We start from the raw sequence: 144,179 nt of genomic DNA on the forward strand, positions 1-144,179 counted from the left end.
GTTATTAACATACGAGCATTTCACATTTGCACTGTTTTATCTCGCGTTTACATTCACCTGTGATCTTGCAGTGTTAATCACTTAAATACGCTACCTAGACGAATGTATTCCCGATGTTTCATTACTGTACTTTAATTATTTTTTGGTGTTGTGATTTTTTTCCGTCAGTGTATATCTTCTGTAGCTTTCTTCTTCATATCACAAACTATTTTCTGCCTCTGAATTTTGTCAGCAGCTGTTTCTGAGTGGTTGTGTTCTTCCTGACTCTCAAGCAGATCTGTGCCTTCACTGGAGGCAGTTTTAATAAAAATTTTACAGCTTTTAATGTTACAAGTTAATCACGCTACGTCATCGTTTAGTACTTTTTAGAATCTGAAAGCGTAATCTTTCTGAAGAAGCATTTTTCTTTCCATTCTCCTCAAAGGAACTGCAGTTGCGTTGGGGATATCTTCACTGTGAAATGAACTGCTTTAGATTGAACCGTGAGCCCACAAACTACCACACTGAGGAGGTTGGGAGAGTTTGAGGCTATGACATGCTGATAACCAGTTAGACTCGTTCGAGAGGCATAGTTCCTGCTACCTGATTAACCTACCTGGTTACGGGAGCTGACAATTCTGCACCCTGCCTCGCATCCCTCAGCAGATAACGTGGCATACTTAAAAGGCAAAGTTCCACAACGAAGAACTATTATACCAAAATATCGTTTGGCTGTGTGCTAAAAACCCCGTTATATCACTAGAACAGTTCATTAATACTGGTTGTTTAGTTTACACTTACTACTGGCTGTGACCAGTTTGTCACAAGTGGACCCATTCTCTTGGTGGATGTATGCAAGTATGTGTAGCTGTGAACAGTAATTACTTTGATTCCGCGTTTTCTATTCCTAGTACTTTACTATCCACAATGTTTTTGCTTTTAAATATGCTCTGACACAAAAATGACACACCAGGAAGGACTTATCCGAATGGGACGGAAATGAATAGATATGAAATACATGTAGATGTAAACACATGATCACAATTTCAAAAAAAAGTTGATGGTTTATTCAAACGAAAGAGGATCACAAACTGTTCAAATTAATAAAGTCTTGGTTCGCGTTTGGCTCTTATGAAAGCAGTTATTCCGCTTGGCACTGAATGATAGAATTTTTGGGTGTCCTCCTGAGGGATGTCGTGCCAAATTCTGCCCGACTGACGCGTTAGGTCGGTAACATCCCAAGCTGGTTGGAAGGCCATGCCCAAAGTACTCCCAATGTTCTCAATGGGGTGACCTTGATGGCCCAGGTAAGGGATCGGCAAGACAAAGAGTAGAAACACTTATAGTGTCGTGTGCAGGCGGGCATTATCTTGATGAAGTGTAAGCCCAGGATACTTGTCACGAAGGGCAACAAAAAGGGGCGGAGGATACCGTCGACGTACCGCTGCGCTGTAAAGGCGCAGCGGATAATCAAAGGGGTTCTTCTATGAAAAGAAATGGCAGGCCAGACCACCACTCCAGGAGGTTGGGCCGTCTGGGCGACAGTCAGGTTGGTCTCCTGAGACGTGTCTTTGCTGGTCATCGGAGTTCAGTTCAAAGTGGGACTCGTCACTGGAGACTATTCTACTCCAGTCAATCATATTCCTGGCCGAAGACGTGTCTGGAACATCCCAGACATTGAGGGGACACCAACCTGACTGTTGCCCATCATATCGACTGGCAACCATGAGTGATGGTCTGGGGCGCCATTTCTTTTCATAACCCGATACCTGTCGTTGTCATCTTTGGCACCCTTACAGTACAGGGGTTCATCGACAACATGCTACGCCCTGGTTTGTTACCCTTCTTGGGAAGCCATCCTGAGCTTACATATTAGCAAGATAATGCCCACCCTCTCACGACGAGACTTCTAGTACTTGAATGAGATTTTCACTCTGCAGCGGAGTGTGTGCTGATGTGAATCTTGCTGGCAGATTAAATCTGTGTGGCGAACCGAGACTCGAACTCGGGACCATTGCCGTTCGCGGGCAAGTGCTCTGCCATCTGAGCTACCCAAGCACGACTCACGCCCCGTCATCACAGCTTCACTTCTGCCAGTACCTCGTCACCTACCTTCCAGACTTTACAGAAACTCTCCTGCGAACCTTGCAGAACTGGCACTCCTTGAAGAAAGGATTTTGCGGATACATGGCTTAGCCACAGTTTGAGGGACGTTTCCAGAATGAGATTTTCACTCTGCAGCGGAGTGTGCGCTGATGTGGAACTTCCTGGCAGATTAAAAGTATGTGCTGCTCAGAGACTCGGTCTCGGGACCAGTTCGAGTCTCGGTCCGGCACACAGTTTTAATCTGTCAGGAAGTTTCAGTTCTACTACTTGTCTTCATGCTTGCCAGCCCCTACATTGGCCAGTCGCCGAATCTCTCCCAGACTGGGAACGTTTGGAGCATTAAAGGTAGGATTCTTCAATCAGTTAGGGATTTTGATGACCTATCGTGGCATTGGGACAGAATTTGGTACGATATGCATCAGGAGGACATCAAGCAACTCTATCAATCAATACCAAGCCGAATAACTGCTCTCATAAGGCCAGACGTGGATCAAGGCGTTATTCATTAGATCAGTTTGTGAAGCTCTTTCTTGAATGAATCATCAAACTTTTCTGAAATTGCTACCATTTGTTCGTCTGTACATGGCTAAGAAGTCAAAACCATTTATAACACCTTTAGTATGATTTGGGGCTAAAATATAGTTGACAAACCGGAATAACTCCAAAAATAAGCTTCACATGAAAAATGTGTAGAATCCAGAGTTGATTATTTTCGAGGGGGAGATCTGCTGGTGCTAAAATTAGCCCGCCACCCCAGCCCACTGTGGGTGGGGCGTGAGGCAACTTTAAAATTTCAAATGGGAACCCCCATTTTTTATTACAGAATCAGATTCCACATAAAAAACTATGTACATTTTGTCTTAAACGTTTGTTTTGATTCTTGGTAGTTGGCACTGTAATTCAAGAAAATCCATGTTCTGGTTCTCTCGTGGAAAATGGTTACGGATGGATAAAAAGTACTCATTTACTTTGTAAATTTTGATTCGCTAACACTAAACTCTCCCTCTCCACAAAAGGTGGGGTTTGAGAGAGAGGAATTAGAGTTTTACAAATAATATAATATAATAATATTAATTTTTCGGCAGATTCGGATAAGTTTTGTTTGTTTCTTGGTCATGAGGCCACACAACTTTTAATTATCAAACAAATCATCTGCTAGCTAGCTAACTAACCAAACATCCTACTTACTAAAGAGTGAACTCATTAACTAACAGAGGAAACAAAGTAAAAGATTAGCTGAGGAAAAGACTAACCCACATATGTGGTCAACATTTGTAAAACTCTAATTCCTCTCTCTCAAACCCCACCGTATGGGTATAGAGGGAATGTTTTAGTTTCAGCGAATCAAAATTTATGAAATAAATGAGTATTTTTTATTTATCCGTAACCATTTTTCACGCAAAAATAAGAACATGGATTTTCTTGAATTACAGCGCCAACTACCAAGAATGAAAACAAATGTTTAAGACAAAATGTACGTAGTTTTTTATGTAGAATCTGATTCTGCAATAAGAAATGGGGGTTCCCATTTGAAATTTTAAAGTTGCCTCCTGCCCCATCCCACGGGGCTGGGGTGAGATATTAATTTTAGCACCAGCGGATGTCCCTCTCGAAAATAGTCAACTTTGGATTCTACACATTTTTTCGTGTGAAGCTTATTTTTCGAGTTATTCTGGTTTGTCAACTTAAAATTTACTCTCTGTATAATAAAAATATTAGGAAAACAAATCTACGATCATTAGAGACAGAGCACCGACATAGTTACAGATTTGGTGAAGTATGTTGTGGGTCATACTCACTATCGTTGTATCATGTCAGTCAAACGAAAGGTGCACACATCTCAATTCCAAATTACTGTACGGTATACAAGCATTCTACAAGCATGAGTTGGAGTGTGGAATGTCAGAAGTTTGAGCATGATAGGGAAGCTGAAAAAAAAACCTGAAAACGGAAATACGAAAGTTGAATCTAGATGTAATGGGGGTCGGTGAAGTGCAATGGAAAGCAGATGAGGATATTTCGCCGCACAGATAAAGGATAATGTCAACAGTGGCAGCAAACGGTATACCGGGAGTAGGATTGTGTATGAACAGGAAAGTAAGGCAGAGCTTGAGCTAATGTGAATAGTTAAGCGACAGGGTTGTTCTTAGCAGAATCGACAGTAAACAAATGCCAGAAACTATAGTTCAGGTATACATGCCGAAGTCAGAAGAAGAAGTAGATAAAGTAAATAACGATACTGTTAGAGTAATTCAGTATGTAAAGGGAGAGGTATGTAATACTCACGGGGATTGGAACGCGGTAGTACAGGACAGAATAGAAGGAACAGTTATGTGAGTGTGTTAGCTTGATAGTAGAAATGTGAGAAGAAAAAACCTAATAAAGTTATGGAGTAAATTTTAACGTGGAACACAATATTCAAAAATCACAAGAAAGGAGGTATACTTGAAAAATGCCCAGAGACATGGGAAGATTACATCATTTTCAGACAGAGATCCCGAAATCCCTGCATGCGGAAAGCTAGCCAGTCTCACGTCCTGTGCTGTTTGTGGCAATAGAATTTGCACAAATTTCCAAGTCGTCTTCTTATATGTTATGCGTGATTCGAACTTAGTTGGCAGACTGAGATATACGTAGGTTGCATCGTGTGCCTCCTCAGAGTCGCCTTCCACCGCTCCAATTTAAACTGAGGTCCATTATCTGAGATTATTCTATCTACACATCCTACTTGCGCCAAGAAGTCCTTGGTTCCATTAAGTCTGCTGCAGCGAGGTGACGCAACTTAGTAGGTGCAATAGAGCGGCAGTTGTATCGTCTGTGTAATTTGTTTCGCCTTTTGGCATGCTTGTCGGGCAGAGTAGACCTTACTTATCCTCCGCTACATGTTATTAAAGTGTCATAAATTCCTCAATTACAGACAACATTTCTTCAGGTCAGAATACATGTAACTGAGGTGTGTATGCAAGTTACTTTATTTATTACTTGACCCCGAATATAAAGCGGGCAGAGTGTGCCAGTGATATTGGCTTCTGTATTTCACCATTTCTCCTTTATCCTTTTGAATGTCGCATCGTAGTCCTACTTCTTGACTACATCCTGCAGTGGCATGATGTTCTCAACAGCCATGTTTCTCACATAGAAGATACTGAACTGAGTATCTTCAGTGTCCTCTCCTAACTCTTCCATCTGTCCCACTGGTGAAAGCGGTAATACATCAACAATTTTATTTTTATTTTTTTTATCCAGACATATAAGTGATCGTGAAGTTGAATTCTTGTAGGAATATGACACACCGCTTCAATCTATCGTACACTAACTTGGTTGTCGGCAGAAATTCTAGGCTCGGTGGTGAATATACAGGGTGTTTCAAAAATGACCGGTATATTTGAAACGGCAATAAAAACTAAACGAGCAGCGATAGAAATACACCGTTTGTTGCAATATGCTTGGGACAACAGTACATTTTCAGGCAGACAAACTTTCGAAATTACAGTAGTTACAATTTTCAACAACAGATGGCGCTGCGGTTTGGGAAACTCTATAGTACGATATTTTCCACATATCCACCATGCGTAGCAATAATATGGCGTAGTCTCTGAATGAAATTACCCGAAACCTTTGACAACGTGTCTGGCGGAATGACTTCACATGCAGATGAGATGTACTGCTTCAGCTGTTCAATTGTTTCTGGATTCTGGCGGTACACCTGGTCTTTCAAGTGTCCCCACAGAAAGAAGTCACAGGGGTTCATGTCTGGCGAATAGGGAGGCCAATCCACGCCGCCTCCTGTATGTTTCGGATAGCCCAAAGCAATCACACGATCATCGAAATATTCATTCAGGAAATTAAAGACGTCGGCCGTGCGATGTGGCCGGGCACCATCTTGCATAAACCACGAGGTGTTCGCAGTGTCGTCTAAGGCAGTTTGTACCGCCACAAATTCACGAAGAATGTCCAGATAGCGTGATGCAGTAATCGTTTCGGATCTGAAAAATGGGCCAATGATTCCTTTGGAAGAAATGGCGGCCCAGACCAGTACTTTTTGAGGATGCAGGGACGATGGGACTGCAACATGGGGCTTTTCGGTTCCCCATATGCGCCAGTTCTGTTTATTGACGAAGCCGTCCAGGTAAAAATAAGCTTCGTCAGTAAACCAAATGCTGCCCACATGCATATCGCCGTCATCAATCCTGTGCACTATATCATTAGCGAATGTCTCTCGTGCAGCAATGGTAGCGGCGCTGAGGGGTTGCCGCGTTTGAATTTTGTATGGAGAGAGGTGTAAACTCTGGCGCACGAGACGATACGTGGACGTTGGCGTCATTTGGACCGCAGCTGCAACACGGCGAACGGAAACCCGAGGCCGCTGTCGGATCACCTGCTGCACTAGCTGCGCGTTGCCCTCTGTGGTTGCCGTGCGCGGTCGCCCTACCTTTCCAGCACGTTCATCCGTCACGTTCCCAGTCCGTTGAAATTTTTCAAACAGATCCTTTATTTTATCGCTTTTCGGTCCTTTGGTTACATTAAACCTCCGTTGAAAACTTCGTCTTGTTGCAACAACACTGTGTTCTAGGCGTTGGAATTCCAACACCAGAAAAATCCTCTGTTCTAAGGAATAAACCATGTTGTCTACAGCACACTTGCACGTTGTGAACAGCACACGCTTACAGCAGAAAGACGACGTACAGAATAGCGCACCCACAGACTGCGTTGTCTTCTATATCTTTCACATCACTTGCAGCGCCATCTGTTGTTGAAAATTGTAACTACTGTAATTTCGAAAGTTTGTCCGGCTGAAAATGTACTGTTGTCCCAAGCATATTGCAACAAACGGTGTAGTTCTATCGCTGCTCGTTTAGTTTTTATTGCCGTTTCAAATATACCGGTCATTTTTGAAACACCCTGTATGATGGTCTGTATACAACATGGACTTGTGTCCTAAGAGGACACAGCAGAACTTTGTAAATCCTCAAACTATGGATAAAACATCAGGCTTGGCCATTGAGTAATTCCTTTCACACACTGATAATGTATGACTACCTGCTGCTGTTGTGTTTTTCATTAGCTCTCCATTTTCTTCAATCTCCTGGCTATCATGACTAATTCTCGTGTCCGCCAGATTAGTAACTAAGCGAAAATCTGCTGATAAATTGGTATGTGACCAGTGTATGTCTGTGCCTGAAATTCTCTATCGGCATTCGCTTCCTGTGCCCACGGTGTCTTTCATGTTTAATGTGCAGAGTCTTGAAGATGCTAAAGTGTCCATCGTAATAAATTTTTTGTAAAAATTGCTGTCTCCACGAATTCATCTTAAATTACTTCTGGTACTAGTCGATCACTTCTGACTCTTCTGGAGTCGATGTAATTCCTTCCACTGAAAGAATATGACCTAAAAATTTCAACTTCGGTTTGCCGAAACAAGATTTCGCCAAATTAATTGATTCTTCAGAGCATTGAACACAGCCTTTAGGGTTCTGTTGTGGTCCAGCCAAGTTTCTTTTGCAATTAACAGGTCGTCCACTTAGCAGGTAAAGTCATTCCCTGATTCAACGAGGATACTGTTAATCGCACGAATAAACGCAGCTGAAGATACGTTTAGGTTGAAAGTGACTCGTTGGAATTGATAACATCTACCGAAAGCTAGAAATTCAGAGTATTTGCGGCAAGAGGGATGCAGTTCTATCTGCCAGAAGCTCTATCTGAGATCGGTCGATGAGAAGATTTTGGCCCCGTGAAATATCCGTAATAGTTCTTCTAGTTTCAGCAGTCCCTGGCATGCTGATTGTGTTAATCTGTCTGGACACCAATACAAGGCACATATATCCGTCCTCCTTCTCAACAACTCTGTGGGCTACTGCACATGCAAAACGCAAGTTCAGTCACACCCTCAGTTAACATGCGTTCTATTTCTTGCCCTATTTTTCCTCTGTGTGCAAGTGGTATTGCGTAAAGCGATACAACGAAGTTGTTGTGCTCCTTCACGCTGAATGCGTACTGAAAATTGTTGATTGCTCCTGTCTTCGGTAGAAATACCTCACGACTGTGGATGAATATCGTCATCAACTTCTCTATCGTCTGCATTCATATTCAAGGTTTCCCTTCTTATAGTTTCGCCATCATCTGCTGAATCCTCTTCGTCTACATCTGCCCAGGTCTCATTGATTTTCTTTGCAATCCTGTAGGTCCCTTCTCAGTTTCAATCATCTTGCACGTGTCCGTGCACGAATGGCTTATTCCACGAACCGAAGCTGAATTTCTGCCTCTTACTCGAAATGGCTTCGCCACGCTACAGATCCAACAATGCTTTGCAGTAGTTGAGCATTCCATCCCGATTATTAAGTCTGTCTCCAGTTATGGACCACAAGAAAATTTCCTATAAGCATGTGTCCTTAGCACGCTAATTCGAGTTGCGCCAGTCTGCGTACTTTAGTAATTTCCACTAAGATGGCACCTGTAAGTCCAGTTTTCTTCTGTGAGAACTCTGGCTAATTACAGTTCACTTTGCGTCTATTAAAGGTGGTTTCCACTATCGCCGAAATCTGGCTACTGCTATCCAAAATCCCGCATAATTTTACAACTTCTATTGCGACCCTTATCGAGGGTAGTTGTCACTTTTTTTCATCTAATAAAGCTCCAGTAATGTTGTCATATTTGATTACGTTTCTGAGGTTGGTTGTGATTAGTGTTGCAAGTGTGAATCTGCAATATGCCGTGTATATGTGAAGTTGACTATCTTGTTCAGAAATCTGCACTGAAGCCTGCATAATCCATCAAAGGAAACTAACTAATGGACTCAATACAACTCAGTAACTTTATCTGAAAACCCCTAAAGGTATTAGTGTCACAAGCAATGTATCATAAAGTCTGATCTAATGTCAGTGATAAGTACTAAATGTGAACGCTGAGAAATTAAACATTAATTTATTAACATGCAAAGTCGATATTGATATAATACATAAGTAAAACCTATAACGAACAAATAATGTTCAAATACAAAGTGACTGTGTGTTCACTGGCTCATAGAATTATCCCATTGTTGAATAATTAGTGTCTGGCAACGCAATCCTCACTCCTTTGAAACCCTGTTAACTTTAGTTCAAGTGCACGAAACATGAGGACTATATACAGTAACTGGACATCAGCCGAATTATACTTGCCATTAAAATTGCTTCACAAAGAAGAAATGCAGATGATAAACGGGTATTCATTGGACAAATATATTATACTAGAATTGACATGTGATTACATTTTCACGCAATTTGGGTGCATAGATCCTGAGAAATCAGTACCCAGAACAACCACCTCTGGCCGTAATAACGGCCTTAATACGCCTGAGCATTGAGTCAAACAGAGCTTGGATGGCGCGTACAGGTACAGCTGCCTATGCAGCTTTAACACGATACCACAGTTCATCAAGAGTAGTGACTGGCGTATTGTGACGAGCCAGTTGCTCGGCCACCATTGACCAGACGTTTCCAATTGGGGAGAGATCTGGAAAATGTGCTGGCCTCGGCAGCATTCGTACATTTTCTGTATCCAGAAAGGCCCGTACAGAACCTGCAACAGGCGGCCGTGCATTATCCTGCTGAAATGTAGGGTTTCGCAGGGATCGAATGAAGGGCAGAGGCACAGGTCGTAACACATCTGAAATGTAACGTCCACTGTTAAAAGTGCTGTCATTGCGAACAAGAGGTGACCGAGACGTGTAATCATTGGCACCCCAAACCATCACGCTGGGTGATACGGCAGTATGGCGGTGACGAATACACGCTTCCAATGTGCATTCCCCGCGATGTCGCCAAACACGGATGCGACTGTAAACAGAAGCTGGATTCATCCGAAAAAATGACGTTTTGCCATTCGTGCACCCAGGTTCGTCGTTGAGTACACCATCGCAAGCGCTCCTGTCTGTGATGCAGCGTCAAGAGTAACCGCAGCCATGGTCTCCGAGCTGATAGTCCATGCTGCTGCAAACGTCGTCGAACTGTTCGTGCAAATGGTTGTTGTCTCGCAAACGTCCCCATCTGTTGACTCAGGAATCGAGACTTGGCTGCACGACCCGTTACAGCCATGCGGATAAGATGCCTGTCATCTCGACTGCTAGTGATACGAGGCAGCAATGTCGCGATACGATAAACCGCAATCGCGATAGGCCTCAATCCGACCTTTATCAAAGTCGGAAACGTGATGGTACGCATTTCTCCTCCTCACACGAGGCATCACAACAACTTTGCACCAGGCAACGCTGGTCAACTGCTGTTCGTGTATGAGAAATGGATTGGAAACTTTCATCATGTCAGCACTTTGTAGGTGTCACCACCGGCGCCAATCTTGTGTGAATGCTCTGCAAAACTTATCATTTGCGTATCACAGTATCTTCTTCCTGTAGGTTAAATTTCGCGTCTGTAGCTCGTCATCTTCGTGGTGTAGCAATTTTAATGGCCAATAGTGAATTAACAAATCACATGGATCCAACAGAGCTACCGTGTGTTCGTGATAGGAACTCGTGTGTCACATAAAACTCAATGGAAGACTTCTGGTTTCTCTACGCGCTGGTGCTGTGAATTACGCTCACCGTGTGGCGGAATAACGCCGCTGATGTGCTTCTGGCCCTGTCACTGAAGACGACGCCACTATCGCGTCTCCAACACTGGACGCCTGTGCAGGTGCTGATTCAAGACTTCATTTCAAGAGGATCTTCGAATCCGAAGTTGAGAGGTGGCATGAGCCCCCTCTCGTATTTCTATCTTACGATTCTCCTCTCTAATTGCATGCGGTGGAAAGTTGCTATTCCTTCACACGCGGACTTCCCATGCAGCGTTTCTCGTCACCTGGGTGGTCCGGTGACAGGCGGGCTCTGCTGACTTTGAAAGGGTAAGCCGACGGGTGTGAGAGAGTCGAGTGAATGCTTTCCAGACGCCGACATTGTCAAGAGGCACGCTTGCAGGGGCCTGAAGTAGCGACTGGGCTAGAGGTTCCGTTACTTCGCAGAAACTTAGCGAAAACACTTTCTGGCGGGCTACCAGCGAGGCGTGGGAATGACTTGTGTACCCAGGCAGTTGTGGCGGGCAAATTCCCGCGCTTTCTGCAAAATCGTAACTGTGATTGGCTTGCTCAGGGCATAGCTCCGTGACGTAGCAAAATCGGCGCAGAAATTGGCGCCAAGAATCTCCATTGGTGGAATGGTAGTGTTCCGGCAATGGAGTGGAATTTTCCGCCGGTTTTCGAGTTGCTGATTGGAACGGTTAACCACGGCCACTGTCGTGGGGGCGGGAATGTTCTGTGTTCGGTTTTTGTACGGGTGCTCTTGTGGGTAGTCAGCTCTCGCCTTTTCGGTCGAGGACGTCGAAGCAACCAGCCATCGCCTCCGGTACGCCCAATCGTGTTCTGGCAGTTAAGAAGACAGTTTGGTAAGGTATGTCCGCAGCACCAGCAGACAGGGATTTTCCTAGGTGATAATCGGAGCTCAGCAGAGCGCGCCTGTTCGTCTTTTTCTAACTTTGTTCTGTCTTGGGTAGCAGCAATTAATGTTGGGTTGGCTATGTGTTTTCTCTAAGATTTGAGTTGCAAGGAATTGGCTGCACATACTACTTCGTCATAATCCTCACAATCTAGTTTAGGGACAACTTCACATTCACAGCGTTTGTTTGAGTATCCAATTTGAGCCAATTTGATGTATTGTAAATGTTTCATGTGTTTTTGTTTATTATTTTGTGTTTAGTCTTAATAAATCATATTGTTATTTTGGACAGAACTTTCATTCTGTTAATCGGTAGAGCAACCCTATCATTCCTCACTATGTTAATGAAACCTTCGTTTATTTAACTTAACAAATTAAATTATTGCAGGTGCCAAACTCTGTTCTACTCCACTGGCAGGGTTTAATCCTTGTGTAACAGCAAAAGTCGGAGTTAGAATAGGGGCGGCTTAGAGCATCATTTACATATGTAGATTCTAGAAGAATTTAGTGTTAAATACACTGCTTGCCCCGGCACCTCGCAAAGTGTCTCTGACAAGAAAGAGTGAAAGTACAATCCCGAAAGTCCAACTTAACTCCCCAAGGCTAAGCTAAACCGCTATCCACAAAGCCCGGCTGCACTCCACCGATCACTAAAAGTGGATTAGGCCCTCAAAATCCAACAGTCTAAACGCAATCTCTGTTTTAATCCCCTCCTCCGTTGTTCTGCTCATATCTTCATACGTAGATGTTGTTCCCATAACTGTTTCATCCACCATTTTGTGGCCCACTAGGCTGATCTAATGTCAGTGATTGGTGCTAAATATAAACACTGAGTAATTAAACATTAATTTATTCATACGCAAAGTCAATAATGATATGATACATAAATAAAATCTATAATTAGCAAACAGTGTTCAAAATACAGAGTGATTGTGTGTTCACTGGCTCACAGAGTTATTCAATTGTTGAATAATTAGGCTCTGGCAACGCAGCCCTCACTACCTACGAACCCTTCGCTCGTTGTTCCACTGTCTGTTTCGCGAACTGTACGAGGTGCATTCAAGTTCTAAGGCCTCCGATTTTTTTTCTCTGGACTGGAAAGAGATAGAAACATGCGCATTGTTTTAAAATGAGGCTGCATTCATTGTCAATACGTCCCAGAGACGGCAGCACCGTACGGCAGATGGAATTTTACCGCCAGTGACGAGAATGAGAACTGTTTTAAATACTTAAAATGGCGACGTTTTCCTTACTTGAACAGCGTGCAATCATTCGTTTTCTGAATTTGCGTGGTGTGAAACCAACTGAAATTCATCGACAGTTGATGGAGACATGTGGTGATGGAGTTATGGATGTGTCGAAAGTGCGTTCGTGGGTGCGACGGTTTAATGAAAGCAGAACATCGTGTGACAACAAACTGAAACAACCTCGGGCTCGCACAAGCCGGTCTGACGACATGATCGAGAAAATGGAGAGAATTGTTTTTGGGAAATCGCCGAATGACTGTTGAACAGATCGCCTCCAGAGTTAGCATTTCTGTGGGTTCTGTGCACACAATCCTGCATGACGACCTGAAAATGCGAAAAGTGTCGTCCAGGTTTGTGCCACGAATGCTGACGGACGACCACATGGCTGCCCGTGTGGCATGTTGCCGAGCAATGTTGACGCGCAACGACAGCATGAATGGGACTTTCGTTTCGTCGGTTGTGACAATGGATGAGACGTGGATGCCATTTTTCAATCCAGAAACAAAGCGCCAGTCAGCTCAATGGAAGCACACAGATTCACCGCCATCAAAAAAATTTCGGGTAACCGCCACTGCTGAAAAAATGATGGTGTCCATGTTCTGGGACAGCGAGGGCGTAATCCTTACCCATTGCGTTCCAAAGGGCACTACGGTAACAGGTCCATCCTACGAAAATGTTTTGAAGAACAAATTCCTTCCTGCACTGCAACAAAAACGTCCGGGAATGGCTGCGTGTGTGCTGTTTCACCAAGACAACGCACCTGCACATCTAGCTAACGTTACGCAACAGTTTCTTCGTGATAACAACTTTGAAGTGATTCCTCATGCTTCCCACTCACCTGACCTGGCTCCTAGTGACTTTTGGCTTTTTCCAACAATGAAAGACACTCTGCGTGGCCGCACATTCACCATCCGTGCTGCTATTGCCTCAGCGATTTTCCAGTGGTCAAAACAGACTACTAAAGAAGCCTTCGCCGCTGCCATGGAATTATGGCGTCAGCGTTGTGAAAAATGTGTACGTCTGCAGGGCGATTATGTCGAGAAGTAACGCCAGTTTCATCGATTTCTGGTGAGTTTAGAAAAAAAATCGGAGGCCTTAGAACTTGAATGCACCTCGTAATTGTTGCTTCTCTCATTCCGGCCTCCGTATTGTGGTCCATGATACCGTTCAAAATCACCTCCTTCTGATGGACCTGGGGAACAATATCCATTGTCAGGGTGTCCAGTCCTGTTATCGTAGTTTTCCTGATTCTGGACTCCTGTAGTGCTTGTAAGTATTGCGCCTACCTTCTCGACTGTGCTGCGTCTTAAATACGAACTCTACCTTATGCAGCGTGTTTAGATCCATCTGACATCTCCCTGCCAACACTTGTAGGTAACGAAACAGACGTTTCAAGTAGCGGTGTCTGATGATCTCTCCCGTCATGAACAATTCACCTAGAAACTGGTTTTTCTCAATCATTGCATCAAGGAAGTTCACCGTACTCTTTTACACTGACACCTTGTTACCCTTGGTGAGAATCAACATGTTTGATTCTTCCCTGAGTTTGCTTTGACCGCTAGTTCTCCAGGAACCAACCTCTTAATGTTTTATAGGACCAGCACGTATTTGCTATCCCTCATATTTTCTTTGCTCTCATTCCCTACATGTGTCTGTAAATAATTTGGGGCTTGTATGGCAATGGGAAAGGCAGTGGTGATGGCAAATAAAATCGCGAAATCGATGTTTTCGGATGTGGCGTGATTCGCTCATCTTTGTAGTTTCGAAATGTCTTAGCTTGCAAGAAGTGCTTCTAATCGAACGGTACCTCACTTGCCACTCTCGCCCCGCCTTGTTTATTTTTGAAAGTCAGTAGCGCCTGAAGTCTTTTCTGTGTTGAATTCATTAAATTACATCCTTTTCTAAGATTCAGAAGTTCACTTTCGTTTTTATCAAGAGTCTCATTCCCTAAATGATTCATAACCTCTATCAGTTTCTCGTCTATTCGCTTCTTTATGTTCTCTTGTCGTGTCTCGACGGTTTCAAATCTCTTTCCGGTTTTCAAGATTCCTTCCTGAAAGTTCTTGTCCATATTCTCAATCTCTTCTTTCACTTCTCTTGCTACCTTTTTCGCTTCCTGGGCTACGACCTTCATCTCTTGAGCAGTTTTCTTTGTTTCCTCTGCTATCTTCGCCATTTTCTTCGTATCCTCCTTTATTGCACGTATTTCACCTCGTAGCCTCTCGCCAATGTCCTTATTTTCCTCCCACGTCCCATTCATAACTTTTATGATAATGAACTGGTCATCTTTCGTTTGCCTAGTTCTGTGTCATGAAGCCACACGTAATCCTACTATAGTAGCATCTATCGCTTACCTGTTCAATCTCCTGCACTGATTCACTGTATTCAGGATTGCTCTCTGCCGGACTTGGCTGTTCTTGGAAATATTTCTCACGGTCCTCTGCTGATTCACAAAGACATGCGGCTCTGTTTTGCTCCATCATGCTTCCTGTTTTGAAACTATCGAGACTTAATAGATGACGCACTTTACTTTGTGTTAACATTCAGTCTCGACTAAATATTAATACGTGAAACACAAACTGACATGCTAAGGTGCCCACTTACATTTCTACTGACTGTAACCTGACATACTCACTCCACATAATATAATCATATCGAAAATTTTCCAATGTTGCTTTCAACTGAGATATATGAACAGATGTGGAGCAACCCCCCCCCCCCCCCAAAAATGGAAGAAAAACCATGAACATGATCCTAGTGGAAAAAACTGAATGAATTATTAGTTCGCACCAGCAAATACTAGAGACTACCACATCATAATGTTTGTCTCTTATCCAGTTGTAAGGTGGCTATAATTTCGCTCCTTAGAAGTACTCATCCACCTACTTTGCCATGATCTACAAACACAATTAGGTATCACGTGATAGGTTTACATCGTATATACAGGGTGTTTCAAAAATGACCGGTATATTTGAAACGGCAATAAAAACTAAACGAGCAGCGATAGAAATACACCGTTTGTTGCAATATGCTTGGGACAACAGTACATTTTCAGGCAGACAAACTTTCGAAATTAAGGTAGTTACAATTTTCAACAACAGATGGCGCTGCGGTCTGGGAAACTCTATAGTACGATATTTTCCACATATCCACCATGCGTAGCAATAATATGGCGTAGTCTCTGAATGAAATTACCCGAAACCTTTGACAACGTGTCTGGCGGAATGGCTTCACATGCAGATGAGATGTACTGCTTCAGCTGTTCAATTGTTTCTGGATTCTGGCGGTACACCTGGTCTTTCAAGTGTCCCCACAGAAAGAAGTCACAGGGGTTCATGTCTGGCGAATAGGGCGGCCAATCCACGCCGCCTCCTGTATGTTTCGGATAGCCCAAAGCAATCACACGATCATCGAAATATTCATTCAGGAAATTAAAGACGTCGGCCGTGCGATGTGGCCGGGCACATCTTGCATAAACCACGAGGTGTTCGCAGTGTCGTCTAAGGCAGTTTGTACCGCCACAAATTCACGAAGAATGTCCAGATAGCGTGATGCAGTAATCGTTTCGGATCTGAAAAATGGGCCAATGATTCCTTTGGAAGAAATGGCGGCCCAGACCAGTACTTTTTGAGGATGCAGGGACGATGGGACTGCAACGTGGGGCTTTTCGGTTCCCCATATGCGCCAGTTCTGTTTATTGACGAAGCCGTCCAGGTAAAAATAAGCTTCGTCAGTAAACCAAATGCTGCCCACATGCATATCGCCGTCATCAATCCTGTGCACTATATCGTTAGCGAATGTCTCTCGTGCAGCAATGGTAGCGGCGCTGAGGGGTTGCCGCGTTTGAATTTTGTATGGATAGAGGTGTAAACTCTGGCGCATGAGACGATACGTGGACGTTGGCGTCATTTGGACCGCAGCTGCAACACGGCGAACGGAAACCCGAGGCCGCTGTCGGATCACCTGCTGCACTAGCTGCGCGTTGCCCTCTGTGGTTGCCGTACGCGGTCGCCGTACCTTTCCAGCACGTTCATCTGTCACGTTCCCAGTCCGTTGAAATTTTTCAAACAGATCCTTTATTGTATCGCTTTTCGGTCCTTTGGTTACATTAAACCTCCGTTGAAAACTTCGTCTTGTTGCAACATCACTGTGTTCTAGGCGGTGGAATTCCAACACCAGAAAAATCCTCTGTTCTAAGGAATAAACCATGTTGTCTTCAGCACACTTGCACATTGTGAAGAGCACACGCTTACAGCAGAAAGACGACGTACAGAATGGCGCACCCACAGACTGCGTTGTCTTCTATATCGTTCACATCACTTGCAGCGCCATCTGTTGTTGAAAATTGTAACTACTGTAATTTCGAAAGTTTGTCCGGCTGAAAATGTACTGTTGTCCCAAGCATATTGCAACAAACGGTGTATTTCTATCGCTGCTCGTTTAGTTTTTATTGCCGTTTCAAATATACCGGTCATTTTTGAAACACCCTGTATGAATATATAGAGGAGACTGACATTGTCACATACGCCTTATAAATAACTGTTAACGCTTATTGCATGAAAGGTGACAGTGTCTTTATTATCATACTAGCAGAGGTTGGAGCGACAGTGGAAATGAAACTGCAGGCGGAACTAAAGCCCTGGGTGGAAGGCCCACACAGGTGTGTTGGTGCTGCTTAAACACAGGAAGTAGCAAGACGGACGTTGGGACACCTGAGCTCTTTGGCACAATAGAGTCGCGACCGGCTGGTTATGTAGCTGGACTGGAAGGTATATACTTCGGAAACTACGAAAAATCTTCGACGCAGCTGAGAGGAACGAGAAAGCGTGACCTCGGAAACCACAGAGGTTGGGTTGTTTCCAAGGATTTTTACTCAGAACCGTACCATTGTACGAGTATAGGTTTTTCCTCACAAAACTTTCCACGCTGGAATCTGTAGGGAGGGAGAATATTCCGTGGTTTCGGGATTATGATTCGTTTTCGGAATTACGATGGTGGGGAGCTGAGCCTTGCTGGGAAGCCAGCGGTGGAGAGACGTGTTTTTCCGTTGTGAGGGCCTTTGTGTCATGGTCGCTCGGTATCAGCTTTGTTGGTGCAGACGGACTTGCTGTCTTTGCTCTCAGGAAAGTTTATAGTTAGAACAGTTAGGCAGTGTACTGTTGCGAACCTGTACGATTCTGGACTTCACCTCTGGGTTGAAAGTCGTCGTTGAGTACACAGCGTTCAGTAATTGAGAGCACTTCCTCTGCCTAAACTTATGTTCAGACGTTATCTGAACTCCGTCCTTGTCTGTAGAGCACAGAGAGGAGAAGACAGTATTAGAGTATATTAGTCAGAGGACCACCTTCTGCCGTCCTAGTGTTTGAAAGAGTTTATTTGTGGCTACAGTTCTTCGATCGTCGCAGACGAGTACGAGAACCATAATTTTGATGCACCGGATGCGGTACATACGGTGATATCGCAAATTGCTTCGGCTTATTAGGGCTATAAAAGCTAAACATCTGTGATCACGTTAGTTTATTTCTACTGAGGTTCGACACCACCGTAGATTATCTTTGAAAGTAATGTCTTCTAGTGTTTGGTACGTGGATAATATCATTCATTTCGCGTTATTGATATTAGATCGAGCAGTCATAACAAGGGGCAGAGTTGGGAAATTGATTAATAATTTTACTTAGGAAATGTAGACTTTGTAATACCGGGTGACTTTTTGATCCGTATAAATTTGAAAACTTAATGAACCACGGAATAATGTAGATAGAGAGGTAAAAATTGACACACATGCTTGGAATGACATGGGGTTTTATTAGAACAAAAAAAAAAAAAAAACACCCCATATTGCTAGACGCGTGAAAGATCTCTTGCGTGCGTCGTTTGGTGATGATCGTGTGCTCAGCCGCCATTTTTGTCATGCTTTGCCTCCCAGGTCCCCAGACCTCAGTCCATGCGATTATTGGCTTTGGGGTTACCTGAAGTCGCAAGTGTATCGTGATCGACCGACATCTCTAGGGATGCTGAAAGACAACATCCGACGCCAATGCCTCACCATAACTCCGGACATGCTTCACAGTGCTGTTCACAACATTATTCCTCGACTACAGCTATTGTTGAGGAATGATGGTGGACATATTGAGATTTCCGGTAAAGATCATCACCTTTGTTTTGTCTTACTTTGTTATGCTAATTATTGCTATTCTGATCCGATGAAGCGCCATCTGTCGGACATTTTTTGAACGTTTGTATTTTTATGGTTCTAATGAAACCCCATGTCATTCCAAGCATGTGTGTCAATTTGTACCTCTCTATCTATTCAGTTTTATACTGACTCTTTGATCACCCGGTATAAAGGTTTTTTCCGACAATACATATATATCAGGAACAACGTTTATCATTTAGTAGGATTAGTTGCCTTCATAATTCATTTATGTTTAGATTGTAATTTATAGAATTAAGGGATCCTAAGATCTGCTTCAGGGGGTAGCAGACAGGGTCAGATATTCATTTTAACGTTTATTATATTCCGTTGCGCACATTCATCTCACACCCGCCCGGAGTAGCATCTAGGAAAAAAATACTTATATTAATGATTAATGATATATGGACCCATCTACAATGCCATGGAAGGTAAATGGGAACGAAGAAAAAAAGAAGATTTATACCAGCGGTATGGAAAGCCACACATTGGACGAATATTGGCACAGAAGAGACTCCAATGGTTTGGCCACATCCTACGGGCAGACGGATCCCTTCCAAACAGAGTCCTCCACTCTCAACCCACAGGAAAACGCCCTAGAGGACGCCCAAGAACTCGATGGAAGGATAGGATAACAACGATCCTGAAAGAAGTGGAACCAGCAGCCGTGGAGGAGGACGCCAACGACCGGATGAGATGGACTGCCATCTGCAACAGCTCCCTCCTCTCGTGTAATTGACAGACACTGCGTGTGTTTTTTTTTTGTTTTTTGTTTCTGTAATGTATCCCTCTTGCCTTTTAAACCTTTGATTGAATGCCCTGTTTATTTTTTCGTTTCTTCTTTAAGCTGTAATGTACATATGTAACTTTTACTACTGTATAGAGTACTTTTGTAAGTCTTTTTGTCTTTACTTTTCCTTTTGTTCTTCTTGCTGTAGGCCTTAAAGGCCCGATAAGGCAATAAATGATGATATTAATGATTCTGACGGCGCATCAGGAGATCCAAAAGGACATCGAATCCTAAGCACGCGTCCGCCAAATGTGTGAAATCCTCTGGATGTGAAAAGCTATCCGGTCCCAGAAAACTGTGAGCTGGGCACGACATTAAGAACTAAATTACAATTTTAATGGATAACACGATTTGTAAGGCCTAACTATACATCCTAAAGTAGAATCTAATAGAAAAAAATCTTTCAGTAATACACGATAACTTATTCAATAAAACATTTATAGCCTCGATGTACGCTACTGGCCATTAAAATTGCTACACCAAGAAGAAATGCAGATGATAAACGGGTATTCATTGGACAAATATATTATACTAGAATTGACATGTGATTACATTTTCACGCAATTTGGGTGCATAGATCCTGAGAAATCAGTACGCAGAACAACTACCTCTGGCCGTAATAACGGCCTTGATACGGCTGGGCATTGAGTCACAGAGCTTGGATGGCGTGTACAGGTACAGCTGCCCATGCAGCTTCAACACGATACCACAGTTCATCAAGAGTAGTGACTGGCGTATTGTGACGAGCCAGTTGCTCACCCACCATTGACCAGACGTTTTCAGTTGGTGAGAGATCTGGAGAATGTGCTGGCCGGGGCAGCAGTCTAACATTTTCTGTATCCAGAAAGGCCCGTACAGGACATGAAACATGCGGTCGTGCATTATCCTGCTGAAATGTAGGGTTTCGCAGGGATCGAATGAAGGCTAGAGCCACGGGTCGTAACACATCTGAAATGTAACGTCCACTGTTCTAAATGCCGTCAGTGCGAACAAGTGGTGACTGAGACGTGCAACAAATGGCACCCCATACCATCACGCCGGGTGACACACCAGTATGGCGAAGACGAATACACGCATCCAATGTGCGTTCACCGCGATGTCGCCAAACACGGATGCGACCATCATGATGCTGAAATCAGAACCTGGATTCATCCGAAAAAATGACGTTTTGCCATTCGTGCATCCAGGTTCGTCGTTGAGTACACCATCGCAAGCGCTCCTGTGTGTGATGCAGCGCCATGGGTAACCGCAGCAGTGGTTTCCGAGATGATAGTCCATGCTGCTGCAAACGTCGTCGAACTGTTCGTGCAGATGGTTGTTGTCTTACAAACGTCCCCATCTGTTGACTCAGGGATCGAGACGTGGCTGCAAGATCCGTTACAGCCATGCGGATAAGATGCCTGTCATCTCGACTGCTAGGGATACGAGGCCGTTGGGATCCAGCACGGCGTTCCGTATTTCCCTCCTGAACCCACCGATCCCATATTCTGCTAACAGTCATTGGATCTCGACCAACGCGAGCAGCAATGTCGGGATACGATAAACCGCAATCGCGATAGGCTGCAATCCGACCTTTATCAAAGTCGGAAACGTGATGGTACGCATTTCTCCTCCTTACACGAGGCATCACAAGAACGTTTCACCAGACAACGCCGGTCAACTGCTGTTTGTGTATGAGAAATCGTTTGGAAACTTTCCTCATGTCAGCACGTTGCAGGTGTCGCCACCGGCGCCAATCTTGTGTGGATGCTCTGTAAAGTTAATCATTTGCATATCACAGCATCTTCCTCCTGTCGGTTAAATTTCTCGTCTGTAGCACGTCATGTTCGTGGTGTAGCAATTTTAATGGCCATTAGTGTATAATAACTACTGGAGTTTGGGCTGTTTGTTACTTTCGCAACGAGATAATTGAGCCCTTCTAACACGACATATCAAACAGTGACTTGGTCTGATGATTCGTTAATGCCAAACAAACACCTGCTGCTTAATTAAGAGGCTCATCCACTCAGTACAGCAACTGTGAATTTCAGAAAGACTATCGTCCAGAAATCCGCAAGTGTGGACCGAGGGCGCTCTATCATGTCGGGGCGGCACCTTACGCTCTACACAATTATTCTGGGACAGTCGTGCTGAACGACGCTGATGAGTGTATAGCTGCGCTGTTGAGGACATGGCCGAGGTGCTGCATCTTTAATTCTTAACCCCAGTCGGCCGCTAAGATGTTGCTCTCCGGACTGCGACATCAGCATCCCAAACGAGCGCTCGTGAATTCTAACCACCTTCCTTTTATTTTCTGCCGTATTCCTACAACAGGATAGAGCCGTGGTAAAAACTGCTGTTTTGAAGAGGGAGCCGCAGTGCGTAGTGTGAAGCAGTCGCCCTCCGTTTCTGGCGGTGGCGCCGCTGTGGCAATCGCAGCTTTGGTGTCTCCCTCTGGTGGAAAAGGGGAAAAGTTGCCAGTTCACGTGCATTTAAGGGGCGCTATTAGCTCTCCAGTCGCATATCCGCATCCTCTACACCTCCCGCCGCCTTGAACCCCCTCACCCCCTGGTTGCTCCTCTCCTCTCCCATCCCCGCCCCCTGCCACGTCATCACCGTTGTGTCCCCCCTACCCTCCATCTCTACACCCTCCATCTCCGTTCCCAAGGTGGCTTCCGTCAACTCCCCCTCCCGGATGATGCCCTCTCTCCCTCCATTTATCCTTCCTATCAACTCTGATCCTCCCTCCCCCTCCTTTCCTCTGTACTTTCCCTGGGCTCCCTCTTCCCCCCCCTTCCGTTCTGTTTTCTCCCCACTAAACCTCTCCCTACCTCCCTTCTCCCCCCCAGTCCTTTTGTATTCCCCTCCTCTGCCTACCCCACTCCCTGTCGCGTCTGCCCCCCACCCCTCTTATGGGTCCTCATCCTCCATCAGCTCCTTTCCCGGTTCCCCCCCTTCGCTTTTACTCTCCTTTCCCCTCTTTTTTGTTTTCCCATCTTCTGTCCAGTTTCCCCCCACCTGCTCTCGACTGTGGTGTCACATTTGCCAACTTTTTAGTGCAGTGTTCCAGTGACTATTCAGTGTTGTTTGTCTTTCTCGTGTTGCGGACAGAAACCATGCTATCGCTAGGTGTGAATTTTATGTCTTTTGCGAACAGAATCCAGACTGTCGCCGTGTTTTTTAATTGTCTCTTGTTTTCCCTGCCTGCTTCGTATGTATTTTTATTAGCATCATCATCCCTCTGTTGTTTGTTTTAAGTTCCACGATTTCTTTTCGCCTTGTTACTCTCTAAGTCTCCGATTTTATCGCCTGTTTTTTATTATTATTTGTTCTCCTGATCTTTGTCACAAAATCTGTAGGCTGAAGAGCGGCATACTAAGCTGCTGCCAGCCCGCCCCCTTCGGGGGGAATTGAAATTCAATAAAGAAAAAAAAAAAAAAAAAAACTCTCCAGTCGGGCAGTCTGGGTCTGTCTCTCGTCCCCAGCTAGCTAGTCTTTCTCTCGTCCGCATTTATTAGGCAGTTAGTGTCTGTCTGTCGTCCGGAGTGCTAGGATGTCTTTCGTTAGGATCAACCTTTAAAGCCGGCAAAATGAGTCTTTCCACTCCGCCAGTAAGAGAACTCAGCGAGTGGTCACCCGGTCGGGGCTTAGTTCCTGCATCTGAGTCTGCGCGTTAGGCTGCCAGTCTGCTCGAGTTAGCTCAGGCAATGGTCATTGGCGGTTGATTGATCGGTTAGTCGGTCGCGCACTGAGACGCAAGATGACTTGTCCGTCTTGAGCGTCGGCGCATGTGAGGTCGCCACGTGAGTCCAGTGGGCCGCGGCGCATAGCGAGGGGTAGTGACCTCGCGGTCGACACGAGAGCAACAGGAGTCAACCCACGACATCAGTCTGGCCGGTGCGAGCTGCGACGCCGTGAGACGGGAGATCGGCGCGCCTTCCTGCGTCCGTTGAAGCGGCTGGCAGCGGACGCTTTGGGAGAGCGATTTGGGGGTGCTGCGTCAGGTCTTCTCGAGAAATCGCATTTTATTAGAAGTTAAGTGATTGGTGATATGTTGTGTGATTTACTCTTGTTCAATTCTACTTGTTTTCTTTGTGAGTCTCTCGTCCCCAGTTTGCTCGTCTGTCTCTCGTCCGCATTTTTTAGGCAGTTAGTATCTGTCTGTCGTTCGGATCTGCCTCTGTCATGTTTGACGGATTTGGTGTGTTAACAAATTTATTGCTTGGAGTGTAACGGCCCAATACCTGAAATATGTTTTGATCTTGAGAGGCGGTATCTGTGTACTGTAGAGCATCTTAACTTGTTTGGTCAACCTTCTAGAATTTTATATAAGATTGCATTTCATGGGCTTTTATTTAAATGATAATTTTAGTATATGAACTTGCCACTCTTTCATCGTAAGACTTTTCTTAGAAGTTAAAATCAAGTTGCACCTTCGGCGACAAAGTTAATATTTTAATTTTTAGTGTTTTGTACCATTTACATCCCTCCTACGGGGGTGCATAGTTTGTGTGCTTGTGTAAATCGTAAAAACTTTTAGTTTAAAGTAATTTGGTGTGTTGCAGATTTGCACCAGTGTAGTCTTTCAGAGGCTGTTGTGAGCCCGAAAGCTCATACAGCCAAAACTTGTTTCTTTCTGCCTCTGAATAAATTGTAACTTGATATTGAGAGGGTGCTTTCTGATTATAATTTTAAATCTGTTTCTCTTAAAAAATACTTTTAGGCACTATTAAAATGAATGAAGTTCCCATTTGTTAAAAGGAATTTGATAATGATTTCATCAGTTACTCCCTGGCAACTACTTCCACGCTTACATAGTGTGATTAAATGTGTTAATGTTCTTGATGAATCGCTAGTAAATAAAATAAATTCTTAAGTATATTATTTGAAAATAAACCACGGTTCAAAGATGTACTTTTTTCCCAAAAAGCCGTACATGTCCACCAACAGCGAAAAGTGCATACACGCCGGCCCTGTAAGTAAATATTTCTGTGTTAAACTCAGATATTCCTTTTTCATTCCTAAAGCAATCGCTGATGTGAATTAAGACTTTCTTTTGTAACAAGAGAGGCACGATCCGCTTCCTATCTTTTATCACCTCTTCGAGTCCGTTAGCTTCTCGCTTGCAACAGCTTAACGCATAAGCCTCAACATTTAAGGAGTTGGATGATAATCCCTACTTTTGTCCACGTTTCATTTGTAGAGTACGGCTGCTGCATTTGTCACTCATAATAAAATATATTTCTCCTTTTCATTGTAATTCAGGTGGGAAGGTGATAAGTCCCGTGGCGTGCCAGTTTGCATACCAACCACGTGCCGTTATTTGCAAATTTTCACACCTCAAAAAGTCGAACCCTTGCAATTTAAATATGCTACATGAAGTTGCGAGCTGCCGGGGCTAGCAATGTATTTAACACTAAATTCTTCTCGAATTTTCATATGGAAATGGTCTAAGCCCCCATTTTCTAAGTCCTACTTTTGCTGTTGCACATGGATTAAGAAGAAACGCGAACTGACTGTAATCGACCCTGCAAGTGGAGTAGAAAAGAGTTAGGCAGCTGCAATAATTTAATTTGATAGACATTAATTAAATAAAGGAAAGTTTCAGTAACGTAGTGAGAAATGAAAGGGTTGCTCTACCGATTAACAGAATGAAAGTTCTGTCCAAAATAACAATTTGATTTATTATTACTAAACTCGAAATAATAAACAAAACATATGAAACATTTACAATTGTAAGTAGGCTGTTTAGGTTTTCTTATTGGTATCACCACGTAGCGCTCTGTATGAAAATCACTGGCTGTGCTGTGTGCAGTCTGTGGCTAGTTTACATTGTTGTCTGACTTTTGAAGACTTTGTTCCACTGTGTCTAACTTTTGAAGATTTTGTTCCACTGTGTCTAACTTTTGAAGATTTTGTTCCATTGTGTCTAACTTTTGAAGCTTTTGTCCCATTTGTTGCATTAATTGTAATAACAATGCACTGGTGTCTGAAACATGTTCCTCAGTGCTATTCGGCAATGCATTTGAACCGGCAATATTCGCATTTTGAAAAGCAGAAAATGTATCTTGACTTATTTGAGAAAACGGCGAGGACGCAAAACCTGAATCTACAGTATTTGCAAGATTGTGTCCTGTCATTTCGGATTCCTGAAGAAAGCTGTTGCCGACCGATCGATCGATAATGCTTTCCTGTTCACTAATTGTTTCACTGCCTACACCATTATTTGCAGCCCGCTCCATTTCCCTATGCACAATTACCAAATTACTACTTTGAACATTAGTTAATTCATTACAAGGTGGCGCTAACACACTGCTTTCGTCTTCACTGTCATTTCTCAGTTTACTTTAGAGCCTAGTATTACGTTTTTCACACGCCATTATTGTCACAATATTTCACACGACAACACAGAAAAGCACAATTTGAAGAGCAAAAATAAGAGAACACATTAACATAGCACTGAAAATAATATGTAGTTAATTGCATGCGCAGCTGCGAAATACTTGGTGCAAATCTACATGCATGCCACAACTGTTTTACTGTAAAACAATGAAAGACTGTAACTACAAAGGAGATTCTCTCTACAATTACGCGCTAGCAATAAACAAAAGCTATACTAATTACACAAACAACAAGAAAAAATCAGAAGATTCCAGTGAGGTATCCTCGGCTAAGGGTCAACATATGAAACGTCCCCTTTGAACAATTATACAGGACTGTGCTTAAACTGACACACAATATTTTTAGCGCAACGCAATCTGACTTTCAAAAATCCGTACAAAAGAATGGCCCTGACTAACATTAACCTATACGTTTCACAAATCACTTACCTCATAAAAATCTTAGTTACTCGAACTACTGCAATACAGCGAAACTACTGAAGGCAATAACTACTGATAGGCACAGTTAGCAAAAGAAAGATTTTGATAGAGAACAAACACTGTATTTACCTTAATATTGTTCAAAAGTCATATTATATATATATCAGTTCATGACATCCAGTCTTACAAATGTACTGTCTCTGATGGACACACGTCCAGATCATATGCTCTCAAAAATCCGCCATCTCACTACCCCACATCCACCACTGCTGGTGGCTCACCTCCAACTGCGCAACGCTACGTGCTGTTAACATCCAGCTGGCCGACACTACAATGGCAGACAACAATGCAAACTAGCCACAGACTGCACACAGCACAGCCTGTGATTTTCATACAGAGCGCTAGGTGGCGGTACCAATAAGAAAACCTAAACAGCCTACTTACACAATACATCAAATTGGCCCAAATTGGATACTCAAATAAATGTTGTGAAGGTGAAGTTGTCCCTAAACTAGATTGTGACCTTTATGATGAAGTGGTATGTGGAGCCAATTCCTTGCAACTCAAATCTTAAGAGAAACACACAGCCAACCCAACATTAATTGCTGCTACAGTAGCGAGAACTCAAACAATGAACATCCAAGACAGAACAAAGTTAGAAAAGACGAACAGGCGCGCTCTGCTGAGCGGACATAGATTACCAAGCTGCCTTCTTAACGGTAAGGACACGTTCTGGCGTACTGGAAGCGATGGCTCGTTGCTTCAACGTCCCGTCGTGGTGATGATAATGTCGCGAGTATAGCCCGAAACAAATTGTCCTGGTCTGGTTGTTCCAGACTAAAGACTTCCTATCAATACAAATGCGCCTCTGAGGGAGACGAAGAACGCTTGCCACACAATCACTGACGGCACAGTGATTGCTTTTCACAAGCGAAGTCACACAGTAACTCAAATACAGTCAACTTTAGCCAAAACTGCCCAAGACAGACAACATAGGCCGCTTGTACGCAGAACGCTCAATTGCCAACTGTACTCGGAAAGTTACGTTGAAGTCGAAACTTCAGCAACTTCGTTAAACAGTTACAATCAAATAAAAGTATATTACACAGCCAACGGAAGGCAGGCTGTCCAGAGCAGCGAGAGCTCAGTCTTGTAACCTACTACGGCCGAAAGGGGAGAGGCGACACCCCACAAGAGCACCCATACAAACCGAACACAGAACATTCACGCCCCCACGACAGTGGCCGTGGTTAACCGTTCCAATCAGCAACTCGAAAACCAGCGGAAAATTTCACTCAATTGCCGGAGCACTACCATTCCACCAATGGAGATTCTTGGCGCCAATTTCTGCGCTGTTTTTGCTAAGTGACGGAGCTATGCCCTGAGCAAGCCAATCACAGTTACGATTTTGCAGAAAGCGCAGGAATTTGCCCGCCACAACTGCCTGGGTACACAAGTCATTCCCACGCCTCGCTTGTAGCCCGACAAAGTGTTTTCGCTAAGTTTTCTGCGAAGTAACGGAACCTCTAGCCCAGCCGCTACTTCAGGCCCCTGCGAGCGTGTCTCCGCCGCTATTCTAAAATGTCGGCGTCTGGAAAGCATTCACTCGACTCCCTCACACCCGTCGGCTTACCCTTTCAAGATCAGCAGATCCTGCCTGTCACCGGACCACCCGAGTGACAAGAGACGCTGCGTGGGAAGTCCGCGTGTGAAGGAATAGCAACTTTTCACCGCATGCACTTAGAGAGGAAAATCGTAAGATAGAAATATGAGAGGGGGCTCATGCCACCTCTCAACCAACTCATCACACCAGACACAATAAACGACAGAACAAAATTCAGAAACATCATTAAGAAAAGTAAATTACATGAGATATACTGCGACAAACGAACAGGCATAAAATGGACTGAAGAACACAAACAAGATAAACAGCCGGAAGATGAAAGAAATGTGGGCAACCAAAAAGGCAACCAAGATGAAGCTGAAGACATGAAGCCGACAAGAAGCATCGACAGAAGATCGGAAACAGAAACACAGAGAGTGAATGAGGAAGTTTGGGCAGCATGGAAGGCAGCAAAAGGAATTCGCCATGTAGTGTAGTCTGGCTTCGCTATTTAAGGGCACCCCGTGGAGGCCCGGGAAAAGAATAGGCCTCCGGTATGTTCTGCCAGTTGTAAAAGGCGACGAAAAGAACAAACCACTAATAGGGCTAACCCCCCTTTTAGTGTGATTACTTGGTTCAGGGCAGAACTAAAGAAGCCTCGGACAAGTGCCGTCATGGTTGGGGAGGACGCTTGAACCCTATGCCCGCCCACAATGGTAATGACACTGCTAGCCTACTGGAAAATGATTTAAATCCAAATAGAGGTGTTTTGCAGGATATTCTTCCTGCAACCACCCTAGAAGGAAAACAAAGACAGAGGATGAGATGGTCAGATGAAGTTTATCGACACCTCATGTTCTGTTATTACCAAGCAACAAACCTAGGAACCAACACAACTGGATACAGATCACAAGTATACACAACATTTATTACCAGATACCCGGAATTAAAATTTTTAACAGAACAACGACTAACTGATCAGATCCGTACAATAATAAAAAATAACAGGATACCCCAGTCAGAATTAGAAAACATCAAACAACAAGTACAACAAATACTGGAACAAAATAATGTGCAATTAGAAGAAGAAAATACAGTAATGGACTCAAACATCCCAGAGAAAACAAACAAAGAACAAAATGCGTCAATTTAACAATCAGAGGAAAACGAAATCTTAAGACAGTCAACAGGACAAGCACAAATAGAACATGAAGTGACACACATGTTAGATATAGAAGAAAAATTTCAGTTGACATATACAGAATACAAAGACACAAATACAGACATTAGACCATTCTTGCATAGACCACCAAATAACCCACAAGTCGAAACAACAATAACAACTATCAACACAATCATACACAACAAAATAAATGAAAACACAACTATGGAAGAGTTACAACTACTGGTTTATGTAGGAGCACTCACTACACTAAATATACACACTAGGCAGAGATCAGAACCAATCAACACACAGAAGAAACCCACAAAACCAGCATGGGAACACAGGCTACAGATCAGAATAGAAAAACTGAGCAAAGACATCGGACAGCTAACACAATTTATAAGAAACGAAATATCAGACAAAAACGAAAAAGTTAGGTAAAATCTCACAACAAGAAGCAATAGAGCAATTAGATGAAAAGAAGCAGAGATTACAAGAATTGGCCAAACGACTTAGAAGATACAAAAAAAGTGAAAATAGAAGGAAACAAAACCAAACATTCAACACAAACCAAAAGAAATTTTACCAAACAATAGATAACACACACATTAAAATACATAATCCACCAAACATAACAGACATGGAACACTTCTGGAGCAACATATGGTCAAACCCGGTACAACATACCAGGCATGCACGGTGGATACAAGCAGAAACAGACTCATACAAGATCATACCACAAATGCCTGAAGTGATAATTTTGCAACATGAAGTCACCCGAGCAATTAATTCTATGCACAATTGGAAAGCCCCTGGAAATGATAAAATAGCAAATTTCTGGCTAAAGAAGTTCACCTCAACACATTCACATCTAACTAAATTATTTAACAGTTACATTGCAGACCCATACACATTCCCTGATACACTTACACATGGAATAACCTATCTGAAACCTAAAGTTCAAGCAGACACAGCAAACCCAGCTAAATATCGCCCCATAATATGCCTACCAACAATCTACAAAATATTAACTTCAGTCATTACACAGAAATTAATGACACATACAACACAGAACAAAATTATAAATGAAGAACAAAAAGGCAGCTGCAAAGGAGCACGAGGATGTAAAGAGCAACTGATAATAGATACAGAGGTGAAATATCAAGCTAAAACTAAACAAAGGTCGCTACACTACGCATACATTGATTACCAAAAAGCCTTTAATAGTGTACCCTACTCATGGTTACTACAGATATTGGAAATATACAAAGTAGATCCTAAATTGATACAGTTCCTAAATATAGTAATGAAAAACTGGAAAACCACACTTAATATCCAAACAAATTCAGATATCACATCACAGCCAATACAGATTAAGTGTGGAATATACCAAGGAGACTCATTAAGCCCTTTCTGGTTCTGTCTTGCTCTGAACTCACTATCCAACATGCTAAATAATACAAATGATGGATATAATATTACTGGAACATACCCACAGAAAATCACACATTTGCTATACATGGATGATCTAAAACTACTGGCAGCAACCAATCAACAACTCAACCAATTACTAAAGATAACAGAAGTATTCAGCAATGATATAAATATGGCTTTTGGAACAGACAAATGTAAGAAAAATAGCATAGTCAAGGAAAACACACTAAACAAGAAGATTACATATTGAATAACCACAGTGACTCCAAAGAAGCGATGGAAAAAACAGATGACTATAAATATCTAGGATACAGACAAAAAATAGGAATAGATAATACAAATATTAAAGAAGAACTAAAAGAAAAATATAGACAGACTAACAAAAATACTGAAAACAGAATTGACAGCAAGAAACAAGACAAAAGATGTAAATACTTATGCTATACCAATATTGACCTACTCATTTGGAGTAGTGAAATGGAGTAACACAGACCTAGAAGCACTCAATACACCTACACGTTCACAATGCCACAAGTATAGAATACATCACATACATTCAGCAACAGAAAGATTCACATTAAGCAGAAAGGAAGGAGGAAGAGGATTCATCGACATAAAAAACCTACATTATTGACAGGTAGACAATTTCAAGAAATCCTTTCTAGAACGAGCAGAAACTAGCAAAATACACAAAGCAATCACTCATATAAATACATCGGCTACACCACTGCAATTTCATAACCACTTCTACAACCCTTTAGATCACATAACATCAACAGATACGAAGAAAGTAAATTGAAAAAAGGGAACACTACATGGCAAGCACCCGTATCATCTAACACAGCCACACATCAATCAAGACGCATCCAACACATGGCTAAGAAAAGGCAATATATACAGTGAGACGGAAGGATTCATGATTGCAATACAGGATCAAACAATAAACACCAGATATTACAGCAAGCATATTATTAAAGATCCCAATACTACAACAGATAAATGCAGACTTTGCAAACAACAAATAGAAACAGTAGATCACATAACAAGTGGATGTACAATACTAGCAAATACAGAATACCCCATAAGACATGACAATGTAGCAAAAATAATACATCAACAACTTGTCATAAAACATAAACTAATAAAACAACACGTTCCCACATACAAGTATGCACCACAAAATGTACTGGAAGATGATGAATACAAATTATACAGGAACAGAACCATTATAACAGATAAAACAACACCACATAACAAACCTGACATCATACTCACCAATAAAAAGAAGAAATTAACACAACTAATCGAAATATCCATACCCAATACAACAAATATACAGAAGAAAACAGGAGAAAAAATTGAAAAATACATCCAACTGGCTGAGGAAGTCAAGGACATGTGGCATCAGGATAAAGTTGACATTATACCGATTATACTATCAACTACAGGAGTCATATATCCTCCAGTACATCAACGCAATACAGCTACATCCAAACGTATATATACAACTACAGAAATCCATAATTATTGATACGTGTTCAATAACCCGAAAGTTCCTAAATACAATGTAACATAGACCGTACAGTTAAAAGGAAGTCACGCTTGATGAAGGTCCGCGTCACTTTCCATTTTTAACCAAACCTAAGGTCTGAGAAAAATAGAAATAATAATAATAATAATGTCCTTTCAACAACTACTCTTTTCACCAGAAAGTTCTTTTAGGTCATATATGCTGTCATTTCATTTTCAGTGCCCACCGTAACCACTGTACGCGGTAGTCTGATTTTACTTCACGATTGCCACAGTGTGTGTAAGTTACTTGTTAATTTATATTATGCACTTATTCGTTGTCACTGTTACTTGCGTATCACATCAGAGCAGTTACTCCCTCACCATCGGCACTAGCAACATCTATCCACACTTCCTCCACCATCAGCATCTTTATGGTTACGCAACCCCTCGAGTTTGTTAACATCTCACACAACTATGTTTGTATCTCTGTTGTTAATATCTATATACAAAGTCGAAATTTTCTTCATTCCTACATGCCGGCTGCGGTGGCCGAGCGGTTCTAGGCGCTTCAGTCCGGAATCGCGCTGCTTCTATGGTCGCAGGTTCGAATCCTGCCTCGAGCATGGATGTGTGTGATGTCCTTAGGTTAGTTAGGTTTAAGTAGTTCTAAGTCTAGGGGACTGATGACCACAGATGTTGAGTCCAATAGTGCTCAGAGCCATTTGAACCATTCCTATATCTTTTGTTATTTATAAGGTTTATTTTCCAATAAACAACCCTGAGCAGGTTCATGCTTCCATCTGGAGGAGGCTTGTAGGCATTACATGCTCTGGGGATCCCAAACCACCGGTCACAAAGTGTTGATGGTCTCTTTCCTGCTGTATAAAAGAATCGTGAGTGTGAACCTTGCCTTATTACAAAATGAACTATACCCGTTCTGGAGTGATAGACTATGCTTTAATTATAGTCTCTCTTGATATTCGCACAAAGCTATTTCTCGGTGGCATGTGTTTCCACTACCTCACTATCATTTTCGTCTTTCAATGTCCCATTCGAGAATGATGCTTGAGAGGAAGGACCGTCAGTAAGAGAAACCACAGAATTACTAAACCGAGACAGCTGGGCATAAGTTACAAACCCATCCTTGCTGAACACGAGGTAAATGTGTTATACGCTGTATGAACTTCAAAGCATTTTCACATCACATTTGCTTGAGATCAACAAGAATCACATACAAGTCCGCCAAAGATATTGAATTTGTTTAAGGGACGTTTCCTTAGGGATCTCTCTAGGGAAAAAATGGAGCAATTATCTATATCCCTTTTCGTGGTAGTGTTATGAAACCATACGCTAATAGTGAATGGTGGAACAACGTCATTTTATTCCAATGTGATGAACATAGAGAAATTATGGCCAAGCTTAAAGTGATTTTAAATCGCGTTGCGGTGTAGTATGTGTTGAAGAAGTGGACTGAGGACGGAAAAGACCCACCATAGTTTTCTAAGAAAATTCGGAAAATGATGAAACTGAGATTGTTAAGCTTTCGGTGCAGGAAAGAACGAGAAAATGTTTTTAGGCAGAAGTAAGTAGAAATCATTGCGTCTGTAGACCGATCGATGCGTGAAGCACATAACAACGTCCACCGTAATACATTAGCGATAGATATTGGCGAGAATGAGACATATGAGTAATAAAGTCATTGCTTGCCTAATGCGACTTTTACTACTGCGACCCAGCCAGCCTGAATGCAGAGCCACTGATTATTATAATAATGATCGCTTGCCTCCTGGATGACTTTCCTTCAGATTTATTATTTAAATTAAAACATTTTCAAAAATCTTGGAATCGCTGGGACAGATATCTTTCCAGCATCCGTGTCGATGATAGGTAGTAATGGTCGAGTTTCTCGATTCCCGGAGTGAGTGAAGTGCCTACAATGAAGCGCCAAGGAAACTGGTATAGGCATACGAACCGTTTAACGAAACATCATCGACATGGGCTTTCGGAACCGAAGGACCACTTGTGTACCCTTGGTGACTGGGCCTGTCAACACAGACGTTGGACCGTTGATGACTCGAAACAAGTTTACTAGTCAGACTAGTCTCGTTTCACATTGTGTCGAGCGTGGACGTGTACGGGTATGGAGAAAAGCTCATGAATCCATGGACCCTGCATGTCAGCAGGGGACAGTTCAAGCTGGTGGAGGCTGTATAATGGTGTAGAACGTGTACAGTTGGAGTGATATGGGACCTCTGATACGTCTAGATACGACTGCGACAGGTGACACGTACGTAAGCATCCTGTCTGATCACCTGCGTCCAGTCATGTGCATTGTGCATTCCGACGGACTTCGGCAATTACAGCAGGACAATGCGACACCCCACACGTCCAGAATTGCTACAGTGTGGCACCAGGAAAACTCTTCTGAGTTTAAACACTTCCGCTGGCCATCAAACTTCCCAGACATAAACATTATTGAGCATATCTGGGGTTTGTCCCCCCCCCCCCCGTACTATTAAGGATTTATGGAAAGTCCTGCAGGGTTCATGGTGTCAATTCTTTCCAGCACTACTTCAGACATTAGTCGAGTCCATGCCACGTTGTGTTGCGGCACTTCTGCGTGCTCGCGGGGGCCCTGCACGATATTGGGTAGGTGTTTCTGAAGAATACTCAGTATTGTAGAACACTCAGTATAATGTAGTTTATTGAAACTGAACTACACTTCTCGAGAAATCGGTACACACACACACACACACACAAATAACATGTATATGACTATTCAGCAAGAGCGCCGGTGAGGTCCGTCAGAGCTGGTCCTAGCTCGGCGAGGAGCTGGCTGTACTGCTGCTGCGCTGGCCTTATAAGGCCGGCGGAGGTCGGAGGAGTACTCCAACTTCCCTGTGTCTGTGAGGCGACCTCCGCAGAAAAAGGTTCGCATTAGTCTCTAGAAAGTTCTGTTTGTTTTGAAGAGTTGTTTTCCTATTGGTTGCGCCTGCAAGTGCTTGTGTATGTTATATGGTACACAGGGGTGTCTTGAGTGTAGTCTGCCTGGCAGGGGTCGTCTGTGGCAGACGTAACAGTTTCTTTGGCTCTCCAATGTATATCCACAATTAAGTTTGTACTGAACGCTCGGTGCGCGAGTTCTAGTAGCTCCTGGCCGGTTGTTGTTATTGATCCTCCATCTTTGGACTGATATGTTCAAATGGTTCAAATGGCTCTGAGCACTATGGGACTCAACTGCTGTGGTCATAAGTCCCCTAGAACTTAGAACTACTTAAACCTAACTAACCTAAGGACAGCACACAACACCCAGCCATCACGAGGCAGAGAAAATCCCCGACCCCGCCGGGAATCGAAGCCGGGAACCCGGGCGTGGGAAGCGAGAATGCTACCGCACGACCACGAGATGCGGGCGGACTGATATGTGGCCACCCAGTGTCCCTACATCAAACCACCTGAATGGCGCTCCAGCAATACCAGCAGAAGCCACTCCAGCAGAAGAACAAAGCATAAAACAATATTATTTGTCAATTGAAATTAAGACTATTGCCTTGAAGTAACACTTATCTGTAGGCCTAAGCACTTGATGATGAACAAAATGTGCTTAAAGCATGTTGCAGTATGCTATATTAAACGTAAAATAAATAACCGTGACTGTTAGCAGAAAAATATGAATAATGCAATACCAAGTTCCAGCGACAGAGACGCTGCTCCACGACTACCGTTTATGTTTTTATTTTATTTTTATTTTTTATTTTTTGTGGTGGTGCTGAAGTCTGATCAACGTCGTTGATTTTTACTTCTATAGGGAATTGAAAGGGTAAAAAGTTTCGCTTTATTTATTTATTCTTCTTTCAGCTTTAGTTTGGGCACACAGAAGAGTCCTTTAACTCGCTGCATTTGGTGTGTGTTTGAAAACAGTGTGTAGAAGTGCTAAAGGACTCTGTGTCCTTAAATTATGGAGAATTGCGGAGAGATAACATTTACGGAGGCTCAAATACTATCGCCTTCGGTACTTTATATTTGTGGTTGCGTAAAGGTTCTACCGTGCCTACTGTGGTGAGTTGTGGTGTACTGTCGCGTATCATGTCCAACTTCCGAAATACGGCTGGTACCTTCTCCTTGACCTTGTCTGAGAGGTAAGATTCGCTTAATGCTCGATGAATATCATGATTCTGGATCCACCATTAGGCTCCAGTGATCCATCGTAGACATCTGCTTTGTATAACTTGCGACTTCTTGTAGTTAGTAGCACACGTAGACACCAAGAGGTCGATACATACAAAGTAGATGGTTCGACTGTGGCGTGGTGCAACTGGAGTTTCGTGCGTTGGCTGAGGTACGAGCACTTAATGAATGGGAGGAGAGCTGCCAGCATTTTGAAGCCAGACGTCTTTTTCTCCATAATATGACGACTATACAGCAGTTTGCAGTCCCGATGCACTCCAAGGTATTTTACAGTTGTTGCTCAGGGGAGTAGCTGGTCTGATATCCGTAGGCGTTCATTGATGATGGGTCTCCCACGTGTGAAGACAATAACTTTGGTTTTCTCTGCATTGACTGTTATTTTGTTCCTGTGAGTCCAGTGGTCCACTAAATCTACACTCCTGGAAATTGAAATAAGAACACCGTGAATTCATTGTCCCAGGAAGGGGAAACTTTATTGACACATTCCTGGGGTCAGATACATCACATGATCGTACTGACAGAACCACAGGCACATAGACACAGGCAACAGAGCATGCACAATGTCGGCACTAGTACAGTGTATATCCACCTTTCGCAGCAATGCAGGCTGCTATTCTCCCATGGAGACGATCGTAGAGATGCTGGATGTAGTCCTGTGGAACGGCTTGCCATGCCATTTCCACCTGGCGCCTCAGTTGGACCAGCGTTCGTGCTGGACGTGCAGACCGCGTGAGACGACGCTTCATCCAGTCCCAAACATGCTCAATGGGGGACAGATCCGGAGATCTTGCTGGCCAGGGTAGTTGACTTACACCTTCTAGAGCACGTTGGGTGGCACGGGATACATGCGGACGTGCATTGTCCTGTTGGAACAGCAAGTTCCCTTGCCGGTATATGAATGGTAGAACGATGGGTTCGATGACGGTTTGGATGTACCGTGCACTATCCAGTGTCCCCTCGACGATCACCAGTGGTGTACGGCCAGTGTAGGAGATCGCTCCCCACACCATGATGTCGGGTGTTGGCCCTGTGTGCCTCGGTCGTATGCAGTCCTGATTGTGGCGCTCACCTGCACGGCACCAAACACGCATACGACCATCATTGGCACCAAGGCAGAAGCGACTCTCATCGCTGAAAACGACACGTCTCCATTCGTCCCTCCATTCACGCCTGTCGCGACACCACTGGAGACGGGCTGCACGATGTTGGGGCGTGAGCGGAAGACGGCCTAACGGTGTGCGGGACCGTAGCCCAGCTTCATGGAGACGGTTGCGAATGGTCCTCGCCGATACCCCAGGAGCAACAGTGTCCCTAATTTGCTGGGAAGTGGCGGTGCGGTCCCCTACGGCACTGCGTAGGATCCTACGGTCTTGGCGTGCATCCGTGCGTCGCTGCGGTCCGGTCCCAGGTCGACGGGCACGTGCACCTTCCGCCGACCACTGGCGACAACATCGATGTACTGTGGAGACCTCACGCCCCACTTGTTGAGCAATTCGGCGGTACGTCCACCCGGCCTCCCGCATGCCCACTATACGCCCTCGCTCAAAGTCCGTCAACTGCACATACGGTTCACGTCCACGCTGTGGCGGCATGCTACCAGTGTTAAAGACTGCGATGGAGCTCCGTATGCCACGGCAAACTGGCTGACACTGACGGCGGCGGTGCACAAATGCTGCGCAGCTAGCGCCATTCGACGCCCAACACCGCGGTTCCTGGTGTGTCCGCTGTGCCGTGCGTGTGATCATTGCTTGTACAGCCCTCTCGCAGTGTCCGGAGCAAGTATGGTGGGTCTGACACACCGGTGTCAATGTGTTCTTTTTTCCATTTCCAGGAGTGTAGTTGGCGCTGCATCCGTGTGACGAGGTGGTCCATTCTGGGCCCTGCAGTCAGGAGCGCTGTGTCGTCGGCGTAGAAACTGGCAGTAACATGTGGCAGAGAGGTCGTTAATGTATAAATTAAACAGCAGTGGAGATACGACCGGTCCTTGTGGAAGACCTTCAAGGACAGGCCGTGTTGTTGAGCCCTTTATGTAGCGCCAAGCAGGCCTGTATGTAGCGAACCACTAGCATTACCAGCTCGACCTATGCCGGCTTGACCTCGCTCTATCAGTTGGCGGCTTGAGTGACAGTGAGGGAGATTAATGGCCGCTATCTCATGACAAGCAACGATTGAGTAAGCCTTCACAAGTCATGCAGAGGTTTCGCCGGAATATGAAACTACTCTATTGATACATACCATCATGATATGTTATCATTTGCGAAGACGCGAGGTGCAGGGGCTAGCAGTGTATTTAACACTAAATTCTTCTAGAATTTTAATGTGGAAATGATGCTCTAAGCCCCCCTCTTCTAACTCCGACTTTTGCTGTTGCACATGGATTAAGAAGAAACGCGAACGGACTGTAATCGACCCTGCAAGTGGAGTAGAAAAGAGTTTGGCACCTGCAATAATTTAATTTGATAGAAATTAATTTGATAAAGGAAAGTTTCATTAACGTAGTGAGAAATGAAAGGGTTGCTTTACCGATCCACAGAGCGAAAATTCTGTCCAAAATAACAGTTTGATTTATTATGACTAAACTCAAAATAATAAACAAAACACATGAAACATTTACAATACGTCAAATTGGATACACAAATAAATGCTGTGTTGGTGAAGCTGTCCATAAACAAGATTGTGACGTTTATGACCAAGTTGTATGTGGAGCCAATCCCTTGCAACTCAAATCTTAAGAGAAACACACAGCCAACCCAACATTAATTGCTGCTAGAAAATAGTGAGAACTCAGACAATGAACATCCAAGACAGAACCACGTAAGAAAAGATGGGAACAGGCGCGCTCTGCTGAGCTCTGATTATCACAGAGCAAAATTCCCTAATCTGCCAGTGCTGTGGACATAGATTACCAAGCTGCCTTCTTACCGGTAAGGACATGATCTGGCGTTCTGGAGGCGATGGCTGGTTGCTTTGACGTCCCGTTGTGGTGATGATAATGTCACGAGTATAGTCCGAAACAAATTATACTGGTCTGGTTGTTCCAGACTAAAGACTTCCTATCAATACAAATGTGCCTCTGAGGGAGACGAAGAAGGCTCGCCACACAATCACTGACGGTACAGTGATTGATTTTAACAAGCGAAGTCACACAGTAACTCCCATACAGTCAACTTTAGCAAAACTGCTCAAGATGGACAACATAGGCCGCTTGTACACAGAACGCTCAATTGCCGGCTGCACTCGGAAAGTTATGTTGAAGTCGAAACTTCAGCAACTTCATCAAACAGTTGCACTTAAATGAAAGTGTATTAGACAGCAAACAGAGGGCAGGCTGTCCAGAGCAGCGAGAGCTCAGTCTTGTAACCTACTCCGGCTGAAAGGCGAGAGCCGACTCTCCCAAGAGTACCCGTACAAGCCAAACACAGAACATTCCCGATCCACGACAGTGGCCGTGGTTAAACGTTCCAATCAGCAACTCGAAAACTGGCGGAAAATTCCACTCTATTGCCGACCTACTGTTCCACCAGTGGAGATACTTGGCGCCAATTTCTGCGCCGATGTGCTACGTCACGGAGCTATCCCCTGAGCAAGCCAATCACATTTATGATTTTGCAGAAAATGTGGGAATTTGCCCGCCAAGACTGCCTGGGAACACAAGTCATTCCCACGCCTCGCTGGTAGCCCGCCAGAAAGTGTTTTCACTAAGTTTCTGTGAAGTAAAGGCATCTCTAGCCCAGCCGCTCCGTCAGACCCCTGTGGGCATGTCGCCCCCACTCTTATGACAATGTCGGCATCTGGAAATCATCCACTCGACTCCCTCACACCCGTCGTCTTAACCCTTTCAAGATCAACAGAACCCGCTCGTCACCGGGCCACCCAGGTGACGAGAGATGCTGCATGGGAAGACTGCGTGTGAAGCAATAGCAACTTTTCACCGCAAGCAATTAGAGAGGAAAATCGAATTACACAGAGTAAGATAGAAATATGAGTGGGGGCTCATGCCACCTCTCAAAGAAACAATCTAAGAAGCAGTGTAGCTCTTATACATATTACTCATGCCGTAAGGCAGCACGTCCTCGCGTAATGTAACGTTTCCATCAGCCGAGCTGTAGTATCAGCACAACAAGGCCGTGAAAGTTAAAAGCTGATAGCAGTTGATCATCCACACTGTTGCTTTTTAACTACTGAAAAGGCCTCTGCCCTATAGTTCTCCCTCACACCCATTTATTTAAACTCATCAAGGAGCGAAGGGTTATCTACAAGTTACTCACAACTTGTAGAAAAACCAGACTGCTGTTATAAGCGATCAATGACACGGAAGGGCGGCATTTGTTGATAAACGAGCGAGACAGGGTTTTAGGTTGTCCCTTCATGTCGTTCTGTTTGTGCATAGAGCAAGAAGTAAAGGACCCAAGTCAGGGCATACTGGTGTAGTTAGATTAAGTGGTTCAAATGGCTCTGAGCACTATGGAACTTAACATCTGAGGTCATCAGTCCCCTAGAACTTAAAACTACTTAAACCTAACCAACCTAAGGACATCACACACACCCATGCCCGAGACAGGATTCGAACCTGCGACCGTAGCGGTCGTGCGGTTCCGGACTCAAGCGCCTAGAACCACTCGGACACTCCGGCTGGCTTAGATTAAGAGATGGGATACTAAAATTAATAGGCGAGATTTGCTATTTCGATAACTAAGTAGTTGACGCGACGTCGGTGACTTGCGTGTTGATGACGATGAAATGATGGTGAAGACGACATGGACCTCTCGCATAGCATTCTGCCGTGAAAACCTCTCAGCTACTGAGGTGCACAACAAAAGAATTGACGGCGATGTACGTCACTAGAAGATATAACATGCAAGTTGTTAATATACAGATTTCTATATAAACATCGAAGATACACTGAAGTGTAAATAATTATTCTCTGAATGTACTTAACTGGAGCGTGGCCTCATACAGAAGTGAAACGCAAACGACAAATAAATAGACAAGAAAAGTATGGAGTAAAGCGATCTCGACATACATTTGAAATAGAAGAGTTTACAATGTCTCAACGCTATTGCAGTCCTCACATGAGAAAGCTTCGTTTTCTCCACCATTACAATACTCTCCAGAAAACTACTTTTTTAACTTTTCATTTTCCAACACGTTGTACTCTATGTTCACGAGATTTATCTGAATAAAAGACACCAATGTACTTCACGCAGTTGTTAAGGTTCTTCTCCTCAAAATCAATACGTCCGGTCGTATTCTCCCCTCCTCTTTTCATTGTTATATTTATTTTTTGAGGCCAGTCTTAGATGCTAACTGAAATCCCAGCTCAAGTAGAGAAGTCTACAAATACACTACTGGCCATTAAAATTGCTACACCAAGAAGAAATGCAGATGATAATCGGGTATTCATTGGACAAATATATTATACTAGAACTGACATGTGATTACATTTTCACGTAATTTGGGTACATCGATCCTGAGAAATCAGTACCTAGAACAAGCACCTCTGGCCTTAATAACGGCCTTGATACTCCTGGGCATTGAGTCAAACACAGTTTGGATGGCTTGTACAGGTACAGCTGCCCATCCAGCTTCAACACGATACCACAGTTCATCAAGGGTAGTGACTGGCGTATTGTGACGAGCCAGTTGCTCGGCCACCATTGACCAGACGTTTTCAATTGGTGAGAGACCTGGAGAACGTGCTGTCCAGGGCAGCAGTCGAACATTTTCTGTGCGTTCACCGCATTGTCGCCAAACACGGATGCGACCGTCATGATGCTGTAAACAGAACCTGGATTCATCGGAAAAAATGACGTTTTGTCACTCGTGCACCTAGGTTCGTCGTTGAGTACACCATCGCAGGCGCTCCTGTCTGTGATAGTACATGTTGCTGCAAACGTCATCGAACTGTTCGTGCAGATGGTTGTTGTCTTGCAAACGTCCCCATCTGTTGACTCAGGAATCGAGACGTGGCTGCACGATCCGTTACAGCCATGCGGATAAGATGCCTGTCATCTTGACTGCTAGCGATACGAGGCCGTTGGGAACCAGCACGGCGTTCCGTATTACCCTCCTGAACCGATTCCATATTCTGCTAACAGTCATTGGACCTCGACCAACGCGAGCAGCAATGTCGCGATACGATAAATCGCAATCGCGATAGGCTACAATCCGACCTTTATCAAAGTTGAAAACGTGATGGTACGCATTTCTCCTCCTTACACGAGGCATCACTACAACGTTTCGTCAGGCAACGCCGGTCAACTGCTGTTTGTGTATGAGTAATCGGTTGGAAACTTTCCTCACGTTAGCACGTTGTAGGTGTCACCAACGGCGCCAACCTTGTGTGAATGTTCTGAAAAGCTAATCATTTGCATATCACAGCATCTTCTTCCTGTCGGTTAAATTTCGCGTCTGTAGCACGTCATCTTCGAGGTGTAGCAATTTTAATGGCCAGTAGTGTATTAAAGGAAAGCATAAAAGGAAAAAAAAGCGGACTGGCGGGATCCTCCATAGTTGTGTCTGCGCATTTACGTATTCCTTTGTTTTCTGAAATCCCTGTGATGAACTTAGAACGCAGGATGGTTCTTGATATGTCGAATCGTTTCACACTTGGAACTGCTTATATGAATAAAACATTTGTAACCTCCCAACAGATAAAATTCCGTAACCGCGCAATAAAATCTTACTAACTTCTCAATAAAATTGTGACTCATATACAACCTTTCAATAATCAAGTGACTGTGATTATAAACTGGTAAATCTGGACGTCAGCAATGCTTCGTCATGGCCCTGAAAAGTCGTTCTGAATAAGCTGTAAATTCTTACCTCAATTATGTCACCGGATAACGCGTATATACAGGGTGTTTAAAAAATGACCGGTATATTTGAAACGGCAATAAAAACTAAACGAGCAGCGATAGAAATACACCGTTTGTTGCAATATGCTTGGGACAACAGTACATTTTGAGGCGGACAAACTTTCGAAATTGCACTAGTTACAATTTTCAACAACAGATGGCGCTGCAAGCGATGTGAACGATATAGAAGACAACGCAGTCTGTGGGTGCGCCATTCTGTACGTTGTCTTTCTGCTGTAAGCGTGTGCTGTTCACAACGTGCAAGTGTGCTGTAGACAACATGGTTTATTCCTTAGAACAGAGGATTTTTCTGGTGTTGGAATTACACCGCCTAGAACACACTGTTGTTGCAACAAGACGAAGTTTTCAACGGAGGTTTAATGTAACAAAAGGACCGAAAAGCGATACAATAAAGGATCTGTTTGAAAAATTACAACGGACTGGGAACGTGATGGATGAACGTGCTGGAAAGGTAGGGCGACCGCGTACGGCAACCACAGAGGGCAACGCGCAGCTAGTGCAGCAGGTGATCCGACAGCGGCCTCGGGTTTCCATTCGCCGTGTTGCAGCTGCGGTCCAAATGACGCCAACGTCCACGTATCGTCTCATGCGCCAGAGTTTACACCTCTATCCATACAAAATTCAAACGCGGCAACCCCTCAGCGCCGCTACCATTGCTGCACGAGAGACATTCGCTAACGATATAGTGCACAGGATTGATGACGGCGATATGCATGTGGGCAGCATTTGGTTTACTGACGAAGCTTATTTTTACCTGGACGGCTTCGTCAATAAACAGAACTGGCGCATATGGGGAACCGAAAAGCCCCATGTTGCAGTCCCATCGTCCCTGCATCCTCAAAAAGTACTGGTCTGGGCCGCCATTTCTTCCAGAGGAATCATTGGCCCATTTTTCAGATCCGAAACGATTACTGCATCACGCTATCTGGACATTCTTCGTGAATTTGTGGCGGTACAAACTGCCTTAGACGACACTGCGAACACCTCGTGGTTTATGCAAGATGGTGCCCGGCCACATCGCACGGCCGACGTCTTTAATTTCCTGAATGAATATTTCGATGATCGTGTGATTGCTTTGGGCTATCCGAAACATACAGGAGGCGGCGTGGATTGGCCTCCCTATTCGTCAGACATGAACCCCTGCGACTTCTTTCTGTGGGGACACTTGAAAGACCAGGTGTACCGCCAGAATCCAGAAACAATTGAACAGCTGAAGCAGTACATCTCATCTGCATGTGAAGCAATTCCGCCAGACACGTTGTCAAAGGTTTCGGGTAATTTCATTCAGAGACTACGCCATATTGTTGCTACGCATGGTGGATATGTGGAAAATATCGTACTATAGAGTTTCCCAGACCGCAGCGCCATCTGTTGTTGAAAATTGTAACTACTGTAATTTCGAAAGTTTGTCTGCCTGAAAATGTACTGTTGTCCCAAGCATATGGCAACAAACGGTGTATTTCTATCGCTGCTCGTTTAGTTTTTATTGCCGTTTCAAATATACCGGTCATTTTTGAAACACCCTGTATCTGCTACTATAAGAAATTTTTTCTGGCACAGCCCAGTGCAATGCTGGCCTCTAGATTTATTGTGTATAAAAAGAAATAACTGATTTTTCTTTACGATAATCGGGATGCCATGGATAGGAGAAATTAGTAAAATCTTTGAATTCAGATGAATGATTGTCAAAAGTTATTTTATAAGAAAGATTATTATTAAAATATTTATTAAAGACATTTACAAGGGACTTGATATAACAATGGTTCAAAATCAGTTATTACAAATTGCATACGCGCGCGGCTATGAATAGTAATTTTTGGTTTTACCGTATACTACATCACTCGGGCACCGCCATCGCTCACCACGACCGGCCCGACCACTCGACTGCCACCTCCTACTACTGCTGCTGCTGCCGACACTGCTCTCTCGTCTATGATTCTATTGTAGCTTACATATCGCAGGCAGCGCGTGAGCAATCCATCGAAGTTACATCTGCTCAAGTGCGCTAGCAATAAATTCCTTAGTCATGGACCTCTCACACATTCTATTTCTGCAGCATTGCCGCACTGCACTGTGCAAGAATACTGGCATAATAGAATTTACAACGTAAAACAGAAAATCTATACTAATAATAAAACTGTAAAGCCGTCGTGTCTGTCCGTTTTATCTCTTTGAACACGCCAATCTGCAAACCTACTAGACGAATTTCTATGGGGTTTTCACAGGTAATTTGAGCGTAGCCTGGGACAATATACAGTAATTTAAGGGTTTAGCAGTCTGCTCAGCTGAGTAGGTCAAATGTTTGCTAAGTGACGGCCTAGTACACCAAAGATCCACTAGATGGCGTTGTTACTGTCGTCGAACGCCGAAGAACCAATAAATGGTGCTGTTGCCGCCTTTTTTTTTTTTAAAAAAAATAAAACTCAATGACAGAAGTGTTTTTGGAAGTTTAGGACAGTGACAGAATTAAGCGTCAGTCTCATCTGTATGAACACAAACGGACATTGAATTTACTTGGCTAGGATATACGGATGTAAAAATTTCGCTTTGTGTATTAAAACTTGCCGTAATTGCTTTGTTTCTTTCCGTAGGTTTCATTTATATTCGAGTTGTTGGCTAGGAAAAACTAATCCATTGACAAAGTGGTTTTTTAAACGTTCCGATGGAGTCTTTCGCCTGTACTGTTCAGTCTATACATCGAGGAAGCAATGACGGAAACAAAGTGAAGGTACGAGTGGAATTAAAATTCAGGGTGAAAGGATATCACCGATAAGATTCGACGATGGTATTGGTAACCTCTACCAACTGAGATATGGACCTCTAAAAAGAACCGACATGCAAAGTTCCTTCTTCCGTTGCAAAATATGGGGCATAGCTAGCAGTCATTAGAATGACATACATAAGAGAGAATGAGACGCTCCAGGTATACCCACACGCACAGCAAAGACCTCTGTGACTTGCAGCAGTCCTCAATAAATGACTCTATCGGTGCGTTACAAATTTCTCCCGCTCGCTGTACTAGTCCGCAAGTTTAATAACCTCTAAAGAATACAAAGAATCTACATAGATACACAGTACCATGGACACAGATCTTAAAATACGATAAATTACTTGCGGAAGAATAAAGTACCGCCTATAAATCTTGTATTCTACTCATTTGTACCTGATAACTCATGTTTCACAGTTTATATTACACTTCAAATCGATATGTCCTCGATGTTCTGTAAGCAACATACACTGTTGAGTCAAAACACTGTGACCTGATTAATAGTATGTTTGCCCATCTTTAGCATGAAATACTAGTTCTTCGTGGGTTTCCGGTGGTATATGTCAACAAATGTGTGCACACAGGTCATGCGATTCCCTTAAATCTGGGGACACAGAATTGATGCCAGATAGCGTTCAAGATATGTTCCATCGGGTTCAGGTCAGAAGAATTAGGTAGCCAAAACATCAATGTGAGTTAATTATTATGCTCCTCAGACAACTGGAGTATGAGTCTTGCTTTTTAACACCAGACTGTTGTCCTGTTGGAAGATGTGATCGCCGTTGTGGAAGACATCAAGTAGGTGGTCCGCAATCTGCTCCCATCTCCCACAGATCAAGAACGAAGTTCTCAGTTTAAAAAGGGTGTAAGACAGGGATGGAGTCTTTCACCTGTAATGTTCAGTCTATACATCGAGGAAGCAATGACGGAAACAAAGTGAAGGTACGAGTGGAATTAAAATTCAGGGTGAAAGGATATCACTGATAAGATTCGACGATGGTATTGGTAACCTCAGTGGAAAAGAAGAATTGTTGGACCTGTTGAATGTGCTAAGCGTCTACTGAGTACAGAATATGGCTTGATAGTAAACCGAAGGCCGACCGGGGTGGCCGAGCGGTTCTAGGCGCTACAGCCTGGAACCGCGCGCCGCTACGGTCGCAGGTTCGAATCCTGCCTTGGGCATGGATGTGTGTGATGTCCTTAGGTTGGTTAGGTTTAAGTAGTTCTAAGTTCTAGGGGACTGATGACCTCAGAAATTAAGTCCCATAGCGCTCAGAGCCATTTGAACCAGTAAGACACATGAGAGTAATGATGAGTAACAGAAATGAGATTAGCGATGAACTTAACATCAGAATTGGGAAACACGAAGTAGAAGAAATTACCGAATTCTGCTAGCTTGGAAGCAAAATAACGCATGATGGACGAAGTCAGCAGGACATAAAAAAGCAGAATAGGTTAGGCAACGGGGGATGGCTGGGCAAGGAAGTTTCCTGGTATGAAACATCGGCCTTAATTTGAGGAAGACATTTCTGAGAATTTACGTTTGGAGCGCGGCCTTGTACAGTAGAGAATCATCAACTGCGAGAAAACCAAGAAAGAAGTGAATAGGAGTTCTTGAGGTTTGGTGCTACAGAAAGAAGTTGATAATTGGACGGACTGATAAGATAAGGAATGGGCGATTTCTCAGTAGAATCAGCGAAGAAGTAACATATTGTTGTGATCTCAGGAAACTATTTTGTGACATCAGATACCATGAAAGTCACTAGTCAGGTCGCCCCACGTTGGGCGCCAAGCATGTGGTGAACTGAGATTTTCTTCTCTTTGCTGTCGAACATGAAATGACGAGCAGATGACTGATGAGATTGGCCCACGCTAAGCGCCAACAATTACTTGATATCAATAATTAAATGAAATCAAGCTCAAAGGGTACAAAATTAAGGGTGTCCATGTATGAATGTAAAAGGTTGCTTATATGATCAAACCACGAAAAAAATGTATTTCTTTAGTGCTGTTTATGCAAACCAAAACCAAATTATATATTTATTTATTTCAAGTTTCTGCTACCAGTCACTTTTTATTTTATGTTTAATCTAACATAATGCAACGCGTTTCGAACATGTTGTGTTCATCTTCAAGCGTTTGTACATACATATATAGATACATAGAGAAATGTTACTTAAAAATAAACAGTCTTAAACTATGATTCTTCAGTTTCTCCCGGCGTATTTGTTGCTCGAACAGTCCACGGGTATGCTACCCGTGGACTGTTCGAAGCAGTCTTAAACTAGATTAATCTAGAACACTTTGTATCTCAGGACCGATTGACTGGGCGTGGACACGACCCAGTTATTAAGGGGCTCCGGAACGCCCTATACTAGCAATGTTAAAATAACGCTTATAAATTACGTACAGTGAGAACTATTACGTGTGCAACAAGGAGGATGCAGTGGGAATGCATTTACATCGATTGGACGAACGTTATGAAAACAATCTCTCGAAACCGACGTTTGACGACAATTAATCTATAAAAACACACCAAATGTCAGAAAGAAAGAGTGTAAACCGTCTGATGATGAATCGCAACGATTCGAAACCGGTAACGGTTTCCTTTGAATAAAGGAACTCAAAGTAAATTTATGGCTGGTTGCTGTCCTAACACCATCAACATTTACTTACACTATACCCTTCTGCCCTCTTCTGGAGTACTGCTGCCAGGTGTGGGATCCACAGCAGATAGAATTGATCGAAAAAGTTCAAAGAAAGGCAGCTCGTTTTTTATTTTCGCGAAATAGGCGAGAGAATTCCAGGGATGTGATATCCGAATTGGGGTGTCAATCATCAAAACAAAGGCGTTTTTCGTTGTGCCAGGAATTTCTCATGAAATTTTAGTCACCAATTTTCTCCTCAGAGTGTGAAAATACTTTTTTGGCGCCGTCCTACATAGGGAGGAATGTTCATCTTAATAAAATACGAGAAACTAGAGCTAGCAAGAAACGATAAAGGCGTTCGTGTTACCTGAACGCTGTTGAATAGGGGAATAGTAGAGAAATAGCTTGAGGTGGTCCTATGAACGCTCTGTCAGACAGTTAATTGTGAATTGCAGAGTAATCACGTAGATGTAGATGCTTCACAAGCATTCGAGAAGGTTCCTGTCCCGCATTTATTAGTTCAAATGTGACTCTGAAAGCGATACTTCTATTTTTGACACTTTGAAGACTCAAGAACGAACTGCAGAGGCACGTGTCGGCAGGAGAACTGTACAGAGAATAGTAAACAGAAGTGTCAAGGCCATAGAAACATCAGGAAAATTTATTTTCGTATCACCTGAAAATTATTGAAATTACAAGAAACCTGTAACACAAATAGATGGTTTTGACAACGATGTTTTAAAGCGCTCCGTGTTTGAAATGTGTATAAGAGGGGAATACCCAACATCACAAAAGCTTGTTACAATTGTGCCTGAGAAAATTGGATTCGAAGGTAGCGATTCGTCATTGTAAAGAATTTTAAAACACATTGCTTTCAAACATGTTAAGAAGAGAGGTTTAATTGAAGGAAGTGACATAGAAGCAGCACGAAGCACATCCGTTATAAAGATGCTCGATACAAGAGGAGATAGTTCTACAGTGTATTACCTCGATGAAACATGGGTGACTCAGAATCATTCCATTCAAAAATAAAATATCTGATGGAAAAAGAGTGATGGTACTGGCGGTTTTAATGTTCCCTTAGGAAAAGGTTCTCGGTTACCTGTTCTGCAGACTGGCTCTTCTTCTGATTTGGTTCCTGACAGTAAACTTGTATTTAGATGTAAGAAAAATAGTATTGACTACCATTCGGAAATGAACGCTGCTTGTTTCAAGAAGAGATTCACTGAAAAATTCTTGCCATGTAATTACCGTACCAGTTATCATTCAGCTGTTACAGAGAAGTGATCAAGTACAGATATTGTGCTCTGCCTGAAAAATATAAGCCAGATTCGTGCTGAACTCCTGCAGCTCGTTAATTTATAAAAGGCAAAAATTACAAATTTGACTTTCTCGCATATGAATGGGGTAACACAGTTTTGCGTTTACCCACACATCATTGTCAGTATAGTCCGATAGAGTTAATTTGCTCACGGGCTACTAGCTATGTGGGAAAAAAAAGAAACAAAAGAGTCAAGATAACAGACACTGAAAGACTTGTGCATTAAGCAGTAGACAGCATCCCTCTTCAGCTTGGGCACACTTTGTGTGTCACGCTGAAAAGTTTCAAAAATAAGACTTTCACAGGGAGGAGAAGATGGGTAAAAGCTTTGAACGTATCATCCTAAATTTACAATCAGATGGTTCGGACATGGACTAAGGTAGCAGATGGTATTACGATGTAGGCTTTGAAACAAAGTAAATTAGTTCGTGGTGAGACATGCATGCACGAGCTATTTCACGTGGAATGGCGATTTCTACGAACAGCTGGAAGGCGTCGCCATGGGTAGTCCTCTCAGTCCAGTGGTGGCCAACTTCTTCATGGAACAATTCGAAGCACAGGCACTGGACTCGACGACTTGCAAACCTAAGGTGTGGTACAGGTACGTCGATGATACTTTCGTGGTGTGGAGCCATGGTGAAGAACAGCTCGGTGACTTCCTAAGACACTTGGTCAGCCTCCATGCCAACATAACATTTACCATGGAAGTAGAAAAGGACTAAAAACTGCCATTTCTAGATGTGCTGGTCACAAGGGACGGCGAAAACCTGGGACACAGCGTGTATCGAAAACCGACACACACGGACCGATACCTGCACAAACTGTCAAAGCACCACCCGAGCCAGAAAAGAGGCATGATTAGTTCGCTCGTAACGAGAGCAGGACGAATATGTGAGCTACAACAACTCAAACGAGAAATGCAACACCTGGAAACTGTTCTGAGTAGCAATGGGTACTCCACAAATTATATTAGAAGTGTAACAGAGCCAAACACTCGGCGAAGTAAGGAATCAGAAAAAGAAATGTCGGGTACGGCCTTTCTGCCATACATTCCCAGAGTGTTGGACAGAATCGGCCGTATATTGCGCAAACACGGCGTAAAGACGATTTTCAAACCGACAAGGAAGATCAAAGAGTGTCTTAGATCGGCGAAGGAGAAAAGAGACCACTTGCAATGTCGGGAATATACCGTATACCATGCACATGCGGAAAGGTTTATGTCGGAATGACTGGACGATCAATTGACACCAGGATCAAAGAGCATAAGCGACATTGCAGGCTGGGGCAGGTGGAGAAATCGGCCGTGGCAGAGCACGCACTGAATGAGACCGACCACGTAATAAAATTCGCCGACACGGAAGTTCTGGCTGTAGAGAAGCACTATCACACGCGCTTGTTCAGAGAAGCTGTAGAAATACAAAAACACGCGAACAGTTTCAACAAGAAAGAGGAAAGCCTTAAGGTAAACGGGTCCTGGCTTCCCGTACTGCAGCGAATGACCGTCGCAGGTAGCAAGAGGAGAACCGCCCCGGAAATGACAGCGGAAAAGCCCTCGGACGTTGGCGCGCCATGTACATATACTCGTAGTCTGCGGCCGCGAGTTCGGCTCCTGTTCACCACCGGCAATGGAGGGTGAAGCTTTGACAATGCCAGCCACTCGTGCTGGCGAAACGTCAGAAAAATCATTAGATGAACGTCGGCCGAAGAACCCGAGACAGAAGCCAATAGTCAGTTTGTCAACAAGTGTCCACGAAAGCCTTAACAATTTTGTATTCAGACTATAATGTTCAACACATTGCCCAAGGAGAAGTTAAGCTTTTTCCAGCCTGTTGCATTACTTGCGAAAAGGCGGCTGGATGATTTCGTCAAAAACTCGAGTATTTCGACACTCCCGTCACTTTCAAGGCACGAATTGGAAAATGCCTTAAAATGAAAGGGAGGGTTACCTGTCGAGATATCGGTGGTTTTAGACATTATCGGTCATCATTCCTTCGAGTTATTCGTAGAAGTTGGTTAACTGTTAGCTTTTTCGACGGATCATAAATGTGTTCACCCACTGTAATGTCGAACGAGTTAGTTTAAACTCATAATGCCTGTTGACACCGAAAAATATGATAACATACTGACAATTTTTACGAGAGTCTTTGACACTGGTGTTTGCTACGAGAAATTCTTTTTTACACATAGTGGTTTACATCGAACGGCAGTGAAACACACCGACATACGCGCATTATACACATTTAAAAAATTATGAAGTAGAATCAGTTGTCAAACAAATATAATGATCTCGGTTTGAGTTTGAAGTTTATTTTGTTATGTATTACAAAAATGGTTGAAATGGCTCTAAGCACTATGTGACTAAACATCTGATGTCATCAGTCCCCTAGACTTAGAACTACTTAAACCTAACTAACTTAAGGACATTAGACACATCCTTGCCCGAGGCAGGATTCGAACCTTCGACCGTAGCCGCGTCCGGCTATGTATTACGTTTTTATTTATAATACAGTCCAAATCGCGATAAATGGCAATTACTGCATCTACTTTCGATGATTTGATCGTTAGACATTCGTCGTTTTGAGAAAAATTGTTCTTGACGTCTTCACAAAGCTATATCAGCTGTTGTCGCCCTCCGACGTCACACAGACAATTGCTATGGATCAGTGGACATAACCTCTAGACTCACAGGTAAGATTTCTCTCGTGTAAATGAATGATCGTAATCGGTTTTAAAATGTATTAATCCGTCATAGATCTGAACGTATAATACGATGTACCGAAGGCAAATAAACATGATTGCTGTCCGCATCAACACAGTTCGGCAACACGGACCTCGTTTGCCCGCTCTCTGCGGCGACGCATGCGCAAACCTCATCCCCTCCACACCTCCATATCGCTCCGCCTATGCGCGGAAGCGCCGTCCTACGTGAAGCATTTCTTTCTTTCTTTTGATTACGCCATAGTCCCACAGCGATCGCAGGGTCACCGTGGTTACAACGGATTTGGCAATGTTAGTTTTTTTTGGGATGGCCGGATGCCCTTCCTGCCGCCATCCCGTACCCCCCAGGACGGAATCAGTGTACCCCAACTGTCTGCGTCTGGCGTAAATCGTGAAATAGTGTGGACGAGTTTCAAATGTCTGCGACGCGTGTAACTGAGGCGGAACGTGGGGACCAGCCCAGTATTCACCTAATGGCATGTGGAAAACCGCCTAAAAACCACACCCAGGCTGGCTCGGCTCACCGGTCATCGCCGTTAATCCGCCGGGCGGATTCGATCCGGGACCGGCGCGCCTACCCGAGTCCAGGAAGCGGCGCGTTAGGGCTCTCGGCTACCCTGGCGGGTCCAATGTGAAGCATGTGCATGTCATTTATAGCCGGCCGTTGTGGACGAGCGGTTCTAGACGCTTCAGTCTGGAGCCGCGCGACCGCTACGGTCGCAGGTTCGAATCCTGCATTGGGCATGGATGTGTGAGATGTCCTTAGGTTAGTTAGGTTTAAGTACAGGGCTATTACAAATGATTGAAGCGATTTCATAAATTCACTGTAGCTCCATTCATTGACGTATGGTCACGACACACTACAGATAAGTGGTTTTGTTCGGCTGAAGCCGCACTTCAGGTTTCTGCCGCCAGAGCGCTCGAGAGCGCAGTGAGACAAAATGGCGACAGGAGCTGAGAAAGCGTATGTCATACTTGAAATGCACTCACATCAGTCAGTCATAACAGTGCAACGACACTTCATGACGAAGTTCAACAAAGATCCACCAACTGCTAACTCCATTCGGCGATGGTATGCGCAGTTTAAAGCTTCTGGATGCCTCTGTAAGGAGAAATCAACGGGTCGGCCTGCAGTGAGCGAAGAAACGGTTGAACGCGTGCGGGCAAAGTTTCACGCGTAGCCCGCGGAAAATTGGCTCATGCCACAACTGGAGACCGACAGCGCCGACTTCATCTTTCAACAGGATGGTGCTCCACCGCACTTCCATCATGATGTTCGGCATTTCTTAAACAAGAGATTGGAAAACCGATGGATCGGTCGTGGTGGAGATCATTCAGATTCAGTGTTTAAACCTCCTCTACCAAGAAACGTGCCAGAACTGCGAGCTCGCATCAACGATGCTTTCGAACTCATTGATGGGGACATGCTGCGCCTAGTGTAGTAGGAACTTGATTATCGGCTTGATGTCTGCCGAATCACTAAAGGGGCACATATCGAACATTTGTGAATGCCTAAAAAAACTTTTTGAGTTTTTGTATGTGTGTGCAAAGCATTTTGAAAATATCTCAAATAATAAAGTTTTTGTAGAGCTGTGGAATCACTTCAATCATTTGTAATAATCCTGTTGTTCTAAGTTCTACGGGACTGATGACCTCAGATGTTAAGTCCCGTAGTGCTCAGGGCCAATTGAACCATTTGTCATTTATATCAATGAGTATAGTATGTGACATCCAGTTATGGGTTCTTGTGATCGGATCCTTACGTGGAAGAGAGAAAATTTATTCATTTTTGAAAGAGAAGTTGACAGACATTGGGAGATCGTACTGCTTTTTATATATGTAACACATTTCTGCAGAAAAATCCATCAAGGGAGTAAAATTACACTATGATGTACTAAATTTTCACAAGGTTGAGATGTACTGTTCATTTGAAAGTCTAGCAGGAACCTAGTACTTATTTTCTTCAGCGAGACTGATCACTATGCCCATACGCATACTGATCGCTTTGGAGAAGTGTTATTAAAACCTTTGCAGCCAAGAAGCCCTCTGATCAGTCGAAACCAGCTGCAACCGTCCATTGGCCGCCACGTCAACAGCTTTCACCAAGTTACAAACCACGGACAATGGGAGAATACCTGCGTCGAGCGCATTTGCGTAGCTCCAACGGTTGCAGCTGTTTGTCGAACGGACCTGCTGCCTCTGCATTCCTGCGCCGACTGCCGCCTCGGCCTCTCCCGTGAGCGTAATCGGTTTCCCCCACCATCCTCCCTGGCGGCTTTTTCTGGTCGCTGTCTGGGAGGCGCGGCCATCGCAGGAGTGCCCTAGTTCTTCTCTGCAGGAGAGGTTGCTTTCTTGTGGGCGCCATCTCCTCGTCTCCTCTGCGCCCACAGTAGCAATGGGAAAAACCGACCGGTTAAAACCTATACCTGCGTTTTTCGGTATTTGTTTGGTCTCGGTCATAACAGGTGTTTTTATTTTCTACTAACAACCGGGTAAAAAACTAAAATATCGGTTAACCATAGCGGCAGTATTAATATTTTTCGCTTTTAAATAAAACTATTTTAAAGAACGAGTAATTTTTACTCGAAAATTTGCATTGCTTTGAAATATTCCTTTATTATACGAGGGTCGTTCAATAAGTAATGCCCCATATTTTTTCAAAAAGCCACTAATATACACAGACAAACGTCCTTGTTGGTGCTTCACATTTGATGTGTTTCCTGTGCGCCGGCGAGGTTTCGGACCGTTCTGGCTGAAGGCAGAGCCGTGGTAAAGCGTCAAAATGGCGTGTACATACGACTCACGTTACAAGCAGCTTGCTGTTATTGAATTGTGTGCAGAAAAATAAACCGTGCTGAACATCCATAAGCGTTTGTGTACAGTGTATGGCGACGCTGCAGTTGATAGTTGGGTAAAGAAAGTTACAGCCTCATGAATTGCAGGAACAGAGCTCGATGATCAGCCATGCTCGGGACGTCCTGTCACGGCCACTGCTCCAGACATGCTGAATCGTGCGGATGCTGTTATTCGTGACGACCGGCGCATTACAACTTGGCTCTACAGTTGTCGGTCGCCACTGGAAGTGCGTCTGCAGTGATCGAGACTCTCGGATATTGAAAGAGGTGCTCAGTAGTAGTAGTAATAGAAGGGTTTTGTGGGCGCACGACAGCAAGGTCTTCAGCGCCCGTTCAGTATCATAGTGAGACGGGTGTCAAGAAAAAACTCAGAACATTTACATTAAACGGAACATAAAACGGAACATGTAACACGGGGAACAATCATTGAAAAAAGATGTGCTCACCCACACCGAAGCGTGGGATGAAGCAGGGCGTCAGCAGTAAAACACGGACAACACAGGAAGAAAAAGGTAGAGGGAGCTAAAACAATGGAGCACATGGAAGTGGCTGGCTGACCGCAAGGAAAAAAGGGAGGAGTCAGCCACTCTGCAATACACTAAAACCGCCAGCCTAAAAGTTTAGGCCAGAGTCCAGACACATCACAAAACTTAAAAACCCTAGACACACACGTCTCATCGTTAGCTAAAACACAGGGCAGATCCCCATCAACTTGTGCTTCTGCCCTTGCATCACGGTATAAAACGCAGTCTGTTAAAATGTGCCGGACAGAGATGTGCACACCACGAGCATCACAAAACGGAGGATCCTTCCGCCGTAATAAATAGCTACGTATCAGAGGACAGTGCCCGATCCGAAGACGTGTGAGGGCCACTTCTTCCCGCCTGAGCAGCCGGCAGGAGGAACGCCACGGCCGAGTGGTCGACTTTACCGACCGCAGTTTATTGGCCGTCACCGCCAGCCATTCGTCCTCCCACAACTGCATGCACTTCCTGTGGAGTGCAGCGATGACTGACTGCAAGGGGATAGGACACTGGACCACATCCTGCTCTCTGCAGGCCTCCTTGGCAGCCCGATCAGCCTGTTCATTGCCCCATATGCCGACATGACCAGGCACCCAGCAGAAGGATACCTCTTTACCCCGCTGTTGGAGCAAGTACAGTTGGTCATGTATCAGCTGGACCATCTCTTCAGTCGGGTACAGGTTCTGCAGTGATTGTAAGGCACTAAGAGAATCGGAGCAGAGAAGAAATCGATCGCCCCGAACACGATGCATCTGCTCCAGTGCCGTCAGGATCGCGTGGAGCTCCGCTGCGAAAACGGTATATTCAGCAGGGAGGCGAATCCGGGTAACATGATCAGGGAACACCACAGAACAGCCAAGGAAAGTCTCCTGCTTGGAGCCATCAGTATAAACGACAGTGAAACCGTGATGCACATCTAAAATGTTAAAAAACAGAGATTGGAACGTAAAATCTGGTGTGCCAGCTTTCTTAAAATTAGTCAAATCTAAAATAAGTTTGCTCACAGCGGACCACGAGATTCAAAGAAAGGCCATTTCATCTGAATTGCTGAAGCGTTCTGGGACCGACGGAGAGGCCTTTCTGTCACGGGTCGTTATGGGGGACGAAAGCTGGGTGCACCACTGTGCGCCGGAAACAAAAAGGCAGTCCATGGAGTGTTATCATCCTCATTCACCACAAAAGAAGATTTTCAAGGCAATCCCCTCTGCCAGAAAAGTCATGGCGAGAGTCTTCTGGTATCATGATGGCGTGATTCTCTTGGATGTGATGCCAAGAGGGTCAACCATCAATTCAAAGGCATACATGAGGACTCAAACTCAAGAATCGGTTCCGACATGTTCAGTCGGAGTAGAATCCAGCAGAAATCTTGCTCCAACACGATAATGCACGCCCGCACACTAGTCTGACAACCCAGGAACACATCGCCAAATTGGGTTGGACATCATTTTTTCATCCACCCCTACAGTCCAGACCTGGCATCCTCGGACTTCCGTCTATTTGGGCCGCTTGAAGATTCTCTTCGGGGAACACCCTTTGAAGATGACGAGAGTGTCGGTCATGCTACGCCTACAGGACAAGAGCTTTTACCAGCAGGGAATACATGCTCTTCCACAACATTGGCGTATGGCCATAGAACGTGATGGAGACTATGCAGAAAAATATGACATGGACAAGACATGTTGATGTATATTGTCACCAAATTCTGACTATTAACAATAAATATGTTCTGAGCCCGCAAGAGGAAACAGTGGTATCAGACTAAAACCGTAGTTTTCACAGTGTAGACACGAAACAAGTTGTGCCGTCTAGTAACAATCGAAGATACCAACTACTTCATTTAACAAAAACGTTTTAAATAGCATATAAGTATTCATCACACATATCAATAGCCAATACTACGTTGTTGTGGTCTTCAGTCCAAAGACTGGTTCGATGGAGGTCTCCTTGCAACTCTATTCTGTGCAAGCCTCTTCATCTCCGAGTAACTACTGCAACCTACATCCCTCTGAATCTGCTTACTGTATTCATCTCTTGGTCCCCCTCCATGATTTTTACTTCCCACGCTTCGCTCCAGTATTAAATTGGTGATCCCTTGACGCCTCAGAATGTGTCCTACCAAGCGATCCCTTCTTTTAGTCTGTTCAGTACCACTGATTAGTTACGTGATCTACCCATCTAATCTTCAGCGTTCTACTGTAGAACCACATTTCAAACGCTTCTATTCGCTTCTTGTCTAAACTATATGTCGTCCATGTTTCACTTCCATACATGGCTACATTCCATACATAACTTTCAGATTGGACTTCCTGACACTTAAATCTAATCTCGATGTTAACAAATTCTCTTTTTGAAGAACGCCATTCTTGTCAATGCCAGTCTAATTTTATATCATCCCTTCTTCGACCATCATCAGTTATTTTACTTCCCAAATATCAAAACTCATTTACTACTCATTTCCTAATATTATTCCCTCAGCATCACCTGATTTAATTGGACTCTATTCCAAAATTCAATATTATGTAGGACAGTGCAACCATAAATGTTAGGCGCATTTTATACAAAACAGTAACAAAGTAATAAATGAAAAAAGAAAGATGAAAAAGATATTTTAGAGCCTACTCTGTGGAAAAAACAGGAAATATCTTTAGGCTTTCCCAAGTTGTTGTTGTTGTGGTCTTCAGTCCTGAGACTGGTTTGATGCAGCTCTCCATGCTACTCTATCCTGTGCAAGCTTCTTCATCTCCCAGTACCTACTGCAACCTACATCATTCTGAATCTGCTTAGTGTATTCATCTCTTGGTCTCCCTCTACGATTTTTACCCTCCACGCTGCCCTCCAATACTAAATTGGTGATCCCTTGCTGCCTCAGAACATGTCCTACCAACCGATCCCTTCTTCTGGTCAAGTTGTGCCACAAACTTCTCTTCTCCCCTATCCTATTCAATACTTCCTCATTAGTTATGTGATCTACCCATCTAATCTTCAGCATTCTTCTGTAGCACCACATTTCGAAAGCTTCTATTCTTTTCTTGTCCGAACTATTTATCGTCCATGTTTCACCTCCATACATGGCTACACTCCATACAAATACTTTCAGAAATGACTTCCTGACACTTAAATCTATACTCGATGTTAACAAATTTCTCTTCTTCAGAAACGCTTTCCTTGCCATTGCCAGTCTACATTTTATATCCTCTCTACTTCGACCATCATCAGTTATTTTGCTCCCCAAATAGCAAAACTCCTTTACTACTTTAAGTCTTTCATTTCCTAATCTAGTTCCCTCAGCATCACCCGACTTAATTCGACTACATTACACTATCCTCGTTTTGCTTCTGTTGATGTTCATCTTATATCCTCCTTTCAAGACACTGTCCATTCCATTCAACTGCTCTTCCAAGTCCTTTGCTGTCTCTGACAGAATTACAATGTCATCGGCGAACCTCAAAGTTTTTATTTCTTCTCCATGGATTTTAATACCTACTCCGAATTTCTCTTTTGTTTCCTTTACTGCTTGCTCAATATACAGATTGAATAACATCGGGATAGGCTACAACCCTGTCTTACTCCCTTCCCAACCACTGCTTCCCTTTCATGTCCCTCGACTCTTGTAACTGCCATCTGGTTTCTGTACAAATTGTAAATAGCCTTTCGCTCCCTGTATTTTACCCCCTGCCACCTTTAGAATTTGAAAGAGAGTATTCCAGTCAACATTGTCAAAAGCTTTCTCCAAGTCTACAAATGCTAGAAACGTAGGTTTGCCTTTCCTTAATCTTTCTTCTAAGATAAGTCGTAAGATCAGTATTGCCTCACGTGTTACAGAGTTTCTACGGAATCCAAACTGATCTTCCCCGAGGTTGGCTTCTACTAGTTTTTCCATTCGTCTGTAAAGAATTCGTGTTAGTATTTTGCAGCTGTGGCTTATTAAACTGATTGTTCGGTAATTTTCACATCTGTCAACACCTGCTTTCTTTGGGATTGGAATTATTATATTCTTCTTGAAGTCTGAGGGTATTTCGCCTGTTTCATACATCTTGCTCACCAGATGGTAGAGTTTTGACAGGACTGGCTCTCCCAAGGCCGTCAGTAGTTCCAATGGAATGCTGTCTACTCCGGGGGCCTTGTTCCGACTCAGGTCTTTCAGTGCTCTGTCAAACTCTTCACGCAGTATCATATCTCCCATTTCATCTTCATCTACATCCTCTCCCATTTCCATAATATTGTCCTCAAGTACGTCGCCCTTGTATAGACCCACTATATACTCCTTCCACCTTTCTGCTTTCCCTTCTTTGCTTGGAACTGGGTTTCCATCTGAGCTCCTGATGTTCATACAAGTGGTTCTCTTATCTCCAAAGGTCTCTTTAATTTTCCTGTAGGCAGTATCTATCTTACCTCTAGTGAGATAAGTCTCTACATCCTTACATTTGTCCTCTAGCCATCCCTGCTTAGCCATTTTGCACTTCCTGTCGATCTCATTTTTGAGACGCTTGTATTCCTTTTTGCCTGCTTCATTTACTGCATTTTTATATTTTCTCCTTTCATCAATTAAATTCAATATTTCTTCTGTTATCCAAGGATTTCTACTAGCCGTCGTCTTTTTACCTACTTGATCCTCTGCTGCCTTCACTACTTCATCCCTCAGAGCTACCCATTCTTCTTCTACTGTATTTCTTTCCCGCATTCCTGTCAATCGTTCCCTTATGCTCTCCCTGAAACTCTGTACAACTTCTGGTTCTTTCAGTTTATCCAGGTCCCATCTCCTTAAATTCCCACCCTTTTGCAGTTTCTTCAGTTTTAATCTACAGGTCATAACCAATAGATTGTGGTCAGAGTCCACATCTGCCCCTGGAAATGCCTTACAATTTAAAATCTGGTTCCTAAATCTCTGTCTTACCATTATATAATCTATCTGATACATTTTAGTATCTCCAGGGTTCTTCCATGTGTACAACCTTCTTTCATGATTCTTAAACCAAGTGTTAGCTATGATTATGTTGTGCTCTGTCCATATTCTACCAGGCGGCTTCCTCTTTCATTTCTTAGTCCCAATACATATTCCCCTACTACGTTTTCTTCTCTCCTTTTTCCTACACTCGAATTCCAGTCACCCATGACTATTAAATTTTCGTCTCCCTTCACTATCTGAATAATTTCTTTTATTTCATCATACATTTCTTCAATTTCTTCGTCATCTGCAGAGCTAGTTGGCATATAAACTTGTACTACTGTAGTAGGTGTGGGCTTCGTATCTATCTTGGCCACAACAATGCGTTCGCTGTGCTGTTTGTAGTAGCTTACCCGCATTCCTATTTTCCTATTCATTATTAAACCTACTCCTGCACTACCCCTATTTGATTTTGTGTTTATAATCCTGTAGTCACCTGACCAGAAGTCTTGTTCCTCCTGCCACCGAACTTCACTAATTCCCACTATATCTAACTTTAACCTATCCATTTCCCTTTTTAAATTTTCTAACCTACCTGTCCGATTAAGGGATCTGACATTCCACGTTCCGATCCGTAGAACGCCAGTTTTCTTTCTCCTGATAACGACATCCTCTTGAGTAGTCCCCGCCCGGAGATCCGAATGGGGGACTATTTTACCTCCGGAATATTTTACCCAAGAGGACGCCATCATCATTTAATCATACAGTAAAGCTGCAAGTAACGACTTTATAAAAAAAATTAATTTTTTTATAAGTAAACGCAATTATTCCGTAAGAACGGAACCACCATTAAAAGAAAGATATTTGAAAATTTCTAACTCTTCAAGAATATTAACTGTGAAGCCTTTCCTCTCTGTGTGAGGAATACTAACTTCATAAACATCTTCTGATCCGCTTCAGGACATTATGGACGCATCTTCAGGTAACAATCTCTTGGTCTTCCAGTACGTAATGTCCTTAAAAGTCCGTAAGGGTACATAATAGTGTAGCTGGCCGCTGCTTGAGAAAATATCCATAGTATATCTGGAATATGTCTTTCTTTGGTTATTTTATTCATGACACTTGCCTACTTTGTGACGCCAATTTCGTGCAGGTAGACAGGGGCTTCTTTTCTATATCCTTACGGAGTTTTAAGCAGATTGTGTGTTGCAAGGTCATCAGTTTGTCAGCCGAAGATGTTTCTATAATGTCACGAAACTTGCTTGATTAATAAATTATTCTGACGCAGCTGTTGCAGTTTCAATGAGCTGAGATGTCATCACAACTGAGGTTGCCCCTCATACTAAGTCATTTGTAATGGCGTAACAGTTTGGCTGTCGAAAATCTCCCACCAGAGGCTGAGAACAACTTCAATGACCAGGTACGCCATCCCCTATCGTATAAACTGTGGGCTCAAACACTACATCCTTTTCGCATCACAAATTTTCCCCCAGTTTGCGTTCTATAGGGCGACCAGAGTGGTTTTCTCCGACTGTGGGAAAGGAAAACAGAAAAATAGTCCAGTTCCCTTGCGTCGGCCTCCTTGTTGTTGTTGTTGTTGTGGTCTTCAGTCCAGAGACTGGTTTGATGCAGCTCTCCATGCTACTCTATGCTGTGCAAGAGTCTTCATCTTCCAGTACCTACTGGAACCTACATCCTTCTAAAGATGCTTAGTGTATTCAACTCTTGGTCTTTCTCTACGATTTTCCCCCCCATGCTGCCCTCCAATACTAAATTGGTGCCTACGAAAGTAACAACTAAAATACATCACCAATAGCCACTCTTTCCATAATATTGCGCACGATTTTCATATATTACATAAAACGGACAAGGGACACCAAATGGACTTATATGAAGAACTGAAAACATTCATTCATATCACAGTTCATGGGGACATATTACTAAATGATGACCCGGCCGCAGTGGCCGAGCTGTTCTAGGTGCTTCAGTCCGGAACCACGCTGCTGCTCCGGTCGCAGGTTCGAATCCTGCATCGCGCCTGGATGTGTGTGATGCCCTTATGTTAGTTAGGTTTAAGTAGTTCTAAGTCTAGAGGACTGATGACCTCAGATGTTAAGTCCTATAGTGCGTAGAGCCATTTGAACTAAATGATGAACTTGAAAGTAGTAATATTAACTTTTTTATAAACTTCTCCAATACTGAATGCCTGTTACGTTAAAAAAATTGTCAATACCAACAACTCACCTAATAATTGCCATGACATAAATACATCTAGATATAAACGCTTCATCTTCACTGTATACTACTGTATAAACTAGTTTACCTTAGCTTTTAAGACTCTTTGGATTAATGCAAACAAATGATTTTGATAGCGTAAAATTGTGATGTTACTGTCGTCTGTGTACCAGACAAAGAAATTACCGCCAAAAATATAAGCAAATGCACTAAAAATGACTAATCATGCTTACCACATTATGTACATTTTATAAGATGTCTATCTTCCTGAATAGGGGTCTTTTTCGTCACATAACCTCAGTGCCACACTCAGCAATCTCACTTCATGTTGAGAGGCACCCACATGCCTTGCTCATACTGTGGCATCAAGCAGTCAGGCCTGCAAGATGAGTGGTCTACCAAGCGAGTGGATTCATTCTTATTTATCGAGGAACATGAACTCTCGTACTCACAATTAAGTTACAAATTATCCTCCTGTAAGAATAATAAGCAATGGAAACACGCATCTGACTATCAGTAATTTACAGAACTCTGACTGTACACTACGCACTGGCAATACCACATTTTCTTTCCTTTTTTATTTACGGCTTTTGTCTACACGTGGCCACCGCACTGAATATGAATGGCGCACACATTATAAATTCGGGACATTATGGCAACATACAATTCAATGGAAAAGTCCACCAATCTTTTTCTTTTCACTATCTTATTTATTCCGATAAATTCTCTAACCTAAACAGACAAATTCTATAACCTACAACAATAACACATGAGAAATTCTGCCCAGTGGGCATGACTTTACATTGGTGAATCTCTATATTATGGTCTCGTAATTATTTAACGCTACAGTGCACTTTCTGGATAGGATGGTGGATCTTTTATTATACCTCACACTTCGACTCTCACAATCATCATCACGAAACTTTCCTCCAGACCGAGCGGTACAGAAGGAACAAGCATAACCCACTAACCTTTTGAAACTACCCTGCTACTCTCCCATGCAAACCCAAATTACATGACATACATCACACTGTAATAAGAAATATAAAACACTAAATAGTCACAACACTATCACTTTCAGCTTTCCCACTTCAATTAATATTTATCCCAGTTTCACACGACACTGCCCCACTTCGTAATTCTACTTTCCTACTATGAACTCTGGAGATATTTGCACGTCTTCCTGTGCAATGCAAGCCAAGTGGCGTTGCTGGATAGACGGCCGACTCACCTTGCTTCTCTCTCAGAGTTTGAATCTAGCGTCACACGGAATCATATCACGCAAAGTAATATTAAGAACGTATTCATCACACACGCGAGTCCTCAACTGATACCATGGACGAGTACTTCTCTTTATCTTTTGTCTCATACACAGTTTGAGACTCACACAGTACTCACCACGTGGAAGTACTCGTCTCTAATTTCAAGTCCTGCACACGCCATTTCTTAAATATTTCAACTTATGGTACACACGCTATTTCTTAAATATTTCAACTTATTGTACACACGCTAGTAAATCAGCTTAACTTAAGCACACGGAAGTACTTCAACTTATTGCTACACGTGGTTTCATTGTGACCGTTGGTCACTTCCGAAGATTACTACAATCCCATTAATATTACCTGCATGACATTTAATTCTCCCCACAAAAGTTCCTGAAATAGAGAAATTATTATTTCAAACTACTCTTAAATATTCCACATGCATACCATGTCTCCACTCTTTCCTCATTACGGAGCACAACTAAAACAGGTCATAACAGCACAAGATCCAGCGGCAGAGTGCTGAAACATGGCCGTTCTCCAGGTCATCTCCCATCTCTGTCGAGGTGGGGGAAGCACCTTGCTACCGTATTGGTCAGCCACATTTCAGGCGCTCAAAGCTCTGGTAAATTTCATCTCTTTGGTTCCACCAAAGGTGGCCAAAGGATCGTCTCAAAGATGATCATATATTCACATTCCCTATCTGCAGTTAGCAGACGACCATACATTCATTCATTTCACAGATCTCACCAAACTGGATGTAGGGATTTACTTTGTGGGAGTGCACATGTGATCAATTAAATAAATAAATTGTCATTCTTTCCCACACTGGTATCCGGCTTCGCTGTATTAATTGAAATTGAGTTATTTTACAAAAAAAAAGTATTGTTCTGACAAAAATAATGAAGTATGTTGTACCTATTTTCAATGTCGGGCGGTACTGTACCCTTTCAATGTTAATTACAGTGTAAAAGTAACTGTAAATGCTCCTCATGATGGCCGCATGCTGCCAAAAGGCGTCGTGTTTTAAAATATTAGTAACAGGAGACTGTTGCATATATATTGTTTCACACAAAAAAAGCACATAGCTGGTAAATGTATAGTAACTATTACGTCCAATGTTGTTGTTGTTTTGGTCTTCAGTCCTGAGACTGGTTTGATGCGGCTCTCCATGCTACTCTATCCTGTGCATGCTTCTTCATCTCCGAATACCTACTGAAACCTACATCCTCCTGAATCTGCTTAGTGTATTCATCTCTTGGTCTCCCACTACGATTTTTACTCTCCGCCAATACTAAATTGGTGATCCCTTGATGCCTCAGAACATGTCCTACCAACCGATCCCTTCTTCTGGTCAAGATGTGCCACAAACTCCTCTTCTCCCCAATTCTCTTGAATACCTCCTCATTAGTTATCTGATCTATCCAACATTCTTCTGTAGCACCACATTTCGAAATCTTCTATTCTCTTCTTGTCTAAACTATTTATCGTCCATGTTTCACTTCCAGACATGGCTACACTCCATACAAATACTTTCAGAAACGACTTCCTGACACTTAATTCTATACTCGATGTTAACAAATTTCTCTTCTTCAGAAACGCTTTCCTTGCCATTGCCAGTCTACATTTTATATCTTCTCTACTTTGACCATCATCAGCTATTTTGCTCCCCAAATAGCAAAACTCCTTTACTACTTGAAGGGTCTCATTTCCTAATCTAATTCCCTCAGCATCACCCGACTTAATTCGACTAAATTCCATTATCCTTGTTTTGCTTTTGTTGATGTTCGTCTTATATCCTCCTTTCAAGACACTGTCCATTCCGTTCAATTCCTGTTCCAGGTCCTTTACTGTCTCTGACAGAATTACAATGGCATCGGCGAACCTCAAAGTTTTTGTTCCTTCGCCATGGATTTTAATTCCTACTCCAAATTTTTCTTTTGTTTCCGTTACTGCTTGCTCAGTGTATATATTGAATAACATCTGGGATAGGCTACAATTCTGTCTCACTCCCTTCCCAACCACTGATTCCCTTTCATGTCCCTCGAGTCTTATAACTGCCATCTGGTTTCTGTACAAATTGCAAATATCCTTTCGCTCCCTGTGTCTGACACCTGCCACTTCAGACTTTGAAAGAGAGTTTTCCAATCAACATTGTCAAAAGCCTTCTCTATGTCTACAAATGCTAGAAACATAGGTTTGTCAGCTTCTAAAAGTTTTTCCATTCGCCTGTAAGGAATTCGTGGTAGTATTTTGCAGACGTGACTTATTAAACAGTTTGGTAATTTTCTCCCCTGCCATCACCTACTTTCTTTGGGAATGGAACTATCATATTCTTCTTGACGTCTGAGGGCATTTCGCCTGTCTTATACATCTTGCACACCAGACGGTAGAGTTTTGTCAGGAGTGGCTCTCCCAAGGCTATCAGAAGTTCTAATGGTGTGCTGTCTGCTCCCAGGACCTTATTTCGTCTTAGATCTTTCAGTGCTTTGTCAAATTCTTCACGCAGTATCATATCTCCCATTTCATCTTCACTTTTGTCCTCTTCGATCTCCACAATATTGCTCTCAAGTACATCGCCCTTCTATAGACCCTCTATATACTCCTTCCACCTTTCTGTTTTCCTTTTTTTGTTTAGTATTGGTTTCCCATCTGAGCTCTTGATATTCATACAACTGGTTCTCTTTTCTGCAAAGGTGTTTTTAGTTTTTCTGTAGGCAGTACCTATCTCACCCCTAGTGATATATGCCTCTACATTCTTACATTTGTCCTCTAGCCGTCACTGCTTAGCCATTTTGCACTGCCTGTTGATCTCATTTTTGAGTCGTTTGTATTCCTTTTCGCCTGCTTCATTTACTGCATTTTTATATTTTCTCCTTTCATGAATTAAACTGAATATCTATTCTGTTACCCAAGGATTTCTACCAGCCCTCATAATTTTACCTACTTGATCCTCTGCTGTCTTCACTATTTCATCTCTCAAATCTACCCATTCTTCTTCTACTGCATTTCTTTCCCTTGTTATTGTCACCTATTCCTGATGCTCTCTCTGAAACTCTCTACAACCTCTGGTTCTTTTAGTTCATTCGGGTCCCATCTCCTTAAATACCCGCCTTTTTGCAGTTTCTTCATTTTTAATCGGCAGTTCATAAGCAATAGATCGTGGTCAGAATCCACATCTGCCACTGGAAATCTCTTACATTTTAAAACGTGGTTCCTAAATCTCTGTCTTACCATTATATAATCTATCTGAAACCTTCCAGTGTCTCCAGGCTCTTCCACATATACATCCTTCTTGCATGGTTCTTAAACTAAGTATTACCTATGATTAAGTTATGCTCTGTGCAGAATTCTTCCTCTTTCATTCCTTACTCCCATTCCATTTTCACCTACAACTTTTCCTTCTCTTCCTTTTCCTACTATCGAATTCCATTCCCCCATGGTTATTAAATTTTCGTCTCCCTTCACTATCTGTATAATTTCTTTTGTCTCTTCATACATTTCTTCAATCTCTTCGTTGTCTGCGGTGCTAGTTGACGTATTAACTTGTACTACTGTGGTAGGCGTGGGGTTCGTGTCTATCTTGGCCACAATAATGCGTTCACTATGTTGTTTGTAGTGGCTTACCCGCACTCCTATTATTTTATTCATTATTAAACCTACTCCTGCATTACCCCTATTTGGTTTTGTATTTATAACCCTGTATTCACCTGACCAGAAGTCTTGTTCCTCCTGCCACCGAACTTCGCTAATTCCCACTATATCTAACTTTAACCTATCCATTTCACCTTTTAAATTTTCTAATCTACCTGCCCGATTAAGGGATCTGACATTCCAGGCTCCGATCCGTAGAACGCCAGTTTTCTTTCTCCTGATAACGACGTCCTCCTGAGTAGTCCCCGCCCGGAGATCCGAATGGGGGACTATTTTACCTCCGGAATATTTTACCCAAGAGGACGCCATCATCATTTATCCATGCAGTAAAGCTGCATGCCCTCGGGAAAAATTACGGCCGTAGTTTCCCCTTGCTTACAGCCGTTCGCAGTACCAGCACAGCAAGGCTGTTTTGGTTATTGTTACAAGGCCAGATCAGTCAATCAGCCAGACTGCTGCCCCTGCAACTACTGAAAAGGCTGCTGCCCCTCTTCAGGAACCACACGTTTGTCTGGCCTTGCAACAGATACCCCTCCGTTGTGGTTGCACCTATGGTATGGCTATCTGTATTGCTGAGGCACGTAAGCTTCCCCACCAACGGCAAGGTCCACGGTCCATGGGGGGGGGGGGGGGGGGGACACACATGTTATTAAAAGAGTAATTAGTAACTTCAATCCGTTACAAAAAAAAAGGAACTGTTAGAAAATTCGAAAATAAGGAAAATTTATTGACCATATGACACCCATAATATAATAGTGTCCGAGAAATTGAAAAAATTCGTAATTTCGACCATTGCAGCTACATTTGAGGCACCATGTGTTAAAAGACCTGCATTCAAATCAATCACAGTCAGTTTTCAGTGCCCTTGATTCACTTTTTGCAATATATTTCACTCTTTGGCAAGAGAATTGAAGTTACCGAGAAATTTATGTATTGTTATTTTAAATTAAAATATTTTTTGTGAACAAGGAAAAAACTGTCTGCATATATACCCACGAACTTCGACGACATGTATTTGATCGTCTGTGTAGATTCTAGTTTTATTTATTCCTGCGTCATGAACGAAGTGAATTAGATATTAAGATGGTGCAAGCTAAAACCAAACCCAATGGTGAAAGAAGTTGTAAGATTCTACCTGAGCAGCAGACGTGAAAAACAGTGTTAATATCCAGAGATAGTAAATTAGAATGCAAGAGCAATTAAAAATACCTGGGCGTCATACTGACCCTTACAAATGATTTTGCAACCATTGCTCGAATTTTCGTCTGGAATTAGTATGTGACATCACGTTTGAATTGAGTTCAGCACTATAAATTCCGTTTCTGTCCAAGAAAATGAGCAAACACAAAATACTTAGCTATGTTCTCTGTGAGTTCCTAGAATTCGAAACTCCATAGTTAGTATATCCAGGCTCACAGTCTCAGAATTGCAGAACTTGCATAATGGATTTAACCGCTAAAAATAAGAAACTGGTCGTTAGTTTAAATACTCTTCATGATTTATTAAGGTTTCTTGACCCCACGTACATCTCAAAAACATTAAATCTGCAACATAAGCGCTAATATTGCGTAACAGTTTAACATAGGGAGAGTTTTCACAATCCGTCTGTATCATAACTAGACCACGGATCATTAGGTTAAAACGTATTCTTTTCCTGAGATCCTAGTTGCAAATGAACTTGTAATTATGCGTTTCATGGCTAATTAAGCTCGTGACCGTTAATTTTACAGCACTTAAAACAGCCTCTTTTGACGTTTAACACCTATATTTGCCTGTTTTTCTTTAAAACCCTAAATGTAACATAAAATTCTTGTATTTTCGAAAGATTAGAATTGCTTACAAAAATCGAAGGTGCGTGAACTGAAGGCGATATTTGGAAAGACACAAAGATAATTGGAGAGCTTGAACTGACCTGCGATTGTAGTTAAAAAAAAAGACCTACCTGTCTTCTTGGTCAGACACGGACTCTCCTTGTAGGAAAGCTAGGCTCTTGTCGAATTTTTTATATCCACCCGCCAAACTCCGTAAACCAGTACATAGTGTACCGATAGATGTATAAAGTGTAAGATGTTAGTTAGTTATTTAGATGTTCACTGGTCAAACTCTACTCTAGTTACAGTACACATGTAGTCAATAGGAGCCTTGTCGTATTGGAATGTGGCTGCCCGAGTTTCCGCACTGTGCCACCGATCGAAAAACAAAGAAGTTCGTTGTTATGTTTTTATGCTGCTTAGTTTTTCCTCGCATTTCGGAATTGCGAATTTTCTTCTCCTATCTTTTTCAGCAGAACTATGTGAAGCAGATTATTTTGTAAACATTGTTTAAAATTATACTACGAGAACCCGGGACTCAGTTGTTTACTTTTATTGTAATTATTAAGTTGTTGAGTTTAATTGTTATGCGAAAGAGCAGCAAGCAATGTGAAAATCACATTCCTACAGGGCAAGTTTGAGTCGTAACAAACATCAGATCAGTAACAGGACAGTTGGGAAACTAAAACTGCAAAACTGCATTTTAGGATTTTTTATTTCATTTTTTATTTTGGTAAAATTAAGTACCGATGTCCCTTAACAATACCAAATACTTTTTACACGAAATTCTTTATAGCATCTCGTTTCTTCCTTGCATTAGGTTTCAGGTAATAAAAAGTCCAACTTAGATGGAGCGTTACAAAAGGCAAATGTTGAACGAAAATCAAAATTGAAGCAAATGTTTTTAACAAAGGCACCTGATGAATCCACCGAAAAGAACCATTTCTGCAGTGACTTGTGTCATGCTATTGTGACAGAAAACATCCCTTTTCGAAAACTAGAAAGTCCTGTTTTCAAAGGTTTTATTGAGAAGTACTGTCATCAGTCTGTTTCGGCAGAGTCAAAGTTGAATAAAAATTATGAGGATTCAACTTACACTGACGAACTGCACAGAATCCGAGAAGATATTGGAGAGTCTTGCGTATGGATCTCTGTTGATGAAAATACTGACAGTTTTGGCTGGTACATTGCAAATCTGATCGTTAGAAAGTTGTACCCGTACGTGCTATTCAGAGCTTACTTGATTTGTTCAGAACAACTCCCAAAGACTAACCAGCAAACAACTGCACACTTTGTCAACAATGGGGTGAATGGCCTATATTCAGATGGCGTGGCTGGAAACAAGGTGCTTCTGGTTTTCTTCACAGATACCGCAGCATTTATGGCTGCAGAGTTTAAATTGCTTCAAGTATTCTAACCTTTGATGCTGCATGTAACTTGTGTAACACATGGTATCAGCTGTGTAGCAGAGCATCTATATCTACATCTACATCTACATCCATACTGCGCAAGCCACCTGACGGTGTGTGGCGGAGGGTACCCTGAGTACCGCTATCGGTTCTCCCTTCTATTCCAGTCTCGTATTGCTCGTGGAAAGAAGGATTGTCGGTATGCTTCTGTGTGGGCTCTAATCTCTCAGATTTTATCCTCATGGTCTCTTCGCGAGATATACGTAGGAGGGAGCAATATACTGCTTGACTCCTCGGTGAAGGTATGTTCTCGAAACTTCAACAAAAGCCCGTACCGAGCTACTGAGCGCCTCTCCTGCAGAGTCTTCCACTGGAGTTTATCAATCATCTCCGTAACGCTTTCGCAATTACTAAATGATCCTGTAACGAAGCGCGCTGCTCTCCGTTGGATCTTCTCTATCTTTTCTATCAACCCTATCTGGTACGGATCCCACACTGCTGAGCAGTATTCAAGCAGTGGGCGAACAAGCGTACTGTAACCTACTTCCTTTGTTTTCGGATTGCATTTCTTTAGGATTCTTCCAATGAATCTGTCTGGCATCTGCTTTACCGACGATCAACTTTATATGATCATTCCATTTTAAGTCACTCCTAATGCGTACTCCCAGATAATTTATGGAATTAACTGCTTCCAGTTGCTGACCTGCTATTTTGTAGCTATATGATAAGGGATCTATCTTTCTATGTATTCGCAGCACATTACACTTGTATACATTGAGATCCAATTGCCATTCCCTGCACCATGCGTCAATTCGTTGCAGATCCTCCTGCATTTCAGTACAATTTTCCATTGTTACAACCTCCCGATACACACAGCATCATCTGCAAAAAGCCTCAGTGAACTTCCGATGTCATCCACGAGGTCATTTATGTATATTGTGAATAGCAACGGTCCTATGACACTCCCCTGCGGCACACCTGAAATTACTCTTACTTCGGAAGACTACCCTCCATTGAGAATGACATGCTGCGTTCTGTTATCTAGGAACTCTTCAATCCAATCACACAATTGGTCTGATAGTCCATATCCTCTTACTTTGTTCGTTAAACGACTGTGGGGAACTGTATCGAACGCCTTGCGGAAGTCAAAAAACACGGCATCTACCCGTGAACCCGTGTCTATGGCCCCCTGAGTCTCGTGGACGAATAGCGCGAGCTGGGTTTCACACGACCGTCTTTTTCGAAACCCATGCTGATTCCTACAGAGTAGATTTCTAGTCTCCAGGAAAGTCATTATACTCTAACATAATACGTGTTCCAAAATTCTACAAGTGATCGACGTTAGAGATATAGGCCTATAGTTCTGCACATCTGTTCGACGTCCCTTCTTGAAAACGAGGATGACCTGTGCCCTTTTCCAATCCTTTGGAACGCTACGCTCTTCTAGAGACCTACGGTACACCGCTGCAAGAAGGGGGACAGGTTCCTTCGCGTACTCTGTATAAAATCGAACTGGTATCCCATCAGGTCCAGCGGCCTTTCCTCTTTTGAGCGATTTTAATTGTTTCTCTATCCCTCTGTCGTCTATTTCGATATCTACCATTTTGTCATCTGTGCGACGATCTAGAGAAGAAACTACAGTGCAATCTTCCTCTGTGAAACAGCTTCGGAAAAAGACATTTAGTATTTCGGCCTTTAGTCTGTCATCCTGTGTTTCAGTACCATTTTGGTCACAGACTTACTGGACATTTTGTTTTGATCCACTTACCGCTAATGGGGTAGAATTCTTTAACGTAAATAAATTAATCTCCACAGTAAAAAAGTTTTTTAAGACACCATCAAAGATACAGACATTCAAGCAACTACTTATAGATGTCCCCTTGCCTCCTGAACCTGTTGTTCTGGGGCACATGGTTAGCAGCAGCAGAACACTAAAGTACTCATTTCCCAGCAGCCCAGATGGTACTGAATCTACGGAGAATGCCGCCTCTGTAACTTCAGCAAAACAATATTATTCAAAGAATCTAACGGTATTTGGCTTATCGTAGAGCGAACTACACTGTTATGGCTAGAATTATTTCCGATTTAGACGGCTCAGGGAGACCTGTCTATGAGTACATTTCTTTGCTGGGCGAAGTTAAAAAGAAATTAATGTAGTGCCAGGTAAAGTGAGAGAAAGAATGGAAAAAAATTCCAAAGATTTTGCAGAAGAACACCGACCTGAAGGACTTGTGTACAGCAACATACATACTTAGCGGAAAATCCAGCTCCCCTGATCGCAGCATTCCTGTCCAACATGTGCCGGAACTGAAGTACGCCCCTGTCACATCTGTTCGTCTAGAACATTCTTTCCCGCCGTATAAATTAATACTGACTGACAGGCGCTATAGTTTTTCTCTGGAAAACCTACACTATTGGCCATTAAAACTGAACCAAGAAGAAATGCAGATGATAAACGGGTATTCATTGGACAAATATATTATTCTAGAACTGACATGTGATTACATTTTCACGCAATTTGAGTACATAAATCCTGAGAAATCAGTACCCAGAACAACCACCTCTCGCCGTAATAACGGCCTTGATACGCCTGGGCATTGACTCAAACAGAGCTTGGACGGCGTGTACAGGTACAGCTGCCCATGCAGCTTTAACACGATACCACAGTTCATAAAGAGTAGTGACTGGCGTATTGTGTCGAGCCAGTTGCTCGGCCACCATTGACCAGACGTTTTCAATAGGTGAGAGATCTGGAGAATGTGCTGGCCAGGGCAGCAGTCGAACATTTTCTGTATCCAGAAAGGCCCGTATAGGACCTGCAACATGCGGTAGTGCATTATCCTGCTGAAATGTAGGGTTTCGCAGGGATCGAATGAAGGGTAGAGCCACGGGTCGTAACACATCTGAAATGTAACGTCCACTGTTCAAAGTGCCGTTAATGCGAACAAGAGGTGACCGAGACGTGTAACCAATAGCACCGCATACCATCACGCCGGGTGATACGCCAGTATGGCGATGACGAATACACGCTTCCAATGTGCGTTCACCGCGATGTCGCCAAACACGGATGCGACCAACATGATGCCGTGAACAGAACCTGGATACATCCAAAAAAATGACGTTTTGCCATTCGTGCACCCAGGTTCGTCGTTGAGTACACCATCGCAGGCGCTCCTGTCTGTGATGCAGCGTCAAGGGTAACCGCAGCCATGGTTTCCGAGATGACAGTCCATGCTGCTGCAAACGTCGTCGAACTGTTCGTGCAGATGGTTGTTGTCTTGCAAACATCCCTATCTGTTGACTCAGGGATCGAGACGTGGCTGCACGATCCGTTACAGCCATGTGGATAAGATGCCTGTCATCTCGACTGCTAGTGATACGAGGCCGTTGGGATCCAGCACGACGTTCCGTATTACCCTCCTGAACCCACCGATTCCATACTCTGCTAACAGTCATTGGATCTCGACCAACGCGAGCAGCAATACGCTAAACCGCAATCGCGATAGGCTACAATCCGACCTTTATCAATGTCGGAAACGTGATGGTACGCATTTCTCCTCCTTACACGAGGTATCACAACAACGTTTCACCAGGCAACGCCGGTCAACTGATGTTTGTGTGTGAGAAATTGGTTGGAAACTTCCCTCTTGTCAGCACGTTGTAGGTGTCGCCACCGGCGCCAACCTTGTGTGAATGCTCTGAAAAGCTAATCATTTGCATATCACAGCATCTTCTTCCTGTCGGTTAAATTTCGCGTCTGTAGCACGTCATCTTCGTTGTGTAGCAAATTTTCATGGCCAGTAGTGTAGAAAAGATTTGAATTATTTACTATTAAGTCAACTATGATCAGAATGTTTGAAAGCATGGGTTATCTGGGGTTTATTATATTACATGTTGTACGTATTTCATCATACCGCTATACGTCTTTTATACTGTATTCTTATCTTGGAAAAACTAAAAAGGTTTGGGATGAGTGTGAACATTAAAATAGTATATTGTTGGCTGTGTTGTGAAACAGTACATATTTTCATTTTCCTTGTTTTTAATAAATAATAAATGCCCAAACGTCGTCACTGTGAATTTTATATTATGTTTAATTTTTCTGCAGAACACTTTTGAAAGCCTATTTCAGGTTTTATATAGCCTAAATGAGGTACTGCAAGAGCCTATTTCAGGACCCTGAAGTGCACTCTTTACGATCTTAAGCCCCGCGTATTGATCATAACACATCTCAATGGCAAGTGTTCCCTTGTACTTCTCGTGACAAACGTTTCTCACTTGACTCAAAGTAAATATAACTTTTACATTTTATTTTATAACGCGTGTTACTAATAATTGCTCAGAATATGTAAGTATTAAACAGGTGTTAGTAATTTTAATGTAATATTTCTGCTTTTCTATAATGACCAAAACCATAAAAATATAATTTATCGTTCCTGTTCTTAGCAGTTCCAGGTACTTGAAATCGGTAACTATCGTTGATACTCGCAGAGCCAACATGGCACTTAAATATTATCTTCCTTCCACACATGACTTATCTGGTTTTATTTATTGTTTCATTGTTACAAAAATGCTAATATGATGTTAGCATCAGTATTTTTGAGGATTAAATATGTCTTAGAATTTCGATTTGGAGCTACATGTTTCGTCAGATTATGTATCAATCTGCGTTCTCTAAGAATTTAGTTGACTTCTAGATTTTGTCATCGTGGTCATCGTCGAAGTGAAACAAGTATTGGTCACAGTTTAATTGCTTCTCAATACATTATCTTTAGCCATGCAGAAGTTACACAAGTGGTTTAATTAATGAAACTTCCTGGCAGATTAAAATTGTGTGCCCGTCCGAGACTCGAACTCGGGACCTTTGCCTTTCGCAGGCAAGTGCTCTACCATCTGAGCTACCGAAGCACGACTCACGCCCGGTGCTCACAGCTTTACTTCTGCCAGTATCCTGACTCCTACCTTCCAAACTTTACAGAAGCTCTTCTGCGAACCATGCAGAACTAGCACTCCTGAAAGAAAGGATATTGCGGAGACATGGCTTAGCCACAGCCTGGGCGATGTTTCCAGAATGAGATTTCCACTCTGCAGCGGAGTGTGCGCTGATATGAAACTTCCTGGCAGATTAAAACTGTGTGCCCGACCGAGACTCGAACTCGGCACCTTGCTTCGGTAGCTCAGATGGTAGAGCACTTGCCCGCGAAAGGCAAAGGTCCCGAGTTCAAGTCTCGGTCGGGCACACAGTTTTAATCTGTTAGGAAGTTTCATATCAGCGCACACTCCGCTGCAGAGTGAAAATCTCATTCTGGTTTAATTAATGTTAGACAAAAAACTTTCTCTTTCTTTTTGTTAAACCGTGAGAATATGGATTGGACATTATGGAAACGAGCGTTTGGCGTCATTGGCCGGGAGGCCCCTTGCGGTGCAGGTCCGGCCGCCGTGGTGCAGGTCTTTTTAGATTCGACGGCACATTGCGCGACCTGCGCGACGCATGGGGATGAAATGATGATGAAGACAACACAACACCCTAAGAGGAGAAAAATCCCCGACCCCCCCGGGAATCGAACCCGGGTTCTCTTAGGAAGGCAGGCTGTCACGCTGAGCATTCAGCTATCGTGGCGGACATTGGACATAATGGAATTATGTAAGCATAAATGGTTTGGTTCAAATGGCTCTGAGCACTATGGGACTTAACATCTATGGTCATCAGTCCCCTAGAACTTAGAACTACTTAAACCTAACTAACCTAAGGACAGCACACAACACCCAGCCATCACGAGGCAGAGAAAATCCCTGACCCCGCCGGGAATCGAACCCGGGAACTCCGGCGTGGGAAGCGAGAACGCTACCGCACGACCACGAGATGCGGGCGTAAGCATAAATATCAAAGATACTATTCTCATGTATGTTTCTCTGTCTACACGTATTTTTGCCGATGTCTGAGCGTGCGAACTCCTATTGTAATACCCGATACAAGACAACAGTATTGCAGTATCCGCTACACGACATAATTCAGTGTTGTAGCATCCGATACAAGCTCTAAAATAAACGTGTGCCCTCCCCCCCCCCCCCCCCCCGGATTATATGCCGGAGCTCGTCGAAATCGGTTGAACGCAGGGTCTGGCGTCATCATATCAGGTGAGTCATGGGGAGCAGCTTGTCTGTGTTGTGAGAGAACGCACCTGCAACGATAGGAATAATACTGAAGCTGCCGTCTCAAATATGAATTATAGAAAGAAAGCAATGGACGGCGATGAGAGGGACTGAATAAACGACGTCCATACCGCGATAATAGGTTCATATTTCAGAGCCCTCTAATGATAGCTAACAACATAGAGACGGTGTGGGGCAGAACTGGAGACGCACTGAAGCAACCCAAGGCAGCGGAAGCGGTGTGTCAGCACTCGACACTCCCTGCGATCGAAAATAGCTTAACGTTGAAGCTGTGCTCACAGTGTCGGCGTGCATGTGAAGTGGGACGTGTTTTGTGAAGTTACAATGCGTTTACGTTGCGGAGCATGTACAGGTCAGAAGGAAGAAAATATACCGTCGAATTTTCTCATCATCCACGGATCGTGAACCAATGTGCAGAGAAATCGCGTTCTACGTCACAAGTCGAATCGAGCAGACGCCATACTGGAACACGTTTCAAAAATGCCGTATTTTTTGGTTTTGTGTTAAAATGCTCATTCCCCCCCCCCCCCCCCCCGATATGATATGTTTAGGACCGCAGCAATGAAGATCTATTAATGACTCTTCATACTTGTCAGGATACAATAAACGGAAAATGGCACATTGGTGATTAGAAGTGTTACGATAGCTCTAAGGGCATTTCTGAACGAAGAGGCATTTATTGACCGCTGTTGTTGTGGTCTTCAGTCCGAAGACTTGTTTCGTGCAGCTCTCCATGGTACTTTATCCCGTTCGAGCCTCTTCATACCCGAATAACTACTGTGCTACCTGCATCCTTATGAATCTGCTCACTATATACATCGCTTGATCTCTCTCAACGATATTTACTTCTCGAGCACTAATTTGATGTTCCCTTGATGCCCCAGTCAATGTCCCACCAACTGATCCTTTCTTTTAGGTAGGCTGCACCACTAATTTCTTTTCTCCCCAGTTCTGTTCAGTACCTCCTCGTTAGTTAAACTTTTCCATCTAATCTTCAGCATTCTTCTGTAGCACCACATTTCAAAATCTTTTACTCTCTTCTTGTCTGTTCATATTTTATTTCCATAGGTGCCTACACGCCACACACATGCTTTCAGGGAAGACTTCCTAACACTTAAACTTATATTAGTTTCTATTAAATTTCTCTACTTGAGAAACACTTTTCTTGCCATTTCCAGTCTACATTCATGTCCTCTCCACTTCCTCTATCATCAGTTACTTCGCTGCAGAAATGACAAAACTCATCTACTACTATGAATGTCTCGTTACCTAATCTAATTCCTTCAACAATACCTAATTTCATTCGACTACACTCCAATTTCCAGTTTCAGTTTCAGTTTCGTTGTTGATCATCTTGCATCCTCCTTTCAACAGACTGTCCACTGAGCTCTTCCAAGTCCTCTTCTGTCTCTCGCAAAACTATCATGTTATTGGCAAACGTTGAAGTTTTTGTTTCTTCTCCCTGAACTTTAATTCTATTCCAAATTTTTCTTTGGTTTCCTTTATTGCTTGCTCTGTGTACAGAATGCATAGCTTCGGCGACAGGCTACAATCCTGTCTCACTCTCCTCTCAACCACTGCCTCTCATGTCCCTCGACTCTTACAACTGCCGCCTGGTTTCTGTACAAGTTGTAAATAGCCTTTCGCCCCTACTATGGATGCTATCTACACATTTACCCACCAAACAGTACAAGCCCTAAATAACAAATTATCGCCATTTGGTATTTTTGTGATCTTGCCAAGGCATTTGACTGTGTGGATCATGTTAAACTCTTAGAAAAACTAAGATTTTATGGAATTGAAGGCTATACACACAGCTGGTTTGAATCATACTTAACGAACATAAAGCAAAATGTTGTGCTGAATAACACAAATAATGTTGGTGGTGAATTCTAATGAATGGGGAGTTATCACAAAGGGAGTCCCACACGGTTCAATTTTGGGTCCTCTGCTATTTCTTATTCATGTGAATGACATCTCGCTTAATGTTCAGCAAGCAGAGTTAGTATTTTTTGCAGATGACACGAGTGTTATAAATCATCTCATTCCAGAAAAATCAGCTGAAGATATTGTTAAGGATGTCTTTCAAAGAATTATTAAGTGGTTCTCAGAAAATGGACTCTCCCTTAATTTTGAAGGAACTCACTATATCCAGTTCTGTACACCGAATAGTCATACCGTCAATTGATGTATCATATGAACAGGGCTCAGTTAACAGAGTAGATTTTTCCAAATTTTTGGGTGTTCACATTGATGACAACTTTAACTGGAAGAAGCATATTACTGAGCTTCTCAAACACTTAAGTTCAGCTTCTTTCTATCTTCGTATAATCGCTAGTCTTGGTAATAAACAGATCAGCTTCCTAACGTACTTTGCATATTTCCACTCAATAATGTCTTATGGAATAGTTTTCTTGGGTAACTCACCACTTAGACATAAAGTATTGATTGCACAAAAGGACAAAAGAGAGCAGTGAGAATAATCAGTGGTGTTCACCCAAGGACGTCATGTAGGCACCTATTCAAGGAATTAAGTATTTTAACTTCACCAGTGCTAATGAAACTCGTTATAAATAATCCCTCTCAATTCGCGAAGAACAGTGATGTTCATACGTACAACACTAGAGGGAAAAATGGGCTTTCCTGTCCGTTATTGAAGCTGTCAGTTGCTCAAAAAGGAGTACATTATTCAGCAACAAAAATCTTTGATAATTTGCCCAACAACATAAAGTGTCTGGCAGGTTTAAATCTAGCTTAAAATCATTTTTTTGGGCAACTCCTTCTATTCCATGGACGAGTCTCTGTTTCAGAACTGGAAAAAAACTACCTCTAAATGTAGTTGCATGTGTAGAACTAAAAATTTCAGTAATATTAATATTAGCGCTATTCACGTGTGTATATATATCTTGTAATCTTACTTGTTCCACATCATATCGATAAAATAATCGTAAAAATTATCTTACATAATATTACATGACTAAACTAAACTTAACTAAAGCCAACTTCATAATTTCAGACAGAATACTCCAGTCAACATTGTCAAAAGCTTTCTTTAGGTCTACAGATACTATAAAAGTAGGTTTGCCTTTCCGTAACCTGTCTTCTAAGATAAGTAGTAGGGTCAAAATCTAATATAAATTTCATTGTTAGGAAGTCTTTCCTTAACGTATTTACGTGGAGTATATATTCTGGCGTAAGTGAAACGCGGACTATAAGCAGTTTCGTCAAGAAGAGAATGGTGTCCCGAGACATGTCGACTGGGAGATTTGCGAACAAAACCGGGTCCCTGAAGGATTCACCAGACCCGCCGGGGCGGGTACTTACAGTGTCGCCTCTTTCGGCCACTGGACGACAACAGTTCGCCACTGGTACTGTGTAAACTGACGCCAGTCTCTCGAAATCATCACAAATGATTAGGGAATCCGGATTATACAACTGTGGCAGTACGTAGTTACATCCTGATCAAATTCTAAATCTGTATATATTTAAGACTTTTATACCTATTTGTTTATACTTACGTATTCATCTACAGTAGCACTAATCTTCGTGCCGTACTTTCTATTTTATAATATTTTTACTTTTTACGTATTTAATTTTTTCTTTTATTTTGCTTTAGGGTGCAAAAACAACTTAGGTCACAAGCGACCATGTCACAACCTTAGAGCACCAACAAGTAAAAGAATTTAAAAGCGTCTATACGCAAGGAAAGAACTAAAAACAAGGACTTCCTCTTGGTGAAAGGTTTTTAAAATGCTCCATCGAGATAGTGGAGGTCGCTAACCAAAGATTAAATGTCCTTCGCCGTATTGCTACGAAGTATAAAAAGTAAAACACTTTTGACACTATACCACACAAGCGGCCCGTAGTGAAATTGCGTGCTTACGGAATATCGTTTCAGTTATGTGACTGGATTTGTGATTTCCTGTCAGAGAGTTCACAGTTCGTAGTAATTGACGGAAACTCATCGAGTAAAACAGAAGTGATTTCTGGCGTTCCCAAAGGTAGTGTTATAGGCCCTTTGCTGTTCCTTAGCTATATAAACGATTTTGGAGACAATCTGAGCAGCCGCCTTCGGTTGTTTGCAGATGAAGCTGTCGTTTATTGACTAATAAAGTCATCATAAGATCAAAACAAACTGCAAAACGATTTAGAAAAGATATCTGAATGGTGCGAAAAGTGGCAGTTGACCCTAAATAACGAAAACTGTGAGGTCATCCACATGAGTGCTAAAAGGCACTCGTTAAACTTCGGTTACACGATAAATCAGTCTAATGTAAAAGCCGTAAATTCGCCTAAATACCTAGGTATTACAATTAGAACAACTTAAATTGGAAGGAGCTATAGAAAATGTTGTGGGTAGGATGACCAAAGGCTGCGTTTTATTGGCAGAACACTTAGAAAATGAAACAGACATACTAAGGAGACTGCCTACACTACGCTTGTCCGTCCTCTTTTGGAATACTGCTGCGCGGTGTGGGATCCTTACCAGATAGGACTGACGGAGTACAACGAAAAAGTTGAAAGAAAGGCAGCACATTTTGTATTATCGCGAAATATGGGAGAGAGGGTCACAGAAATGATACAGAATTTGGGCTGGAAATCATTAAAAGAAAGGCGTTTTTCGTTGCGACGGAATCTTTTCACGAAATTCCAATCATCAACTTTCTCCTCCGTATGCGAAAATATTTTGTTGACACCGACCTACATAGGGAGGAACGATCACCACGATAAAATAAGGGAAATCAGAGCTCGTGCGGAAAGATATAGGTGTTCATTCTTTCCGCGCGCCATACGAGATTGGAATAATAGAGAATTGTGAAGGTGGTTCGATGAACCCTCTGCCAGGCACTTAAATGTGATTTGCAGAGTATCCATGTAGACGTAAATGTAGATGTAGATGTAGGCGTAAAAGGCGAACGTCAGCCCACGCGTTGTCTGCCAAAATGACCCGTAACTCAGACGACAAACATACTCTGGAAGGTAAGCAGTTAAAAAAAGTTCATTCGGTCAGGAAATGGCGAACCGTTAAAGGTTGGTGACGATGAGCACAAAGTGGTTGGGGATTACCGCTTAACAAATGGCGCTGGCTAAAATGATAGTGCCCAATAATGACCTAGCTGAAACGATCTTGCGACAAGTTTAATTCCCCGGAGCTTGTTCCCGTGGGGAGGGAGACCAGTGCTGATGCCAAAGCGACATCATCTGCCAACAGACGGCGACAAAGAATCATACAAAGTAATGGAAGAGCTACCAGGCTGAGGTAGGAGGGCTGCAGCCTTTGCAGCAGCATCCGCAGCCTCATTTCCCGCCAGACCTACGTGACCAGGAGCCCGTATGATCATCACGGTGTCCCCTCAATAGCGAGAAAGTGAAAGCTTTCTTGGACCCGTTGTACTAAGGGATAGAGTGTGTACAGCACACTGAGGCTCTAAAGAGCACTGAAAGAATCAGAACATATTACATAACAAACAGGTGTGTGTTGCCGGATGTACGAGGTGCATTCAAGTTCTAAGGCCTCCGATTTTTTTTTCTAATTAGCTACTCACCCGAAATCGATGAAACTGGCGTTACTTCTCGACGTAATCGCCCTGCAGACGTACACATTTTTCACAACGCTGACGCCATGATTCCATGGCAGCGGCGAAGGCTCTTTAGGAGTCTGTTTTGACCACTGGAAAATTGCTGAGGCAATAGCAGTACGGCTGGTGAATGTGCGGCCACGGAGAGTGTCTTTCATTGTTGGAAAAAGCCAAAAGTCACTAGGAGCCAGGCCAGGTGAGTGGGGAGCATGAGGACTCACTTCAAAGTTGTTATCACGAAGAAACTGTTGCGTAATGTTAGCTCGATGTGCGGGTGCGTTGTCTTGGTGAAACAGCACACACGCAGCCCTTCCCGGACGTTTTTGTTGCAGTGCAGGAAGGAATTTGTTCTTCAAAACATTTTCGTAGGATGCACCTGTTATCGTAGTGCCCTTTGGAACGCAATGGGTAAGGATTACCCCCTCGCTGTCCCAGAACATGGACACCATCATTTTTTTAGCACTGGCGGTTACCCAAAATTCTTTTGGTGGCGGTGAATCTGTGTGCTCCCATTGAGCTGACTGGCGCTTTGTTTCTGGACTGAAAAATGGCATCCACGTCTCATCCATTGTCGCAACCGACGAAAAGAAAGTCCTATTCATGCTGTCGTTGCGTGTCAACATTGCTTGGCAACATGCCACACGGGCAGCCATGTGGTCGTCCGTCAGCATTCATGGCACCCACCTGGATGACACTTTTCGCATTTTCAGGTCGTCATGCAGGATTGTGTGCACAGAACCCACAGAAATGCCAACTCTGGACGCGATCGGTTCAACAGTCATTCGGCGATCCCCCAAAACAATTCTCTCCACTTTCCCGATCGTGTCGTGAGACCGGCTTGTGCGTTTCCGAGGTTGTTTCGGTTTGTTGTCACACGATGTTCTGCCTTCATTAAACTGTCGCTCCCACGAACGCACCTTCGACACATCCATAACTCCATCACCACTTGTCTCCTTCAACTGTCGATGAATTTCAATTGGTTTCACACCACGCAAATTCAGAAAACGAATGATTGCACGCTGTTCAAGTAAGGAAAACGTCGCCATTTTAAGTATTTAAAACAGTTCTCATTCTCGCCGCTGGCGGTAAAATTCCATCTGCCGTACGGTGCTGTCATATCTGGGACGTATTGACAATGAACGTGGCCTCATTTTAAAACAATGCGCATGTTTCTATCTCTTTCCAGTCCGGAGAAAAAAAATCGGAGGCCTTAGAACTTGAATGCACCTCGTACTATACTGGGTGACTAACAGAAAGCGAAAAGCTCTGCTGTGAACATCGAGCAGTGTTCTGGAAGCCGGTACGAAAAGTGGTCGTTGCCAGTGACAAAGGCATACCCGACACCACAGTCGGTCTTAGAATCATCAGAGTACACAAAGTTGCTATCGCTAAATTGCGTGCGAAGGCCGAGAAACTTACAGTGATAAATCGAATCCGGAGTAAAAAAATTGTTCAAATGGCTCTGAGCACTATGGGACTCAACATCTTAGGTCATAAGTCCCCTTGAACTTAGAACTACTTAAACCTAACTAACCTAAGGACATCACACACACCCATGCCCGAGGCAGGATTCGAACCTGCGACCGTAGCAGTCCCGCGGTTCCGGACTGCAGCGCCAGAACCGCACGGCCACCGCAGCCGGCGAATTCGGAGCAGTGTCTTTGATGTAAAGAAGAGTACTGTATGTAGAAACACTGGTCCGATGTAACAGAGGACACGATAGCCCTAATCATATCAGGTTAAATAAATAATTAACTAAAACCATTATTGCACAACAGATATAATTGCTTTGCAGTGTTTAATGATAATTTTATTGCGAGAGTTTGCTGATATTGCACGACTAAACATCGCTTAAATGATCCTCCCATCACAAGAAATTTCAGTTACTGCTATTCTCTTTTCAGCTGAAATTTCCTTTCTGATAACAATATTTTCCTTCTTTATTCTGCCCCGTGAAAATATTAATAATTTTTCATAAGCGAAAGAGATATATCATTACAGCGAGCAAATTAAACTTGTACTAAGTCGCTCTTTTCTCTCAATCATTAACGTATACATTTTTTCTCTTCTTATTGTTTTCTTGACGGTCATAATTAATAAAATGCAATAAACGCTTAATCGTTCTTAGACACTTCCGTTTCTTCAAACCGCCTTGCCAGATGAATATAACTGACATAACTATTGACGGTGTGATGGTGGCTTTGACACACTCAAAAAAAGACGCACCACGAAGACATTATCTGAATGGGACGGAAGTCGTTAGATGCGATGTACATGTACAGATAAACAAACGATTTGTTGAGCAGGGGTACTTGGTACATGTCGGTGGCAAATTAGATTGAATCAAGGCTTAACCTCAGTGGTACATAGGATAACTGAATGGAATGGGAGTGAAAAGAAACTTTTGGCTAGCTTGATTAAAATCAGGTAAAGGTTGATAGGAAGCACCCCGACGCATCAAGGAATACTCACCTTGGTGATGCAGGGTAATTAGTAGGCTATACATCGTAAAGGGAGACTAGTGCAGGACCACAATACGCAGGTAGCAATGGATGGAATATGTAGTGTGCGAGACAGCAAGCGGTTGGCGTTTACTCATGAAAGATAAGGTTCTGGCTTTGAATCTACAGGGTGTTTCAAAAATGACCGGTATATTTGAAACGGCAATAAAAACTAAACGAGCAGCGATAGAAATACACCGTTTGTTGCAATATGTTTGGGACAACAGTACATTTTCAGGCAGACAAACTTTCGAAATTACAGTAGTTACAATTTTCAACAACAGATGGCGCTGCGGTCTGGGAAACTCTATAGTACGATATTTTCCACATATCCACCATGCGTAGCAATAATATGGCGTAGTCTCTGAATGAAATTACCCGAAAACTTTGACAACGTGTCTGGCGGAATGGCTTCACATGCAGATGAGATGTACTGCTTCAGCTGTTCAATTGTTTCTGGATTCTGGCGGTACACCTGGTCTTTCAAGTGTCCCCACAGAAAGAAGTCACAGGGGTTCATGTCTGGCGAATAGGGAGGCCAATCCACGCCGCCTCCTGCATGTTTCGGATAGCCCAAAGCAATCACACGATCATCGAAATATTCATTCAGGAAATTAAAGACGTCGGCCGTGCGATGTGGCCGGGCACCATTTTGCATAAACCACGAGGTGTTCGCAGTGTCGTCTAAGGCAGTTTGTACCGCCACAAATTCACGAAGAATGTCCAGATAGCGTGATGCAGTAATCGTTTCGGATCTGAAAAATGGGCCAATTTGGAAGAAATGGCGGCCCAGACCAGTACTTTTTGAGGATGCAGGGACGATGGGACGGCAACATGGGGCTTTTCGGTTCCCCATATGCGCCAGTTCTGTTTATTGACGAAGCCGTCCAGGTAAAAATAAGCTTCGGCAGTAAACCAAATGCTGCCCACATGCATATCGCCGTCATCAATCCTGTGCACTATATCGTTAGCGAATGTCTCTCGTGCAGCAATGGTAGCGGCGCTGAGGGGTTGCCGCGTTTGAATTTTGTATGGATAGAGGTGTAAACTCTGGCGCATGAGACGATACGTGGACGTTGGCGTCATTTGGACCGCAGCTGCAACACGGCGAACGGAAACCCGAGGCCGCTGTTAGATCACCTGCTGCACTAGCTGCATGTTGCCCTCTGCGGTTGCCGTACGCGGTCGCCCTACCTTTCCAGCACGTTCATCCGTCACGTTCCCAGTCCGTTGAAATTTTTCAAACAGATCCTTTATTGTATCGCTTTTCGGTCCTTTGGTTACATTAAACCTCCGTTGAAAACTTCGTCTTGTTGCAACAACACTGTGTTCTAGGCGGTGGAATTCCAACACCAGAAAAATCCTCTGTTCTGAGGAATAAACCACGTTGTCCACAGCACACTTGCACGTTGTGAACAGCACACGCTTACAGCAGAAAGACGACGTACAGAATGGCGCACCCACAGACTGCGTTGTCTTCTATATCTTTCACATCACTTGCAGCGCCATCTGTTGTTGAAAATTGTAACTACTGTAATTTCGAAAGTTTGTCCGCCTGAAAATGTACTGTTGTCCCAAGCATATTGCAACAAACGGTGTATTTCTATCGCTGCTCGTTTAGTTTTTATTGCCGTTTCAAATATACCGGTCATTTTTGAAACACCCTGTATGTAGTGCCTTTCACAGAATAAATCAGCGTGGAGATTGGCATCACATCGTTTCTCAGACTGAAGGCAACAGCCCATACGTTAAAATTTGAATGCATGTTTTCATGGCGATATGTACTGATGAAATTCTCTCGATCTTCCAGCCATGTCAAGCTGTTTAAATCCACGAGCTTTCGGCCAGTACCCCTCGGCCATTGTCAAATGGTGACTGTGTTTTGGTTGCAGCTCCTGTCCTCCTACAGCTGCACTGCCTTCTGTGACGTCACTGGTGCTTGCTCCATCGCCAGAACGTAATGTTGCCTTTGCGTGCCCATTGCGCCCACTTCTGCCTTAGCTACAAGCCACCAACTTTACTGATGGTGTTTCACAAATTTTTATCTAGATTGCTTCTGTAATTACGCTATCCCAGAAACTACTAGTCTCTCTAGTAAACGATGTCTCGTCAAATGCAATGGGATGCCCTTTTTCTAGAGCAGATTCTGTTACCTCTGATTTCTCAGGACATCAAAGGCGTAAGACTCTCATGTTCTATGCAGCTTTGTCCAATAGTACTCACAGTCTGTCCAACATAAACCTGTCCACTTACATGTTATTTTATATACTCTTGGTGTTCTGAGGCCTATATCGTCTTTAAGGGGCTCCGGAACGCCCTATACTTGCAATGTTAAAATAACGCTTATAAATTACATCTTTCCTCACAAAGTATTTGAGGTAGGAAGTTGAACTTTTTACAGATTATTTATTGGAATATGGGCTACAACTTAAAATATACAGTTTTTTGGAAAAAGGCTGTGTTAAATTATGCAGAAGGTACTGTGTAACATTTACTGAAAGTTTGAAACAAATATGTTTGGAAGATCCTTAGAAAAGATGTAATTAGTATGAGAAAATAAAAGTTTTGGGAATCGAGCGACAAAGATTGGATTAACTTTTTAGTGCATTCCAGGTCCATAGGATGGATTATCTTCATCCTCTGCAAACTCCTCCTCCAGCTTCCTCTTGTTCCTCCTCCTGTTTACTCTTGTTTGTATTTCTAGACTCTTTACAGCCCTGCCTGCAGCCCGAAGGCGTTCCTTGTCTAAAGCAAGCATCGCTCGTACCATGTTAGAACCTATCTTCATTCCCATGTTTCTAAATACCTTGCACCTTACAATGTTGCCATCATTGAAAGTCGCAACAGCAACTTTACTTTTACTCATTATTATACTTCAACAAAACAGAGACTCAAGAAACAGAATTAATTACGAATATTTTCGAGATAACGACAGAGTAAATAAACATGAAACAATCGACAATCACACCAGCGATATATATTGAACCATCACAGGTTAGCCACAACGCATACTTTATATCACATCACTAAAATGTATCTGATGAACACGGACGTTAATAATAACACCATTTGACAGCAGTTTAACAGCGCCACAGTGGGTCACGCCCATGTAGAACACATTTCAAAAAAAATTTAAAAATAGTTGTAGTCTTCGGAATTGAATAAATTATGTATCTATTAAAAGGTAATAGTCTGCAGATTCAGAAAACGCAAAAAAGTAAAAATTGAACTTTTCATGATTTTGAGCCTTTCCGGAGCCCCTTAATGAGTTGCTGAATTTTTGTTGGAGCCCTGAATACCGAATCGATTTTGTGCCTGTTTAGGTTCCGGCTAATCTCATCTCTTACTGATCCCTAGAACGGGAGAAACGCATACTTCTTCGAGTCAGCCTCACACTCCTTCTGTTTATGTGTTTTTGGAAAGATGGCTTGCAAAATCTGACGGTTGTTTTGGCCGTTTCCCTTGATTTATGTGGGTGGCTCAGGTTTTCAGCATCTGAGATGGCTTCCACTCGATTCATCAAGGTCCTCAGAACAGAACGTTTGAGCGACGGACGGCGATAGCTGTAAGCGTTCATATATCAGTCCGTGTGAGTGGGTTTCCAGTAAATACTGCGGCCGAGACACGCATTTTCTTTACGGCGGACGAGGACGACAGGGAACGGTAAGGTACCGTCTCTCTCTACCTCTACCGTGAACTTGATGTTGTCATGGCTGTAGATGATGCGTTCCATGAATTCTCCCAGTTTTTCATGTCCATGAGACCAGACAACGAACGTATGATCGACGTAACGGTGAAGGCAAGTAGGCTTCACAGTAGCCGTATCCAGGTCAATGGCCTCAAAATACTTCAGTAACAGCCAATCATAAACAGGTTGGCTAGAACTGGAACTAATGGGCTCCCTATCACGACGCCGTCCGTCTGGTTAAAATATTCTCCATCATACAAAAATTACGGTGACGACAAAGTCTGCTTAAATAAATCCAAAGTAGAGTCATCAAATAACTCGGGGAGCAGATCTGTAACATCTTTGAATTATGACACCACATCACAGCTGATCATAATATCTCCTTTTCCAATGAGAAATCAGCGGTAGCAGAGTATGCTCTAGATAACGGACATCTTATTGAATTCTACGGGACTTCTGTGATTACACAGGCTAACAGTTTCTGGGATAGCGTAATAAAAGAAGCAAAAGATGATATTAGCTTAAACTGCTTGGGATTCGCTGATGATCTTGCTCTCCTAGCCAACACCGTTCAAGAAGCCAGGCAACAAGTGAAATCACTACAAGAAATAGCAGAGAAAGTAGGCCTTAGAATATCATTTGAAAAAACGGAGATTATGCTAACTGATCCACCACTTGCAAACAAAATTACAATAGGAGAACAGGAAATCAAAATTGTTGATAAATTTAAGTATTTAGGCGAAATAATAACATACAATCTAAATGAGAAGCCATCATGGCAAAATAGAATAAAAAAACTGAACTATGCAAATTACATTACCAAAACTACGTACAACAAAAAAAGTCTATCTATAGATGCAAAATTAAAACACTATAAAACAGTTACACAACCAGAAATAACGTATGCAGCTGAAACTATCTTCAAAACAACTAATACAGCAGAAATTGACAGAATACTAAAAATAGAAAGAAGAATAATTAGGACATGTATAAATAAACAGTATAAAATAAATGGAGATTGGAGAATAGCATCAAATGAAACAGTATATAAGAAAATAGAACCAGTCATGAGCACAATCAGGAAGAAACGCATCTCATTCTTTGGACATCTGATGAGAACTCCAGAAAACAGAATTAGTAAAAAAATAATACAAAAATTGTGGAATAGCAAGAGCGACATTAAATGGATCACAGAAATTAAGGACGATATAAAAGAACTTCAAATTACAGTAGATGACCTAAAAAACAAGACAGAGAAAACCAGAATACTGCAAGACCCGCAAACCAGACTACAAATGAAAATCAATAAAAGGAGTACAGGAAGAGTTGTCTCAGATGAAGAAAGAAAGAAAATATCTGAAAGAATGAAGAAATATTGGGCAGACAGAAGAGCAAAACACCTTTCATATAAGAATAGCCTCTAATAATTATATTACCTAAATATATAAAGTTATTTTCGAACCAAATTGTATCCATTTGTAACAACTTGTTTAGAACTTTGTATTTTTGACTACAGTGGTCCAATGAAGGCCATAAAATAAATAATAAAAAAAGAAGCGATCAACATAAAAATTTGTGAAAACACCTTCAATAGAGACGGCGGCCTGCAGCTAAGTACGGCTTGGGACTCGGCCATCAGAATGTGGAACTGGGCACGGCGGGAACGCAAAGGAGACATCACCTCATATGGCGCTGGAGCGAGCGTCAGGGCTGTATAAGGATGGTAGCAGCAACCAAACGACATTCACCACTAGACGAAGAACGAGCAGTACTCGGCTGAAAGCTCGTGGATTTTAAACTACTTGATGCAGCTGGAAGCTCGAGAGAATTTTATGAACAACATTAAAGTTATTACAATTTAAGTAAGATACACTCCAGGAAATTGATATAAGAACACCGTGAATTCATTGTCCCAGGAAGGGGACACTTTATTGACACATTCCTGGGGTCAGATACATCACATGATCACACTGACAGAACCACAGGCACATAGACACAGGCAACAGAGCATGCACAATGTCGGCACTAGTACAGTGTATATCCACCTTTCGCAGCAATGCAGGCTGCTATTCTCCCATGGAGACGATCGTAGAGATGCTGGATGTAGTCCTGTGGAACGGCTTGCCATGCCATTTCCACCTGGCACCACAGTTGGACCAGCGTTCGTGCTGGACGTGCAGACCGCGTGAGACGACGCTTCATCCAGTCCCAAACATGCTCAATGGGGGACAGATCCGGAGATCTTGCTGGCCAGGGTAGTTGACTTACACCTTCTAGAGCACGTTGGGTGGCACGGGATACATGCGGAAGTGTATTGTCCTGTTGGAACAGCAAGTTCCCTTGCCGGTCTAGGAATGGTAGAACGATGGGTTCGATGACGGTTTGGATGTACCGTGCACTATTCAGTGTCCCCTCGACGATCACCAGTGGTGTACGGCCAGTATAGGAGATCGCTCCCCACACCATGATGCCGGGTGTTGGCCCTGTGTGCCTCGGTCGTATGCAGTCCTGATTGTGGCGCTCACCTGCACGGCGCCAAACACGCATACGACCATCATTGGCACCAAGGCAGAAGCGACTCTCATCGCTGAAGACGACACGTCTCCATTCGTCCCTCCATTCACGCCTGTCGCGACACCACTGGAGGCGGGCTGCACGATGTTGGGGCGTGAGCGGAAGACGGCCTAACGGTGTGCGGGACCGTAGCCCAGCTTCATGGAGACGGTTGCGAATGGTCCTCGCCGATACCCCAGGAGCAACAGTGTCCCTAATTTGCTGGGAAGTGGCGGTGCGGTCCCCTACGGCACTGCGTAGGATCCTACGGTCTTGGCGTGCATCCGTGCGTCGATGCGGTCCGGTCCCAGGTCGACGGGCACGTGCACCTTCCGCCGACCACTGGCGACAACATCGATGTACTGTGGAGACCTCACGCCCCACGTGTTGAGCAATTCGGCGGTACGTCCACCCGGCCTCCCGCATGCCCACTATACGCCCTCGCTCAAAGTCCGTCAACTGCACATACGGTTCACGTCCACGCTGTCGCGGCATGCTACCAGTGTTAAAGACTGCGATGGAGCTCCGTATGCCACGGCAAACTGGCTGACACTGACGGCGGCGGTGCACAAATGCTGCGCAGCTAGCGCCATTCGACGGCCAACACCGCGGTTCCTGGTGTGTCCGCTGTGCCGTGAGTGTGATCATTGCTTGTACAGCCCTCTCGCAGTGTCCGGAGCAAATATGATGGGTCTGACACACCGGTGTCAATGTGTTCTTTTTTCCATTTCCAGGAGTGTATTAATTACAAGACATAGTTTATACACTGCAAATCTGCAGACTTTCATCGCCATTGTCGTTGTAGGAAAAAAATCATCTAGGCTGTTTGGTCGTGTCAGTTCCTCTTCAGTTTCCTGGATATTCTTCTACACGTTCATGCATCGAGACCTCTGCCAGGATTTTCAGATGTTGACTGTTAGCTGAACATCAGAAGACCCCGAAGAAGACAGCGGCAGAGAGGTCGAAGTGTCGATCGCCTAGAAGGAATTTAAGAGGAACTGACCCGGCCTAAAAAACCTAGCAGACTTTACCTTTAGTTTATACAGGGTGTTTTAAAAATACTTTCACAAGCTTATGCTTATCCATTACGGATATTTTAGAACCGTGACTGTATATTAATGTAAATAAATTATACACAACTGCAACCAATCACTTTTTCATTAATAATGCTTTATTACATTAACCGGTTTTCGAACCCTTTCAGGTTCATCTTCAGATGATTTCGGGAGAATCCGGGAAGTTACATCATTACTGGTAGTAGCATAATGCTGGGTGCTGGTTCTATGGCAGAAAGATGGGTCACACTTTAATGTATCGCCATGACTATACCTTATCTTTCGATATCGATATAAATTTAGTTTTTCCTTACTGCGACAGTATAGGCGGCTTTTTTCGTATCTGTCTGCCTCCATTTTGATGTCCAGAACACTTTCACACGAACTATATTAGTTCACACTTTAACAGTGACACTTTACCAGCATCCAGCATGCGCTTTACAACTGTTGCTTATAGCAAAGATCTTGACAGAGAGATATGGCATAAGCCTACTTTGTACAGAGATGTAATCTGTTGTTCTTTACATGTGTTGAAGTCGATATAAGGGCAAGTTTTTTCATTAGAATGTTGATAACATGAGAGCACTAGAGAAAATAAATATAAACTACTACAAGAATAAATTTCAGGTGATCTGTTATGTTATTTCTATTTGTATGTTACAGGCAGTTTTTTTTTATACATGAATCCCAAGGATTACAGGCAGTTTTTTTTTATACATGAATCCCAAGGATTCATGTATAAAAAAAACTGCCTGTAACATACAAATAGAAATAACATAACAGATCACCTGAAATTTATTCTTGTAGTAGTTTATATTTATTTTCTCTAGTGCTCTCATGTTATCAACATTCTAATGAAAAAACTTGCCCTTATATCGACTTCAACACATGTAAAGAACAACAGATTACATCTCTGTACAAAGTAGGCTTATGCCATATCTCTCTGTCAAGATCTTTGCTATAAGCAACAGTTGTAAAGCGCATGCTGGATGCTGGTAAAGTGTCACTGTTAAAGTGTGAACTAATATAGTTCGTGTGAAAGTGTTCTGGACATCAAAATGGAGGCAGACAGATACGAAAAAAGCCGCCTATACTGTCGCAGTAAGGAAAAACTAAATTTATATCGATATCGAAAGATAAGGTATAGTCATGGCGATACATTAAAGTGTGACCCATCTTTCTGCCATAGAACCAGCACCCAGCATTATGCTACTACCAGTAATGATGTAACTTCCCGGATTCTCCCGAAATAATCTGAAGATGAACCTGAAAGGGTTCGAAAACCGGTTAATGTAATAAAGCATTATTAATGAAAAAGTGACTGGTTGCAGTTGTGTATAATTTATTTACTTTCACAAGCGTTTGGGACGGGTTCCTTCTGAACAAGAAGAAAGAAGTTCGTATAAAAATATGTCAGAAAATACTTCTTTATCTAGTTATTAATGAAAAATGGCGATGAACGACCTTCTACGTACAACCCGTCCCCTTCACTTACCTACATATGCATCCATTTGACTTATCGTATCCTAGAAAGCGTTGTGTTGCCCGGAAGTCATTCTTTTGTCTTTAGTGCGTCCACTTTCTCTAAAGATAGTGAGTTAACTGAAAGTGCTTCATTCAAACATGGCAGGATATTCATTTCGTGAGCGAGCAGACATCATTTTTACGTACGGGCCCGGAAATGGTAACGGTCACTAGGTTGCACGGCGGTATAAGACGGCGTTTCCGGAATAAAGACTGCCGAATCATCCAACATTTGGTGCTGTGTATCGTCGTGATGCCGACGCAGGATTCCTAACACTACGGGCTATGAATCGAGAACGCTAACGGTTGCTCCTACACCTGACCAGGAAGAACATTCTATGGGCTATCAAGGAAGAGGCACGTATCAGAGCAAGACAAGTAGCCCTGGCCTGTGGTACATCTCCAAGTTCAGCATGGAGGATATCTCACGAGCAACTGATGTATTGGTATCATCTTCAAGAGTGCAAGGCCATACGGCTGCCTATCACCTACCATGTGTTGATTGATTGTTGAACAGACTGCCAGTCCAATGTTCGTCTCTTCAGTTTTATTTGCAGACGAGACAACGTTTGGAAGGGGCGAAAAACAAATTTCCACAACCAACACATGTGGATCGATGGCAGTCCTCAAGCTACAGTAAAGGCTACAGGCTAGACACCAACATCAGTTAACGATTAATGTGTGGGCTGGAATTGTAGGTGACTGGTAGGACCATACGTTCACCCAGCACATCTTACAGGTGTCGCCTACAGACCTTTATTCAGGACGCCCTCCAAGACCTGCTAGGAGATGTGCTCGTGGAAATATGAATGATTGCAGTCTCAGTGTTCGAGATACATTGGCTGGTATCTAGGAAGACATATAGGTAGACCAATTCTGTGGCCTGCATTTCTCCTCGTCTTCAATCCTATTAATTATTATCTCTGGGGGCATCTTAAAGAACTGACCGATGCGGCACTCCACCTGGATGCAGAAAGCAGAAACTCTTCATTGATGTTTCATGAAGTCCTATGAAACTATTCGAAACCACCAGGGATTATTTGTAATCGAGCGAAAGTTCATGATTCGACGAGTGTACGGGTGTTCAGAAGAAAGAGGAAGGCATTTCGAGCATTTATTATGAGTTTATGCGTTGCTGAGCACCAGGCACCTGCATCCTCGAAAATGGAGCATTTTCAGACATATGTTTATGTGGTTTTTTTTTGTTATAATGTAAGGACTCTGTCCCCCAAAGTATTGTTGAGGCATCCTGTATACTCCCATGCATTGTTCTTATCACATTCGTATATGTATCTCTTGGGTGCAGTATCTAAGAGATACAGGCTGAACTCGAACTCTAAAGATTATGTACGTCTGGCTCTGCAGAGGTCTTAGGTCATCGGTGCGGAGTACGGTGATTAGGGGCTTTGGCAAATGGCTCCACTACAGATTTCGATGATAACCACTGCTCGGGCAGAAAACTGAAAAGCACAGATGCTATAAACATCTTCAAATTTTATAGTCCTGTCCTCCTCAGTTGCGCGCAATATTACGGTATATTAATAATTTTTATTTATGGACCGTCTGACAGCAACTGAATAAAACACAATTTTAGTGCCATACGCGTTTCGCCTTTATTTTCTGCAAGGCATCATCAGTGGCAGGTTGCGTGGACAATTTCCTACATATTACGCTCCTGTTGCATTTTTGGTGTTGTTCTTCTTCTTATGAACGCCAATTTGCGGTTTTTTCGCCATTCCACAACACTATGCACAGAACGCTTGTTTTAAAGCAATGTTTTGGTTTCTGTTGAGTCAACAGAAACCAAAACATTGCTTTAAAACAAGCGTTCTGTGCATAGTGTTGTGGAATGGCGAAAAAAACCGCAAATTGGCGTTCATAAGAAGAAGAACAATGCAACAGGAGCGTAATATGTAGGAAATTGTCCACGCAACCTGCCACTGATGATGCCTTGCAGAAAATAAAGGCGAAACGCGTATGGCACTAAAATTGTGTTTTATTCAGTTGCTGTCAGACGGTCCATAAATAAAAATTATTAATATACAGATGCTATAGCCCAAGTTTCGTTCTTTTTTCTTTGTTTTTTTATAGTACTTTTTAAACAGACAAAATCCAAACTCTGTCGGTAGAGTTTGGGTTTTGTCTGTTTAAAAAGTACTATAAAAAAACAAAGAAAAAAGAACGAAACTTGGGCTATAGCATCTGTGCATCTCGGAGGTTGTTCCAGGACATTACTGAGTATTCTGGTACTCTGGGACCCGCGGCTTGTTACGGAATGTCTGCATTTTGTTTGATATCTTACATCTACAACTACATGACTGCTCTGCAATCCACACTTAAGTGCCTTAAGTTCTTCGAAACACCTTCAGACTATTTCGATACCGTTCCACTCTCTAATAGCTGGTGGGGAAAAATGTACTCTGAAATCTTTCCGTACGAGCTCTGTTTTTTTTTTTTTTTTAATTTCATTATGATGATAATTTCTCCCTATGTATATTGGTGACAATAAAATATTTTTACATTCAGAGAAGAAAGTGGTGCTTGAAATTTCGTAAAAAGATCTCACCGCAATGAAAAGCGCCTTTGTTTTCATGACTGCCAACCTTACGCACTTATCACACCCGTGACACACTCTGTCACATTTCGCGAGCTGGCCTTCCCTTAGACTTTTTCTATGTCTTCCGTCAGTGCTGTTTGGTAAGTATCCGACACCACACAGCAGTTCTCTAGTAGGCGACAGACTGGTGAAGGCAATCTCTTTAGTAGGCCTGTCGCATGTCCCAAGTGTTCTCCCAACAAAACGCAGTTTTTAGTTTGCTTGCCTCCCCTTCTAACAGCCGTGTACCGCAAGTCTCTAGAGGAACGGAAGGTTCCAAATGATTGGAAAATAGCACAGGTAGTCCCAGTCTTCAAGAAGGGTCGTCGAGCAGATGCGCAAAACTATAGACCTATCTATATCTCTGACGTCAATCTGTTGTAGAATTTTAGAACATGTTTTTTGCTCGCGTATCATGTCGTTTTTGGAAACCCAGAATCTACTATGTAGGAATCAACATGGATTCCGGAAACAGCGATCGTGTGAGACCCAACTCGCTTTATTTGTTCATGAGACCCAGAAAATATTAGATACAGGCTCCCAGGTAGATGCTATTTTTCTTGACTTCCGGAAGGCATTCGATACTGTTCCGCACTGTCGCCTGATAAACAAATAAGAGCCTACGGAATATCAGACCAGCTGTGTGGCTGGATTGAAGAGGTTTTAGCAAACAGAACACAGCATGTTGTTATCAGTGGAGAGACGTCTACAGACGTTAAAGTAACCTCTGGCGTGCCACAGGGGAGTGTTATGGGACCATTGCTTTTCACAATATATATAAATGACCTAGTAGATAGTGTCGGAAGTTCCATGCGGCTTTTCGCGGATGATGCTGTAGTATACAGAGAAGTTGCAACATTAGAAAATTGTAGCGAAATGCAGGAAGATCTGCAGCGGATAGGCACTTGGTGCAGGGAGTCGCAACTGACCCTTAACACAGACAAATGTAATGTATTGCGAATACATAGAAAGAAGGTGCCTTTATTGTATGATTATATGATAGCGGAACAAACACTGGTAGCAGTTACTTCTGTAAAATATCTGGGAGTATGAGTGCGGAACGATTTGAAGTGGAATGATCATATAAAATTAATTGTTGGTAAGGCGGGTACCAGGTTGAGATTCATTGGGAGAGTCCTTAGAAAATGTAGTCCATCAACAAAGGAGGTGGCTTACAAAACACTCGTTCGACCTATACTTGAGTATTGCTCATCAGTGTGGGATCCGTACCAGGTCGGGTTGACAGAGGAGATAGAGAAGATCCAAAGAAGAGCGGCGCGTTTCGTCACAGGGTTATTTGGTAACCGTGATAGCGTTACGGAGATGTTTAACAAACTCAAGTGGCAGACTCTGCAAGAGAGGCGCTCTGCATCGCGGTGTAGCTTGCTTGTCAGGTTTCGAGAGGGTGCGTTTCTGGATGAGGTATCGAATATATTGCTTCCCCCTACTTATACCTCCCGAGGAGATCACGAATGTAAAATTAGAGAGATTAGAGCGCGCACGGAGGCTTTCAGACAGTCGTTCTTCCCGCGAACCATAGGCGACTGGAACAGGAAAGGGAGGTAATGACAGTGGCACATAAAGTGCCCTCCGTCACACACCGTTGGGTGGCTTGCGGAGTATAAATGTAGATGTAGAACATTAGCTATGTGATCGTTCCAGTTGTAATTATTCGTAATTGTAATTCCTAGATACTTAGTTGAATTAACAGCCTTTAAATAGGCATGATTTATCGTGTACATGAAATTTAACGACCCATTTCTTTTCGTACTTATATGGATAATCAACACCTTTCCTTCTTCAGAGGCAGATGCCACATCTCGCACCATACAGATATCATGTCTAAGTCATTTTGCAATTGGTTTTTAATCTTTTGGTGACTTTACTAGACGGTAAATGACAGCGTCATCTGCAAAAAAATCTAAGAGGACTGCTCAGACTGTCTCCCAAATCGTTTTTCCTTGAGGAACGCCACTTATCACATCTGTTTACTGACTTATGTTTTTCCGGCGATTACTGCGTAATGTGACTTTTCTGAAAGGAAATGACCAATCCAGTCGGACAAGAGAGGTGATGCTGCATGGTCACGAATTTTGATTAGAGTCTCTGCTGAGGAACGATGTCAAAAGCCTTCTGGAAATCTAGAAATATGGAATAAATTTGCGATCCCCTGTCGACAGTACTCATTACTTCGTGAGAATAGAGAGCTTGTTGTGTTTCACAAGAACGATACTTCTTGACTCCGCGCTGACTATGTTTTAATTCACCACTCCCTTAGAGGTTCTAACACAATATACAGGGTGGTCCATTGATAGTGACTGGGCCAAATATCTCACGAAATAAGCATCAAACGAAAAAACTACAAAGAACGAAACTCGTCTAGCTTGAAGGGGGAAACCAGATGGCCCGCAAGATGGCGCTGCCGTAAGTCAAACGGATATCAACTGCGTTTTTTAAAAATAGGAACCCCTGGTTTTTATTACACAATCGTGTATTACGTAAAGAAATATGAATGTTTTAGTTGGACGACTTTTTTCGCTTTGTGATAGATGGCGCTGTAATAGTCACAAACGTATTAGTACGTGGTATTACGTAACATTCCGCCAGTGCGGACGGTATTTGCCTCGTGATACATTACCCGCGTTAAAATGGACCGTTTACCAATTGCGGAAAAGGTCGATATCATGTTGAAGTATGGCTATTGTGATCAAAATGCCTAACGGGCGTGTGCTATGTATGCTGCTCGGTATCCTGGACGACATCATCCAAGTGTCCGGACTGTTCGCCGGATAGTTACGTTATGTAAGGAAACAGGAAGTGTTCAGCCACATGTGAAACGTCAACCACAACTTGCAACAAATGATGCCCAAGTAGGTGTTTTAGCTGCTGTCGCGGCTAATCCGCACATCAGTAGCAAACAAATTGCGCGAGAATTGGGAATCTCAAAAACGTCGGTGTTGAGAATGCTACATCAACATCGATTGCAGCCGTACCATATTTATATGCACCAGGAATTGCATGGCGACGACTTTGAACGTCGTGTACAGTTCTGCCACTGGGCACAAGAGGAATTACGGGACGGTGACAGATTTTTTGCACGAGTTCTATTTAGCGACGAAACGTCATTCACCAACAGCGGTAACGTAAACCGGCATTGTATGCATTATTGGGGAACGGAAAATCCACGATGGCTGCGACGAGTGGAACTTCAGCGACGTTGGCGGGTTAATGTATGATGCGGCATTATGGGAGGAAGGATAACTGGCCCCCATTTTATCGATGGCAATCTAAGTGGCGTAATGTATGCTGATTTTCTACGTAATGTTCTACCGCTATTACTACAAGATGTTTCACTGCATGACAGAATGCCGATGTACTTCCAACATGATGGATATCCGGCACATGGCTCGCGTGCGGTTGAAGCGGTATTGAATAGCATATTTAATGACAGATGGATTTGTCGTCGAAGCACCATACATGGCCCACACGTTCACCGGATCTGACGTCCCCGGATGTCTTTCTGTGGGGAAAGTTCAAGGATATTTGATATCGTGATCCACCGACAACGCCTGACAACATGCGTCAGCGCATTGTCAATGCATGTGCGAACATTACGGAAAGCGAACTACTCGCTGTTGAGAGGAATGTCGTTACACGTGTTGCCAAATGCATACCTCAATGCATGATTTGAGCATTTATTGCATTAATGTGATATTTACAGGTAATCACGCTGTAACAGCATGCGTTCTCAGGAATGATAAGTTCACAAAGGTACACGTATCACATTGGAACAACCGAAATATTCAACCGTACCTACGTCCTATATTTTAATTTAAAAAACCTACCTGTTACCAACTGTTCGTCTAAAATTGTGAACCATATGTTTGTGACTATTACAGGGCCATCTATTACAAAGCGAAAAAAGTGGTCCAACTAAAACATTCATATTTCTTACGTACTACACGAATATGTAATAAAAAATGGGGGTTCGTATTTTAAAAAAACGGAGTTGATGTCCGTTTGACCTATGGCAGCGCCATCTAGCGGGCCAACCATAGCGCCATCTGGTTTCCCCCTTCAAGCTATACAAGTTTCGTTCTATGTAGTTTTTTCTTTTGATGCTCATTTCGTGAGATATTTGGCCCGGTCACGATCAATGGACCACCCTGTATGTTCTAAAATTCCTCTGCAAATCGACATCAGTGATTCGTATGTGTAATTCTTCGAATTACTCCTAGTTTCTTCCTTGCGTGTTGGTGTAATCTGCGCAACTTACCAGTCTTCTGGCACGGATCATTCATCGTGCGAGCTGTTGCACGTAATATCTAAGTACGGGGCTATTGTATGTGCATACGCTGAAAGAAATCTAATTGGTATTCTATCTGGACCGGAAGACTTGCCTTTATTAAGTGAGTTAAGCTACTTTGCTACTCCGATTATATCTACTTCTAAGTTAATCATATTGGCAGCTGTTGTTGATTCGAATCCTGGAATGTTTGATTCGTCGTCTTTGGTGAAGGAATTTTGGAAAACTGAGTTTAATAACTGCACTTTAGTTCAAATGGTTGAAATGGCTCTGAGCACTATGGGACTTAACCCCTAGAACTTAGAACTACTTAAACGTAACTAACCTAAGGACATCACACACATCCATGCGCGAGGCAGGACTCGAATCTGCGACCGTAGTGGTCGCGCAGTTTCAGACTGAAGTGCCTAGAACCGCTCGGCCACACCGGCCGGCTTGCACTTTAGCGGGACTATCATCGATAGCATTACCATTGGTATCCAGAATTATATGTGAATGCGCATTGCAGTGAAAACATCCGCACAGCACTGCGGATGTCGACAGTATGCACTGTTTTTGCTTGGGAGTAAATTTTTTCCATTCTTCGCGGTACTTTCTGTTAACAACAGCAATGCCCACTTTTATTCTTCGCCTTCAAGCTTACATTCGGTACTACCCGGTTCTGTCTTACGTTAGATGTATAACGGCAATGCTTTTTGCACGCTAACAGTAATACACAGCAGTGGGTATAGAGCCGGGCGAAGAAAATTGGCGAAAGTGAACTTATCTACGGGTTTGCTGAATGCAAATGGAAAAGCTACACTACCAGTTCTACTAAGCTGCTCCATCAGCGATGGCAACTATAACGCAGTGTTTACGTACTCTGAGGTCTGCATGTTTTAGTGATTGTAAGTGACAAGCTATCTTAGTGTAGTGATAGTATTTGGACAACAACAACTGGGGAGCGAACCGAATAAATCTGTAACGAGCTACCTGAGACCAAGAATCGCTGACAGCAAAATACACAGAAAATACCCCGGAACAACGCATGGACATTTTTGGTGGATTTTGGATCCACCCTGTATGTTCCGATGCCAGCGAGGACCATAAGGTCGTAAGCTGTGAAGCTGCACAAAACAGACGTCCTCCTGTGTCCTTATTCCTCCTATAAAGGGACTGCAGAGCCCTAGAGAAAGCGGCGACGTGCCTGTGGCGCCGATCAGACAGCCTTTTGTTTTATTGCGGCAGGTAGTGGACCCTCTCAGAGGGTGGGGGAGCTGGTCAACAGGGACACAGAGTAGCAGGGGGACGCCTATGACAGGGGACAGGGCCCCAGCGGATGGCTTCTCCCAGTCTCCCAGTGGTCACTGTTATCTGCTGCATCCTCAGGTAAAGCGCACAATCGGCAACTTGCTCCGTGCGTCCCTTCTCAGAAGCTGTAAATGCCTCACACTGACCGCTGGGAGGTTTACAACTTCTAGGAAGGACTACCGCGGGCGGACCTGTGCAGTGATGCCCTAAAGCTGCGTTTCCATTAGGTCTGAAACATATTTCTGTTCCTAACATTGTTCCACTAAAGACAGAAAAATGTGGGCACAAATGTTGGTTGTACACATCACAGTACACACTAGCGGCAAACATTTCTACAGATGTATACGAATCGTCTGCTACTCTGAACCTGGAGCAAACATTTCATGTTGGGTGTTCTCATCGAGAGCTACTATGACAAGCAAAGAGTATAATGACGTTTCTGGAGACTAGAAATCTACTCTGTAGGAATCAGCATGGGTTTCGAAAAAGACGGTCATGTGAAACCCAGCTCGCGCTATTCGTCCACGGGACACAGAGGGCTATAGACACAGGTTGACAGGTAGATGCCGTGTTTCTTGACTTCCGCAAGGCGTTCGATACAGTTCCCCACAGTCGTTTAATGAACAAAGTAAGAGCATATGGACTATCAGACCAATTGTGTGATTGGATTGAGGAGTTCCTAGATAACAGGACGCAGCATGTCATTGTCAATGGAGAGAACTCTTCCGAAGTAAGAGTGATTTCAGGTGTGCCGCAGGGGAGTGTCATAGGACCGTTGCTATTCACAATATACATAAATGACCTGGTGGATGACATCGGAAGTTCACTGAGGCTTTTTGCAGATGATGCTGTGGTGTATCGAGAGGTTGTAACAATGGAAAATTGTACTGAAATGCAGGAGGATCTGCAGCGAATTGACGCATGGTGCAGGGAATGGCAATTGAATCTCAATGTAGACAAGTGTAATGTGCTGCGAATACACAGAAAGATAGATCCTTTATCATTTAGCTACAAAATAGCAGGTCAGCAACTGGAAGCAGTTAATACCATAAATTATCTGGGAGTACGCATTAGGAGTGATTTAAAATGGAATGATCATATAATGTTGATCGTCGGTAAAGCAGATGCCAGACTGAGATTCATTGGAAGAATCCTAGGGAAATGCAATCCGAAAACAAAGGAAGTAGGTTACAGTACGCTTGTCCGCCCACTGCTTGAATACTGCTCAGCAGTGTGGGATCCGTACCAGATAGGATTGATAGAAGATATAGAGAAGATCCAACGGAGAGCAGCGCGCTTCGTTACAGGATCATTTAGTAATCGCGAAAGCGTTACGGAGGTGATAGATAAACTCCAGTGGAAGACTCTGCAGGAGAGACGCTCAGTAGCTCGGTACGGGCTTTTGTCAAAGTTTAGAGAACATACCTTCACCGAAGTGTCAAGCAGTATATTGCTCCCTCCTACGTATATCTCGCGAAGAGACCATGAGGATAAAATCAGAGAGATTAGAGCCCACACAGAGGCATACCGACAATCCTTCTTTCCACGAACAATACGAGACTGGAATAGAAGGGAGAACCGATAGAGGTACTCAAGGTACTCTCCGCCACTTGCGGAGTATGGATGTAGATGTAGATGTAGATGAAAGAGGAAGAATTAATATGTGCTGCTGCTAATACTCATCAAAAAACAGAAGAAAATAAAAGACATGGTTTTCATTAGTGGAATGAGATCACTTAATGACTTCCAACTTACACATATTTCAAGCCGTCATGGAGCTTTTCCTCCCTGATGCCCGCACAAAACAGTAAAAGAGAAAAGTAACTAACCAACTTACCGCGTTTTCGGTGTTGCTGTTGATGTAGTGAAACTTCAGCATTTAACGTGACTTTTAATTTATTACATCTTTCCTATTGACTCCACAACATCTCTTATGCAAACGGATCGGTTTATCTGACGTCCAAAACCTTTCGGGCCAAGGGTGGAAGCATTTCCGAAACGGCTAAGTTTGGGAAATGCTCTCGTGCTGCGGGCGCAGCCCTGAATCCTCCTGCGGTCAGAAAAATGGTACCGAATCCTCCCAAGCCCGCAAAGGTCTGAAAAACGATGCTACCGAATCCTCCCGTTTGAAGCAGGTAGCAGTTCTAAAGGTTATGAATACTCCAAGCAGGCATTGGAAAGCATATGAAGTTACAGTAGAAGACGTAAAAATTTTTTTGGGTGTATTGTGAGTCTGTTTACAAGTATTATCTTTTATCTTATTCAGATAAAGTCCACCCGGCAAAGCGCCATAGACTAAGTCCAGCTCAAGGTCACGGGCAAAGCGTGCGTAAGTGAATCAACGTTCTTTGTTCAAAACATGGGAGCGGTAGGGGAAGGAGATAAGGAACATGGCAGAGATAATTATATTATTGCCTATAATACAACATACGAGGGCAGTTCAATAAGTAATGCAACACATTTTTTTTCTGAAACAGGGGTTGTTTTATTCAGCATTGAAATACACCAGGTTATTCCCCAATCTTTTAGCTACACAACACTATTTTTCAACGTAATCTCCATTCAATGCTACGGCCTTACGCCACCTTCAAATGAGGGCCTGTATGCCTGCACGGTACCATTCCACTGGTCGATGTCGGAGCCAACGTCGTACTGCATCAATAACTTCTTCATCATCCGCGTAGTGCCTCCCACGGATTGCGTCCTTCATTGGGCCAAACATTTGGAAATCCGGCAGTGCGAGATCGGGGCTGTAGGGTGCATGAGGAAGAACAGTCCACTGAAGTTTTGTGAACTCCTCTCGGGTGCGAAGACTTGTGTGAGATCTTGCGTTGTCATGAATAAGGAGAAGTTCGTTCAGATTTTTGTGCCTACGAACACGCTGAAGTCGTTTCTTCAATTTCTGAAGAGTAGCACAATACACTTCAGAGTTGATCGTTTGACCATGGGGAAGTACATCGAACAGAATAACCCCTTCAGCGTCCCAGAAGACTGTAACCGTGACTTTACCGGCTGAGGGTATGGCTTTAAACTTTTTCTTGGTAGGGGAGTGGGTGTGGCGCCACTCCATTGATTGCCGTTTTGTTTCAGGTTCGAAGTGATGAACCCATGTTTCATCGCCTGTAACAATCTTTGACAAGAAATTGTCACCCTCAGCCACATGACGAGCAAGCAATTCCGCACAGATGGTTCTCCTTTGCTCTTTATGGTGTTCGGTTAGACAACGAGGGACCCAACGGGAACAAACCTTTGAATATCCCAACTGGTGAACAATTGTGACAGCACTACCAACAGAGATGTCAAGTTGAGCACTGAGTTGTTTGATGGTGATCCGTGCCGGCCGCGGTGGTCTAGCGGTTCTAGGCGCTCAGTCCGGACCCGCGCGACTGCTACGGTCGCAGGTTCGAATCCTGTCTCGGGCATGGATGTGTGTGATGTCCTTAAGTTAGTTAGGTTTAAGTAGTTCTAAGTTCTAGGGGACTGGTGACCACAGATGTTAAGTCCCATAGTGTCCAGAGCCATTTTTGGTGATCTGTCGATCATCTCGAACGAGTGTGTTCGCACGCTCCGCCATTGGAGGAGTCACAGCTGTGCACGGCCGGCCCGCACGCGGGAGATCAGACAGTCTTGCTTGACCTTGCGGCGATGATGACACACGCTTTGCCCAACGACTCACCGTGCTTTTGTCCACTGCCAGATCACCGTAGACATTCTGCAAGCGCCTATGAATATCTGAGATGCCCTGGTTTTCCGCCAAAAGAAACTCGATCACTGCCCGTTGTTTGCAACGCACATCCATTACAGACGCCATTTTAACAGTTCCGTACAGCGCTGCCACCTGTTGGAAGTCAATGAAACTATACGAGACGAAGCGGGAATGTTTGAAAATATTCCACAAGAAATTTCCGGTTTTTTCTATCAAAATTGGCCGAGAAAAAAAATGTGTTGCATTACTTATTGAACTGCCCTCGTACAATGTGTCAGTTTGGGAGGATTCGGCCCTGTTACCTGCTTACCTACCTGGTTTCGGGAGGATGGTTAAAGTGTACTGAGCACGGCAAAATTTGCCCTGTAGAAAATTGCTACCGAGGTAGCTGCAATGGGGGAACGTTGCTGCATTTGGACTTGTTTCATGCCCTCATGCTGTGTGCTGCTCATTGGCGATGTAGGCTAGAATTTTCACACTAATACCGCAACTGGACTTACATTAAAAGGCGACAGGTGGCCTTTTCGGGTGAATCAGGTTTTGTACTCCATTGGACGGATGGCAAATACCTGGCAGCAATCGTTGGAAGTATACAGCCCTGAAGTGGGAGCGGTTTGGTCTGCAGAATGTTTTCGTGGCAATCCCAGGTTGATCTCCTCATTCTGGAAGCCACAGCAGATCTACACAAGTATCCATCTGTCCTTGGGGACCATGTCCATCCGTGCATGCACACGGCACAGTGATATCCACCAGTGGCGCGATGCAACGTGTCAGACAGTTTTCAGTGTACGTGCATCGTTCAGACCTCACCAGGATGAGTGCACCATACTCCCTTGGCCACCAAACTCTCTGGATTTAAACCGAATCGAGATTTTGTGGGACCACCTGGGTCGGGATGTTCGCGCCATGGATACTCAATCGAGAAACATAGTGCAGCTGTCCACGGGACTGAAATCGGCATGACTCCACATCAATGTCAATACTTAAGGGAACCTCATTGACTCCTCATGCTCGTCTCGCAGCAGTTGGTGCTGGAAAATATGAATAATCCGGCTTTTGACAGGCGTTCACATTGCCGTCACTGGACTGTGTACACCTCTGAACGTACCTGCACAATTATATCATTGTGCGATGCAAAAGGCAGTCTAGGAGATATGTTGTTGTTGTTGTGGTCTTCAGTCCTGAAACTGGTTTGATGCAGCTCTCCATGCTACTCTATCCTGTACAAGCCTCTTCATCTCCCAGTATCTACTGCAGCCTGCATCCTTCTGAATCTGCTTAGTGTATTCGTCTCTTGGTCTCCCCCTAAGATTTTTACCCTCCACACTGCCCTCCAATACTAAACTGGTGATCCCTTGATGCCTCAGAACATGTCGTACCAACCGATCCCTTCTTCTAGTCAAGCTGTGCCACAAACTTCCCTTCTCCCCAATCCTATTCAGCAAGTCCTCATTAGTTATGTGATCTATCCATCTAATCTTCAGCATTCTTCTGTAGCACCACATTTCGAAAGATTCTATTCTCTTCTTGCCCGAAATATTTATCGTCCATGTTTCACTCCATACAAATACTTTCAGAAACGACTTCCTGACATTTAAATCTGTACTCGATGTTAACAAATTTCTCTTCTTCAGAAACGCTTTCCTTGCAATTGCCAGTCTACATTTTACATCTTCTCTACTTCGACCATCATCAGTCATTTTGCTCCCCAAAGGGCAAAACTCCTTTACTACTTTATGTGTCTCATTTCCTAATCTAATACCCTCAGCATCACCCGACTTAATTCGACTATATTCAGTTATCCTCGTTTTGCTTTTGTTGATGTTCATCTTATATCCTCCTTTCAAGATACTATCCATTCCGTTCAACTGCTCTTCCAAGTCCTTTACTGTCTCTGACAGAATGACAATGTCATCGGCGAAACTCAAAGTTTTTATTTCTTCTCCATGGATTTTAATACCTACTCTGAAGTTTTCTTTTGTTTCCTTCACTGCTTGCTCAATATACAGATTGAATAACATCGGGGATAGGCTACAACCCTGTCTCACTCCCTTCCCAACCACTGCTTCCCTTTCATGTCCCTCGACTCTTATAACTGCCGTCTGGTCTCTGTACAAATTGTAAATAGCTTTTCGCTCCCTGTATTTTACCCTTGCCACCTTCAGAATTTAAAAGAGAATATTCCTGTTAACATTGTCAAAAGCTTTCTCTAAGTCTATAAATGCTAGAAACGTAGGTTTGCCTTTCCTTAATCTAGCTTCTAAGATAAGTCGTAGGGTCAGTATTGCCTCACGTGTTCCGATATTTCTATGGAATCCAAACTGATCTTCCCCGAGGTCGGCTTCTACTAGTTTTTCCATTCGTCTGTAAAGAATTCGCATTAGTATTTTGCAGCCGTGACTCATTAAACTGATAGTTCGGTAATTTTCACATCTGTCAACACCTGCTTTCTTTGGGATTGGAATTATTATATTCTTCTTGAAGTCTGAGGGTATTTCGCCTGTCCCATACATCTTGGTAACCAGATGGTAGAGTTTTGTCAGGACTGGCTCTCCCAAGGCTGACAGTAGTTCTAATAGGATGTTGTCTACTCCAGGGCCTTTATTTCGACTCAGGTCTTTCAGTGCTCTGTCGAACTCTTCACGCAGTATCATATCTCCCATTTCATCTTCATCTACATCCTCTTCCATTTCCAAAATATTGTCCTCAAGTACATCGGCAGTAGATATTATATGGGGCTTTTGGAACACATTGAGGACGTATACGTAGCGTCCCTAGCACCGTTCCGCCCGTGACATCACTACTGCTCGCTGCTTGCTCTGGCAGCTCTCCAGTGCAGATCTTACGCACGTGCGCACAACACACACACACGCACACACACACACACACACACACACACACATACACACACACACACACACACACACACAAAATCAGCATGTACTATGCGTTTTTTTTTTCTTTTTACAAATTTATCCAGCTGTTGTGTGCATTGCTGAATCCAAGCCACTTTACCAAAGCTTTTCTTCCTTTCTTACGTATTATTTTCTCAACAATATATGATGATGGATATTTAGTTTTTTGTAACTCTTCAACATAGAAAGCTCCAGCTATGGGCTGTGATTTGCAATCTTCAAGGAGATACGTTCTCGGATTGGTTTCTTGCACTTTATGTATTTTGAAAATTTCCGTGGGCCAATTGGCGGTGTACCCTTTGTCAAAGACTGTTTTCTGTTTACTAACTCTGACGTAATCACCAACTTTGAGTTTTGACTCGCAGGATCAATCATTTTAATTTTGTTATATACAGTAGATGGAAGACTATTATCTTTTACATCCACTGGTTGCATTTTAATCGTTCTGTGTGTCATCTGATTATACTGTTTGATCAGATCTTGTACAGTGTTAATCCATTTGTAGGAGCCCTGAGCAGTAAACTTTCGGAACATAAGACTCTTGAGAGTTCTGTTAAAGCGTTCAACTACGGAAGCTTTCATATTTGAAAAAGTGGAGTAGTGATTAATTCTGAGTTTCTGCATTAACTTTTTAAAACTAGTATTGTAGAATTCTTTTCCCAGATCAGTTTGTAAATTTACTGGGGCCCGCTTACTTTTTATATATATTTTTTTAAGTGCGTTTGCAACTGCAAATGCATATTTTGAATAAACGTCAATTACTGTTATCAAATACTTATACCCAGAATTCCATTTAGAATATGCAATCATATCGACTAAGTCTGCTTGATGGAGATCATCAAGTCCTTTCGTGATAACTGACCGCCTGGGGTACGTTCAGAGAGCAGGACGATGAAGCTCATCAGCAATGGCAGGTTGCATCTTCTTTTTTTATTCTAACTTGCTACTTACTGAAGGCAATATGCTTTTCGAAATGACAGAGTTGTGATAAAAATGTTTGCTTATATGGAGCTGGAAGGGGGGGGGGGAGGGGGGAGACACGAGGAGGAGAAAGAGGAGCAACGGAAAAAGAAAAAAGAAAGATAACACGTATTTTAGGAAGACGTTTTATTTTAAAAATACCATCGCATAATTAATCGTACATTAGTCTTTGCTAAACATCGATCATTTTCTTCATCAACAATATTGAAAGATTTTTTCAGCATTTTCAATGATGGACAGTCCAGAGATTGCATGTTAACTACTCTGCCATGATCTGTGCCCAATAAAGTCGTCGTCCAATCTGCTTTTTCTAGACCCATTACCATAACGTAGTCACAAGATTTGCACAACTCCCACAGCGTATTTCTCGCAGTAAGTAGTGACACTCCATCCATTCCCCACTACTGATGAAGGTGATTGCGTGTCACCCACGAGTTTATCCTCTGAGTTTTTTCTGATAAGGTGCTGAATGCTAAAACTTGTGCGATAGTGACAAACTGCTCTGCAATAACTTGATTGCCGTCCACGAGGATATCAGCAGCTTGTTTAGGCACAAAATTATTTGCATCGTCTTTGAATCCTTGCAGGTCTACGAAAGCTATCTTCATTCTGTCAAGATGTGAGAAGGAAAAAAAAATTGATGAAGGTATCGTCTAATTTCGTTTAATGTTGCTAGTATCATTGTAAATCCCCATCCATCACCGACTTCTCTTACCTGACAAACAGATAATGTCTCTCTCTCTCTATAGACGATAATGGCGATGATAAGAGGAGGAGGATAAAAGGAGCAGCCACCTCGGTGAAACGTAGACTGATAGCAGTTCTCTAAAAGCATCTCATTTTATTTGCTATTTTTCAAAGCAGAAGTTATTGCGTAAAAGCAAAAATATGGATCTAGAGGATGCTGTATGACAATAATAGCAATGTTAGCAACAGCAGGAGGTTCGCAGCTGTCCAGGAGGGGCTTTAAACACCAGCTGTGTAAAAGGAAGAGTAGAAGACGAAGTCGGCTGGCAAAAAAGAAAAAAAATGTTTCATTGCGAAAGGTCATAGTAAACATCTCGATATCAGTAGCTTTTCCCTTTCCCTCAGCATTGAGAAGTCGTCCTTCTATATACAGCAGATTCTCGGAAGGAAGCAGGTAGGTGTTTTCATTTTGTATAACAATTGATACGGAATCGTTCTGAGCAAAAGCCGGTTGACCAAAAGGTTTATACTTATGATACTGAAGACGACTAACCGAATCGTCGACGAGAATTTTTTCTCTTACATTCAACATTTGTTTTTTCCTTAGCTTCCTCCTCTTCCTTCTCCTCCTCCTCCTCCTCCTCCTCCTCCTCCTGTTTGATCACTGAAAGTCGGAAGACTCGAATGAGAGTTTTCAGATGAAGGTATCAGTATTTATAGCACTCTATATCCCAGTGATGACAGAATTTCTCTGTTGTGTGGAGTTAAAACATTTTTGATTTTCCTCTTCTTTGCTTTTCTTTTCTTCTTCTTCTTGTTATTATTGCTCACATTGTCAAGGTATCTTGTGTCCTTGCTTATGCAGGCATTCTGTTTGTATACGATACCCATTTCTTTTTACCATATTTTCCTTAAATGTAATCACACAGTTATCTCTTCCCCGTCAAAATCAACAAGATTTCCGTCTTGATCTCTAATTGACACACTTCATTCTGAAACGTATCTTGCAACTACTGGCATATAAATGGGTGAATTCGGTGTTTCCACAATCTTATATCCTGGTGGTACAGCAGGCCAGAACTGATGCAATGTATGTGTAGGTTCCCCATTGTAAAATGAACCTCCTGAGATGTTACAGTCAACACACAAGACATTAACATTTTGAATGTTAACTGAATATTCGGCAGTCTTCAAGACTCTTTACCAACTACAGTTTTTGCAAACCCTTAAACTGAACCTATGTTGTCTGGGAGATTAAAATCTATAGTAAGATTACTCCTAATCTGACATCGATTCAGTGTTTTATTGAAGGTAATATTTAATTGCAAGTCATGCTTTTTCTTATTTATCGAGTTATCACTGCTAACCTTCAAGTTGTATGCTTCAATTTCTTTCAATAATGCTGAAAAAATGTCTTGCGGTTCATATGTTCCATGTTTCAGACTAACTTTATCCAAAATTTCTACATCATTCAAATAGTTGTAGAAGTAGAAATTATTATTTAACGATTTAATATTGGGAATGGAATTATATGTAAAAAGGTTTAGCAGAGCAATTTCGTAAACATGTGAGGATAAATTCAATGCAGGATTGAAGACAGCAGTTAGAAGTGATTCTTTACCCGTCAGACTTAACGTTATGCCGTGTTCAATGTCCATTGTTAGACTACCGCTATACCCAGCAAGACTGTCTGTTTTATAGTAAATTCAGAAACCTTAAACATAAATGACCACATCTCTGGCTGTTAAGTGACTGAAATCTATTGTAGTTATATTTTATCGTACAGTTTTTCAGATACCTTACTATTTCTGGAGGAGGTGGTAAATTTCCAAAGCTCTCGAAATAGTAGACAATTTTGCCTTCCTTTCTGTAAGCTACCCAGTGTGAACCTGGTTCCTCTTCAGTATTGAGATTAATAATTGCACTCTCACAAGTGTTGGGTCTTGAAGGTAAAGTATCTCTCATAAAGACACCTCGAAAGTGTGCTATCTGCAGCTTTTTAGCATAGTGTTGTAAGTCAATGTTGGTAAGTGGTCTTGTAGGAAGACTGTTTATGGAGAACTTTTTTTTTTATTCCTTGTTCCATTTATACCTGTCAGATACAGACCGAATCCAATTTTCCTGTATGGACCCAAGTACAGCCCTTTTCCATTACGCAAAGCAATTACTTCAAGTACACGATGATGCCTCTGCATTTCAGGTAACTCCTTTCGAGCACTTTTCGCATCATTAACAGCCTTAGCAATTCCAGCAGCACCTCCGGCTAATCCTCCAAGTGCTGATAAAGCAGCAAATATTGGAATTAGAGGTATTATTCCACCTGTTTTGGGCACAGGTATTACACGTTCTCTGTCTAATAATTTCGTCGGAGCAACCTGTGATGCGATTTTACGAGCCACTTTCACAACTGTCATCAGATTAGCACCAGGCTTCAAGTACTTAAGTCCACTTCGAACTTTTTAAATTATTTTGTTCAGTATATTACCACCTTTCTTTCGTCCAGAACTTTTCTTGTTCTTCTTCTTCTTATTCAAACCCATACCCATTTTAACTTTAGCTTTCATTGCTCCAGTCACTGCCAGAGCAGCTAACTTTTCCTTCAAATTAGCGTCTTTTGCTTTTACTCTACTCCTCGCTTTTCTAGCCAGAATTCTGTCTGCTCGATGTCTGTCAGGCAAACTGTCTGGATGAGTTGCATAAGCTATGTCATGTTCTTTACACGCCTCATCTAGTGGATTGATACCGACATCGCCTCTTTTGAGTCTTTCCTCTAACTTTGTGCCAGGACCATAGTAGGAGTAGCCGGGTATATGAAGTTCGACAGGTAGTTTATTAATCATGCGGTTAAGAAGGGAACCACCACGTTTTTTTTGTCCCTCTCTTATTCTTCCCCTTCCTCAACTTATTTTGCTTGTTGTTGTTGTTGCGATGCTTCTTCATAGCTTGAGTGTTAACTAACGACTGGTCTTTGACACCCAGAATGCTCTATTATAATATTATTTGTAAGATAGGAATTGTTTTCTCCACTATGGTGGCACTTGTTACACATCTGTCAGAGTGGCCGAGTGGTTAAACTCCCTATAGATGCGTTTAGAAGGCTGGAACTGACAAAAACAACAAGGCAGTGATATTATTTTGCGATGTCGCTGTTCGAGACTTCTCTTCTGTCCATGTAATTTACCCTGGAAGGAACACACATCAAGGATTTACTGAATGATTAATTTAGGTCTGGGAAATGATGATGAGGAACCGGCTGCAGAAGAAGAAAATGTGCATGCTGATCTGCCACCAGTTGAAGGTGACAGTGAAGGTGCTAAATTGTGTTACTGATAAAGACTCATTTTTTGAATGCTGTAATTTATGACTGCAATTATCTGTCACCTTATTTATGTCATTTCATTGTAGCCATTTTTGTTACTGTTTTTGGTGAATAAAAAAAAGTGGTTAAGGCTCTAGGTTTAAGATCGTGTTCCCGGTAAGGGAGCGTGGGTTCGAATCCCACATCTGACAATTTTTTTTTTATATAATCATGATCATTGCCCGAGTGCTAACTTTGCCACCTAGAGTGCTCTATTACAATAGTAATTGTAAGATACGTAGAGTCCTTAGTGTACTTAAAGATGCAATTCAGGAAACATGCACTTCAACTTCCTATTAGACCTATTGCTGAACACAGAAATGAACTGCAAAGGCAAGATCGTAGGCATGGTGATCTATTTCCTGATACGATTAGGTGTATTATTGCAGGTCCTTCCAATTGTGGAAAAACAAATGTGATTGTTAATCTTCTAAGTCATGAAAATGGTCTCAAATTTAAGAGTGTCTACATATTTTCAAAATCGCTGCAACAATACAGAATAAATATTTGGAACAAATTTTTAAAAACCTGCATGATATTGGCTACTTTATATTTTCCAGTAAAGAAGATGTAATACCACCAGATCAAGCCTGACCACCATCAGTTTTTATTTTCGACGACATTGTCTGTGACAAACAAGATCACATGAAAGCTTACTTTGCGATGGGTCGGCATTACGGTGCAGACAGTTTCTATTTGTGTCAGACATATAGCAAAATTCCTAAACAGTTAATCAGAGACAATTCTAACGTTATTGTTCTCTTTAAACAAGATGAGCGTAATTTAAAACATGTCTTCAGTGATCATGTTGATCCTGACATGACATTCAATGAATTTCTCGAAATGTGTAAACGAGCATGGAATGGGAATGCCTACGATTTTCTTGTTATTAGCAAAGATGATGAATTAAATAATGGTCGTTATCGTATAAACTTTCATAGTTATATCTGTATTTAAAGCAACAGCTTGACCATTACAGATTATTACCATCATGGCTTCTGCACAGGTAACATCTTCGAATAACAGCAGTAGCAATACTCTATTGCTCGTACTAGATCCTCAATACAATAACGATGTTGCTAATAAAAAATATGTGGATTCGAAGTTCCAGTCATACTCGAACATTATTACAAATCTTATCGATAAAGTAAATCAGCTATTTGAGAAACAAGTGAGTATCACCTCTACTTCTTCTTCTTCTGCCAGAGACTCGACACCGAGAAAAACAGGAAATGATGCAACAAACTCTAATACCGATGCTGCCTCGAGCTCTTTAATAACGAAATTTTTGCCGCAGATAACAGCTTTCTTTTTCTGCATATACACTACAAGTGCAGCAATATATTTTAATAACAAGCGTTTAAGTGGATTACATGATCCTGCTGAAGATCATGATGCATGCACGAAAGTTTATGTGGATAATGCGGTGGAAAAACTGAACGCATTCGATGTAAGTGAGAGCTCACTTACGGTCAAGCACCGCAAAACCATCACTAACTTAGCTGATCCGCGAACTGATCATGATGCAACAACGAAAAAATACGTAGACGACATCCGTAGAAGAATAGAAAATTCTTTGAAACGTGTGAAAGACAAAGTTGATTCTGCTGAGAAGGCAAAGCCGAAGGCAAGTGATGTAGTAAGTAAATCGTATGTCGATCTGTTGTTCCAAAAGCTGCAAAATCAGCTTAACGACTTCAGAGAGCTAAAAAAACTCTATACGTACATCTATGAACGCAGGAGTTCAAAACTTTTTAGACTTAATTAGTGTAACTGAACGAGTTTTAGACGTGCAGAATACACGCATCACGAATGTGCGCGAGCCAATTTTAGACTCGGATGTTGCAACAAAAGGTTACGTTGAAAAAAATCGAATGTGTTCCATCATTTTTAGAATTGACAGCATCCCTTCAGGAGATCCCAATGCATCAGCTTACCTTTTACACAATGGTCGGTATGAGTATGTATTACCTTACACTGGTAAAGTTATTTTACGCTCTATTAGCCCTGATATTGAAACAATTATCTTTGAATTGAATGAAAACAGTTACCAACTTTTGATGAATACGGAGATTGACGTACGTAAAGGAGACAGATTCAAGTTCCATAAAGCCTCGCATTTAACACTTGGAAATCGTCCACTTCATGCTGAATTTGAATATCGGGTTGTAAATTAAAGTGTAATTTATCTGAGCAGTTGCGTACTACAAAGCACTCGCAATCATCATCATGTTCCTCAGATTCCTAACAGATGTCAATGAGTGCACATCTTACACGCTGGCATTAAAGACCTATATAGGAAATGGAGAAGGTGAGAAAAAAGAAAGTGCACTTTCCAAATGAAGTATGTACCTCAGTGCACATTTTAAATGATTGGGATTTTTCGGTATACAGAGATGCTCGCATAGGGCTTTGCTGGCAACGTGCCGCCATTAACAGTCTTCGATTCAAGCAACGTATAGAACAATTGTGTAAAATTATCTCACCAATCCTCGACGATGCCCATAGGCAGCGTGTGATAAACACATACTTGAAACTTCTAAGTGAAGAAATTACTGTTATAAATTGAGATGTCTACTTAAATTTAGTTCAGATAGCGAGTGGGCAGTTTTGAGCTAAAAACATGCTGCACGATTCGATTAAACGAAACATTAATCTTAAAAAACAGATCGCTAAAGCTAGACAGAATATCCGAAGAAAGATGCTATCTCTACATAAAAGAGAAACTGAAACAAAATCTGTGCTGGAAAAGACATTTAAGCCCATTTCACAACCACTAAAGAAACTGATTTACCGATTTCCGGCGAGAGAAAACAATAGCAATTCTGCAGCTAGATGTCAAGACAATATCAACGGCTGTGACATTAAAAAAAATATGATGATGATGTGGAGAAAAAAAAATGAAAAGTAGCAGAAAAATACAAGAGTTGCGTATAGCAGAAAATGCAGCTGGTCGACTGTCGGCTTCGTATTTTAGTAAACCTATAGACAAAACCCGCGACACCGTGTACGGCGTAAGATTTGATCCGTTATCAAATGAATGGATGATTGGAAACTCACCAGTGGAAGTTGATGAAAATGACTTAATAATACACAACGTAAGATATCCTGGAACTAGAAGACTATACAGTTTATTGTTCAAAATCAAGCCTAAGAATTTCACGAGCCGTGATCTTCAAAATTACGCAAAAATTCTGAAGGCAACCAATGCCTTTAGACAACAATACCTCTCCTTCAAGCCTGTAAATGCAAACAAAGGATATAAGTATACACCTATCATAAAGCCATTAATTGGTATACTTGAGGGTCCAAAACGTCGTACTGCAGCAGCAGCAGCAGCAACAGCAACGATTTCCCTAACATCTACAGAAAAAGACCGTGAAGAGGATAATGATAGAAGCGAGGATGACGATACTGATGGACGTTGTTGAGGAATGCAAAATTGGCAAAGCAGCGAAAATAAAAAGTAAAATACGTACAGGAAAGGGAATTCCCTCTGTACCTGGAGTAAACAGAGAAGATGAAGAACAAGAAGTAAAAATTGACTGGAAAGACTATTCAAACAAATCACATGTTGACTACATTCACTGGAATAACCCAAACGAACTTGTTGAACGTCTAGTTTTTCTCCTTGCATCAAAAACAGCTGGCAACAATTCACACGGCAATGAAATTATTTCAATAGAGGAAGAACTCCGAGAAGCTGCAATTATTGCTTAACATAAAAGAATAAAAACTAATCTAGCAGTGCTTAAAACTTTGTATATTCATATCAACTGAATAAATAAACATTTTCACTTCAAACTATTTTTTGTGGTTTCCTCTCTTATTTCTCATATCCTTCAAAGAAACAAATCTAAGCATATTTGATTACAGAGAAAACTGTAATTGTAAACTCTGTGTGTATGTGTGTGTGTGTGTGTGTGTGTGTATGTATGTATGTGTGTGTGTGTGTGTGTGTGTGTGTGTGTGTGTGTGTGTGTGCGCACGTGCGTCACATCTGCACTGGAGAGCTGCCAGAGCAGGCAGCGAGCATTAGTGATGTAACGGGGCGGTATGGTGCTAAGGACGGTATTTATACGTCCTCAATGTGTTCCAAAAGCCCCATATAATATCTACTATCGCCCTTGTATAGACCCTCTATATACTCCTTCCACCTTTCTGCTTTCCCTTCTTTGCTTAGAACTGGGTTTCCATCTGAGCTCTTGATATTCATACAAGTGGTTCTCTTTTCTCCAAAGGTTTCTTTAATTTTCCTGTAGGCAGTATCTATCCGACCCCTAGTGAGATAAGCCTCTACATCCTTACATTTGTCCTCTAGCCATCCCTGCTTAGCCATTTTACACTTCCTGTCGTTGTCATTTTTGAGACGTTTGTATTCCTTTTTTGCTGGCTTCATTTACTGCATTTTTATAGTTTCTCCTTTCATCAATTAAATTCAATACTTCTTCTTTTACCCAAGGATTTCTACTAGCCCTCATCTTTTTTCCTAGTTGATCCTCTGCTGCCTTCACTACTTCATCCCTCAAAGCTACCCATTCTTCTTCTACTCTATGTATTTCCCCCATTCTTGTCAATTGTTCCCTTATGCTCTCCCTGAAACGCTCTAGAACCTCTGGTTCTTTCAGTTTATCCAGGTTCCATCTCCTTAAATTCCCACCTCACAGAAATTGACATGTGTGGAAACTATGTGTTTACTCAAAATGGAGTGCGAATTACCCTAACCGTGTTCACCCAGTGTTTCTTAATGAGAGGACTTAGCGACCTCCAACAAACTTTAAGCATGATTTGAAACCTTTTCTATACATTGTTCCACTCACATGCTCAATGTCGTTATATATCTAACCCATTAACTCAGTTTTAAAGTAATCACACGTTCGAAGTTGTTTTATATGTGTGAGTTCTATTCTTTAAGGAATCTTACAGGGTGTTTCAAAAATGACCGGTATATTTGAAACGGCAATAAAAACTAAACGAGCAGCGATAGAAATACACCGTTTGTTGCAATATGCTTGGGACAACAGTACATTTTCAGGCGGACAAACTTTCGAAATTACAGTAGTTACAATTTTCAACAACAAATGGCGCTGCAAGTGATGTGAAAGATATAGAAGACAACGCAGTCTGTGGCTGCGCCATTATGTACGTCGTCTTTCTGCTGTAAGCGTGTGCTGTTCACATCGTGCAAGTGTGCTGTAGACAACATGGTTTATTCCTTAGAACAGAGTATTTTTCTGGTGTTGGAATTCCACCACCTAGAACACAGTGTTGTTGCAACAAGACGAAATTTTCAACGGAGGTTTAATGTAACCAAAGGACCGAAAAGCGATACAATAAAGGATCTGTTTGAAAAATTTCAACGGACTGGGAACGTGACGGATGAACGTGCTGGAAAGGTAGGGCGACCGCGTACGGCAACCACAGAGGGCAACGGGCAGCTAGTGCAGCAGGTGGTCCAACAGCGGCCTCGGGTTTCCGTTCACCGTGTTGCAGCTGCGGTCCAAATGACGCCAACGTCCACGTATCGTCTCATGCGCCAGAGTTTACACCTCTATCCATACAAAATTCAAACGCGGCAACCCCTCAGCGCCGCTACCATTGCTGCACGAGAGACATTCGCTAACGATATAGTGCACAGGATTGATGACGGCGATATGCATGTGGGCAGCATTTGGTTTACTGACGAAGCTTATTTATACCTGGACGGCTTCGTCAATAAACAGAACTGGCGCATATGGGGAACCGAAAAGCCCCATGTTGCAGTCCCATCGTCCCTTCATCCTCAAAAAGCACTGGTCTGGGCCGCCACTTCTTCCAAAGGAATCACTGGCCCATTTTTCACATCCGAAACGATTACTGCATCACGCTATCTGGACATTCTTCGTGAATTTGTGGCGGTACAAACTGCCTTAGACGACACTGCGAACACCTCGTGGTTTATGCAAGATGGTGCCCGGCCACATCGCACGGCCGACGTCTTTAATTTCCTGAATGAATATTTCGATGATCGTGTGATTGCTTTGGGCTATCCGAAACATACAGGAGGCGGCGTGGATTGGCCTCCCTATTCGCCAGACATGAACCCCTGTGACTTCTTTCTGTGGGGACACTTGAAAGACCAGGTGTACCGCCAGAATCCAGAAACAATTGAATAGCTGAAGCAGTACATCTCATCTGCATGTGAAGCCATTCCGCTAGACAGTTGTCAAAGGTTTCGGGTAATTTCATTCAGAGACTACGCCATATTATTGCTACGCATGGTGGATATGTGGAAAATATCGTACTATAGAGTTTCCCAGATCGCAGCGCCATCTGTTGTTGAAAATTGTAACTACTGTAATTTCGAAAGTTTGTCTGCCTGAAAATGTACTGTTGTCCCAAGCATATTGCAACAAACGGTGTATTTCTATCGCTGCTCGTTTAGTTTTTATTGCCGTTTCAAATATACCGGTCATTTCTGAAACACCCTGTATATATATATATATACACTCCTGGAAATTGAAATAAGAACACCGTGAATTCATTGTCCCAGGAAGGGGGAACTTTATTGACACGTTCCTGGGGTCAGATACATCACATGATCACACTGACAGAACCACAGGCACATAGACACAGGCAACAGGGCATGCACAATGTCGGCACTAGTACAGTGTATATCCACCTTTCGCAGCAATGCAGGCTGCTATTCTCCCATGGAGACGATCGTAGAGATGCTGGATGTAGTCCTGTGGAACGGCTTGCCATGCCATTTCCACCTGGCGCCTCAGTTGGACCAGCGTTCGTGCTGAACGTGCAGACCGCGTGAGACGACGCTTCATCCAGTCCCAAACATACTCAATGGGGGACAGATCCGGAGATCTTGCCGGCCAGGGTAGTTGACTTACACCTTCTAGAGCACGTTGGGTGGCACGGGATACATGCGGACGTGCATTGTCCTGTTGGAACAGCAAGTTCCCTTGCCGGTCTAGGAATGGTAGAACGATGGGTTCGATGACGGTTTGGATGTACCGTGCACTATTCAGTGTCCCCTCGACGATCACCAGTGGTGTACGGCCAGTGTAGGAGATCGCTCCCCACACCATGATGCCGGGTGTTGGCCCTGTGTGCCTCGGTCGTATGCAGTCCTGATTGTGGCGCTCACCTGCACGGCGCCAAACACGCATACGACCATCATTGGCACCAAGGCAGAAGCGACTCTCATCGCTGAAGACGACACGTCTCCATTCGTCCCTCCATTCACGCCTGTCGCGACACCACTGGAGGCGGGCTGCACGATGTTGGGGCGTGAGCGGAAGACGGCCTAACGGTGTGCGGGACCGTAGCCCAGCTTCATGGAGACGGTTGCGAATGGTCCTCGCCGATACCCCAGGAGCATCAGTGTCCCTAATTTGCTGGGAAATGGCGGTGCGGTCCCCTACGGCACTGCGTAGGATCCTACGGTCTTGGCGTGCATCCGTGCGTCGCTGCGGTCCGGTCCCAGGTCGACGGGCACGTGCACCTTCCGCCGACCACTGGCGACAACATCGATGTACTGTGGAGACCTCACGCCCCACGTGTTGAGCAATTCGGCGGTACGTCCACCCGGCCTCCCGCATGCCCACTATACGCCCTCGCTCAAAGTCCGTCAACTGCACATACGGTTCACGTCCACGCTGTCGCGGCATGCTACCAGTGTTAAAGACTGCGATGGAGCTCCGTATGCCACGGCAAACTGGCTGACACTGACGGCGGCGGTGCACAAATGCTGCGCAGCTAGCGCCATTCGACGGCCAACACCGCGGTTCCTGGTGTGTCCGCTGTGCCGTGCGTGTGATCATTGCTTGTACAGCCCTCTCGCAGTGTCCGGAGCAAGTATGGTGGGTCTGACACACCGGTGTCAATGTGTTCTTTTTTCCATTTCCAGGAGTGTATATATATATATATATATATATACCTTTAGATGTCAAGGGGGAATACAGACAGCCGGACGCGGTGTCCGTGCGGTTCTAGACGCTTCAGTCCGGAACCGTGGGACTGGTACGTTCGCAGATTCGAATTCTGCCTCGGGCATGGATGTGTGTGATGTCCTTACGTTAGTTAGGTTTAAGTAGTTCTAAGTTCTAGGGCTCTGATGACCTAAGATGTTAAGTCCCATAGTGCTCAGAGCCATTTGAACCTTTTTTTTTAGTACAGACGACGGTATCAGTTCAGAAGTGTGGATAAACGAAGTCAATGGTTGCAACGGCCACTGCGTGTGGTTCTACAGACGACAACATTCAAGACTTTGTCCTCATCGTTATGAACAATGCTCAGTGTGATATTCTGAAGAAGTATGGCGGTGACTGTATTTACATCGATTGGAGTCCTGGAACTGATGGTTATGGTTGTGAGTTAATTACAGCTCTTGAGCTTAATATATATATATATATATATATATATATATATATATATATATATATATATATATATATATTTTTTTTTTTTTTTTTTTTTTTTTTTTTTGGAGCAGATGGAGACACTCTAGCTTCAAATCAGATTAAATGTATGTCTCTTATGTTGTTGAGTATCGCTTCCTTCGTGGAACACTTAATTGCGCTTATGGTTGAACTGTTTGCCACATTAACTACTCACATATTTACAAACCTTTTGCACTTTAATCGCGGAGCGACATCACTTAACTTTCTTGGATGTGCCTGTGATACGTGTTTTCTCAGGTTCTTGTTATAGTTATAGCTCCTTGCATACTCTGAACAAGTGCAATTCTTTTCTTGGCTCAACATATTTGTGATGGCACTGTCCTAATTCGAGAAGAAGAAAATCTTTACACTTTCACAACACCTCAAGAATTTCACACGACAACAACGAAAGACTACACATTGGTACATACACAATATACCAAGTGGTCTACTAGGCGTCAGACAACTACGCGCTTAACATCGTGTACCTGTATTTTCCGACTGCTACCTAGCACGGCTTCGGTTTTTTCCGTGAGAGATCGGCTCTGGTGTCACAGTTGCAACACAGGCTCTCGACAAATACGGTGGCAACTTGCACCTGCCCAGTGCAGTTGAAACGTCCCCTTAGAAAAATTATGAATGACTGTGCTGGCCAACCTCTTACGTTATTTGATTTTCAAACAGCTGAGCAAAACTAAACGTATTCAGACATTTCTCTCTTTGAAACTTCCTGGCAGATTAAAACTGTGTGCCCGACCGAGACTCGAACTCGGGACCTTTGCCTTTCGCGGGCAAGTGCTTTACCAACTTTTTTTTTTTTTTTTTTTTTTATTTTTTTTTTTTTTTTGTGGTTCACTGAATGCGAAATTCGCTTCTATTTTATTTGAAGCATTGCAAATAGTTTTAGCGCCACAGCTAACATTTAGTGTCGTGATGACTGTACTCGTTTTTGTTACTGTAAAAGCAGAACCAGGAAGTTAAGCTAGTCAGATCTGGTTCTGGCGAATGCCTTGTGTGTTGTGTGTATTGGTTTGTATGATTTTTTTTTTTTCATCGCAGTGCAGTAAATAGCGTCGGCAAAGAGAATAAGTCAACACATTTAATTTCTAAGAAATATATTTGTTAAGACACGAATTTGAGACCTGGGCTGCGGGCGCATTGATTGAAATGAATGTGAAAAGTTGAAAATTTCCACTGGACTGGGATTAGAACTCGGGTCTCCTGCCTGCTAGGCATATGCTCTGACCACTTTTTTTTTTTTTTTTTTTTTTTTAAATTTTTACTCAAACCGAACAAAAAATTGTAGAACACAACTGTTTTTTTTTTTTATTTCAGGCTTACCACCTTTGCTGACATACATGTTGTTGTACTATCGCATAAATAGTGTCTACAAATTCCATATGTTGACAAAAGTGGCTAATTAGAAAATTAATTAATTAAGGAAATAAATAAAACTGAAAATGCTCAAATGAAAGACATGAAGACATTGCGAATAGTACAAATACAAAAGAAACATGCTCCTGTAGCAATGAAATGAAATTCGTGTCGGGGGCGACACCTGCTCACGACCCGACGTTCGATAGAGCAAGAGAGCCATCTATCGACTCGTTCTCCAGACGTTGGTGTAAGACTGGGTCGTCTTCTCGAAATTAACTAAGGGTCCGTAAGTGTGATCGATGTCAATCTCGGCTTCTTCGTCTATCTCATCTCTCACCCGTCACACCCCATCTGGCCGGCGGGTCGGTAAATGTAAGTCGCAAGTAATTAGCGAAGTCTTGCCTATATTTCTTATGCTGTAGCAGCTTCGTGTGCCCATCCAAGAGAAAATGCCAAAAATCAATTTTGTCCTTTTCCGAATCGTTATACACGTAGCCCACCACCATTCCCCGCACCCATGTCACTGCATTGGTTTTTTGGACCGGGAAATAAGATTCTTGGGGGAAAAAAAATGTGTCTGATGAAATTGTGTGAGGGGCGGAGCGTAACAGGAACGCCAATATCTGTTGTGTCAACTGCCACACTGGAGCCGTCCCACTACATGCTAAACGATGTTCATCAGTGTCCACTGTTGCGCAGCCTGAACATAGTGGAGTGTCTGCCAAATGAATCGCGTGCCGCCGTTGATTCGTTGCGAACTTCCTATTTATCACCACATACCATGTTGAGCGTACCGACGTTGGGAGGTAAACGTTCCGTATAACGCGCTAGATCTGTCGCCAGTTCTTGTCTGGGTACTTCTTTTCCAGGGTATTCCTGGGACACCGGCGCAGTAAGAGATGGTATACGTCTCGCGTCGTCGGTAGTCGTGTTGTTGGGAAGGAATCTCTGACATAGCTAAGCTCCAAAAAAAAAGACTTGAAGTGTGACAGCTTCGGTGAAATATGGCCCACATCGACTGGTGGCAGCATTGAAGCGGGCGCTAGTACATCGGCCAACGCACCCGAGATATTACGAAATTGGCCGCGCCACTGTCGGAAAATCGTACTGACGAATAACGCCCGTGCCTTTTCATATACGTTCACTAGACCAAGTCCACCCTCTCCAGGTGGTAGCGTAAGCGTTGTGTATCGGATCTTAAACAGGTGTCCCACACTCACGTAGGTTCCGAAAGTTGCTTGTATGCGTGATGCCATTGTGCGCGTTAAAGGCAGGACATGCGCTACGTGAGTGAGTCTCGGTGCTAGGTATACGTTAACATAGGTCACCCTCTGAATCATATCCAACGCTCTTAGTTTCTGTAACAGCACCATTGTCCGCATCAGCTTTAATATGCGTCGGTAGTTATCCGCTGCTGTCCGCTGCACATCCGCGTGGAACGTAATACCTAGGCATTTTACGGTCTTAACTAAGATGAGCGGCCCTTCCTCCCCTGGTTGTAATCTTCGACCGACATTCATGCAGCGTGATTTTTGTAGATTAAGCACGCTTCCTGCCGCCATCCCGTATCGCTGTATCCATGCCAACGCCGTACGTACTTCTTCGCCTGTCCGTGCCACCAGCATCACATCGTCAGCATAAGCGCGGCAATGAAAGGTCAGTTGTGGCAACGGCACTCCCTCCAACCGTCTTCGGAGACCATATAAACAGGGTTCCAAAGCCATTGCATACAAAAATATCGACAGGGGGCAACCTTGACGAACTGACCTTGAAATAACAATGTAGTCAGTGCCCCGCCCATTCACCGAGACCTTTGATCGTACGCCGTGTAACAGTCGCATGATCACTAGGATGAAGGCCTGTGGGATTCCCAATCTGTCCATCACCGCATGCAAAAAGGTATGATCCACTCTGTCGAATGCATGATCGAAGTCAATAGCGACGAGTGCCGCACGCACTCGGCATGCCGCTGCTAATGCGATGATATCTCGGTAGTCACTGAGCGCCGTATGTACGTTGCTCTTACCGCCGAGGCAAGTTTGATCTATGAGGAGTCTATCAGATAGTGAAGACCGCAGGCGAGCCCCAAGTATGCGCGCGAAAATCTTGTAGTCGCAGTTCAAGAGAGTGAGTGGTCTATAATCTCCTGGATTTCTGCCACCGCGTGGTTTGGGTATGGGGATGATGATACCCTCCGTGAACTCGGCAGGTATCTCAGTCTGCGGTAACAGGAGTTCGTTGTACATCTGAATCCAGGTCCGTCCCATGAGGTATGCAAAGGCGCGGTAAAATTCAATTGGGAAGCCGTCCTGTCCAGGGGACTTGTTCGGAGCCCCCCTGGCAATTGCGTCTGTCAGCTCATCCTCTGTTATCGCTGTGATAAAGGTCTCTGCATCCAGCGGTGGTCCTCTATCTGGCATTTCCGAGATGACATCATGTAGTGTCTCGTGGTTCACATGTACAGGTCCATATAACTGGCGGAAATAGTCGGTAAACACATGCGCAATATCACGCTGGTGCACGACTGGCTGGCCAGTTTCAGAGATTAGTTCCCTGATCAATGTCCTGCGTCGTCGTTGGCGTTCACGTACCACGTGGTGCATGGAGGGGGTTTCGGCAGCAACTGTGTCCGCCAATCTCGCCCGGACCATTATACCTTCCATTCTTAGCCTCGTCAGCTGTAATAACTTGGCTTTTATCCTGCGCATGGCCGTGTGCCTTTCCGGCGATGGTTGTTGGGTCATCAGCTCCCTCAGGGCTGTAAAATAAAAATCAGCCGTTGTGCGGTTCCACTGCGATTTGTCCTGCCCGTATCGTATCAACGTTCTCCGTAACGTTGGTTTTGCGCATTTAATCCACCACTGGAGAACCGAGGTGTATGCTCGTTGGCGACGAACGCAGGTCTCCCAGGCCGCCTCTATCGACCGGTGACATTCAGTGTCACGTAAAAGTGCACAATTCATTTTCCAGTGACCTTTACTCCGCCATATCTTCTGACGCGTTAGTGAAATCGTACAGACGTACGCCATATGATCCGTAAAAGCCGCTGGCCAGATTTCGGCATCCAGTATCGTCGTCCGTAGAGCTCGTGTCACGTACACTCTATCAAGTCTACTCGCCGAGTGTCCCGTGACAAACGTATAACCCGGTCTGTCACCATGCTGCAGTTCCCAGGTATCCAGGAGTGCCATTTCGGTAATCAACGCACGCAGTTCGATGCATGGCACATAATGAGGTACTTGGTCCTTTTTGTCGACGACACAATTAAAGTCACCGCCCACTACATAGTTATCAAAGCGTCCAGCGAACAACGGTGCTATCTCTTCGGTGTAAAAAGTCGCCCTTTCGCTTCGTTTTGTGGAACCAGATGGTGCGTATAAATTGATGAAACGAACGCCGTCGACAGTGATCGCTATGCCGCGTGCCGAAGGGAGAGACCGGACGTCCTCCACTCCTATTCCTTCCCTGGTGAGAATCGCCACACCGCATCCACTTTCATCGTGCACTGAATAATGTGCCTCGTAACCGTAGAACTCTGGCGGCGATGTGAAACGCACTTCTTGTAAGAGGACAATATCCACGTCCGCAGCGCGTAACATATCTTTCAGCATCTGAATTTTAAGCGGTGACCGTATGCCATTAATGTTTATCGTGGCGACGCGGTACGCCTGGCTTGTGTTCATCAGTTGTAGGGCGGTGTCATTAAGCGTCCATCTGCACCCCCGGCGCTCCTCAACACACTAAGTTGGTCAACATTTCCCGACCCCTCCCGGCCTCCGGCCAGGACTGTCCTCAATCGTCGCGTTCGTATTTTCATCCCGTTCTTGTTGGTCCATTTCTTGCGCCCAGTCCCCCAGAATATTTCCGCAACTGGTCGAAAGATGGGAGGTAACGTTGTCATCGCTCTGATGTTGGACAGTTGTCATCTCCACTTCCGCCTTCCGGTCACCAGAAGGAGAGTTCAAGTTATCGTCGCTGTGTAGTTCCTGCATCGTCATCTCGGTATCTGTTGAATCCACTGGTCTCAGGTCGATACTGTCGTTGTCGTCCACTGTCCCCTCGGGACTATGGCTATCGTCAGCAGAAGTCAGTCGACGCTTCTTTCTTCTCTTCGGCGAACGCTGTTTCCGTTGCCTTGCTTCCGCATCGGATGTTGGGGTTGCGTATCCTCCGTCTTGGGCCTGGCCTATCACGCTCTCGGTGGAAGCACTGGCAGCCACCACGGATGATCCTGGAGCCGCCGTCAGCGGCATCTCTTCTGTGGTGTCTTGTGTCTGCTGTGGTGGAACCGGTGGTCGGAGTTCCAGTCCGTTGGTGTCCATGTTCTCTATAGGGGGCAGCTGCTGGTGCCCATCGGAAGTCTCCCTCACGTCGCTTCTCAGGGCTTCCACAAAGGTCAACGGTAAGACAGTCGTCGGTTGTGGCGCCTGAACGTCATCCCGTGGAGTTTGCACTAAACGTCGCTGGAGGCATTCCGAGCGGACGTGACCTTCTTTCCCGCACCCCGAGCAAGTGCGAGGTTGCCCATCATAGATTATAATCGCTCGACAACCTCCTATGTACAAATAAGAGGGGACGTGCTTGCGCAGCTCTATCCGTATTTGTCTCACCCCATTTAAAACGGGGTACGTGGTAAAACTCGTCCATTGTTCGGCCACATGGGATAGAACTGTACCGTATGGTCGAAAGGCGTCGGTAACAAGTTCAGACGGGACCTCAAACGGAAGTTCGAAGACTCGTATAGTGCGGATCCCCATTCCCGCGTGATCGACGGTAACTGCACCAACATTCCCGTCGGCATGACAGAAACGATACCCGTTCGGTGATCGTTGTAGAAGTCTTTCGCAAGCAGCCTCGTCAACAAGCTTGACATAGACGACGCTTGAAACGAGCGATAAATTGATTCCCACGATTTCCTGTGGATCGATTTTCACCTCTTCTCTGAAGAAACGTTCAACCTCGTGTGCCTTTGGTCGTGTATAGTCGTTCGCAAAACTGAACTTCAAAGTCGTTTTTCTGTACGAGTGTGCCATCTCGTTCTATACTCACAACACCGCACACGCGAAGCTGCTCCGGCGTAAACAAACAGGCACGCGCACCACAGCGCGGCCGGCAGGCAACACGGTCCGCACTGTGTCACTGCCGAAGGCAGACTGACCAACTGAGCTACCGAAGCACGACTCACGCCTGGTACTCACAGCTTTACTTCTGCCAGTACCTCGTCTCCTACCTTCCAAACTTTCCAGAAGCTCTCATTCTGGAAACATCCCCCAGGCTGTGGCTAAGCCATGTCTCCGCAATATCCTTTCTTTCAGGAGTGCTAGTTCTGCAAGGTTCGCAGGAGAGCTTCTGTAAAGTTTGGAAGGTAGGAGACGAGGTACTGGCAGAAGTAAAGCTGTGAGTACCGGACGTGAGTCGTGCTTCGGTAGCTCAGTTGGTAAAGCACTTGCCCGCGAAAGGCAAAGGTCCCGAGTTCGAGTCTCTGTCGGGCACACAGTTTTAATCTGCCAGGAAGTTTCATGTCAGCGCACACTCCGCTGCAGAGTAAAAATCTCATTCTGGCATTTCTCTCTTTACTTATTCTGATCAACAGTAAACTGACACAATATTTTTTTAGCGCAACACAATCTGACTTTCAATAATCCCTACAAAAGAATGGCCCTGACTAACAATAACTTATACCTTTCATGAATCACTTACCTCACAAAAATCTTCATTATTCAAACTACTGCAATACAGCGTGCACCAATACTGCCAGCTAAATAAGAGATTCTAACTACTGAAGGCACTAACTACTGGTAGGCATATTTAGCAAAATGTATTTACCTTAATAGTGTTCAAAAGTCATTATATATATATATATATATAAGGTAGGAGAGTAAATTTGTAAGACTGGATGTCATGAACTGATATATATATATATATATATATATATATATATATATATATATATATATATATATATATATATATATATCAGTTCATGACATCCAGTCTTACAAATTTACTCTCTCTGATGGACACACGTCCAGATCATCCGCTCTCAAAACTCCGCCGACTCACTCCCCACATCCACCACTGCTGGCTGCTCACCTCCAACTGCGCAACGCTACGCGCTGTTCACAGCCAACTGACGAACACTACAATAGCAAATATTCCAACAATGCAAACCAGCCACAGACTTCACACAGCGCAGTCATTTTCATACAGAGCGCTACATGGCGTTACCAACATAAAAACCTAAATAGCCTACTTACGCAGTTTACACGTTATGTCTCATAAAGCTGACGCAACTGGAAAACTGAGCGACGTGCGAGACGCTATTCTCCGTACATATCTTTCACCCGCGATAAATGAAGTCTCTGTGGTGGTCAGGAGGAATCTATCGCCCAACGAATTGCGGAAACATTACTCTAGAAATGAAAATATTGCTGCGAAGCACTCATTTCCCTTCGTGCAGCTCGTAATACCACAACACCATCTTTAAGCAATTACATTTACCCACTGGGACTACATACAATGCCGCTACAGACATGGTATCCTTTTCAATTGGGCAAAACTTATAACTCTATGCTATATGTCCATTCTCAAGTGATCTTTCCACTCCTCATGTTAGCCGTATAACTCGCGAGGTAAATTAACGTAAGTTTCCGTCTCTTAAGGAACCACTGTATTTACCATTTATACCGTTCACTGCACCTCTCAGTGTTTGCAGTTTTTTCACACATAAAGCACTAGCTCGGGTACAAGTACGGCGAAGGAAATCAGCAGTGTCGTTTTCGAAGAAACCATCCCAGTATGCACTCTAATCGAATTAGGGAAACCAAGGAAAACGTAAATTTCCGTGGAAGAACTGGTAGATCAACTCCACTCATTACGAATGCACGCATAGTACCTTAACAAGAGAAAAGCTTCTCTCTCTCTCTCTCTCCCTCTCTATCTCTCTGTCAGTTTATTGTGCATAAAAAGTTTCTGGGAAGGAACTATTAAGCAAAGCTTTCCCAGTATGTCACGGAAAAGCATATCACTGAAAAAAAAAAAAAATGGTTCAAATGGCCATGAGCACTATGGGACTTAACATCTGAGGTCATCAGTCTCCTAGAACCACTTAAACCTAACTAACCTAAAGACATCACACACATCCATGACCGAGGCAGGATTCGAATCTGCGATCGTAGCGGTCGCGCCGTCTCTGACTGAAGCGCCTACAACCGCTCGGTCACACCGGCCGGCGGTAGTTACTGATCCAGATTGAATTATTTATTGGTGTACACTTCCGCCACGGGCGAGAGAACCATAGACAGCAAAGTTAAGCAAAAAATATGAGAAGATGAATTTAATTGTTACTGATAACAGGGGAGAGTTGAGCATCTACGTCACCGTCCAATAATATCGTGGGGCAGAAGTCCATCAGGCCATTCAAACGACTTCCAACCTCATTGTTCGACAATAACTGACTGATCAGATGAACATTATTTTTTTTTAAGATATGCGCAAGAAGTGAAAAGAAATGATCGGAAATTCGATCACAGGGTGATTCGACTTGGAGATATTCAAATAAGTAACAAAAGAACAAAATACGTGTCCGGTCGTTCTATCCTCGAACAGTTGATCACCAGTCCTTTCTTATTGGCTATGAACAGAAAGACACAAATATTCATACACAGTAACAGTTGTTATCACAGGAATCAATCATATGTGTTTTTCTGAATGAACTCAAGTTACACATTTCCATTACATAGCGTATATTTAACTGAATACAGAGGTACACAGAAGCCGATGCTTACACTTTGCGGTATCCAACAGAGAAAAACGTCACAGACTGGCGAGAATGAATGAAGAACATAATCATCGCTTGTTTCTTTGCCGATTTTATACTTTGTTCATTTCCGCTTGGGTCTCTTATCACATGTCTCTAGTCAAAAGGTATCATTACAATCTGAGCTATCCAAGCACAAGTCACGCCCCGTCCTCACAGCTTTACTTCCGCCAGTACCTCGTCTCCTTCTGGAAGTACTGGTTGAAGTAAATCTGTGAGGACGGGGCGTGAGTCGTGCTTGGGTAGTTCAGATGGTAGAGCACTTGCCCGCGAAAGGCAAAGGTCCCGAGTTCAAGTCGCGGTCCGGCACACAGTTTTAATCTGCCAGGAAGTTTCATATCAGCGCACACTCCACTGCAGAGTGAAAATCTCATTCTGGATATCATTACAACTTTAAGTACAAAACGCATATCATTATATAGAAAAAAACAAAAACGTTATTTTGCTGTAAATTACAGTATTAAAGCGTTTGTACAAATACGGGTTTGAAATCACCTTTGGGGTACGCGACAAATGTCTTTCATAAATAACGATCATATTTAACAATTTACTAGGGAACCAACTCGCTCAGTATTCGTTGAAAACATGGTGGCGTAGGAGGCATTGACACATTACCTGTAAAACCTTGCGCGATATAGCCGGCCGGTGTGGCCGTGCGGTTCTAAGCGCGTCAGTTTGGAACCGCGTGACCGCTACGGTCGCAGGTTCGAATCCTGCCTCGGGCATGGATGTGTGTGATGTCCTTAGGTTAGTTAGGTTTAAGTAGTTCTAAGTTGTAGGGGACTGATGACCTCAGTAGTTAAATGCCATAGTGCTCAGAGCCATTTGAACCATTTTTTTGCGCGATATAAATGGCAACAAACTATTTCGAAATGCAAGAACTCTTTGGAAAATGTGCAGAGACAGACGAATAATTCGCACATCTGGCGATCGCGTACGACTATACATGGCGTGGCACGAGTTTATCTCCTGGACAGATATGGTGCCCAGATGGATGACCACCATCCACCGCTACAAGAAGGCACACGATGTTCCGCATCTTCTGCGGGGGATTATGATACTATAACGAAATAAATGCTTGGATAATGAATGTCCTGCGTGTCTATAACAATGCATTCAGTCTCTTCTTGGACACTCTTTAACCAAGATCATTTTTATGGAGTGGGTTAAGACTCTTTATTACGTGGTTTGCCTTTGAGTCTGAACGAGATCGTGTGATACGGCTGTGAAAAACTGGATGTTCCTTCCGCGATATTGCAGGAAGACTTGTCTAGACTGTTCTGTGGGTAATTGCTGGCAGCTGTGGTCACGGGAAGGTACGGTCGCAAGAGGACCGGGCTCTAGACGGCCAGGTGGCTCTACCGAGAGGGAAGACATTTTTCAAACGATGGCTCTGAGCACTTTGGGACTTAACATCTGAGGTCATCAGTCCCCCAGAACTCAGAACTACTTAAACCTAACTAACCTAAGGACATCACACACATCCATGTCCGAGGCAGGATTCGAACCTACGATCGTAGCGGTCGCGCGGTTCCAACTAAAGCGCCTAGAACCGCTCGGCCACCACGGCCGGCTAAGACATTTGTGTTCGGCGTATAGCTGCGGCGCATCATACAGCTACTGCAGCTGCAATCTGAGCAGCAGCCGGCACCAGTGACACAACAAACTATTATAAACCGGTTATTTCAAGGGCGGCTCCGAGACTATTCTATATTATTGTTACATGTTATTGGTCATTTTTACATATTACTTTTACGGATCATTTTCCAGTTCATTGCATTGCACATATTGCTTTTCATATTACTGCATATTTTATAGCTATACGAATAAAACTTGGTGTATTTGTTTTCTCGGCTCCTAAGTTGGAATAATTTAAACGCCCAAAGAAACACAAATGATCAAGAGTTTATGCCAAACGATGAATAAATAAATTAAAACACCTGGTTAGACGCATACGAAAAATTCTTAAAATATGAATACTGCTAAAAGTCAGGAGTGTATCTTCAGTATATAGTACACTATGGGAAAAAAAACTGCAAAACCAAAAAATAATTAATAAAGAATAATTAAATTTCTGGAGTAAAATTGCCTAGGTACACCGCTGGCCATTAAAATTGTTACACCAAGAAGAAATGCAGATGATAAACGAGTATTCATTGGACAAATGTATTGTACTAGAACTGACATGTGATTACATTTTCACGCAATTTGGGTGCATAGATCCTGAGAAATCAGTACCCTAAACAACCACTTCTGTCCGTAATAACGGCCTTAATACGCATGGGCATTGAGTCAAACAGAGCTTGGATGGCGTATACAGCTACAGCTGCCCATGCAGTTTCAACACGATACCACAGTTCATCAAGAGTAGTGACTGGCGTATTGTGACGAGCCAGTACTCGACCACCATTGAACAGACGTTTTCAGTTGGTGAGAGATCTGGAGAATGTGCTGGCCAGGGCAGCAGTTGAACATTTTCTGTATCCACAAAGGACCGTACAGGACCTGCAACAAGCGGTCGTGCATTATCCTGCTGAAATGTAGGGTTTCGGACGGATCGAATCACATCTGAAACACATCGTAACACATCTGAAATGCAGCTTCCACTGTTCAAAGTGCCGTCAATGCGAACAAGAGGTGACCGAGACGTGTAACCAATGGCACCCCATACCATCACGCCGGGTGATACGCCAGCATGGCGATGACGAATACACGCTTCCAATGTGTGTTCACCGCGATGTCGCCAAACACGGATGCGACCATCATGATGCTGTAAACAGAACGTGGATTCATCCGAAAAAACGACGGTTTGCCATTCGTGCACCCAGGTTCGTCGTTGAGTACACCATCGCAGGCGCTCCTGTCTGTGATGCAGCGTCAAGAGTAACCGCGACCATGGTCTCCGAGCTGATAGTCCATGCTGCTGTAAACGTCGTCGAACTGTTGTTCGTGCAGATGGTCATTGTTTTGCAAACGTCCCCATCTGTTGACTCAGGGATCGAGACGTGGCTGCACGATCGTTACAACCATGCGAATAAGATTCCTGTCATCTCGACTGCTAGTGATACGAGGCCGTAGGGATCCAGCACGGCGTTCCGTATTACCCTCCTGAACCCACCGATTCCATAATCTGCTAACAGTCATTGGATCTCGACCAGCGCGAGCAGCAATGTCGCGATACGATAAACCCCAATCGCGATAGGCTACAATCCGACCTTTATCAAAATCGGAAACGTGATGGTACGCATTTCTCCAGGTTACTCGAGGCATCACAACAACGTTTCACCTGGCAACGCCGGTCAACTGCTGTTTGTGTATGAGAAATCGACTGGAAACATTCCTCATGTCAGCACGTCGTAGGTGTCGCCACCGGCGCCAACCTTGTGTGAATGCTCCGAAAAGCTAATCATTTGCATATCACAGCATCTTCTTCCTTCGGTTAAAATTTCGCGTCTGGAGCACGTCATCTTCGTGGTGTAGCAATTTTAAAGGCCAGTAGTGTAATATATTTAAGTGATTAACATTGCAAGATCACAGGTTAATGTAAGTGCGAGATAAGGCATTGCAAATGTAAAATACTGGTAAATTAATAACTTGTGTAAGTGCAAGAATGTTGAATGCAGGCACGCAAACGTGCATGCATTGTGTTTGTACAGGTGCCGGATGTCAGTTTGTGGAATGCATTTCTATGCTTGTTGCACTTCGTTGGGTTAATGCTGTTTGTGGATGACGCTGGAGTTCTGGTCCGATGATGTCCCATATGTGCTCAACTGGAGACAGATCTAGTAATCTAGCAGGCAAAAGTAACATATTCACACTCAGAAGAGCATATTCGGTTACAACAGCGGTATGTAGGCGAGCGTTATCCTCTTGGAAAACACCCCCTAGAATGCTGTTCATGAATGACAGCAGAACAGGTAGAATCACCAGATTGCAATACAAGTTTGCAGTAATAAGGGCGTGTGGGATAAACATGTTGTTGTGTTGTTATGGTCTTCAGTCCTGAGACTGGTTTGATGCAGCTCTCCATGCTACTCTATCCTGTGCAAGCTTCTTCATCTCCCAGTACCTACTGCAACCTACATCTTTCTGAATCTGCTTAGTGTATTCATCTCTTGGTCTCCCCCTACGATTTTTACCCTCCACGCTGCCCTCCAATACTAAATTGGTGATCCCTTGTTGCCTCAGAACATGTCCTACTAACCGATCCCTTCTTCTGGTCAAGTTGTGCCACAAACTTCTCTTCTCCCCAATCCCATTCAATTTTTTTTTTTTTTTAAAGTTTGTGGGGCGCTCAACTGCGTGGTTATCAGCGCCCGTACAATTATCCAATCTTTGCTCAGTCCAATTTCGCCACTTTCCTGGATGATGATGAAATGATGAGGACAACACAAACACCCAGTCATCTCGAGGCAGGTGAAAATCCCTGACCCCGCCGGGAATCGAACCCGGGACCCCGTGCTCGGGAAGCGAGAACGCTACCGCGAGACCACGAGCGGCGGACACCTATTCAATACTTCCTCATTAGTTATGTGATCTACCCATCTAATCTTCAGCATTCTTCTGTAGCACCACATTTCGAAAGCTTCTATTCTCTTCTTGTCCAAACTATTTACCGTCCATGTTTCACTTCCATACATGGCTACACTCCATACAAATACTTTCAGAAATGACTTCCTGACACTTAAATCTATACTCGATGTTAACAAATTTCTCTTCTTCAGAAACGCTTTCCTTGCCATTGCCAGTCTACCTTTTATATCCTCTCTACTTCGACCATCATCAGTTATTTTGCTCCCCAAATAGCAAAACACCTTTACTACTTTAAGTGTCTCATTTCCTAATGTAATACCCTCAACATCACCCGACTTAATTCGACTACATTCCATTATCCTCGTATTGCTTTTGTTGTTGTTCATCTTATATCCTCCCTTCAAGACACCATCCATTCCATTCAACTGCTCTTCCAAGTCCTTTGCTGTCTCTGACAGAATTACAATGTCATCGGCGAACCTCAACGTTTTTATTTCTTCTCCATGGATTTTAATACCTACTGCGAATTTCTCTTTTGTTTCCTTTACTGCTTGCTCAATATACAGATTGAATAACATTGGGGAGAGGCTACAACCCTGTCTCACTCCCTTCCCAACCGCTGCTTCCCTCTCATGCCCCTCGACTCTTATAACTGCCATCTGGTTTCTGTACAAATTGTAAATAGCCTTTCGCTCCCTGTATTTTACTCCTGCCACCATTAGAATTTGAAAGAGAGTATTCCAATCAACATTGTCAAAAGCTTTCTCTAAGTCTACAAATGCTAGAAACGTAGATTTGCCTTTCCTTAATATTTCTTCTAGGATAAGTCGTAAGGTCAGTATTGCCTCACGTGTTCCAACATTTCTACGGAATCCAAACTGATCTTCCCCGAGGTCGGCTTCTACCAGTTTTTCCATTCGTGTTAGTATTTTGCAACTGTGGCTTATTAAACTGATTGTTCGGTAATTTTCACGTCTGTCAACACCTGCTTTCTTTGGGATTGGAATTATTATATTCTTCTTGAAGTCTGAGGGTATTTCGCCTGTTTCATACATCTTGCTCACCAGATGGTAGAGTTTTGTCAGGACTGACTCTCCCAAGGCCGTCAGTAGTTGCAATAGAATGTTGTCTACTCCAGGGCCTTTGTTTCGATTCAGGTCTTTCAGTGCTCTGTCAAACTCTTCACGCAGCATCATATCTCCCACTTCATCTTCATCTACATCCTCTTCCATTTCCATAATATTGTCCTCAAGTACATCGCCCTTGTATAGACCCTCTATATACTCCTTCCACCTTTCTGCTTTCCCTTCTTTGCTTAGAACTGGGTTTCCATCTGAGCTCTTGATGTTCATACAAGTGGTTCTCTTATCTCCAAAGGTCTCTTTAATTTTCCTGTAGGCAGTATCTATCTTACCCCTAGTGAGATAAGCCTCTACATCCTTACATTTGTCCTCTAGCCATCCCTGCCTATAAACATGAGAATTCGAAATCGCATCCCAGACCGTAAGTCGAGGTGTAGCACCATTGTGTCTAGCAAGCAAACAGGTTGGTTGCTGTCTCTCTGCTGGCCCTCAGCTGTCTTGCTTCTAACCATCACACGGCCATCACTGGCAGCGAGGCAGAACCAGCTTTCATCAGAAAGCGCAATATACCTCCACCTTGGCCTCTAAAGAGTTCTCGCTCGACTCCACTGAAGTTGCAAATGGCGATGGTTTGTGGTCAGTTGAATGCACGCTACAGGACGTCTGGCTGGGAGTAGTCCTGGAAGTAACCGCTTCGTAACAGTTCGTCGTTTCACTGTGATGCCAATTAGAAAAATGGTTCAAATGGCTCTGAGCACTATGGGACTTAACATCTGTGGTCCCCTAGAACTTAGAACTACTTAAAGCTAACTAACCTAAGGACATCACACACACCCATGCCCGAGGCAGGATTCGAAGCTGCCAATTACAGCTTAAATTGTTACTGCAGATGCAGTAACATTAGCCACAGCCGTACACCGAACACCATGGTCATACCTCTCAGTAGCATCACGAGACCGTCTGGAGCCCGGTCTTCCTGCAACCGTGCATTTCCATTCCCGCGACCACCGCTGTCGCGTAAAGCGACAACATTCCTGCCAAGTCTTTCTGCCTTCTCGTAGCCCTATTACATGAATCCGTTCGAGCTCAATGAGGTGTTGATAATGCCGTCTTTGTCACGTTAAAGGCGTTCTTGACTAACATTAACTCACCACGTCCAGTCTCAAAGATAACTAACGCTCACGACCGTTACAGAGTGTATTTAAAGTAAAATAATTTGCATCTTTACAGAGGTGATACTAACTTCCGTTTATGTCGCACAGTTCAGTGTACTTGATGACATGTATTAATGAAATAATACACTCCTGGAAATTGAAATAAGAACACCGTGAATTCATTGTCCCAGGAAGGGGAAACTTTGTTGACACGTTCCCGGGGTCAGATACATCACATGATCACACTGACAGAACCACAGGCACATAGACACAGGCAACAGAGCATGCACAATGTCGGCACTAGTACAGTGTATATCCACCTTTCGCAGCAATGCAGGCTGCTATTCTCCCGTGGAGACGATCGTAGAGATGCTGGATGTAGTCCTGTGGAACGGCTTGCCATGCCATTTCCACCTGGCGCCTCAGTTGGACCAGCGTTCGTGCTGGACGTGCAGACCGCGTGAGACGACGCTTCATCCAGTCCCAAACATGCTCAATGGGGGACAGATCCGGAGATCTTGCTGGCCAGGGTAGTTGACTTACACCTTCTAGAGCACGTTGGGTGGCACGGGATACATGCGGACGTGCATTGTCCTGTTGGAACAGCAAGTTCCCTTGCCGGTCTAGGAATGGTAGAACGATGGGTTCGATGACGGTTTGGATGTACCGTGCACTATTCAGTGTCCCCTCGACGATCACCAGTGGTGTACGGCCAGTGTAGGAGATCGCTCCCCACACCATGATGCCGGGTGTTGGCCCTGTGTGCCTCGGTCGTATGCAGTCCTGATTGTGGCGCTCACCTGCACGGCGCCAAACACGCATACGACCATCATTGGCACCAAGGCAGAAGCGACTCTCATCGCTGAAGACGACACGTCTCCATTCGTCCCTCCATTCACGCCTGTCGCGACACCACTGGAGGCGGGCTGCACGATGTTGGGGCGTGAGCGGAAGACGGCCTAACGGTGTGCGGGACCGTAGCCCAGCTTCATGGAGACGGTTGCGAATGGTCCTCGCCGATACCCCAGGAGCAACAGTGTCCCTAATTTGCTGGGAAGTGGCGGTGCGGTCCCCTACGGCACTGCGTAGGATCCTACGGTCTTGGCGTGCATCCGTGCGTCGCTGCGGTCCGGTCCCAGGTCGACGGGCACCAGCACCTTCCGCCGACCACTGGCGACAATATCGATGTACTGTGGAGACCTCACGCCCCACGTGTTGAGTAATTCGGCGGTTCGTGCACCCGGCCTCCTGCATGCCCACTATACGCCCTCGCTCAAAGTCCGTCAACTGGACATACGGTTCACGTCCACGCTGTCGCTGCATGCTACCAGTGTTAAAGACTGCGATGGAGCTCCGTATGCCACGGCAAACTGGCTGACACTGACGGCGGCGGTGCACAAATGCTGCGCAGCTAGCGCCATTCGACGGCCAACACCGCGGTTCCTGGTGTGTCCTCTGTGCCGTGCGTGTGATCATTGTTTGTACAGCCCTCTCGCAGTGTCCGGAGCAAGTATGGTGGGTCTGACACACCGGTGTCAATGTGTTCTTTTTTTCTATTTCCAGGAGGGTATTAATGTTGGCCGGCCGAAGTGGCCGTGCGGTTCTAGGCGCTGCAGTCTGGAACCGCGAGACCGCTAGGGTCGCAGGTTCGAATCCTGCCTCGGGCATGGATGTGTGTGATGTCCTTAGGATAGTTAGGTTTAAGTAGTTCTAAGTTATAGGGGACTGATGACCTCAGAAGTTAAGTCCCATAGTGCTCGGAGCCATTTGAACCATTTTTTATTAATGTTGGAAAGTATTTATTTCAAGTATAACTTCGAGCCTAGAAAACAATTATTCACGGATATTTTTTAACAAACTACGTCGTTGATCGTCTAGGCAAAAAGAAAATAAATAACTGAATATTACGAGATCTGAAAGCGTAGCAAAGAGTTTTACTTTCTTAACCATATTCTTGCGCATACGCGTTGAACCTGCAGGAATTCACGAAACTTACAACAAATAGTCAGACAGTATAAGTATCAGACGAAGCTGTGGTGGTGCCGCCTCAAATACACTACAACTCCCCCCCCCCCCCCAAAAAAAAAAAAATAAAAAAATAACCTAGATCAAGCCTCCCAAAAGAAAACAATAATAAAAAACCCTAAGTTTTTACAAAGACCTTATGTCGAAAGGTACCCAAAAGACTCACATCTCTAACCCATCTCAAGCACAATACGTCTTGAACCAGACAACACACATATTCTTCTTCCTACACGTTGTAGGACGTGTATATTTCTATTTTCTATTGTCAAACCACAATTTGTGAAAGATGTTTATATTTTATTAGTAGGATTAAGTAGCAATAATTGATATTAGCCATGTTGAAAATAATTGTGGTAGCAGGGAATGTCTGCACCAAAGTAATGTTGGCAGGAGAGACCGCACATTGATATAATTTTAAAAAGGGCGGGAGAGACCGCATATGGATACATTTTAAGAAAAGAGCGGAAAGGACCGCGCATTGACACATTTTGTAATGGTAGCAGGGACTGTTTGCACCAGAAAGCATTGTTGGCGGGAGAGACCGCACTTAAGCGTTCGTAGGAAGTCAGTAGTAAGCGAGAAGTGAAGCAAGTCGGTAGCAGGTCTGAAGTGAGAGGTTGAGAGGAGCGGTGTGCCTGCCAGCCACCAGCTATGATTTACAACAGATTATAAACGGATGTACAGAGCCATCAGCTAACTGTTATCATAAGAGGAACTAATATTATTGAATTATTTTTTTGAGAAAGTCAAGACTACTGAAAGTATGTTTGCGCAATGCTAGTTGTAAGATTACTGTAAAAAGTAAGTCCCATTTGAACGTTTGTAAAATCATTTCACTCAGAATATAATTAATTTTTGGCAGCAATATTGCATTACTGAATATAATCCATCCCAAAAACCATCAACGTAAAACTTTGCAAAATTTTATTGTTGTCAAGAAAAAGTTTAACTATGAAATACGTAACTTTAGTCAAATTAATTAAAGAATAACGTCAGATTTTCTATTAAAGAATAACGTTAGCTTTGGTTATAAATACAGCCACTTATTATGACAGCCCACCAGCAGATAATAGAGTATAGTAAAACAGATTGAGTATACTCATGTCGCAGTTCGATGCAACAGTCAGATGGCGATCCAGTAGCAGTAAAAAAGGTAAAGAACAGTTTTGGGTTATTGTAGATAACGACTGAGGGCCACGACGACGACACGTTTTATGTTTCGTCGAAATAATCAGATAATCACTTTTAATAAGCAGCATTTAAATTTGTATGCGAAGAGTGAGAAAGAGAATTAATTTCAAAGGGAAGATTTAATTTGTTATTATTAAGCAAGAGATAGAAATCCTAAGGGAAGGTATCATAGGTTATTGTAGCAGGGAAGGTTGCGTAACAAAGGAGATATCGAGGATACGGGAAGGTTTCAACGTGTCTACTGAAAAAGTGGCCAAAGGTCGTAAGGTATGGAGCTCGTACTTAGCGAAGTTTCCTATTTGTTTTCGTCCATACTACCACCTCAAAACAATATGGAAATAAAGAACTTGCAGTGAAACAGATTTGTTTTACGGTACGAAGTTAAAAATTTTTTCATAGCTGCTAAGATGTGCATTTTAGTGGCCATGTTTACTAGATATTATTTTGGTCTGTACTGTCTTCTCTGAAGCTGCCTATTCTATAGTGTTAGCAACAGTCTCATCTTCCGAATGAGTTGTTTCCGGACCAGAGTTCCTTATCTCAAATTAATACTCATCCCTTCCCCATCATCCCTGGAAATTAGTAACGTGAGCACAGCATCACCGTGTAAAACGCTGACAGCCCTACCAACACTTGCAAGCAATAAGGCAAGTAAAATGAACACAAAGAAATACACATCATTACTGCTGGCTACTGCACATAAAAAAATGTCAAAATTTATATGAAATTGTAATTATCGTATTGCGAGAAACAGGATGAATAATATATCATGTTATCAACATACACTACTGGCCATTAAAATTGCTACACCACGAAGATGACGTGCTACAGACGCGAAATTTAACCGACAGGAAGAAGATGCTGTGATATGCAAATGATAAGCTTCTCAGAGCATTCACATAAGGTTGGCGCCGGTGGCGACACCTACAACGTGCTGACACGAGGTAAGTTTAAAACCGATTTCTCATACACAAACAGCAGTTGACCGGCGTTGCCTGGTGAAACGTTGTTGTGATGCCTCGTGTAAGGAGGAGAAATGCGTACCATCACGTTTCCGACTTTGATAAAGGTCGGATTGTAGCCTATCGCGATTGCGGTTATTCGTATCGCGACATTGCTGCTCGCGTTGGTCGAGATCCAATGACTGTAAGCAGAATATGGAATCGGTGGGTTCAGGAGGGTAATACGGAACGCCGTGCTGGATCCCAACGGCCTCGTATCACTAGAAGTCGAGATAACAGGCATCTTATCCGCATGGCTGTAACGAATCGTGCAGCCACGTCTCGATCCCTGAGTCAAGAGATGGGGACGTTTGCAATATAACGACCATCTGCACGAACAGTTCGACAACGTTTGCAGCAGCATTGAATATCAGCTCGGAGACCATGGCTGCGGTTACCCTTGACGTTGAATCACAGACCGGAGCGCCTGCGATGGTTTACTCAACGACGAACCTGGGTGCACGAATGGCAAAACGTCGTTTTTTCGGATGAATCCAGCTTCTGTTTACAGCATCGTGATGGTCGCATCCGTGTTTGGCGACATCGCGGTGAACGCACATTGGAAGCGTGTATTCGTCATCGCCATACTGGTGTATCACCCGGCGTGATGGTATGGGGTGCCAATGGTTACACGTCTCGGTCGCCTCTTGTTCGCATTGACGGCACTCTGAACGGTGGACGTTACATTTAAGATATGTTACGACCCGTGGCTCTACCCTTCATTCGATCCCTGCGGAACCCTACATTTCAGCAGGATAATGCACGACCGCATGTTGCAGGTCCTGTGCGGGCCTTTCTGGATACAGAAAATGTTCGACTGCTGCCCTGGCCAGCACATTCTCCAGTTCTCTTACCAACTGAAAACGTCTGGTCAATGGTGGCCGAGCAACTGGCTCTTCAGAATACGCCAGTTACTACTCTTGATGAACTGAGGTATCGTGTTGAAGTTGCATGGGCAGCTGTATCTGTATATGCCAGCCAAGCTCTGTTTGACTCAATACCCAGGCGTATCAAGGCCGTTATTACGGCCAGAGGTGGTTGCTCTGGGTTCTAATTTCTCAGGATCTATGCACCCAAATTGTGTGAAAATGTAATCACAGGCCGGCCGCGGTGGTCTAGCGGTTCTGGCGCTGCAGTCCGGAACCGCGGGACTGCTACGGTCGCAGGTTCGAATCCTGCCTCGGGCATGTGTGTGTGTGATGTCC

Source organism: Schistocerca cancellata, chromosome 1, assembly GCF_023864275.1.
Source record: "Schistocerca cancellata isolate TAMUIC-IGC-003103 chromosome 1, iqSchCanc2.1, whole genome shotgun sequence".
In the NCBI taxonomy this organism is placed as follows: Eukaryota; Metazoa; Arthropoda; class Insecta; order Orthoptera; family Acrididae; genus Schistocerca; species Schistocerca cancellata.